The sequence below is a fragment of the Urtica dioica genome, chromosome 5 (assembly GCF_054948205.1).
Source record: "Urtica dioica subsp. dioica isolate 48M chromosome 5, U.dioica_male_clone48M_v1_H2, whole genome shotgun sequence".
NCBI classification, from domain to species: Eukaryota; Viridiplantae; Streptophyta; class Magnoliopsida; order Rosales; family Urticaceae; genus Urtica; species Urtica dioica.
This window is the reverse complement of record NC_142760.1, coordinates 1,905,921-2,046,981: the sequence shown is the minus strand read 5'-3', so window position 1 is coordinate 2,046,981 and position 141,061 is coordinate 1,905,921. Positions and strand designations below refer to the sequence as shown.

Genomic DNA, 141,061 nt, shown 5'->3' with positions numbered 1-141,061 from the left:
TTGCTACAAGCAAACATTTTACATACCGATCTCTGGAAGCGAATATGAGCGTACGAATCTCAACCACGAAGATGAACCAGAACCCCGTTTGGATGGACTGTTTCACCTCCAGACCAATTTTAATTTATAAACTTCGGAGCTGGTCTCTAGCTAAAAAAAAAAGCTCCAAACGAGCTTCAATGGCGAATCCCCTTTGCCAATATCTATATATATATATATATATATATATATATATATATATATATATATATATATATATATCCAACATTGGTTTCAACATTGGTTCGACAGATCTCCTCCTGGAATTGGCACCGTACCTCGGGAGCGGAGAACTCGACGGCGACGATCCACATCGCAATGACGCTGCACGCCACGTACATCCGCAGATCCGTCGTCGACGTGCTCTCGGTCCTTCATGAGATCCTCTTCTGTCCGGCGTAGCGTCCTTCCCCGCCTCCGTCCACCGCGTCATCTACACCAGCGTCATGGTCTGGCGACGTGGATGCCGTTGAGCACCGCTGGAACCAGCACGGCCTCGGCAAATTTAGACGGTGCGGTCGATTTCTTATTCGCACTTGCTTTCCCTATCGACTTCGACCGAGAAGATGCCACAAACCTTCGCGCCGGTGACGACTTCCCGGGAGATTTACCTTTTGCCATTACTGGTTTTTGAGTTCTAGGGTTTTACTGTTAAGACTCGATGCAATTTTGGGATTTTTACATTTGACTGTTTTTTTTTTCTTTTTTTTTTTAATTTACTTACTGTTTTTTTTTCTTTATTTAATTTACTTTTATACCTCAACTTATTTAATTTAAATTAATTAAACAAACAATAAATTACACTCCCTCATCCGACTACCAAAATAACGATTTTACCCTTATTTACCAGAACACGTGCGTAACACGTGCGTTCCATGTGATTATTTAACTGTCGATTGTGCCACTTTTTTGACGGAAGGACCCAACTGCTACTTTTTTATATAGCAGGGGGTTAACAAATAGTTTTAAAAAGATAGGGGGCATTTTGCAGTGAGGCCATAAATCAGGGGGCGAATATACAATTTATTCAAAACAATTTGATGGAGTCAATACAGGGAAAAGTGTGAAGTTGTGTGAGAAAAGTCCTCCCGTAGTAAAAGATGAGATAAGAGAATGTCTTCGCTCCATATTCGAGATGAAGAAGGTCGAAAAAGTATCTGACCACGTCTTCGGTTATGCATACGTAAACGTTCCATTACCATCTTTGTATGCTTATCTAGATATGGAGAGGTTACTCTCAATCAAACTAATGAGCAGCGTCATCGATCAAACTAATATGAATCATTAAATGAAAACCCTTCGCACACCAATAGTTCAACTGTTTCTTTTTTCTTACATGTTTCAGTGACGAAGGAGTGATTCCACACACTCAAAGGGCTAAGATCCACATAAGTCCATTAAACTTGTCCAAAAATGAGCGATACTTTTTTGGCGCTAGAAGGATGGAACTTCCGACTCGGAGCGATCAAGTATATTCACAATTCTCCCTTGATGCGATGCCCACAAGTCAGATTCTTATCGCGTCCAAAGAAGGCGCAAACCATCGGACGGGGAGAACCGAATATATATTGTAGTTGATTGCGCAAAGAAATCAAGACTTAGCTCCTCAAGGGAGTGCAAGCCGGGACCCCGAGCAGGACCCACCGCACGTCTGCATAGCCAAATCTAGGTGACTATCAGTCGGATGACACTCCCCCCTCGTAAGTTGAGAGAAAAGCAAGGCCCTCAAAAAATTATCATCCAATTAGTAGATGTGTATTATGGTCCATAAGTGGGACTTCGAGGACGTCCGTTCCTACTCCCGCATGGACGCCTGGGATCGCATAGGACCTCGGCTGCAACGCTGAATGTTAGGAATGTTGCCCACATAAACATATTATAAACATATTATAGTAATTATATTTAAGGGTATTATTATAGTTATCCAATTATAAATATAAAATTAAATATAAATACATATATAATCAATGATATAAAAGATTAGTTCTAAACATTTATAAGCAACAACTTTCTACTTATCCATTGTCTTTTCTGTACATCTGAGGTGAGAAATATAAATATTAGGTGGAGCGATTAAACTGATCAGTGGTTACTTTTCTCCCTCTATAATTAGATGCGATGAAAAGATAACAAAAAATCAATCCAATCCACTAGCTTGCTTGTATGATTGCTTCTATGTAAGATTCTTTTCTTATATGTTTTATGAATGCCATATTTCATATGCTTAAAAAATGTTTCATAGACTTTTATTGTCTATAAGATTTCTCATTTAGTTGTTTAATATATTATGCAATATTTTTTCCTTGCAATTTTTCAACCGCATGACGATATTTCATGAAAAATGCTATTTTTATCCGCAAGTTATTTTCTTTTATCCATAAATTTTTCATGTGATTTTCCATTAGTACGTAGATTTGTTCATAAATGAGCCCTCAATATGGAATGGAACACAGCATTAAAACCTTGATTAAAACAGTTCAAAACAAATGATATTGTAACCAAGTTTAGTGGGAAAAAAGTCATAGTACACTGATAACTAAAAGGTGCGTTTAAAAAAAATAAAAAACTGGATAACTCTAACTGTGGAAAAGTGAAGATGATCCTCGTTCCTATTTCTTCATCCTAGTTTCAAGTTTCAACATATTTTGGTTGTTAAGAAGTAAGATAATTAGTTTTATTTTGTATCCTGGTGTACGAGGGGCTCAATTTTTTTTTAATTTTAAATTTACAATGGATCCTGATCAAAGCGTTCATTATACATAAAAATCAACATACGTACGTGGAACTTCCACAGTATAAATAAATCATAAACTATTGATTTTGCAATCTTAAACGGATATGTATCTTAAAAAAATGAATAAATATGGATTGATTGACAAGGAAAGTAGCTAATTAATTCAGAGTACACTCACACGCAAGTGAAAGAAATCTCCACAATAAATGATATATAGGTCGGGCTCATATTTAATTTTTGTACCACACCCTATCGCATTTATATCTCTTGAAGAATTTTCAATTTCAAAAATAATCTTACCAACTACCCAGAGAAGTATAGGGCACTTACTTGGCAATTTATTGACCATTAACTCATGAAATAATTGTAAATGTCACAAATGACTCGTCTGCTAAACAAAAGTAATTTATCATGGCCGAGAGAAACGAGAACAGAACGAGTATGGACTGAGATAATTTTCCATTTATCATATATGATATCAAATTGCACTTGTTTATATTACTTACATGAGATATATGACATAATAAATGTAACACTTTCGTAGTAATAAATACATATGAACTAAGGAATACTAAATATAATGCTGATTCCAAATTAGAGACTAGGTAGTTTCAACGTAGTGAGTTGAGCTATATATGAGCTCGGAGCTACTCTAAGTGTAAACCGTGAGTTCCGAGCTGAGCTGAGATGAGATCAATTTTAGCCATGATAGTACGAGTTCGAACTGAATTTTTACATTCCCCTGAAACTTGATGGTATATGTTTAGAAAATCAAATTTTTAAAATAGTTTGTATAAGCTCGTTCGTTGATGAGGATGTCAGACACCTGTTGAGTTGGAATATATTTCATGGAGATTATTTTTTACTGAATCTTCTCGCGGATGAAGTAGCGTTTGATCTCAATGTGTTTAGTTTAATCATGTAGGACATGATTCTCGGCTATACTTAAAGACCCTTGACTGTCACACAAGATCTTGATAAGACTATTGAGCTCGATATTAATATCATCCAGTAATATTTTTAGCCACAAGCCTTCACACATTTTGTTGGTAAGAGATCATAGCTCGTCTTCTCGGCTGCTTCGAGCTACCACGGTTTGCTTTCATACTTTGCCGGGTTACTAAGTTTCGCTAGACATATGAGCACATGTCCGAGGTAGATCATCGATCATGTACACATCCAACCTGGTCTACAGCTGTGAACACTTCCACATTGTCGGTTGTGTAGCTTCTTGATTATTATTTTCAGGTAATTTAGTTGTTCTTGATTAAACAAGTGTACCTCAACTTAAATAAAAAAATAAAAAACAATAAAGTTGGACTACCATTGTGGCATATCTTCACAAAAAATGAGATGTCTAATTTAATGGAAAACCAAGGAGAAATATTAATTCTCCTTTCATGTGCAAAGTTCTCTTACGATGTGCCGATGATGATGATGATGATTATTATTATTATTATTATTATTATTATTATTATTATTATTATTATTATTATTATTATCGTCTTAGGATTTTTGCGTTTCGTGTATTGAAACATCCCTTATTTGGGAGGTGAGATTTATCACTAATACAACTCTTATTTTGTTTAACTGCTAAAATATGTGGTTTTATCTTAGTTTTAATTAGTTGAATAGCCATGAAATATTATTAACCGCAAGCCTTTTACACATATAATCTTATTTTGTTTATTTTCTGAAAAAAGGAAAGATAGATAATTAAAATCCCGCAATTCCGGTAACTACTTCCCTAATTCACAGAAATCAATTAATTCTCATTTAAAAAAAATTGTTACTCTTCAATAGAAAGGAAAGAAAAAAAAAACTTCGAAACCATAGAAACCCATCAAATTATTAACATTAATAAACAAAAATTCACTGGGATAAACTATACAAGATTTAAAAGTAAAAAACCATAGAAACCCATCACCTATTAACATTAATTAACGAATATGTATGCACGGTTCTGCAGAAAATAAAAACTTGAATACCATAGAAACCCAGCAACACCATTAATGTTAATTGACGGAAATTTAATGTGATGAACTATACAAGATTTAAAAGTAAAAAAAAAAAACCTGGAAAATTAAAGAAATCCATCCATATTAAACGCAGGCAGCGATAGTTTTGATGAATAAGAAGAAAGACCCAAAAGATTTTAGTTGGCTAAAATAAAATAAAATACAGCTAAAAATATAAATATTAAATAAAATCGTAAAAACACCATTTAGGGGCCCAAAATGGTGGATATAGCTAAAATCATTGGAGGTGTTTGATAAGAGAATCTCATACCCCGGGGACGGATCCATGAATGTAAGGGGGCCATATATTTTTTTTTTAAATGGGCAAAAAATATAAAAAAAAGTCTGAGTTTAAAACTGCATTGTACTTCTATTGATTTATGATATTGAATTGCTATCCACCATCAGATATATCGCACTACAATTTAAATGTTCTCTTCTGTACATGCTTTGATTAACAGATTCACCAAGTTCATATTTAGTAAGTTTTACATGAGTGGCAGCGGGAGTGCGTTTGTGAGAAGATTTTTCGAGACCAAAATTCTTCACAATGTTCTTAGCATACTTCTTTTGTGATATAAAAATTCCATCATCCATCTGTTCGATCTGAAAATCCAGAAAGAAGTTGAGCTCACCAACCATGCTCATTTCGAACTCATATTGCATTTGTCGCACAAAAAGGTCCACGATCTTGGCAGACATCCCTCCAAAAACAATGTCATCGACATAAATATGTGCAATCATGAGATTTCATTCTTCCTTATTTATGAATAGGGTCTTGTCGACTCCTCCACGAACATACCCATTATGCATAAGAAACTGAGTACCAAGCACGAGGTGCCTGTTTAAGACCATAGAGAGCCTTTCTTAGCTTGTACACATGCTGAGGAGAGCTAGGATCAACAAAGACTTTTGGTTGTGCAACATACACCTCTTCATTCAAGTACCCATTGAGAAATGCACTTTTGACACCCATCTGGAAGAGTTTGAAGTGTAGATGGTAAGAGATGCCGAGTAACAATCTGATTGCTTCAAGCCGAGCCACCGGAGCAAAGGTTTCATCAAAGTAAACTCGTTCCACCTTTGTGTAACCATGCGCCATAAGTCTAGCTTTGTTCCGAGTTATATTACCATGCTCATCAGATTTATTTTTGAAAATCCATTTAGTTCCAATAACATTTACATCTTATTCCCACACTTCATTTCTCTCAAATTGAACAAGCTCTTCTTGCATAGCACTGATCCAGTATTCATCATCAATAGCCTCAGTAACATTCTTAGGTTCGATTTTAGAGACAAAGCAGACATTACCAACCATTTCTCTGTAGTTGACAGGATTCTTTGGCCGAGTACGAACCCCGTCTTCAACATCACCAATGACCTCTTCAACATGATGATTTTTTTGAATTCTCCTAGAGGGAGCACGTCTTTGAGACAAGACTTCAGTTTCCTTGTCAAAGAAAGACTTTTCAGACGGGGAATCATCTTCTGATACAATGTCTTCTGTTTTATCAACAACATTTGTCATGACATCTATTCTGCTAGGTGTAGTATCATCCTCATCATCAACACTCACATAAACATCAGTGGAATCATTAACAACAACATTTATGGATTCTATCATGGATTTTGTCCGCTTTTTAAAGACACGATAAGCACGACTTCTAGAATAACCAAGAAAGATACCTTTGTCACTCTTTGGATTAAACTTCCTATGAGGATCTCAATCAGCCAAAATATAGCACACAGAACCAAAGACATGAAAGTACTTGACATTTGGCTTTCTCCCCCTCCAAATCTCATAAAGATTTACAGTAGTGCCCGGTCGAATGGTAACTCGATTATGAATATGGCAAGCAGTGTTAAGTGCTTCAGCCCAAAAGTGTAGTGAAATACCTTTGGCAAGCATCATTACCCTTGCCATTTCTTGAAGGGTACAATTCTTTCTATCCACAGTCCCATTCTGCTGAGAAGTAATAGCAGCAAAAAATTCATGAGAGATACCCTCTGCACTGCAAAAGTTAGCGAAACTAGAGTTTTCAAACTCCCTCCCATGATCACTTCTGATTCTGACCACTTTACCAATGCTTTCACCTTTCTCTCTTTGCACTTGATTGCATAAGGCTTTAAAAACAGCAAAAGTGTTAGATTTTTCGCGAATGAAATCAACCCAAGTATACCTTAAGAAGACGTCAACACAGACAAACACATATCTCTTTCCACCAAGGCTTTCAATCTGCATATGACCCATCAAGTCCATACGAGGGTGGTAAGATGTTGCACCATCGTGTGAGACTTCTTGACCTGTTTCCTATTTGACAATCACCACATATTTTTCCTTCAACAATTTTAATCTCAAGAAGATCGACAATAGCCTTTTCAGATACGATCTTGTTCATGCTTATGAGATTTAGATGGCCAACCTTTTGATGCCATAATTTGACTTCATCAACTTGTGAGATGAGACAAGTTTTGACAAGCGAGCCTTTTCTTGGAGACTACATGTATCAATTGTCTTGAGATCTGAGTCCATTCATAAGCTCAACCTGTTTCTTGTTAAGCACAATACACTCATCCCGAGTAAAGTTAACAGAAAGATTCAGATCACAAAGTTGACTAATACTTAAGAGATTTGCAGTAAGACCTTCAACCAACAAAACTTCTGTTAAGCAAGATAATCCAGGGTAGTTAAGTTGACCTTTACCAATTATCTTGGCCTTGACCCCATCACCAAAAGTGACATGACAATTTGTGTAAGACTTTATGTTGGATAAAAAGCTCTTAACTCCCCTCATGTGTCGAGAGCACTCAATATCAAAATACCAATCATCTCCAGTAGAGGCACGGAGAGATGTGTAAGCAATGTTGACCCGGTGAGAGGTCTTTACTCTCTAAACCTATTGTGGTTGAGGTTTATGTTGAAACTGTCTTTGGGAGGATTGATGTTGATGAAGATTCCTCCCATAAATACGATAGCAAAAAGGACGGATATGACCACGACGTTCGCAATAGTGACAGAACCAACGAGGTCCGTTGACAAGAGACCTCGTTGATCTATTATGCTGCTCCTGAAATTGATTTTGACGGTTGTCAGAGACAGATGTATGAGTCATGATGTGAGACATCTGGGGAGCTTTCTTTTGAGGAATGAAAGTAGTCTGGGAGGTTGATCCACCATGTGTATATCCAAGGCCCTTCATATTCTTGGCGGGTTTGCCAGCAGTGAGAATTTTGTCCAGGCTGTCAGTGCTTGAGTTCAACATTCTAACAGATTTGGTCATCTATTCAAGCTCACCATTTAGCCGGCTCACTTCACGCTTTAGCTAAACAATGGTCTTGAAGAGCCTAGTTTTATCCTCAGTGAGAGTAAGAATTAGATCATTTTGCTTATCCAGTCCCTGAGATTCTTCAACCCACTTAGTATGCAACACACTATAAGCATCATTAAGAGTATCGTCTGAAAGTTCATCCTCATCAAGAATGACAGTATTAATCATAGAAGTGTTGGTGGATCGAGCTCGCATCGGACACGAACGATCGCTCCGATGCGACTCGTTTGAGATGATTCCACCATATAACAATATTAATGCGGAAAAATAATTAATTACGCTGATCATAAGCTAATTAAATTATGGTTATAATTAACAAGATCTAGTTATGTTTAATTAATTTAATTCACGAGAGCATATCTATCAAGCAACCGATTATAAGAGTAAAACGAATACTTACATTGATTTTCGGTTCACGAACTGAAAGCTTTCACAATCCGTCTTCGTCTTGAACGTACAAGCTTTCACACGATCAAATAAGGAATTCCTCCTTCAAGGACTCGATGTGATGACACCTTAGTCTTCCGAAACGTAATCTCCGAGACGAATAAGAAAGATGAGTGGGCACAATCTTTATCTCACTAGATCACGAAACTAGGTGTTTCGAGATCTCTCTCTTATTTTACTAAGAATGGAAACGAATTTCCGAGGGGAGGGAGAGGCTGAAAATTTCGCACACCTAAGAGGGAGAGCCACAAAATTTTCCACAAATTAATTGCCACTTTTTGCATTCTCATGAACTCCTATTTATAGTAGTAAAAAGGAGATATTCATGGAATCTTCCAGAATATTTTATTTCCTTTTATTGTGTTCACACTAGTGGATTAAATCTGGGCCATTGGATCTTAACAAGTGAATCCTACTTTTTCTCTCATTCATCAGATCAATATCTATGGGATATTATTCTTTTATTTAAATAGAGAATAATTTATTTAGTGAGATAATAAAGGAGAATATATTATTCTCCTAAATACTTTCCTTTAAATAAGGAGAAAATATAGGACAATATCTTATATTTTTCTCTCTCCTTTATTTAAACAACTAAAGAGAAAATATTGGTAAATACCAATATTGAAATTCCGAACTTGATGGCACACGGCCAAGGAGATTTGCGCAAACCCTAGTGCCAAATAACCAAATTCGAATTTTCCATGTGTGCAAGACTCAATTGCTTAAAACCCAATTAATCATTTATTTACTTGGTCCAACAATAAACAAATAATTAATAATTGTTTATTTACTTGATCAAACAATAAATAAACAATTCTACTATAAATATTTATTTAATTATGCGAATACCCGTTTTCCAGAATTAATGCTGTCAATCACAATTACAGCAAGTGAGATTAATAATGATAAACATTATTATACGAAAGTTCTTATTCGCCGTTATCAGAGCCGAATCGGGGACTATGGACCTAGTAATAGAAGCTTAACGAATCCGATGAAAAAGACGAAATAGTCATTTCTCTTTTGTCCATCGATTCGTCTAATCTTGGTCAAATACTCCACCTTGTAAGCCAAGACTGAACTCTCCTTTATACTAGAATTATATTTACTCATCGTGACGAGTGTCCATTGATATAGTCAGTTCGTGATCAAGATCCTCCAGGTTCAACCCGTGTCGAGAGAAGTCAATTTATCCGTTATACTTCTCTTTATACATATCAGCCCTAAGCATTGTTGCTTCCCCAGCGAAAGATTCTTTCGAACGTTACTTACTTCGAAAGTGCTAGCAATCTATCGGTTCTGGAATCAACCCTTAGGTGAGTGAACATTAACCTTCTTTCAGGAAGGCTGGATTCCGTATCTGTAAATCACTTCCCACTCGAATCATGCTCTGAGAAAACTCCCAAGACATAGGCTGTGATTAACATGAATAGCCTTTTAGCGAATGAGTCAAAGAGCTCAGTAACATAACCCAGTGTCCATGATCACTTCAAGATTTAGATCAAGTCTCACTGTGACCATCATAGTGACCTCGGTTAGTGTGTCGTAACGGTCCTTAAACGACACATCTACACCAAGACTTGTCCAGGTCGTACACTTACCACAAGTGTAGAATGCTCCCACATAGTGATCAGCCTTCACCCATGTGTTCCACATATATGACTTTAGATATAGTTTTCCAGGCGTATATCAGTCATCGACCATGTTTTAGCACACCGCCCGAACTCAGGTGCCCAGCACGTGACTCAGTTAGATACGGAGGCTATGGAAGATAATTGTTATTGATTCTAATTGTTTAGAACTCAACCCACTAATCATATAAAGCTAATAAAGTAATCTTATTATCGAATTAGTAATCATTTATTCATTATCTTCAAGTGGGCAATATTCCCAACAATCTCCCACTTTGACCAGAGAAGATAAGTTTCCTTCAGCCAATTTAATTCTTTGCCATCATTATAGACGGTTTAGACTTTGACGTAGGATTGTGATTCCCATTATATGGATTCCCACTTTATCTATACTCTATCATTTATGTCGATCTGACATATGTCCCATTTTCATATTATTCTAGTTCATGCATTTTTGCAAGTGATCTTTGACTTACCATTTTAAGGTCAAGTCAAATTGTTCATTGTAAATAAATTTACTTTATAACAAATTAACACTTCGCATACCTTTAGATTATACACCAGACTTTATATCTAAAGATAACAAGTCTCCCTATCAAGGTGTACATCCCTTTGGTGCCAAAACAGGTTGCACCATTGCATGGTTTGATCTCATCACCACTTACTATAGTGTGATTTATTGAACGTGTTTAAATAAGAACTTTATTGACCTATTTCCATTACTTGGTTATTTATAGTTCATCCTTGTTTGTCGTGTTCATATTCAATATATACACAGGACTTTAAGGATCTACTATATTTAAATAACTAAGTATCTCACTATTTCCAGAAATTACAGTGTTTACAACACATGTAGTTATTCTCGGAAATACGACATTGTCTAAGGTCTAATTATTAGTCCTTTTAAAGACAATGTCGATAGCCTCAACCTTGAGCTCATACCTTATATCTATAATTATGTTTTAGACATAATGGAACGAGCATGCCGTTTCTAAATTTAATTTTAGAAACAGTCAGCTCAGTCAATTTACTTGTGTCATAATGAGGTCTAGAACTATAATAGTAATGACTTTATTCATGACACTTATTTAGGAGCTATACTTATCGATCATTCTCAAAATATCGATTATAACAAACATCCATGTACAATCATGACTAGTTTGTTAAGTACTTAGGATCTACCTTTCATATTTCAAAAGGTTTAGTAGTATAACTACTTCGATCCATGTCTTTATGTTATTGGAACTTCATCCTCAAAGGACAGTTCATCTTCAATTTTGAAGATCCCTAATGAAGTGGTTCGTGGTATCAGAAAGAAGAGTATCATTGATGATAATGTCTCTCCTTAAGGGCTCAATCCCTTACCTTATAGCTTATAAAGCTTAAACCATTTCATTAATCCTTTTATAGATCTCTCTATTCCTTTAAGCTAATAGCTTAACAGGTAGATCTATTAAATATGGGCTAATAACTTTCAGACAAGTTAGTATGATCGAGAGTGATATCTCAAGATCATGTCTTTCCATTACGGAAAGTTTATTGTTGATGAGAGTGACAAGGATCCATTCTAGGATGCTCCCACTAGGTTATTGATTTTAACGACAAGATAATTCAAAATTATCCTTCCTTTCAATTCATTAATTTATGTGGCAAGGTAATCATTGATTACTCTTCCACTTTAATTATTGAATAATAGCATATACATTCCGGTTAAGGATGCCATCTTCAATGATGGGTTTAATCCTATGAAGGATGTTGCTATTTATTGAACAACAAGTGGCTAGATTTCATTAAAGAAAGCTCCCACTCTTTTATTACACAATAGTGACTAGAATCCAATTAAGGATGCTCCCACTCAATAATATTGGTTATTTAGTGGCTAGGTTCCATTTATGGATGCTCCCACTAAGTCAATGAATAAGAGTAGCTAGGTTCCAACTAAGGATGCTACTACTCGATTATTGAATTTTAGAGTGGCTAGGTTCCAATTAAGGATGCTCTCACTGAATCAATAAATCTAGAGTGACTAGGTTCCATTCAAGGATGCTCCCACTCAATCAATACGGATATTAGTGACTAGGTTCCAATTAAGGAAGCTCCCACTAATTTAATTCATCATCAACACTAACTCTTAGTTGTGTATCCTTTATTACTTATTATTCGCACTAGTCATGTCGAATAATGGTAATAATTATTTAGACGCTTTCAAAGCTCTAAATAGTTCTTAAACAATAAAACATATTCAACATAAGAATTTAATGAAGCAATAAAAGCTAATTAAATTCTAACAGAGATAATAACTTAGAAAAAATTTATATTTATTTATTGTGCTTCTATATAGCATATGAACGGAAAAACGTGACCTTCATATTCTATATCTTTTTCATAAGGACATAAGCATTCATGCATATTCAAATATCATAAAAGCAATCAAGGCATTCAATAGAAGGAAATATTTAAAGACACAACCATGTGTTCATAAATAATGTAATAAAACATAAAGAAAGAAAGATTCATCCTTTCTGGAATAACCAAAAAGGCTACAATCCAGAAAACCTCGGATTATTAAATGACACATCCCATGTTAAAAAATAAATCCAAAAATGAAAGTAATAAAACTAGCGGGAAATTAGATCTTCAAACGGAGCATGAGCTTCTCTACAATTCGGGCTTGAATCCGACATTGTTTAGCAAGCTCGTCTACACACGTGTGCTCCATCAGATCTGCTCTGCAACAAGAAAATAAGTATGCTCATGAATAATTATCCTCAAAAAATTTTTAGGATATCTTTAATCATGAATTTTAAGGTACAATACCAGCATTCTTCTTATTTTTCTCAAGCTCAGCCAAGTACAAAGGACAATGCCTCTTCCAATGGCCTTCAGTGTTGCAGTGGTTGCATTTACCAATGCTTTCTCGCTTATTTTCTTTTCCTTTTCCACTTCTCTTGAAGTTCTTCCTTTCCTTCTTAGCGGGACCTTTCCCCTTTGAAGTATTCGGACGTGCCTTAGATGACTCAGCACCAGAAGTCAACATCTTCTTGGTTTTAGGCGAAGAACTCTTGTCAGCATAGAGAGCTGATCCTTTGTTCTTCCCATGTCGAGTGATAGACTTGAAAGTCTGTAGTTCATTCAACAGCTGAGACAGTCCATACGTCAACTTGTTCATGATGTAGTTGGACGTAAACTGTATGAAGTCACTCGAAAGGGAATTCAGGATTATTCCCACCTGAGTAACCTCATCCATATGTGCCCCATGGAATTCAGCTTCGGTGAAGTAGTTAGTCATCTTCATGACATGATCCCTCACCGGAGTTCCCGCAGTCATCCTAGTGCTAGTGCACTTACGGGTGAGCTCAATGCGGGCTTGCTCGCTTTGCATCCCAAACATTTGTTGCAACGAGTCAAGGATCTCCACAGCGGTCTCCTTCCCTTCCATCTTAGTTCGCAAAGCATCAGATATGCTTGCGAGCATGTAGGCCACCGCCTTGTTATTGGCAGTAGTCCACTTGTCATAGTCCTCCCTCAAGTTCTTGGAGGCACCATGAGCAGGAAGATGAGGTCTGTCTTCAGTGAGGATAAAGCGAATGCTTTCACTCACAAGCACAATGTTGAGATTCGACTTCCACTTAGGTAAGTTATCTCCAGTCAAGACGTCTTTCGACAACAGGGCCATAATAGGGTTCGACATGATTACTAAAAACATAAAAGTACATTTATTAACAATATGAAAAGAAACAACTATCAATATAATTTAGGAAATAAAAACTATAATGCATACATGCACGGGATAAAATACTAATCAAAAGAACCCAGTTTTTATATTCCAAGGTAATTCGACTAATAGCCACAGTCCGTTTCACTCTGGTGACGTAACAGAGTGCACCTAGTGAAAATGAGAACCATCTCAGATTAGTGAGCAATCATAGTACATGCACCTTCATAACTATGCTCACTAACTACCAATTTTATAGGAATCTTTGACCACATGAGCAACCACCGGTTGGTTCATGCATGAGTCAACCCAACATTTCAGTGAAAGAAATCTAGCTCATACGCACTAGCGTAACTAGTACACGCAGAGATCAACCCTCCCACCTATCGTCAGAGACACAACCTTGGTATTGGAATAAAAAAAGCCCTTCCGAATGGAACTGACCACCATGTTTAGAAAACCGCCGGTCACGAGGGGATCTTTCATCCTCACGGTGTTGTGTCAATGTTGGAGACCTACGACTCAATATACTTTCAGCATTTTAATTTTCCTAGCATTAACTTTAATCTAGGTGATCCACTCGAGTTAACTAAGTCATATTAAAAACTCGAGTGTTTCTAAGCTACCCTTAAAAACAGATGTTTCGATATAGCTTAGTGATTAGGAATTCGTGACATCTAGTCTTGATTATCCTAAAAGTATTCCATCACGGAAAAGCTCCCAGTAGAGAAGGTGAGACACTAGGTCTTCTTAAGTACCTCTCAGCTTAGCCTCTTATCGGCTTGGTGACAAAGCTCTCCGATCCGTTCAACTCATTCATTAATTAACTATCCTAATCCAATTAGACAATTTTAATGAATGAAAGCCCATGACAACCATTAACATACGATACATGATCTAAGTTATAGCATACAAGCATGGCATAGTAATTAAATAAACAAGCAAGAGCATGCAAGAATGGTTTGATTCGGATTGATCGTTTCCTATTTGATTCTATAAAGTAAATCAAGATGAGCCCAATCATATTGGCTCATGGATTCAATTGGGTCCATTCTTATGTCCCTTAGAAAAATAAATCAATATCAAATTATTTAATTTTTCTAATTTTTTTTTTATCGAAAAAATTAATTAAGTAAGGGCCCATTCCAATGTACCATTTAAAATAAATCGATATCATAATAATTTATTTTGTAATGTTTTAAATAAAAATCATTAGGGCTTAGCCCATACAATTAATTAAATAAAACATTTAAAAACTTAATTTTTTTTCGGTAAATTTTTTTTTAATGAGTGGGCCCGTGGGCCCACTAGGGTTTCCGGGATGAGGCCCGGACGAATCCTCTAATCTTGACCTAGGTCAAGATTAGACTTGAGGCTGCACCGGACCGCCGCCGCCACGAGGGCGCGGCCTGGCACAAAAAAAAGGACGACCGAAACTTGTCACAAAATTTTGTGACAAGTTTTTTTGTGGCGTAGTCGTGGATGCTTTCTTCGTCCGTCATGCTTCTTCGTTGTGTGTCCGTCTCTCACCGATCGTCGTGATCAAGAACGTCGCACCATCGGATTACAACAATAATAATAATAATTACATAAAACCTATACCCTTTGAATTTCGGGTTTACAAAAAATCTAGAAAAGCGAGAATCAAATATTCTACGATCAAACCACGAATCACAATCCACATATCATATATTGAATTGCATGAAATTCACATCCACATATAATTTCATTCAAACCATATTTAAATTAATTACAAGAACGAATCGATTAATTAATCATAACATCTAGCTCTGATACCACTTGTTGGGGAATCAAATGGGTATCAGACACGAACAATCGCTCTGATACCACTTGTCGGTGGATCGAGCTCGCATCGGACACGAACGATCGCTCCGATGCGACTCGTTTGAGATGATTCCACCATATAACCATATTAATGCGGAAAAATAATTAATTACGCTGATCATAAGCTAATTAAATTATGGTTATAATTAACAAGATCTAGTTATGTTTAATTAATTTAATTCACGAGAGCATATCTATCAAGCAACCGATTATAAGAGTAAAACGAATACTTACATTGATTTTCGGTTCACGAACTGAAAGCTTTCACAATCCGTCTTCGTCTTGAACGTACAAGCTTTCACACGATCAAATAAGGAATTCCTCCTTCAAGGACTCGATGTGATGACACCTTAGTCTTCCGAACGTAATCTCCGAGACGAATAAGAAAGATGAGTGGGCACAATCTTTATCTCACTAGATCACGAAACTAGGTGTTTCGAGATCTCTCTCTTATTTTACTAAGAATGGAAACGAATTTCCGAGGGGAGGGAGAGGCTGAAAATTTCGCACACCTAAGAGGGAGAGCCACAAAATTTTCCACAAATTAATTGCCACTTTTTGCATTCTCATGAACCCCTATTTATAGTAGTAAAAAGGAGATATTCATGGAATCTTCCAGAATATTTTATTTCCTTTTATTGTGTTCACACTAGTGGATTAAATCTGGGCCATTGGATCTTAACAAGTGAATCCTACTTTTTCTCTCATTCATCAGATCAATATCTATGGGATATTATTCTTTTATTTAAATAGAGAATAATTTATTTAGTGAGATAATAAAGGAGAATATATTATTCTCCTAAATACTTTCCTTTAAATAAGGAGAAAATATAGGACAATATCTTATATTTTTCTCTCTCCTTTATTTAAACAACTAAAGAGAAAATATTGGTAAATACCAATATTGAAATTTCGAACTTGATGGCACGCGGCCAAGGAGATTTGCGCAAACCCTAGTGCCAATTAACCAAATTCGAATTTTCCATGTGTGCAAGGCCCAATTGCTTAAAACCCAATTAATCATTTATTTACTTGGTCCAACAATAAACAAATAATTAATAATTGTTTATTTACTTGATGAAACAATAAATAAACAATTCTACCATAAATATTTATTTAATTATGCGAATACCCGTTTTCCAGAATTAATGCTGTCAATCACAATTACAGCAAGTGAGATTAATAATGATAAACATTATTATACGAAAGTTCTTATTCGCCGTTATCAGAGCCGAATCGGGGACTATGGACCTAGTAATAGAAGCTTAACAAATCCGATGAAAAAGATGAAACAGTCCTTTCTCTTTTGTCCATCGATTCGTCTAATCTTGGTCAAATACTCCACCTTGTAAGCCAAGACTGAACTCTCCTTTATACTAGAATTATATTTACTCATCGTGACGAGTGTCCATTGATATAGTCAGTTCGTGATCAAGATCCTCCAGGTTCAACCCGTGTCAAGAGAAGTCAATTTATCCGTTATACTTCTCTTGATACATATCAGCCCTAAGCATTGTTGCTTCCCCAGCGAAAGATTCTTTCGAACGTTACTTACTTCGAAAGTGCTAGCAATCTATCGGTTCTGGAATCAACCCTTAGGTGAGTGAACATTAACCTTCTTTCAGGAAGGCTGGATTCCGTATCTGTAAATCACTTCCCACTCGAATCATGCTCTGAGAAAACTCCCAAGACATAAGCTGTGATTAGCATGAATAGCCTTTTAGCGAATGAGTCAAAGAGCTCAGTAACATAACCCAGTGTCCATGATCACTTCAAGATTTAGATCAAGTCTCACTGTGACCATCATAGTGACTTCGGTTAGTGTGTCGTAACGCTCCTTAAACGACACATCTACACCAAGACCTGTCCAGGTCGTACACTTACCACAAGTGTAGAATGCTCCCACATAGTGATCAGCCTTCACCCATGTGTTCCACATATATGACTTTAGATATAGTTTTCCAGGCGTATATCAGTCATCGACCATGTTTTAGCACACCGCCCGAACTCAGGTGCCCAGCACGTGACTCAGTTAGATACGGAGGCTATGGAAGATAGTTGTTATTGATTCTAATTGTTTAGAACTCAATCCACTAATCATATAATGCTAATAAAGTAATCTTATTATCGAATTTAGTAATCATTTATTCATTATCTTCAAGTGGGCAATATTCCCAACAAGAAGAACCAGCTACATCAGTATGAACATCAAGAATAGGATTAGAAATAGAGACAGTAAAAGTAACAAAATTGCTTATTTGATCCGAGTCACTCTCATCGATTTCATCATCGGAAAGAGTGACATTGTATCCTCTCATTTGTTTCTTCAAGAAATTTGGACATTTTTTCTGCATATGCCCATAGCCTTCACATTCGTGACACTGCATACTTTTACCTCTTCCAGTATTATTGTAAGTTCTGTCTCCGCCTTTGTCATTTTTATGAAGATTTCCGCTCTTCTGAAACTTCTGTTGGAAGTTGTCCTTGACATCTTTTGAGACATTCTTCCTGGTCATCAGGTTGAACCTTTTCATAGCCCTATTGTAATTTTTGGCAAGCATATATCAATAGTGTCTTCAACCTCATCATCTAAGTCATACCTGCTCTTTCTGATCGGAGACAGAGCTTTTGAGAGCCATTCCTTTATTCTTCTTCTCAATCTTCGGAAGAGATAGCTCGGATGTCATTAGAGATCCCATGAGCTCATCAAACTTCAAAGTCTTCAAATCATGAACTTCTTCAATGGCCGTAATCTTCATCTAGAATCTAGAACTTAGAGCCCTTAGAGTCTTTCTGATAAAAAGATTCATTAGCCAAGTCACGAATACGCACGTTGAACTCAGCTATAGACTCCTATTCAAACATGGTAAGAGCTTCAAAGTTGGTAGTGATACATTGAAGCTTTTGCTCGCACACCTTGGTAGTCCCTTCATAAGCAATAGTAAGAATCTCCCATGCTTCTTTTGTACTCGTACATGTATTTATGAGCCTGAAAACATTCTTGTCAACACCATTAAAAATAGCATTAAGAGCACGAGAGTTACCCAAGGCAGCTTCATCCTCTGCAGGATCCCAATCCTTCTCAGGTTTAAAGCTGGTTTCAATACCTTTATCATCTCCAGTGACAGGTGCAGACTACCTATGAATAACAGCCTTCTATGTCTTGCTGTCAATGGACTTCATGAAGGCACCCATGCGAGCCTTTCAATAGCCATAGTTCGTTCCATCAAGAACAGAGGGACGATTAACAGATCCTCCTTCCCTGGAACTATCCATTATAAATAGAATAGATTTGTTTAGTGGGTGAGGCAAGATTTCGCACACAATGTAGAGTCAATGTGTCCGACAACTTGCTCTAATATATATAATGGATAATATAATAAACAATGCGTAAAGAAAAAAAAGACACACAATATAGTTACCCCGTTCGGTGCAAAGTCACCTACATCTGGGGCTCTTAGGCAGTGAAAAGGATTTCACTATCAAGAAGTCAATATTACAAAAAAATGAATTATATAAACAACACCAAAATCAATGCCCTAGAACTATTACTACAAGTGATTACCAAAACATGGACTCCCCCTGAATCTGAGACCCCTCTCAATTACACTCTTCAAGCACGCTCTGATATCACCACACGTGAAGACTTCAATCACACAATCACAAAACCCAATCGCATAAACACTCAGTCTTCTGGAATAGTGTTTGTAGAATTACACCGCTCTTATTGACAGGTTGAATTTTTCTTTTAGCAACTAGTAATTAATTACATACTTTTGTAATGTTTTGCTATTTTACCAATTTTATTTAAATCTTATATTATGCAAACTTATTAGGTTTTATCGATCGGCTATTCCCCTAACTAGAATACCTTTATTTTATTGTTGAATTTTGATATCTATTAGTTTTTAGTATGTATATATATACTGTATACAAATATATAAATTAAATAAATAAAAAATGTATCAATCATGTGGTAATATATTATTTACACATTGTCAACAAAAATACAAAAAAAAAAAAAAAAATTGATATTTATCAACGTCTACAAAAACTGTAAACGCTAATCAATACGTTTCCTGCATATTTTCACAGCCCAGGTAATTCCCTAATTGCATTACTCACAATGAGACAATTATAGGATAGTTGAACACCATATATTTAATCACAACCACAAGCATGAAAATATGTGTATTTCCCATGTGCAGAATACAATTAATCTGCGTATTATTAAGTTACTTACGTAATTGTCCTATTTATGTGGTATATATATAATAAAAGTCACATGCACAAATTGATCTCAAATTGAGATCAGAATGAAGTTTTGTCGCTGTGCTAGTGAGTGTAGAAACCCAAATAATAAAGCTGAAGCAATAATGTCGACCAAGGTACGTACGCGTATCTATCATTGGTCCTACGTTATAAAAACGTGAACATATATGTTTTGTTTGTCTTAGATAACAAATTTATTGGGTGGTCCGATCTATTATTACCAGACTAGTTGTTTATTGATGAAAATATAACTGTTAAATTATATACAAAGCACCATTATGGATGTATAAGAACTTTATAAGCTTTTGTAATTGGTCATATATATCTCAGTTAAGTGACTGACTGATCTTTGTTGCTCTAGTTACGAATTATATGACAAGAACATAGAGGGTTTTTTTTTTTTTTTTTTTTTTTTTTTTTTTTTGCGTAACTCTGGATAATTAAATTTAAGTTTACTTACCTGCGGTGTCTGACAGCTATAAATAAGAACACGTAATTTTCTGGATATATATGATATGGGCGTTTTATACTCATTAATAATCTATATTCGAATCCGAATTAATCATGTGTATTCGGATCTGAATTATTGCAAAATCTCGGCTATTTTTAATGGTTTTGTGTGTTTATAGTGATTCCCAAGTTCAAAAGACTATATGGGTGTTACAGTCATTGTTGAGTAATTTCCTGACACAACGAGGCATCGGGGAGTCGAAACGAGTCAAGACGGAGGCTTTGACGCGAAAGTTGGCTAATTGTAGTGAAGAATTGACGGCTCCAGAAATTATTATGTATGATGAACCTGATTTGAGGAATTTTCCAATGAATTTTGAAATCAATGTTAATAATGTATTTAGACGCAAAGTTGTTCTTCAAACGGCTATTGGAATGACCGATGTTCGCAATATAATTTTGAATTCAAGGTGTTTAGATCAAGTAAAACTCGTTATTGCATTGGTTGTTCGAATGTTCAGTGTTCTTGAAAGATGAATGCGTCGGTTTGCAAGAACTCTGGATTGTAGGTTATAAGGTCATATGTTAAAGAACATGCGTGCTATGGACGGTCAATTGTACACAAGAATAAACATGCTTCGTCTGTTCTTATTAGCAAATGGGTCAAAGATGATTTTAGGGGTCCATTGGCAAATCAAATTACCCCATCCGGTGTTGTTGAAATAATGAGGTTAAGATATAATGTGGAGGTTACATATTATAGAGCATGGAAGGGACATAAAGAGTCTTTGAGGGATCTTCGCGGTGATTTTGAAGAGTCAAACAATCATTTACCACTTGTTGGAGAAATGATCAGAGAGAAAATCCCAGGTATCTATTTTTTTAGCTCTTGTTAATTAATTTGTCTGGTTATTTACGTTGGTTCATAAATTGTAAATGTGTTACTAATTTACAGTACATTAACCATGATACATTAACAATTGCACATTTGTGATGTCTTATTCACTGTTATAAATGCTTATTTTCTAAAATGCTTCAAATTGATATTTCAGGTTCATATACGGTGACTGAGACTGAAACCGATGGTACTTTTAAGTCTTTTTTCCTTGCATTTGGTGCTTCGGTTCATGGGTTTCAATATTGTCGTCCTGTAATATCGGTGGATGGCACTTTTTTGAAAGGAAAATCTCATGGTACCTTACTATTGGCTACGGCTCAAGATGGTGACAATCATTTATTTCCGTTAGCTTTTAGTATTGTGGATTCTGAAAATGAAAAATCTTGGTCTTGGTTTTTGAATCATATTAGAGTTGTGTATGGTGTTAGAAAAGAGATGGTGTTTGTTTCGGATAGGCACAAGTCAATTAAGAAGGCGGTTAACACGGTGTTTGCGGAAGCCAATTTTGCTATATGCATGCAACATCTTTGGGGTAATGTGAAGGCAAATTTTGGTAAAACCTATATCCAGCCTCTTTTTTTTATAGATGTGCTAAAGCTTATTCTGTAAGAGAGTTTGAATATTGGCTCAATATACTCTCTAACAACAAAATAAAAAAAAATATCTTCTCAAAGCTAATCTAGAGTTGTGGGCTCGGAGTAAATTCCCTGGAAAGAGGTTTAATGTTATGACCACAAACATTTCTGAGTGTTTGAATGTTGTTTTAAGAGAAGCCAGAGGTTGGCCGGTTGAATGTCTTGTCTTGAGTTATAGAAGTTTAATTCAGAATTGGATTAACAAGAAGAGTGAGTTAATTCCAAAGATGTAATCAGGTCTGACTGGAACTAGTTTTAAGATGCTTTATGAATCGCAGAAAGCTGCAAGATCTATGAATGTAAGTTTAGTCACATTTCTGTGTTCTGTTAATTACAGGTTTATTAACAACCAATTTACATAACATGTTTCAGGTTAACGCCATTAATGACAATGAGTTTGAAGTTGTTGATGGTGCTATTCATCGTGTTGTTGATGTTTATCTGAGGACATGCACATGTTGTTATTGACAACTTGAAGATTTTCCAAGTTCTCATGCGTGTGCGGCTTTATATCGTAAAAATTTACGCCCCATTGATTTCGTCCCATGTTATTATACCCAAGAATATTTTTCAGCCACGTATGAGAAATATGTCTTCCCAATATCTCATGAAAGTGACTGGAAGCTTCCTGTTGATGCTCCAGTTATTAAGCCTCCTATTCAAAAACGTCAAGCCAGGCGACCGAAAGAGAAGAGGTATCGATCGAAGCATGAAAGACTTCACCCGTATAATCATCGTTGTGGCAAATGTGGTCAGATTGGTCATACCAAAAGGGATTGCCAAATTTGGCTAATTTAGTTGTTTTTTTGGATTATATTCCTATGTGAATGTTGTGCAAGTTTCAATACTTGGCTAGATATTATGTTTTTTAATGGATGATTTTAACATAAAATATTCAATTCAGTTATTGTTTTTGCTGTTCAATTTTAAACTTTGTTACTTAAAAATCAATTTACTGTTTTATTCAGATCTTGAGTACATGTTAATTGTCAAAAGATTATTTCCTTCTGATGTAAATTGCTTATCAATTAACGTATTGGCTTTGTAAATTGATAATCAAATTAATTAGTATATATAACAATTAACATGAGCACCAATATTATATCCTTCTGATGTAAATTGCTTATTAGTTAATGTATAGGCTTTGTAAATTGATTAAAAAATTAATTAGTAGATGTAAAAATTAACATGAGCATCAACAATTTACAGAGTCAATTTCCAATTTCCACACAGCATTTAACCTTAACATTTTTCTTAAGAGCTACTGTAATGAAGTGATCATATGGTAACTTGGCATTAACAATAAACAGAAATGCTAGTCATTAACCACTAGAAGAATTGGCGCGCTAGCTCCAACTTGCCTCCTACGGTGTGTGTCTTAGTCAGCAACACTCTAGTAATGAGTGGAACTCGGTGGGTGTCTTAGTTAACAACCTGCCTCCTACGGTGGTGTTGACTAAGGTCTTCGTGGATGTGAAGAGTCCGTAGTAGAAGTTCTGGAGTTTGACCGGTAGAGTGATCCCATGGTGTGTGGACTTCCTCAATATCTCTTTGAATCGTGCCCAAGCCTCGTGTAATGACTCTCCATCCCATTGCCCGACACTGTGGATCTCGTTTCAGAGACGGATTATCTTATTGAAGGGGAAGAACATTACGGGGAACGCATTGCAGAGATCGTCCCATGAAGTGATGGAGTCAGCGGGTAGCGACTTCAGCCAAATTTTCGCTCAGTCGCGAAGGGCAAACGGGAACAGTCGAAGACGAATGGGATCTGTCGCGATGTTGTGGATTAGAAATGTTGCGCACAACTCGTTGAAGTTGGCGAAGTACTCATCCGGGTCTTCGTTTGGGGCTCCAGAGAATGGTTTAGAACGTTTCGCACAACTCGTTAAAGGACTATGACTTCACAAGTCTATTCGATGGTTTAAATTCACATAAATAACACACGTTTCATAACACTTATACTGTGCTAGTCATGTTCACGATCATGATATCACTAAATCTCTCTCGGGCATCTAGCTTCGATGCCGGAATTTTATCTCTCGATCTCAATTCTTAAAAACAAGGGAAACATTAAACACAAAAATGCATAAATAGTGATTTTAGGTTGCAATATTTCAAAAATAGCATCTATATTAAAATCTTTCAACAATAACAATTTTCAAGTGATAGTTTCTAAATTTATAAATGAAATTTAAACAGTTTTAAGAGTTCAAAATAGAAAAGAATTTAGAAAAAGACTTAAATTTGGAAAAATCACTTTTTACAACTTAAAAAAAAGCTATTTTCACGAAATAGTAAAGAAATTAGAAAAACAGTCATCGATGATGGTGTGACGGTTTATGAAGCGGTTTTTCTACGAAATCTCGCTCTCTCCCAAGCTTTTTTCAAACCAAACAAAAAATTTAAACTAAAAAAGACAAAAGATGTGTTTTGTGAGACTCTAATTCGTTTACATAAGTTTTTAATTGATTTTCGAAGTAATATGCACCCAGTTAAGACGATTTTGGATTTGGCCATCATTTGGTAACCTCCACATTAAATCTTGACCTCATTATTTCAGCAACACCGGATGGGGTAATTTGATTTGCCAATGGACCCCTAAAATCATCTTTGACACATTTGCTAATAAGAACAGACGAAGCATGTTTATTCTTGTGTACAATTGACCGTCCATAGCACGTATGTTCTTTAACATATGACCTTATAAACCACAATCCAGAGTTCTTGCAAACCGACGCATTCATCTTCCAAGAACACTGAACATTCGAACAACCAATGCAATAACGAGTTTTACTTGATCTAAACACCTTGAATTCAAAATTATTGCGAACAACGGTCATTCCAATAGCCGTTTGAAGAACATCTTTGCGTCTAAATACACTATTAACATTGATTTCAAAATTCATTGGAAAATTCCTCAAATCAGGTTCATCATACATAATAATTTCTGGAGCCGTCAATTCTTCACTACAATTAGCCAACAATTCTGTCTTTGATTGATGGCATTGTTGCTCAAATAATTTAACTGAAAATAAGAAATATATGATCAGCATAAAAAGGATTGTTAGAGCGACAAAAAAGAGAGAGCTTCATTGTAACAAAAATTACCAGACCGCATGAGCGAAAATGAAGAACATTCCTCCATGCTGTATCGTCAAGCTATGAAAATAAAGAAAAACTGGACGTTCAATAGCCAGTTTTTAAAACATCATTGTATAGTAAATTTTAAAATGAAATAGGCGGCCAAATGAAAGCTATATTATCGTTATTATGAATCAGAATAAAGTCTATAAATGCTTAATATATTGAGATAGTGTGTATATAATATTTTGCCACAAATATAGAAACTGATTTTCTAAAAGCAACCGCTAAATCTTTCAAGAACACACGTCCAATCTTTCAGGAGAATACAATAACTACTTTCCAAATCAGTTTAATCCAAAATTAAAAAAAAAAACAGCGTATCTTGCAGCACGCGGATGTGTCTACGCGGCGGAGGGAAAGTCCGCACCACTCTAATAATACAATTTTACTAGGGTATGGAACTGGAACTTTCACGCGGTGCGATCCCTTTCTGCACGGTACGGTGCACGTTGGGACTGTGCGGACCACATAAAGTCCTCTGTAGTCGACCGAAAATACTCCACGGTCACGAAAAATTAGAGGTGCGCGACGCGGAGGACTTTAACTCAGTTTTTTCGTGTCAAAGCCTCCATCTTGACTCGTTTCGACTCCCCGATGCCTCGTTTTGTCAGGAAATTACTCGACAATGACTGTAACACCCATATAGTCTTTTGAACTTGGGAATCACTATAAACACACAAAACCATTAAAAATTGCCGAGATTTTGCAATAATTCAGATCCGAATATACATGATTAATTTGGATTCGAATATAGATGATTAATGAGTATAAAACGCCCATATCATATATATTCAGAAATTTACGTGTTCTTATTTATGGCTGTCAGACACCGCATGTAAGTAAACTTAAATTTAATTATCCAGAGTTAAGCAAAAAAAAAAAAAAAAAAAAAAAAAACCCTCTATGTTCTTGTCATATAATTCGTAACTAGAGCAACAAAGATCAGTCAGTCACTTAACTGAGATATATATGACCAATTACAAAAGCTTATAAAGTTCTTATACATCCATAATGGTGCTTTACCATTTGTATATAATTTAACAGCTATATTTTCATCAATAAACTAGTCTGGTAATAATAGATTGGACCGCCCAATAAATTTGTTATCTAAGACAAACAATACATATATATGTTCACGTTTTTAACGTAGGACCAATGATAGATACGCGTACGTACCTTGGTCGACATTATTGCTTCAGCTTTATTATTTGGGTTTCTACACTCACTAGCACAGCGACAAAACTTCATTTTGTTTGTGACTTTTATTATATACCACATAAAAAGGACAATTAGGTAAGTAACTTAATAATACGCAGATTAATTGTATTCTGCACATGGGAAATACACATATTTTCATGCTTGTGGTTGTGATTAAATATATCGTGTTCAACTATCCTATAATTGTCTCATTGTGAGTAATGCAATTAGGGAATTACCTGGGCTGTGAAAATATGCAGGAAACGTATTGATTAGCGTTTACAGTTTTTGTAGACGTTGATAAATATCAATTTTTTTTTTTTTTTTGTATTTTTGTTGACAATGTGTAAATAATATATTACCACATGATTGATACATTTTTTATTTATTTAATTTATATATTTGTATACAGTATATATATACATACTAAAAACTAATAGATATCAAAATTCAACAATAAAATAAAGGTATTCTAGTTAGGGGAATAGCCGATCGATAAAACCTAATAAGTTTGCATAATATAAGATTTAAATAAAATTGGTAAAATAGCAAAACATTACAAAAGTATGTAATTAATTACTAGTTGCTAAAAGAAAAATTCAACCTGTCAATAAATTTATATTTAAAGCTAGATACCGTGTATACATTGTAAAGCAAAAGTTAAGATACTGCAAATTTATAGATATAATCTCAAATTTTGAGGATTTTGCTAAAACACTATAAACTTAGCTTTTTTATTTTATTTTATAATAATAATAATAATAAAAAATTAAAAAATAAAATAAAAATATTATTTTGTTTAAAATGATTATTTTGTATAATTTTCACACACACACACACACACATATATATATATATGTATGTATGTATGTATATTGTTCAATTATTATCATTTTATTATATCTTTGTAATATTCTATCGACCAGTTAGAAGAGCTAATAATATAATCCAGTTTTTTATTTTATGAAATTTGTAGTAAATTATATCGTCAGTTTGAGTCCATGGTAACCAGAGATTTGATCAAATGCCCTATTCAAAGGGGCTTAGGTGGTGGAAGGAATTGGACTTTGCAACCAAGCTACCATTTGCAAGAGATAGAGTTATTGAGTGCTATTTTTGGTTTTTGGGAGTGTATTTTGAGCCTCAATATGGCTTTGCAAGAATAACAGGGACCAAAGTAATTGCCATGACTTCAGTCATTGATGACATCTATATTAATTTGCTCTGAAATTAATATAACTATATTGCTAAATTATTATTAATGAGTTGATGCTTTATTTCCAGTTGGTCACTTTTATTTTTCATAAATAATTTATGTCTGTCCGCATTGAAAAATGTGTTTTTCAACATTTCAATTTTTTTTAAATAACCAATTTTAATGATGTCGGAAATATATAAATAAAAAATCGTAGTTTGATTCTATCCTTTATTCCCGCAATTGATATTAACCAGTATATACATTTATAAATTATTATTTACAAATATTAGCCAATATTAACATTTGTATTTTGAGGCTTGAAGATTTGAATGTTTTTTTTTAGTTGATTTGATTGTTTTCTTGTAGGAGTAATTTTTCTCGATTACAAGAAATTTTGAACTTTTAGAAGTAAAATAGACGGTTTATTGTAGTTACTTTTTGTTTTTCTTTTTAAATTTTAATGGATAGTTTATAAAGGTAATTTTAACAAATTTATCCTGTTTATTTTAACTAATAGTGATTTTCTACAATGTACTAAAAATTAACTGCTTTGCAAAACTCAAGTATTAATTTGGCCAACTAATTCTAGTAAGCCAGTTATAAATTATAATTCACAAGCGGGTATAATAAGGCTTTGGCTGAGTTTGATTATATATTGTCTGTCGCAAATAAGTTGTAGGGTACTTTTGGGACATACTTTTCAAAAAAATTCATATTGTAGTTGACTAGAATTCAGTGAATAATATTGACTTACTGCTAAATAGATTATTAGTCTTTTAACATATATAATATAACATGATTTATGAAATTTCACTTTAAAAGAATACTCGGGTATACTAGATTTATGTATTAAACGGATCTTAACAATCATTTGCTCCTTCCTGTTAGAAAACTTCATTAGAGTTTACTGTTATACATGTCCCACTAGATGTCTTTATTATTTAAATCTACACATTATTGGGTTAATTTGCACTTGGGTATTTAAATTTTATCAAGTGTGACATACTAGCTTCCAATTTAAGATGAAATAGTACTTCGTCACGTGACAAAATCAGAAGTGTGGCACTGAATTATTATTATTATTCTTCTTCTTCTTCTTCTTCTTCTTCTTCTTCTTCTTCTTCTTATTCTTATTATTATTATTATTATTATTATTATTATTATTCTTCTTCTTCTTCTTCTTCTTCTTCTTCTTCTTCTTCTTCTTCTTCTTCTTCTTATTATTATTATTATTATTATTATTATTATTATTATTATTATTATTATTATTATTCTTTTTTTTGTTGGAAAAGCTGAAAGTATATATAATTCTGTGATGATTTTGCACTACATAAACTATAATTAATTTACCATAAAGATAAGTTCAATCTACAAAAATCCATTTATATTTCAGGAGCAACATGTTACATTTGGTAAACGTAAGCATTGGCGTTAGCTTAAAAATATAAATTATTTCAAATTCAAAGTATTGCTACAAAATTATTAAATAATTTAACTTTTCAAATAATCCCAGTACTCCGCTATTAAAAAGTAAACATAAAGACAATGGAAAAGTTCTTACGGTATATCTTTTCTCGCATTACTTTCACGTGTTGCACTACGTACCCAGCACTTATTTATGTCTATAACTTATTATTTTTCTCGGATATATTTGTGTATAAATATCTCCCCTAAGACGTTTCATCTTTAAAATCAGACAGAACCAAAGAAAAAGAGAAATTCTCTGAAGCAAAACACCTCTCTTCTTATTTATTTTCTTTAGAGCTCAGTGAAAATGTCTGGACAAGTCCTTGCTAGTTCATCTAAGCCAGCTATTAGTGTCACCACCACAGTCAATGATGTTACTCGCCGTACAGCCAATTTCCATCCAAGCATTTGGGGTGACCGTTTTATCTCAATGGTAAAGATACAGAATCATTATTAATATTACTAATAATAGCAATAGTATCTATATTATTTGTCAACGTACGTCCTACTGTCTAATTTTGTTATTATATATTCCTGTTATTTTTCTTACGCCAATTGATGATACATATATACTTTGTGTTTTAGTGAAATGTCGAGTTTAACCTTTGGTTTTCAAAAATGTCGAGATCATACCCTCTGTTTAGCTAAAATGACGAAATTATACCCTGAAATAGACACAGTGCCACAAATCTTCTTGTTATTGACTTTTCATTGACGTTGACTATAATATTTATATGTAAACACCAATTATATTTATTCATTCATGTCATATATGTAATTTATTTAAATACTAAAAAAATAAACAACAGTATTAATCGTGAAGAACGCAAAAAGAGGCAAAATGGTAAAAATCGACAGTTGATAGTCATCAAAATTACTTATTCGAACAGAGAACCCATGATTCAGTTGCAATTCGAACACAGAATGAAGTCATCTCTTGGGAGATATGAATTTTATTATTTAATTTCAATTTAAGGCTATTTTTATTTCAAAATTGGAAATTTGAAAGTTAGGATATTGTTTTGGATTTGATTATGTTTTTTTTATATAAGAGTTAATATAAATGAAAGAGAGATTTGTGACACTATTATCCATTTCAGTGTATAATTTCATCATTTTAGTTAAACAGAAGGTATGATCTCGACATTTTTTAAAACCAAAGATTAAAGTCGACATTTCACTAAAACACATGGTATAAATTTGTTATTTTTATTTGCACTAATTAATGAAGGGGTTGAAATTTTTTTATTATTTATTTTTGGACAAGGTAATTTGGGTTTATTATATAATGGTTTTTTACAGGATAATTTCAGGGATAGCACGACGGACGACGAAAGCATAGAGACGTTGAAGGAGGATGTGAAGAGCATGATTTTACGTCCTCTTGAAAAGACTTCGGAGAAATTGGATTTGATTGACACAATTCAGCGCTTGGGCTTATCTTACCATTTCAAGGATGAAATAGAAATGGTTTTACAGCAGATATACAAGAACTCAGCCATCGATTACAAAGACAACTCAAATGATGATCTTCACAATGTCGCTCTACAATTTCGATTGCTGAGACAATGCGGTTATAATGTTTCATGCGGTACGTATTATTATGTGTCAAATTTTCATCATGAGCAAAATGTGAAAGTTTATAGGGTTAGTGTAGAACCTATGGTTAATTTATTCATTGGCCTTATTATAGGAGTTTAATTGCATGTGTGTAGAATTGTTAAACAAGTTTAAGAACAGTGACGGGAGCTTTAAGGAGTCGGTCGCGAGTGATGTCAGAGGAATGCTAAGCCTCTACGAAGCTTCATTTTTATGTCTTCCCGGAGAGGAGATACTTGAGGAAGCTCTTGTATTTACTCATTCTCACCTTGAGTCCATGGTGACCGTAAATCCGATCAAATGCCCTATTCTTTTGGAGAAAGTAAGTCATGCCTTGAAACAACCTATCCGCAAGGGCTTGGAGAGGGTGGAGGCAAGATATTTCATTTCCGTTTACGAACAAGACCCTTCGCATAATCGCGTCCTTTTAAATTTTGCCAAGTTGGATTTCAATATCTTGCAAAAAGTGCATCAAAAGGAACTAAGTCATATTGCAAGGTTTGTAATCAAACTTTGTATTAATTATGTCTTACAATTGTATGCATGAACTAATTTCTTGATGCGGTTTTTATTATATTTTTGTATTGAATTAGGTGGTGGAAGGAATTGGACTTTGCAACCAAGCTACCATTTGCAAGAGATAGAGTTATTGAGTGCTATTTTTGGTTTTTGGGAGTGTATTTTGAGCCTCAATATGGCTTTGCAAGAATAACAGGGACCAAAGTAATTGCCATGACTTCGGTCATTGATGACATCTATGATGTTTATGGAACATTTGAAGAACTAGAGCTCTTTACTCAAGCAGCTGAAAGGTTTGAGTTTGGTTGATTATTATGAAACTATTTATTAGAGCCTCAAATTGATTGTATATGATATATGTTTGTGTCGGATTAAAAGTTAGGTTAATTTATTAATTTCTAAATTTCTATCAATTTACAGGTGGGATATAAGTGCGATGGACGAATTACCCGAATACATGAAATTTTGCTACAAAGCATTGCTTGATGTTTACAGCGAAGCAGAAAAAAGTTTAGCCATGGAAGATGGAAAATTGTATCCCTTAGATTATGCTAAAGAAGCGGTATATAAGAACAAAATATTCAGAATCCTTAAAATACTAAAAATTTAAAAGCCAAGAAGGAAATTAACATTATGGTAAACCTTGATTCTCAGATGAAGAGACAAATTAGAGCGTACTACGAAGAAGCCAAATGGTTCCACACTAAACACGTTCCAGATATGGAAGAGTATATGAGAGTTGCGCTTGTTACAACGGGCTATTCGATGCTTGCAACGACATCTTTCGTCGGAATGGGCGAGATTGTGACGAGAGAGTCTTTTGAGTGGTTGCTTAGTAACCCTAAGATTGTGACATCTTCGGAAGTCATTTGCAGGCTCATGGACGACATTGTCTCACACGAGGTACACATAAATAGTTTAGTATATAGTTACTTACGGTTTTACTTTAATACACTTGCTTTAATTTATTTTTATCTTATTATTTACATATACTTGTCCTTTTAGCTTTTTTATTATTCTACTATGAAAGTTTTAAAAATATATATTTTAATTTTAAACAATATTGTGTACGATATATAGCACGGTCCCAGAGATTTTCATGACACAATACTGACCACTACTAATTTCAAATTTCAATTTAAGAGAAAGGAGTTAAAAAAAAAAAAAGATTTTTTAAAACGGATATTTTAGAATTGGTACTCTAGAAGTGACTAATAAAAACATATGTATCAAAAAAAAAAAAAAAAAAAAAAAAAACAAACATGATGTGTACGATGTATAACGGGACCCGCAAATTTCCATAACATGACATATATAGATCCACCAGTTTCCAATTTAGATTCCTTGGAAATTTTTATGTGAAATTTTTTTTTACACATATGCTCCTTGAAATTTAGGGATTGTGTGTGTGTGTGTGTTTTTTTTTTTCTTTTCTATTTTAACTAGTACTAGTTGAATCTTAATAATTTAGAACTCGTGGCCTAACATCAGTTACTATTTTTCACTTGCAGTTTGAGCAAAAAAGAGGACATGTTGCATCCGCAATCGAGTGTTACGTGAAACAACACGGAGCGACGAAAGCAGAAGCGGTGCAAAATTTTCGTGGAAAAGTTAGTAATGCATGGAAAGACATAAACAAAGAACTTCTCTACAACTACAATAACGTTCCAATGCCTCTCTTAACGAGGATTCTAAATCTGTCTCGCGTCATGGATGTTGTTTACAAGCACGAAGATGGTTACACGCATTCTCATATTATTCTCAAGGATGTCATCACTTCTATTCTCATTGATCCCATCTCCGTTTAAACTATGAATTATGGTATATTGTAGTGTACCTTCAACTTTAGTTTCGGAGGATAATTAAGAGGTTGCGTGGAAATTTTCTCCTATTAACTATATGAATTTATGGAGATTGTAATGTACATACAAATAATAAGAATTTTCTGTTATGATCATTGAAATAATTTTGTATGCATATATGCATGCGTCACACAGCAATAATTCTAGCTCGTTGATGTGGAGGATTGTTTATTTATTGAAAAGTGAGGTATTTGTAAACCAGATATTAGTTATAAATTAATTAAAGATATTGGAAGTAATATAGCAGAAAAATTAACTTAAGACAGTAAGATATATGAACAGATAAATTTTGTCTTATATCATAAAATGAATTACGTCGATCCAAAAAAATAGTAGATATTTATGATGTAATTCATGATGTTTTTTTTCTTTTCTTATAATTTAATATTATATCTATTCTGTTAAATTAATAATACACGTGCATGTTAATAGATGGTGGTAAACTATCAAGTTAAATAACAAATTGAACACTAAATATTTTATACAAGATAAATAAAGTAAGAAATTAACAAGAAGAAAAACATTGAAGGACATTGAAAATTGGTATTTAATCTACCAAGTATACGCGTTCCATAAGTACCATAGTCACTTGACATCTAAATGCAAACAGCTAAGGAGACAAACCGAAGATCTCATCCAAACAAGGAAACTAAAAGAGTTTGTACTCGAGATGATCGTCAACTCCAACACCCCCATAGGCCAATAGGCCACAGCGGTTCGCCAAAAAAACAACGGCTGTCAGGCATCCCTCAATATCATCACCTAGACATCTAAAGGGTTTTATTTTATTTTCTCTCTTTCAATAAATTCATGCCTCAGGACTAGACAGTTGTGATCCCGCATGGAAATTAGGTGAAATTTGTACGGATTAATAAATATCAAATTCCATGGTTTTATAGATAAAGGTAGACACGATCCCGCGCGTTAGCTTGTACGCCTAGCACTATTCTATCCCGCGATGGCGCTTCTTGTCCCGAACGACTAAGCGATTGCGCTTCTCGGCCCAAGTGCCTAAGCGATCCCGCGTGTTAGCATGTACACCCCGCGCTACTCTATCCCGCGATGACGCTTCTTGTCCCGAACGACTAAGCGATTGCGCTTCTCGGCCCAAGTGCCTAAGCGATCCCGCGTGTTAGCTTGTACACCCCACGCTACTCTATCCCAGCGATGACGCTTCTTGTCCCAGACGACTAAGCGATCCTGCGCGTTAGCTTGTACGCCCCGTGCTACTCTATCCGGCAATGACGTTTCTTGTCCCGAACAACTAAGCGATTGCGCTTCTTGGCTCGAGTGCCTAGCGATCCTGTGTGTTAGCTTGTATGCCCCACGCTACTTTATCCCGCGATGATGCTTCTTATCCCGAACGACAAAGCGATTGCGCTTCTTGGTCCGAGTGCCTAAGTGACCCCGCGCGTTAGCTTGAACGACATGCGCTACTTTATCGCACAATCACGCTTCTTGTCCCAAACGACTAAGCGATTGCGCTTCTTGGCCCGAGTGCTTAAGCGATCTCTTGCGTTAGCTTGTACGCCCCATGCTATTCTATCATGCGATGACGCTTCTTGTCACAAACGATTAAGCAATTGCGCTTCTTGGCGCAAGGGCCTAAGCAATCCCGCGTGTTAGCTTGTATGCCGCGTGCTACTCTAGCCTGTGATGACGCTTCTTGTCCTAAGCGACTGCGCTTCTTAGCCTGAATGCCTAAGCAATCTCGTGCATTAGCTTGTACGTTTTGCGCTACTCTAACCAAAGACGGTCCAAGTGGCTTAACAAAGAATGTGGCTCCCGATGAGCCCAAGACCCTATTTCAATATGGGTTACCACCAGCTGACGCTACACAATCGGCTATTGTTCTCCCGGCTCTTGCGGGTAATCAGAATTGCGAAATCAAAATCGGCACAATCCACATGGTCCAAGGGAATCAATTCTTAGGATCACTCGCCGAAGACCTGCAAGATCATCTGACAAACTTCGTCGAGATTTCAAACACGTTCAAGCTCCATAACGTGACCGACGAAGCCCATTTGCCTCCGCCTTTTCTCATTCTCTCTATGGGACCGAGCCAAGACGTAGCTTAACTCACTCCCTCCGGGCTCGATTACCTCATGGGCAGACTTGCGCATCAAGTTCATCTCAAAATTCATCTCATTTGAGAAGATGCACAAGTATTTATGGTGGGCGCAATAGGCGTTCGGGTCTTTGACCCAGGTGTTCGATCTGACAGGGGGTCCTCCTTCGGTTTTCCCGTCGGAGATGTTGAAGGCGAAACCGGTCTGATTTCTTCTTCCTCTGAAGGGTTGTTGTCATCCCTGGCTCGCAAGCCTGTTCGCTCCTGAGTTTCCAATCTGTTCGATTGGCCTTAGATGGGATGAGTTTTTATTAACATGGTAATAAAATGGTATAAAAGAAAATAACAACAAACATAAAACGAAACGAGTAAATAAACGAAACTAGCAAGACAATATAACTAGTCACAAAATTACTCGAAATTTTCTCAAACTTAAAAACACGTTTTTCATTATAAAAAATTAAAAACTTTTAGAACTGAATCTAATATGTTTTAATAACATCCCAAAGTCATAAAAATCAACATGATTTTTAATTAAAAAAAAATCTAAGAAAACAATTTTAACTTGTCACAAAATTAGTAACCTTTCGAAAACGATTTTCAAGCTCATAGTTTTAATTACATGTACATGCATATCTTTGACCATAGCTCTGATACCATTTGTTGGAATTGATCTAGGGTTAAGAAAAGATTTAACGCTTCGAGTAAGCGGCGGAATTTAAAATTTTTCTTTAAAACAAGTAAAACGATTTTACTAACCTAGACAAGGAGCAAATACATTTAAATTAAATCTATTAAAGAGCATTATTTGTTTACTAACCTTTGTGAAGTTTGAACATTGAGAAGCCTTAGGAAGGTTGAAACATTCATCTCCCCACGCAGCTCGTCTCTCTTCTTTCTACGGGAACTCGAGCAACCATGAAAGTTTCTATCACAAGAATCACTCGAGAAAGAAAGGAATTAGTGTGTGGGCACTTTTAAACACGACGACTCAAGAACAAGTCTAAGAGTCGAAGAGCTAAAACACTCTCTCTCTCTCTCTCTCTAGAAGGTACGAATGGCTCTTCCTCAGCTCATTCCATCGCCACCGTCTCCTTCACTTAATCCCAAACCCTCATTAAACCCTAGTTTCCCAATCCGGCCCCACCGCCACCATTGTCGTCGCGTCAGGACAGGAACTTTGCGGTGTTCGGCGTCGTCGTCGTTCTCGGAGCGGAACTTCGCCGGAGGAAACTCGCCGAAGTCGAGCGACCTCGTGGAGCTCCCTCTGTTCCCGCTCCCGCTGGTTCTCTTCCCCGGCGCAATCCTCCCACTCCAGATCTTCGAGTTCCGATACCGGATCATGATGCACACGCTCCTCCAGACCGACCTCCGATTCGGCGTCATTTTCTCCGACGCCGCTTCCGGCACGGCCTCCGTGGGAATATATCTATACTAGATTTAAAAGAGTAATAAAAAAAAATCACCAACTAGACAAAAGAAGAATGTTACCTACATATATATAGCAAGTGTATAGAAAATGGCACACGATCTCTTTACATAGATTTCATAGAAAAAGAGAGATTTATGACCGATTTTCCTTAAATAAAGGAAACACAAATCCAACTTCTAATCTTCAAACACCATCTCCCGAATTTCTAACCCTAAATCTTCAAAAAAAGAAAAAAAAAACTGAGTAAAAAAAAAATTATAACCCTAAATCTTGGCGAACGCCAGGCGACTAGCATTTAGGAAGCGGAGGGAAAAAGATCTTGATGATTGGGACTTTTCTTAAATCCAAATTATTTGTAAGTCTAGGATTGTCGTAAAGATTTTTTTAAATAAAAATAGGGATTTTGAAAATAATTGTTAGTAATTGTTAATGTTTTTTTAGCGTTCGTTCATATTTGTTAGTGTTGTTTTCGTTCGTGTTCTATGGGGAATTTGTTTTGTTAGTTTGTGTATATTTTGTTAATTTGTGTGTATATTGTCAATTCACTGAATTAAAAACTTGTTATTATATTTGTTCTTGGGTTATACTTGTAAGTTTTTGCGTATCCCGTTAACTTCTGTATATGTTGTTGATTCCGTTCTTGGGTTTTTGGCTCAATGTTTTTCATTGGTGTATGTTACTGTCTTAATATTTCGAAAATAATTCCATTAGTTATTGAGTTAAAACTTGTTAATGTACGTATATTTTGTTAATGCACCGAGATTGTATGATTTATGTAAATGTACATTTAATTTTGTTAAACGAAAAAACTGAAACAAGATTAAACAAATCTGTTGCTATATATTAGGTAAGCTTTAATTTAAGAAATCAAACCATAGTTGACTTCCTTATTACAGAATTCTCTTTATTTAAAAAAAAAAAAAAAAAAAAAAGGGTTAAAAACTTAAAATGAGAATAAAAAATTCAGGTTAAATGCCGCATCATCAAATCTGGCCATTTAGCAAAACACTTTGGAATGTTGCCCATTACGCAATCTCAATGTTTGACGTGGGCTAGATCGAGTAATTTTTCTTATTTTTCTTTCTTCCTCTTTCTTTGGTAATTTGATTCTGAGCTGTGAATTATGAATCATAAACATGTAAACTATGTTTTGGTTGAGTGAAAACAAATAGAAAAGAATTCGGAATATAGCCAACTTCCATGGGATTAGGCGCAGGACAATAAATGGTGGTGCAGTGAATACCGTAGATTTGAGTAGAGCAATGGTGAGAATTCCGGAATTATTATTGCTGATCAAAATAGAAGATGAGAAAATTATACGAATAGCTTATTTGAAGATAATTATTCGTAACAAACTCTGTATTTTCAAACATTTAATAAATAATTTCCCCCTAATTTCTATTTATTTATTTTCTGACAATTTTATCCTCGTTGTTCTTCTAACAGAGTAAGCAGTTCAAAAAATAAGTAAAATAAAATTGTCAACAAAATTATCTAAAATAATAATTATATATCGAATACAAAAATGAGATATTTGAATAAATAATTTTGAAAAAAGGATAATTTCCAAACTATGTGTCCTTAAAAAGTTACTTATTTGTGGTACATAACCTAATGGTAATTCCACACAATCTCCTGTGTGGAGGTCGTGGGTTCAATCCCCAACTTCAAAAAAAAAAATGTTACTTATTTAAGTTAGACAAATATGTACCAAAGTTTCGTAGCGATATATTTCACAAACAAGTTCAATATTAAAATATCAATTGATTCAAATATTTTTTATGTACCAAAATGCTATATAAAAAACATGAAACTATTTTCCTTGGAGTAGTAAACACATGAAATTAAAACATTGCTAAATTTGTTTTTAAGTTACCGAACATGCTCAAAGCCTCAAACGTACTTTAAATTGAAATTAGTACATAATAACCTAGTTTAATCAGGACCAGGCTTCGTTTAATACAAACATATAATTTCACCAAACGGAAAGAGATCACAAAACGAGCCATTCAAAACAGAAAACTCAGAAGCACGATCGAATTAGAGAGAAACATCACAATTAATAAATTACGTGGACTGAGGAGCTCGGACGATGGAGACTCGGAACGAGATCTCGGTCTTGTTCAAGAGTTCGAGAATCACAGCGTCGCGTAGTTTCAATTTGTTGCACTCGGAGAACACTCTCCAGCCACTACGGATCTCGGCCATTGATCGCATCGTTTTCTTCGAAAACCTCGATACGAGACGGGCATGCCAAATTTCATCGCTGTTTGTGACCCGCAGAATCACGTCCCCGCTTCGACTCTCAATGTGATCCTCAACGAAATTGCCCGGCACCGACTGAGAGAGAGAGAGAGAGAGTAAAATAGTAGCAATAATCGAAACATAACAGAAAATTGAATCGACTTACTAATGTTTTTGAGATATATCCTAATAATAATAAAAGCCTTACAATGCAACAGCGATGGCAGATATATGATGGCTGAATAACTTGCTTGAAGAAAGGGATATCAGATTCAAAACGAGCTCTTTCAAGAAGCTGAGCTCTCTCAGCCAAGCTCAATAATCTTTTCCCAAAATTATCGATAGCAGGCCTAAAATAGTTCTTAGCACCTTTACAAACAAATATGAAAAAAAATATAAACAAAATTTAAGTAATGACGAGAGAAAAACGGGAAAGGATTTTTCTGGTGCTCACTTGAAGGTTCGGTCGATTTTTCGATCCCAGCCAAGGATTTATTCTGTTTCTGAGCTTTTGATCCGCTGCTCGTTCCTTCCTTTATGTTTGATGAGTTCTTTTCATTTTTTACGTTCTTTTCGTTGCGGAAAATTACGACGTCGAAGGAAATGTTTTTGGATTGAAGCAGAACAAACACGCACACATCGTCTATTTTCAATCCAACCTCTCTCGCGAATTCTTTCCAGCCGCAAAAAAATCTGGCGATCAAATTATTGTTGTTGAGCTTAATGCAATTGTACTTGACTGGCCAAATCATGCTCTTATTGCGAAGTTTTAGGGTTCCCTCTGCGAATTCACACATCAGATGTTTTCTTGCGAACCAAGGTTTGATATTCTGACCCAAAAAAAAAAAAAAAAGCACATCTGTCACATATTATATAATTATAGAATAGGAATCCTGGCAATATTAGAATATGTTGACATAAATGTTTTTTTTTTACGTATTATTTTTCAAGTGTACCAAGAAGCTGCTACGGAGATAGTAAGGATACACAACAGCACTGAAAAATGGGCGATCAGAAGTGAAGGCTCTAGATTTCTCAATAGCCGTCATTTGTTCGTTTTTGTTGTCGATTTCTTTATCTTTCGGTTATTGGTTTTAGATTTCCCTGCACACACAATGATGTTGACAGAAACACAATCAAGTTATGATCAAATCGTAAATCAGTGCATAAGAAAGAATGAAAAAGTTATATACTAGCAGCTTTTTCGTGCCTTTCGTCTTAAGAGCGGCTTGTTCATGACTTGTTCTGGCTCTCTTTTGCAGACGAGCATTCAATGGTGAAGTTTTTCTCTTACGAGTATCGGATGTTTTATCTTCTGCTTTGTTGTTGTCACGAAAAACTACGACTTTGAAAGAGACCTTTTTTGTCCGAAGCAGAACAAATTTGCAAACATCGTGTATTTTCAACTGATTTTCTCTTGCGAATTCTTTCCAACCAGAGTGGAGCTTTGCATTTGAATTCCCATAAAATGAATACTTCATTGGCCAAAACGTCCTCTCATTAGGAAGTTTTAGGATTGCCTCTCCAAATCCTAGTTTAAGATGTTTTCTTGCGAAGGAAGTATCAAAACGCTGAAAAGTCACTAGTTTATTTGTATGAGACTGTATTGCAAAATAATCGAATTTTTATAGTTATTGCACAATTAACAAAATTCAACAAATTTTTTGGCTATAAAATTTTCCCAATAATTGATTATTTTCTTATAAAGAACGAATAAATGTCGGCATAATTTTTTCTTTTTTAATAAACGAAGCGTACCAAACAGTGACCATGAACATAGCTGGGTCGCATAAAGGCGATGAAAGAAGGGCCATTAGAAATGAAGGCTCTAGCTCTCTCAATAGCAGAGATTTTTCTCCGTCGAGTGATTTCTGATTTCCCTGCAAAAAAGAAAATTACCATTCAAAGTTGATGATCAAAGCCGAAATAAAAAAGAAAAAAAAAATGTATAAAAACTTAAAATTGCAACACTTTTTCATCCATGCCTTTGGTCCGAATTTCTTTATCGCTTCGAGGATCGTCTCTATGGCTCGTTCTCGCTCTCTTTCGGGGATGAGAACACGGGGCTAATGAAGTTTCCGAGTCATCGAAGATCTCGGCTGGCTCGTCTTTGACGGAATTTATCTGCTCATCATGTCTATGATCGGAGTAAATGAGCGGCGGGTAATCGATCTCCGTGTTAGAGGCGTTGAAAATGACGACACGGAATCGAGAATTCCCTTTGTATCGAAAAGCCAACATGTAATCTTCGAGAATCGAATAATGGTCCGCAAATCGGGACCAACCATTCTTGAGCCAAACATTTCCTTGATGATAACACAATTTCATTTCCCATTTGGTGCCACACCTACGTCAATAAGAGATGTCTGTTACTCAGTTCTTCAGTTAACTCACACATCTATGGCAGAAGATCGATCTCTACGAACATCACCAGTAGACCTGCACTGAGGACGCAAAGCTCTACAGCAGGATCGTGGAGACCAAACGTGTATTCAAGCTGTTATCCAGACTCAACAAAGACCTTGACGAGGTTAGAGGGCACATTCTCAATAAGAAACCACTACCATATCTCCGGGAAGCCTTCTCTGCTGTCAGACACGAAGAAAGCATAAGGAAAATCATGCTTGGATAAAGTCAACCCAATGCAAGCTCAATTCCGAGCTCAGACTCGTCTGCTCTCACCATATGTGAAAAAAGCCTAGCAGTTCATGTTTCCGCGAACAACAAACCCTATAAAGCTAGGCCCTTCTGCGATCATTGCAGACAACATGGTCGTATTCTAGAATCGTGCTAGAAGCTCAATGGCAGACTACTAAATCCGAAGTCAACTCGAGACACCAAAGATCGAACCTCGAACGGAAATTTGGTGTCTATCCCTTCCTCTACATCGAATTCCACCTCAGGTTCCTCATCATTCAACAGCGACCAGCTCGCTATCCTCCAAAGACTCATCCAACAAGCTCAGCTCGGAGGAGAAAGCATTAGTGTTGGCCCTTTAGGTAACTCTACTCGAGCTCTTCATGTAAGCTTGGAAAATCTGTCAGCCTGGATTGTCAACTCAGGGGCCTCAAACCATATGACTGGTAACCGAAATCTATTCACCAAATACTGTATATGTGATAGAAACATATCGGTCATCATTGCCAACGGATCCAAAACCAAAGTTGTTTGTATCGAAACTGTGGTCATATGAGAGTGCTTGAAACTGGAGTCAGTGTTTTTTGTTCCTCAATTAAAATGCAATCTTTTATCTGTGCACAAGATCAACAAGGATTCTCGGTGTCGAACTATTTTTTATCAATGTTCATGTGTGTTTCAGGAACATGATTCGAGGAGACAGATTGGTAATGTCGAACTCAGTATCGAACTCTACATCCTCAAACCATCTCATATCACCCATCTATGTCAAATGGCCCAATCCCCACCATTACACAAAGAAATCATGCTTAACCATCTTAGATTAAGAAATCCGAGTTTCATGTATCTCAAAAGAATGTTTCTTCTCTATTTCTCAATAAAAATGTAAATTCTATTCAATGTGATATGTGTGAGTTTGCCAAACATACTCGTAGCTTGTATTATCTCAATCCATACAAACCATCTCGCTCATTTGCTACCATACACAGTGATATTTGGGGCCCTTCTAAAGTTTCAAATATTACTGGAGCCCGGTGGTTTGTACTTTTTGTTGACGACCATACGAGACTAAGTTGGTATAATGATGAACCACAAGTCAGAAATAGTCGAACTCTTCAAATCCTTTCACAAAATGATCCAAACTTAGTTCGATACTCCCATTTAGATCGTCCATACTGATAATGCTCGAGATTATTTCAATTCGGAGCTCGGTTCTTTCTTCAAAACCCAAGGCATAATCCATTCCAGCTCGTGTGTTCATACCCTCAACGAAATGGAGTAGCTGAACATAAAAATCGACATCTCCTCGAGGTCGCGCGAGCTATCATGTTCTCATCAAATGTGTCATCACACTTTTGGGGAGAAGCAGTCTTCACGACTACCTACCTCATAAATCGAATGCCGTCTTGTGTCCTTAACTACAGAATTCCAGCTCGCGTCCTCCTTGAAACATTTCCCCAAACACGACTCATATCCACTCTCCCACCTAAAGTATTTGGTTGTTCCGTGTTTACCCACACATACACTCAAGGGAAACTCGAGCCCAAATCAACGAAGTGTGTCTTCCTCGCCTACTTAGAAGGGCTACAAATGTTATGAACCCACTTCCAAAAAATTCGTAGTATCTATGGACGTTACTTTTCAAGAACTGAGTCCATACTTCATCAATTCTGCTCGTCAGGGGGAGAACAGCGGCAATGACTCCCCAAATTGGCTCATCATCAATCCAGACATCAGTTTAGCTCCGAATCATTTACCGCCTAGCCTGACGAACTCACCTCAAAGTCTTCCGAACATTCCAAATAATCCCATCCCCAATTCGCTAAATCCCAAACTCACATAATCCAGTTCAAAAGTTCCTTGCGACCTAAACCTTACCCAGAGTCCGGCACAAGTTCATACCCATGATGTCTCTCCAATCATGAACACGGAAATCAATGAACAAGGTAACATCTCATCACCGGACTTATCTATCACCTTGAGAAAACCTGCTCGTTCATGTGGTCCATACATGATGGAAGATTATGTGTACTACGAAAATCTCTCAGCGAGCTATCAAGCCAATGTGACAAAATTGGATCAGAAAAAAGGTGCCTCAATCAATCGAAGAAGCCCTCTAGATACTAGCTTGGCGAGATGCTAGTCATGCAGAAATCTAAGCCCTCGAGCAGAATGACACGTGGAAAATCACCGAGCTGCCACCTAACAAATGAACTATCGGATGCAGATGGTTATTCCCCATCAAACACAACTCAGATGGCTCCGTGGAGAGATTCAAAGCTCGTCTCGTTGCTAAGGGGTACACTCAGGCATATGACATTGATTATCAAGAAACCTTCGCACCGGTCGCTAAGTTCAACACCATCAGAATTCTTCTCTCTAGCAGCCAACTTAGATTGACCATTTATCCAACTCGATGTGAAGAATGCCTTCCTGAATGACAAACTGGAAGAAGAAGTCTACATGCAAATCTCACCAGGCTTTGAAAACTGTCAAGATACCGACAAAGTCTGCAAACTCAAAAAGTCCCTATACAGACTCAAGCAGTCTCCTCAAGCCTGGTTCGGAAAGTTCACTCATGTGCTCAAATAGTGCGACTACTCACAAAGCCAAGCAGATCCTACACTCTTCTCACATATCTCAACTTTAGGCAAGCGCACCATCCTCACTGTGTGTGTGTGGACGACGTAGTTATTACCAGAGATGATCGTGAAGAAATCAAAGAGATTGAAGTAGACTTTGTCATCCGAATTCGAAGTCAAGGACCTTGGAAGCTTGCGATACTTCTTGAACAGGTCTCTCCTTCAAGAAAAGAAGCAGTCAAGGTATCAAAGTTTTCACTTATGCAGATTGGGCAGGGTATGTCCAAATCGAAAATCGACACCAGGCATGTGCATCTATGTATGGGAGAATCTCGTCATGTGGCGTGTAGCAAGAAACAATCAGTAGTCTTGTGAAGTAGTGCTGAAGCCGAACCCAGATCATTAGCAAATGGAGTGTGTGAAGACATATGGTCTTGAAGACCTCAAGATGAATTTCGAAGGACATATCAAGCTTCTATGCGATAATCAAGCCGCCCTCAGCATTGCTAAAAATCAAGTTCATCACGACAGAACCAGGCATATCGAGATTGACCGCCACTTCATCAGTGAGAAGATAGAGTCGAATATCATTGAAATAGAGTACATTCCAACGCGACATCAAGTCGCAGACATCCTCACCAAACCTCTTCATAGATTAGTTTTTCCAAGCTGTGTAGCAAGGAGTGCCGGCCCAATGATTGTCAATGCCTTAAGTGAAACATTAAAATGAAGCCTTACAAAAATAAATAAATATAAAATTCAAAAGTAATAGTATCAATTTTTTAACAACAACTTTTAATATTATCTTCTTAAATTAAAAGGAAAAAAAAAAAAGAGAAAATGTCTATTAAGATCTTTGTGAGCACGCGTCTTCAACTTGTTCATTTTTCGATCCAAATACCTAACAAATAGATAAACATACAAAGAAAAGATTTAGCAAATAAACATTTATAAAAATTGAACTTTTCTAACCTTTTGTGATGCAAACATATTAATTAGATCTTTGAATTCAAGCTCGGATAACATATTTTTTTCAATTGACAATATAGCTAACCCGTTCAAGCGTTCTTGCAACATAGTTGATCTCAAATAAGATTTTATTAATTTCAACTTTGAAAAACCTCTTCCGGCGGAAGCCACGGTTACATGAATAGTTAATAATATCCTATAAGCAATGCATGCATTTGGAAAACATTCCACATTTTTAATATAATCAAGTGTTTCAATTGGACTACTATTTTCCCTCACCAAAATTTCTCTTATCACTTTTAATTAACAAAACAAATCTAACCCATCAATGTCAGAAACTCCATTACATTTTAATACATCTTCAAGATTCAATGAATTTTTTTTCAAAGTACATTCATCCAATGATTTTAGCTTTTTGAAATTGAAAAGAAATCCAAAAATATTTGCATATGTTTCAAATTGCTCAAATCTATTTGTAAATGAAGATATAACTTGATCGACGATGAAGAGAAAATATTCAATTCGAATTGACTCTTCGGGAGTTAGTTTTTCACCACAATCAACACTTTTTCCAAATTGTTTTTTCCTATGATTCATACGTTTTTCTCGAAATTTGGGTTCGATTTCCATCTCATTTGCAATCTCTTTTACCGAAATAATGGCATTTGTAAACCCATTTTCTCTATAATTTTGAAAATATGTGATAAGACCTCTCAATTGATCTATAACAATCTCAATATGCATATTCTCACTTTGTAAGCTTTTACTTGCAACATTGATAGCAAACAATATATCATACCAAATAGTCATGCTTAGCAAAAATTTAAAATTTTCTAATTCATACTCCGCAAGACATTTGGCTTCACTCTTTATGTTAGGATCGTCACAAGTTTTTCCTAACTCAAGCAATGCATCTCTAGGAGCTTGGTATCTAATTTCCTTAAAACTATCAATACGAATTTTTCAACGAGTTTGCGACAATGATTTAACGGCCAAATCGGATATGTTATCTTTTAACACTTTTCAGCACTTGGTAGAAGAAGAAAACAATGAATATATGCGTTGAAGAACCCCAAAAAATGAAATAGCCCTAACACAAGAGTTTGCAACATCGGAAAGTACTAAATTAAGACTATGACAACCACAAAGTGTATAAAATGCTCTAGGATTTATATCTAATAATATTTTTTGAATACCGTGATGTTTTCCTTTCATATTAGATCCGTTATCATAACCTTGTCTTCTTATATCTTGTATGTCAAATCCTAGATTTTCAATTTCTTTTACAAGTGTACCAAAAAGACCTTCAACGGAAGTATCATCAACTTGTAAAAATCCCAAAAAATATTCCTCTATGGCTATTGGATTTTTTTTTTCATACATACGCACCTTAAAACGATAGACATTTGTTCTATGTGATCTGAATCCGGAGTACAATCAAGTATGACCGAGAAATATTTTGCGTCTTTTATAGTTTTCAAAATTTGGCTTTTAACTTCAAGTAGCCAACATTTGTATAAGCTCATTTTGAATCATATGTCCTAAATAATGATTATGAATATCACCACTTTGAATACGTCGAACATGTTCTTGCATTATAGGATCAAATTCCGCTATCATTTCAACAAGACTCAGAAAGTTCCCATTATTTTTCTATGTTCTAAATCACACAACAAGTAAAAAAAAAAAAAAACAACTATGCAAATGCACTAAACTAAATCATCAACACTTAAAATAATCAGGTTAGAGAGATAAAATCTTTGTTTGAAGTCAATGGATGATTGTTTTTCTCTTTTTTGCTTTTCCCGTCTTGGATTCAATGTACTTGTTGTCTCTAAACTTCTCCAATGATCACTAATTTTGAGATAAAAAAAATTTGGTGATTATGAAAATAAAATATAAATAAATAAAACTCTATGAATCAAAATTTACCTTAAATTTTAAGTCTTTAATGAAGCTCATGTGAATGAGAAGGTGTTAGCAAGAAAATAAAAAAAAATAACAAACTTTGTCTGTGCGTGCGTAACAGCAAAAGAAGAGGAAAAGGCTCCAAGTACACAACTTTGGTTTGTTTCAGCAAGAAAAAAAAAATAAAAAAAAAATAAAAAAAAGAAGAAGCTAACTTTGTCTGTGCATATGTAACGGCAAAAGAAGAGGAAAAGGCTTCAAGTACACAACTTTGGTTTGTTTCAGCGTTTAAGATATTTAATTGACTTTTATTTCATTATTTTAAAAGGTCAATTTTGTGTGTTTGTTGAATATTCAACCATGTGGGCTTTATCAGATAAAAATTATGCTTATTAAATACAAAATTTGTAGGCCTTATTTTTTCTTAATTTTTTTGGGCCTTAAGCTTATGCTTAATTGGCTTATCACATAGGCCGGCCCTAGTAGCAAGTTTGATCTTCTCAACATCTACCATCAAGCTTGAATGGGAGTGTTGAAAACACAAACTCTTGAAAGTTGCACTATCTCATTGGAAGTCGTACTATCTCTTGGAAGTTGCACGATCTCATTGGATGTTGTATTTTCTCTTTCTCATGTTTGTATATTTCTTATATTGTCTTTATTCTTCCAATGCACAAATGTAATTATTTATTCTTTTTTTCTTTGTATAAATAGGAGGTTCTCCTCTCATAAAATATACAACAATTAGAAAATATTTATTCATTTTTTCCTCTCTAATTAATTTCTACACTTCTATGAGATGATTAAAAGCCTACGGCATTGAGATTTCTTAGAGCAAAATAAAAAATATATAAATTTGATGAGATCAGTGTAAGTATAAGAAAACCTGTGCGAGCTCTGTGTGTGATGATCATTGCATGCAACGAAGTTTCTCCTCTCAAGACAACAAAACTGTTTGCTTTTCTTTTTTCTGCATGCGAGAAACTACTTGTTTTCTTCAACTATATATAATTGTCAGATAGAATTATAAATTTAATTAGGATATTAATATGACTGTTTCTAAATGATGAAATAAAAGGTGACGGAAATAAAATCAGTGGTGACTATTGTTTCTAAATTTCATGTCTACGCATTTATTTTATTAGTTTTGTTTATTATTTATTTAATTAATAATATTACCATTCGTCTTATTTTTCCTGCCAATCAGTTCCATTATAGTTAACAATTTTGATGTATCATTTTCACTTTCTGCTTACTTTTTTCACACATTAAAAACAATCATTATAATTTTATCTGATTTATTCAGAAACTTATTCAATTTTTTACAGTTTAGTTTAGTTGTGTTTATTATATTTTCTTTTTTAAGGAAAGAATAAAATAAATTGAAGGGGTGTACTTGTAACAATTAAAAAGAAAAGGTATCTATTTTTAAGAATGAAATATGGACATATTTGCTATGACATAGAAAATGAAAGCGTCAGTACAGAAAAAAAAAAAACAAAAAAAAAATGATTTACATATCAAATCCAGTCGTATCTTCGTGATTTTTGAAACTAAAAAGAAATAATTTAGTTCAGTTCACGCGTCAGAGAAGTAATTAAAGTAACCCGAATTGGTTGAACAACTTCTTGCAGCTTTGACTTGAACAACTGTTACAATTTGTTTTGTCAAACTTTTCCGTGCCACATAGGACTGAACATAAAATATCAAATACATTGTGTTTTTTTTTTTCTTTTTCTTTTTTTTTCTTTTTTCTTAATAAAATAAGTTGAAGGGTTGCACTTGTAACAATTAAAAAAACAAGGGTATCTATTTTTAAGATTGAACAAGTAGAAAAAGGAAAGCTGATCGAAAAACATAGAAAAGGAACTTGTCACTCAAAAAAAAAAAAAAAAAAAAAAAACAAACAAACAAATAAATAAATAAATAAGCGTCACTGTGTGATGAGTGATTACGAAGGACACTCATCCCTGAAAACGCTTGTAAATCCCTCTGCTGCTTCGCCGCCCACACAGGAGAAATTACAAATCGAGTTTGAGGTAAGGATGAGAAATGAAAGCCCTAATCTTTTCGAATTCACCCAATCCAACTCTGAATATGTATATTATTGTAATGTAGCTGAGCAGATTTTTCAAGGTTTGGAAAATTATGGTAAGAGCATCGGCAAATTTCATGGAATTGGCGACCGACGAAGTATTGACGGAGATTCTGATCCGATTGCCTGACGCGCGATCCGTAATTCGGAGCAGCCTGGTTTGCAAGCGCTGGCATTCTCTGCTTCTTCTCAAAGGCAGCGATGACTATTTCAAGAACAGCTTCGTTGAATTCCACCGAAACACTCCCAAACACTCCGAGCTTCTCTTCAACGTCTCCCAGACTAAGGGAGAAGATTTCCACCGGATTCTGCTGAGTCTGCCGTCGGAATCGGAGTCGGAGGCTGTGCCGTGCGACATCAGCTTTGTCCCGCCGATGAACGATGATCGCTTTTTCTTGCTGGCCACTTCCGGCGATTTGGCGCTCTTGTCTCGCGGAAGAGACAAACTGTTTGTCTGCAATCTGCTCACCAAGCAATGCCTTGGCCTCCCCAAAATACCTGAAGAGAATTTCCGTGTCTGGAAATTTCCAAGTTCTTGTGGACTCGCCATAGCATTCAATCAGCCAAGTTACAAGATCGTGATAGTAAACTTGGCTTACTTCGATTGGGACCAATTCTGCTTCTGCACACTTATTTTCCATCCCGAGACGGGCGAGTGGGAAACAAAAAGATTTGTTCTTCCCTCTGAAATCGAACCACCGATTTACTGTCTATCGTCCCATCTCCAGGTTGTGGTCGTCGGAGGGGTTTTGTATTGGTTGGCCGGCGTCGAGAAGGTTCACGGCCTCGCGTCGCTAGACCCGTTTGGCGTTGGCGAGGTACATTTTATTCCTCTCCCCGAACGCCTTAGGGACATCAAAGTCGGCCTGTGCGCCTTCAAAGACAAGTTCCGTCTCGGAGCCGTCTTTGGACGCCTCAGGATGTCCGTGATGTATTCCGACGATGACTCTCGTCGCCGGTTTGAGTTGTCGATTTGGGAGCTGAGCAGCGATGAAAGCTCGTGGGCGTTGGTGCACGAGGCCGCTCTCGAGAACGATTCGACGGAGAGCTTGTTCTTCGTTCTCGCCTTCCATCCGAGCGACAAGAACGTGATCTTCCTAGTGCGCGGCGAAGAAGTCTTTCGCTACGATATCGTCAGAGACGAGTACGAGAGAGTGTCGAAGTTTCCGGGTCCAAATAGCTGCGAATTCAACGTCGAAAACGTGGCAAAGTATTTAAATGTCTTTACTGTTGTGTACCCAACTTGGCCTACACCTCTGAATTCTCTGCTTCGAACTTGTTGAGATGAGATAACATCCCGACATTTCTTCGTTACCAATCATGTTAAGTGTCTCATGGTTTGGAGTTTTTTTTGGGATAAAAATCCCAAAAAAAATATTCCTCTATGGCTATTGGATTTTTTTTTCATACATACGCACCTTAAAACGATTTGTTCTATGTGATTTGAATCCGGAGTACAATCAAGTATGATCGAGAAATATTTTGCGTCTTTTATAGTTTTCAAAATTTGGCTTTTAACTTCAAGTGCTAACATTTGTATAAGCTCATTTTGAATCCTATGTCCTAAATAATGATTATGAATATCACCACTTTGAATATGTCGAACATGTTCTTGCATTATAGGATCAAATTCCGCTATCATTTCAACATGACTCAGAAAGTTCCCATTATTTTTCTATGCTCTAAATCACACAAGTAACAAAAAAAAAAAAAAACAACAACAACTACGCAAATGCACTAAACTAAATCATCAACACTTGAAATAATCAGGTTAGAGAGATCAAACATTTGCTTGAAGTCAATGGATGATTGTTTTTCTCTGTTTTGATTTTATCATCTTGGATTCAATGTACTTGTTGTCTCTAAACTTCTCCAATGATCACTAATTTTGAGATAAAAAAAATTTGGTGATTATGAAAATAAAATATAAATAAATAAAATTCTATGAAACAAAATTTACCTTAAATTTTAAGTCTTTGATGAAGCTCATGTGAATGAGAAGGAGTCAGCAAGAAAAAAAAAACTAACTAACTTTGTCTATGCGTGTGTAACGGCAAAAGAAGAAGAAAATATTCCAAGTACACAACTTTGGTTTGTTTCAGCAAGAAGAAAAAAAAAAAAAAAAAAAAAAAAAAAAAAAAAAAAAAAAAAAAGAAGAAGAAGAAGAAGCGAACTTTGTCTGTGCGTGTGTAACGGCAAAAGAATAGGAAAAAGCTCCAAGTATACAACTTTGGTTTGTTTCAGCGTTTAAGATATTTAATTGGCTTTTATTTCATTATTTTAAAATGTCAATTTTGTGTGTTTGTTGAATATTCAACCATGTGAGTTTTATCAGATAAAAATTATGCTTATTAAATACAAAATTTGTAAGCCTTATTTTTTCTTAATTTTTTTGGGCCTTAAGCCTATGCTTAATTGGCTTATCACATAGGCCGGCCCTAGTAGCAAGTTTGATCTTCTCAACATCTACCATCAAGCTTGAATGGGAGTGTTGAAAACACAAACTCTTGAAAGTTGCACTATCTCATTGGAAGTTGTACTATCTCTTGGAAGTTGCACGATCTCATTGGATGTTGTATTTTCTCTTTCTCATGTTTGTATATTTCTTATATTGTCTTTATTCTTCCAATGCACAAATGTAATTATTTATTCTTTTCCTCCTTGTATAAATAAGGGTTCTCCTCTCATAAAATAAAATATACAAGTAAAAAATATTTCTCCATTTTTTTTCTCTAAATTTCTACACTTCTATGAGATGATTAAAAGCCTACGGCATTGAGATTTCTTAGAGCAAAATAAAAAATATATAAATATGATAAGATCAGTGTGAGCATAAGAAAACCTGTGCGAGCTCTGTGTTGATGATTCTCCTCTCAAGACTACAAAACTGTTTGCTTTTCTTTTTTTCTGCATGCGAGAAACTACTTGTTTTCTTCGACTATATATAATTGTCAGATAAGAATTATAAATTTAATTATTATGACTGTTTCTAAATGATGAAATAAAAGGTGACGGAAATAAAGTCAGTGGTGACTATTGTTTCTAAATTTCATGTCTACGTATATATTTATTAGTTTTGTTTATTATTTATTTAATTAATAATATTACCATTCGTCTTATTTTTCCTGCCAATTTTAACTTATTCAATGTTTTACAGTTTAGTTTAGTCCTGTTTTTTATATATATATTTTTTTAAAATAAATCTCATTTTTACCCCTGAACTCGTACATTCGTTACATTTCGCCCCCTAAACTCGAAAATGTTGCAAAACTCAACTTAGAACTCAAACACGTGTTACAAGACCCACTTCCGTCAGTATTTGGACGTTAAGTTTCACATTTTGATGACGTGGCAAGATTTTAAAGGGTATAAGAGTATTTTCTATTATTCTAAATACTTTAAATATTTAGATATTGTTATCAGATAAATTGTTATTAAATAATTAAATATTTATATTATTCTCTCTCTCTCTCTCTCTCTCTCTCTCTTTCCTTTCTTCTTCATTTCTTCTCTGCAGAAACTTGTGCGCATCCTCTTGCCGCCCCAGCCGGAACTGCTCCGAGAACACTCTCAGGCAGCTCTGAAGCTTCACCGGCGCGTCCAGAGTCAGATCGGCGCTCAGAGACTTGGATATTCTCTTCTCGTGCTTTCGCTCCGCCTCCGACGAGTCGTCTAAGACGTCGATCGAGCCGGTCAAGCCGCCGCAATTCTGGTCGTTGAGCCAAAGCTTGCTCAGAGAACTGAGGCTTCTGAAGCTCTCGGGGACTTCGCCGGAAAATCCATTGCCGGAGAGAGTCGAGACTTACAGAGACGACATGTTCCCCAAGAAGGCAGGCAAAGGGCCGACCAGATTGCTGTTTTCGCAAGTGAGATTCACGAGCTGAACTGAATTCGCCAATGCGATCGGGAAATTCCACCCGGAGCTCGCGTTGAAGCCATTGTTGTCGAGTGCCAGAACCTCGAGACCATCGAATCCGTCAAAGAAGTCGCCGGGAATGGAGTCGAATTCGTTGAAATCGAGGTACAACCAGCGGAGATTCGAGAGGCCTTTGAAGCTCGGAAGAGCTCTGGAGAATCCGTTCCTCTGAAACCCTAGATTATCGAGCATCGAGAGCTTGTTGAAGCTCTGCGGAAGCGGTCCCTTGAGACCTAAGTTTTGGACCTGATCTGCGAGACTCTCTCGCCACGGCAGAACACGTGGTTCCACTTCGCCGGACCGCACGGGTCTTCGTCGCCAGATGGCCATTTCAGGAGCTCCGGGTTCTCTAAGCCTCGCTCGAGCTCTCTGAGGACCGCCACGTCGCCCGGGTCCGTGACGGAGGAGACCGGTCGGAGACGGAGGAGAGCGAGAGTGAGGGAGAAAATGACGGCCAGAGCGAGCTTGTGTCGGTCTTCCATGGCGGAGATCTGGGATGAATGTTCTCACATGGTCGGTGAATGAAGGTTTCTTTTGTGTGTGTGTTGTGAAGTGTGGAAAAGCTATCAAAATCTCTAGGGACAATTATGGCCTGCGATTTTGTTTTCTGTTATCAATGCTTCGGTGGGAGGGTTGGTTCAGGAGAAAAGAAAAAGAAGAAGAAATTGAGGGGGCGGCCTCGGAGAATGAGAAAGAGAAGAAGAATAGAAAGAAGAGTGTTTTTTTTAATTTATTATTATAAAAATAATAAAACGAGGGTATATTGATAATTGCACATATTTTAAATCTCACGTGACAAAAAATGTGACATTTAACGTTCAAAATTAGACAGAAGTGGCAACGTGTAATAACGCCATTAGTAAGAGATTTTCAATGCAATATTCTCGAGTAGATGGGGCGAAATGTAACCGAGGTACGAGTCCAGGGGTAAAAATCCAAGGGGTAAAAATGGGATTTATTCTTTTTTGTAAGGAAAGAATAAAATAAGTTGAAGGGGTGTACTTGTGACAATTAAAAAAAGAAAAGGCATCTATTTTTAAGAATGAACAAATATGCACATATTTGCTACGACATAGAAAAGGAAAGCGTCAGTACATGAAAAAAAAAAAAAAAAAAAAAAAAAAAACCCACCGTCTGCTGCTTCGTCCTAATCTCTGAGGAACAGAAATTACAAATCCAGTTTGAGGTAAGAGGAACAGAATATAAGTAACAAAGCCCTAATCTTTTCGATTTCACTCAATCCAACTCTAAATATGTATATTATTGTAATGTAGCTGAGCAGATTTTTTAAGGTTTGGAAAATTATGGTAAGAGCATCGGCAAATTTCATGGAAGTGACGAGCGACGAAGTATTGACGGAGATTCTGATCCGACTGCCTGACGCCCGATCCGTGATTCGGAGCAGCGTGGTTTGCAAGCGCTGGCATTCTCTGCTTCTTCTCAAAGGCAACGACGACTATTTCAAGAACAGCTTCGTTGAATTCCACCGAAACACTCCCAAACATTCCGAGCTTCTCTTCAACGTCTCCCAGACTGAGGATGGGACTTTCCATCGGATTCCACTGACTCTGCCGTCGGAATCGGAGTCGGAGGCTGTTCCGTGCGATCTCAGCTCTGTCCCGCCGATGAACGATGATCCCGCGATCTTGCTGGCCACTTCCGGCGACTTGGCGCTCTTGTCTCGCGGAATAGACAAACTGTTTGTCTGCAATCTGCTCACCAAGCAATGCCTTGCCCTCCCCAAAAAACATAATGGGACTGTCCGTTTCTGGTGGACTCGGGGTTTTTGTGGACACGCCATAGCATTCAATCAGCCAAGTTACAAGGTCGTGATAGTAACCTTGGCTTACTTCTATGAGGGCCAATACTCCTTCTGCACACTTATTTTCCATCCCGAGACGAGCGAGTGGAAAATAAAAAGATTTGCTCTTCCCTTTGAGAACCCGCCAATGAATACTTTTCTATTGTCTCGTCTCCAGATTGTCGTGGTCGGAGGGGTTTTGTATTGGTTGGCCGGCGTCGAGAAGGTTCACGGCCTCGCATCGCTAGACCCGTTTGGCGTTGGTGAGGGACGTATTATTCCTCTCCCCGAACGCCTCAGGGACATCCGCGTTCGCATGTGCGGCTTCAAAGACAAGTTCCGTCTCGGAGCCGTCTTTGGGCGCCTCAGGATGTCTGTGATGTATTCCGACGATGACTCTCGTCGCCGGTTTGAGTTGTCGATTTGGGAGCTGAGCAGCGATGAAAGCTCGTGGGCGTTGGTGCACAAGGCTGCTCTCGAGAACGATTCGACGGAGAGCTTGTTCTTCGTTCTCGCCTTCCATCCGGGCGACGAGAACGTGATCTTCCTAGTGCGCGGCAAAGAAGTGTTTCGCTACGATATCGTCAGAGACGAGTTCGAGAGAGTGTCGAAGTTTCCGGCTCCGAATGGCTGCGAATTCAACGTCGAAAACGTGTCAAAGTATTTGAATGCCTTAACTGTTGTGCACCCAACTTGGCCAACACCTCCGACTTCTGTGCTTCAAAAATCCTGACGTATCCTCATCACCAATCGTGTTAAGTGTCTTTTTTTCAAGAACAAGTCAAAAGCTATGATGATGGTCTTAGTGTTCCCATGGTTAGGAGTTGGTATTTTGAGTATTTCAAATGGGGGCAAGTGAAGCCTGAAAATTCCGACTTATGTAAGATGTCTTAATCTCTCACTCAGTGTTGGCATAGCTCTTTACGAGGCTTGTAGGAAAACTATATTATCAGCATTTTAAAATCCCTGCATAAACTAGTAGTAGTCACAGCAAGAACGACCATTAAGCGCTCCGGGCACCGAAGCTCAGATCACATTTCCAGCGAGAAAATGTCTCGGCCAGCGACTCAGCACCAACGGATATTTTCTCGGCTGACATTGCAGCATAAGCTAGTTCTTTTTAGTACTTTGTGTTGATGTCCCGCGAGAAAGTAGGAACATCTCTGGCGACGGTGATACTGCCACTGTGTTGTCCATCAGAAATGTTAGGCTATGTTTGTAACTCGAATTTTGCTATTGGAATATGAAAATTTGTAGCGTAATGTCAGCTAAAACCTAAAATTATATATTGAAGCCTAGATAAAGAGAGTGAGAAACAAAACATGCTTGCAAGTATGATTTAATTTTTCATTTTTTTATACATTTTATCTCGAATTTTGTTTTACTAATTTTTTTTTTGTCAATTTTAATAAAAGTCGAATTTGAGGGTCTTTGCTACAGAAAAACAAGTTTAGAAAACTAAATAAATGTTAATATTTTTTTTTCTTTTAAAATTCAAATGTAGTTGATTTTTTTCTATTAACATCGATTGTTATAAATTTCATTAATTGGGCTTAATAAGCCATTAAATATCAAGATTAGACCCTAATGTTAAAAAATATTTAAATATGGATTTTTGGACACATTTTGGACCAAAATACCCCTGATTCAAAAATCCCATATATTTTCTCTCATTTTCATCACAATTCTTTTCATTTTCGAATTGGTTGCGCTAGGATTAGAATTTTCGGTGTTAAAATTATTTTCATTTTCGAATTGGTTGCGCTAGGATTAGAATTTCATTAATCGAGCTCGACCACCGAAAATTCTAATCCTAGCGCAACCAATTCGAAAATGAAAAAAAATTGTGATGAAAATGATTTGAAAATGAGAGAAAAATATGGGTTTTTTGAATCAGGGGTATTTTGGTCCAAAATGTGACCAAAAGTCCATATTTAGATATTTTTTAACATTAGGGTCTAATCTTGATATTTAATGGCTTATTAAGCCCAATTAATGAAATTTCTCTATTAGAATTAGGTATTAACGAGTGTTAAAATAGTTGTATTGATATATTCGCGTTGCAATCAAATTTATAAAAATAAAGATCTTGATTACGAAATTAAGCATTTTTTTTTTTGGATTTTGTGAGGAGAGAGAATATATTTATTATTATATAAAAATTGTGATTATAAACTGATAAGTGCATAATTCTTGTTATTTTGTGATCATTTTTCACCACGTTATTCATCGTAATCACTTAAAATCACGTTTTCAATTGAACATCTTATGATTTGAGTGTTTACATGTGTTTAGGTGAATCCGGGGGAGTTCGGAGCTAAAATGTCAATTTTTGGAGGCAAACGGATCAGCGCATTGAAGAGGAGCAAAGCAGTAGCTGTACCGCGGTACAGCAGTCTAGTACCTAGGTACAGGAGTAAGAATCAGTGGCAGTACCGCGGTACAGCATACGGGTACCGTAGTACAATTCCGTTAAAAGCCCAATACGACTCAAGTAAAGCCCATTCGGAGTCCAATTAAAAAGGGATTTCGGGATTTTGACCTAGGAGGGGGAGACTACGATTTTCAGAGCAAAAGAAGAGCCGCAAAGACTACGAAGAGAGAAGAGGACTTTCGGCGACAACTGGAGTACGAACGGTTTTCCCGTGGAGACCGTCCCGACTCCAAAACTCGTTCTATCTTCTTTCTTTTTTCTATTGCTTGTATTGTTTTTTATTTAATTATGTCTAGTTAGGTTTTGAACGGTTAAGGGGAATTTCAATCCCAAAACATGAATTGAAGATCTTGGTGTAGACTTTGCTTTTTTACTTCTAGTGTTGAAGTTGTTATTTATTTTCCAATTGTTCAGTGTTCATGAATTGTTGTGTTTCTGTTTGGATTGATCATCTAGATAGGAATATAATTATTCATAGCCATACTCGCAATTTTAATCCGTAATTGTTAGAATTGCTAGTAATTAGTGGTGCGACTACGGGTACAGGTTTCGCAAGGATCTTGTGCACATAGTGAAAAGAGTAACCGGAATTAATTGAATCACGCGTGTTGAATTTATATTGTTCTGTTCGTCTCGCTTTCTGAATTCATTGTTGTTGTTAGATTAAATCTAGGCGCGTGTTCATTAGGTTGTTTAACAATTAGTGCTCTTTATCGGCGCAACGTCATGATAAGCTAATATCAAAGGATTGCGGAGATTATTGACCGCGTGTGTCGATTTTCTGTGGACGTTGATTTCATACGAGTTGTGCGAGTATTATCGAACCAAGATTGAATAGGATTGTTGCGGGAGCGAATGAAACCTTAACCGTGTCTTTTTGCCATTTGGTTTTCTTTGCTAAATTTATAATTTCCAAAAAAAAAACCCCCGATTCTTTGTACGTATTACAATTATTTTTCCTGAAATTAGTTAGTCATTTAATTAATCTAGGTCCTTGTAGGTTCGACCCTTATCTGCTGCTATACTTGGTATTCAATTAAGGAATTTATTTTTGATCGCGGAACGACACGCATCGTTAACTTCTATACAAGTTAAGAATTGGACTTGTATCTATTCGAACCATGGGCATCGTAGTCGGGTGGGGCCGGAATTTCGAATTCCGAAAAAAGACCCACCGAAACTTTTGTTCCGGAAGGGATTGAAACTTGTTTTGGTCGGGTATTATAAAATGACCGAAAGTGATAGTACAATCTGAATGAAAGATTTCCTAGCAGTGTACCAAACAAATTCGTATTTTATTTTACTTTTTATATAAATTTTAGACTGTTAAATTTGTATACAACAATTCAATTTTTTGCGGATCTCCACGGCGTTATTTTTTATGTTGTATAGTGTTGGTCTTATTGGTCGGAAAGTTCTATTATGGCCAGGGTCAAAAGTGGCTGATCGGAAGGGCAGTTAGGCCGAAACGCCCAAATTCATGTGTGTTTATATTTCTTGTGGTTATTTGTAGTATTTAAAATAAGGGTAATTTAGCAAAATAGCCAACTTAAACGTTGGGAATTATTAAATAACCAAGGTTTGGTAAATATTAAGTAAATAACTAATTTTATATATTTACAAACGTAAATATTAAGTAAATAACTACTGCCATATAAAGCCACGTCATCATTTATGGTTATTTACTTAATATTTACCAAACATTGGCTATTTAGCAATATCACACGTTTAAATTGGCTATTTTTCTAATTTTTTGTTAAAATAATAAATAAAAGCTAATGGTAATAGTGTAATACAACTATGAGACCATGTCCGATTAAACTTTTAGATTACTAAGCAACAAAGATATTATACGCTTACTTAGGGGAAAAAAAAGAATGAGATGGGCGGGTCCGGGCGAGTGTGAAACGAATGATGAGTCCCTGATGGGCTAGGGATAGGGTTAGGAATATGGTTAGGGTTTGTCATCGTTCTCGTCAGAGGAGTGGGAGGGGAGGAAGGGTTGTATTAAGCATGTGAGATAGATGAAACAACGTAATTTGGAGAAAAGTGCATTTTTGGGAACTATGGATAAATGTTGGCTATTTCTCTAAATAAGTTGATAGTTTGACTACTATTTTAATCTCCCCCTAAAGAAAAGAATTAAATTATAGCTTACTATGTATTTATAGAAGGAAGGTTGCATAACGACTTTGAAGAACAGTCTTTCGGAGTTGGAACGAACTCGCTCGAGAATCTGATCCTTTTCAGTTTTAGTTAAGGTTGCATTCGTTGTGCTCACACTGGATTTAGAACTGCTTCTCGAACTTTTTCCTCTTCGAATAGCTTGAGAAAAAATATGCCAAACATATTAAGAAAATGAAAGCAATGAAAAGAGAAAGAAAGAAAAAGAGGGACACAATAAGCATTATGAGAGGAGAATTATATTTGCTAGTTTTCCAAATAGAAAATGAAGAGTCATGAAAAACTAATGAAAAAAATACTGATATTGATGTCCTAATTTTGCTGATATATCGACTACCAACGGGAAGCCTGAATGATTTCAATAGCAGTACCGATTTACCAACCCAAAGTTACCGATTTCAAGGTCGTGATAGTAACCTTGGCTTACTTCGATTGGGGCAACTACTCCTTCTGCACACTTATTTTCCATCCTGAGATGGGCGAATGGAAAATAAAAAAGTTTTGATTTTCCCTTTGGGCACCTACCACTGATTTAATCGTCTATCCTCTCGTCCAGGTTGTCTTGATCGAAGGGGTTTTGTATTGGTTGGTCGGCTTCAAGAAGGTTTACGGCCTCGCGTCGCTAGACCTGTTTGGCGTTGGTGAGGGACGTTTTGTTCCTCTCCCCGAACGCCTCAGGGACATCAACGTCGGTCTGTGCGGCTTCAAAGACTAGTTCCATCTCAGAGCTGTCTGTGGTCGCCTCAGGATGTTCGTGATGATGATCGTGAACTCCGACGATGAGTGTAACCAGTTTGAGTTGTGTATTTTGGAGCTCAACAGTCTCGTGGGTGTTGGTGCACGAGGTTATTTTCAAGAGTATTATGACTTGGAGCTTGTTCTTCATTCTCGCCATCCATCCGACCGACAAGAACGTAATCTTCCTAGTACGGGGCAAAGAAGTCTTTCGCTACAATATCGTCAATGACGAGTACGAGAGAACTTCCAAGTTTCCGGCTCCAAATGGCTGCGAATTCAACGTTGAAAACGTGGAAAAGTATTTAAATGTCTCAACTTTTGTGTACCCAACTTGACCTACACCTCCGAATTCTCTGCTTCAAGCTTGTTGAGATGAGATAACATCCTAACCTTTCTTCGTTACCAATCATTTTAATGTTAAGTGTCTCTTTTGCAGAACAAGTCAAGAGTTGTGATGGCCTTAGAGTTCTCATAATTTGGAGTCGGTATTTTGAGTATTTCAATGGACAAGTGAAGCTTGTAAGCTTATACACCATAAAAAAATATGAAGAAAATAAAGCAATAAATCTCTCTCTCTCTCTCTCTCTCTCTCTCTCTCTCTCTCTCTCTCTCTCTCTCTCTCTCTCTCTCTCTCTCTCTCTCTCTCTCCATCCGACCGACGGGAATGAGCAGTGGCGGACCCACGTTGAAGGCCCAAGAGGCCTGCCCCCCCCCCACCAAAAAAAAAATTTCAAGCTTAAATTTTTTTTTTTTTTTTTCCGGCCAAAATTCAGTTTTGGCCCCCCCCCCGCCTTCCGAGTCTGGATCCGCCACTGGGAATGAGATCTTCCTAGTGCGCAAAAGAGAAGTCTATCGCTATAATATTGCCAAAGTTGAGTACATTGAAAACGTGGCAAAGTATATGAATGCGTTAACTGTTTTTATTTATTAATTTATTTAATATATATTAAATTATTAAATACTGATTTGTTATAGTGAAACGTCCAAATGTCTTGTAACCAATGTGAACATTTGTAACAATATTTTTAACACAGTTTGATGATTTAGATGTGCCTTAAAAAAGGCCATCCTGGTGCAACGGTTTTGGGTCCAAAATCCTTTTGACGTTGAGCCTATAAAAGTTGTAGATTTTTTCCATTCAAAAGATAAAAAGACAAGAGCTTGGCCGAGAGCTTAAGCCAAAAGATTAAGAGAAATTGCCCCATTCACCACTAATTTCATAACATTTTCTCACTTTCTACCAAAACACTAATTTTTCCCAAAATGCCACCATCTATGTCAACAATGTTGACATCTATTTTTGTCAACAATGTTGACATCTCGGTAGCATTTTGGGATAAATTAGTGTTTTTGTGGAAAATTGGAAAATGTTATGAAATTGATGACAAATTGGGCAATTTCTCAAAGATTAACACACAAATAGAAAAGGAAAGCATCGAAAAACATAGAAAAGGAGCTCGTCACTCAAAAAAAACTAAAAAATATAAATACATAAGCGTCACTGTAAATCACGAAGGACACCCATCCCTGAAGACGCTTGTAAATCACTCTGCTGCTTCGCCGCCCACACAACTCCGCTTTGCCCAAATCCAGTTTGAGGTAAGAGGATAAGGATGAGAAATGAAAGCCCTAATCTTTTCGAATTCACCCAATCCAACTCTAAATATGTATATTATTATAATGTAGCTGAGCATATATTTTAGGTTTGGAAGATTATGGTAAGAGCATCGGCAAATTTCATGGATTTGGAGACCCACGAAGTATTGACAGAGATTCTGCTCCGATTGCCTGACGCCCGATCCGTGATTCACGCACGCACGCACGCACGCGTGACGCGTGCACGCACGCACGAAGACAGACGCACGCACGCACGCACGAAGACAGACGCACGCACGCACGCACGCACAAACAAACAAACAAACAAACAAACAAACAAAAACAAAAAAATTAATTTTCCACTATGAAAAACAAAACAAAAATAAGAAGATAGTATTTTTCAAGTTTTGGATGAAAATAACGTACACTACCTATACTAAGTTTGTAAATAAAATATTGACAGATAAGAAATATGTAAAGAGTGACATGGTGAGAAAGGTTACACCTCAAATTAAATCTTAACTTCAAAATCATTTTTTTTCCTTGTCGATTATATGTTCACTTCGAATTAGATGTTATGTTGGATATATATATATATATATATATATATCATAAAGCGTAAAATCTATCCTCGGAGTTGCACCACAAATCAAAAAAATTGAGCAAGAAAATAAGATGAAGCCAATCAATTCATATTCGAAGCACGTCCAATTTATAAAATTGAGCGCGCATATATATACTAGAGAATTTAACACGTGCTTTCCACGTGTATTAAAGCTCAGAAATTGTCAAAACCGTATCAAATAGAGTTATATTAAAAGACAATATATTATGATATATTTGTATGAATATTCTGCATGAATTTTTTTCATATATAATTTTGTATTTTATTTCTTTCTATTCAAGCAATCGCCTTCTCGTACGACAATCGGCTAGTTCACCATAAGTCATAATATATAATCACGATTTTGCTTGTGAATTATTTTCAATGGGCTAATAAATTTTTCTTCAATAGAATTATTGTTAAAATAATCGGGTAGTAATTTGTCAATTATCATACCGTTAATAATACTAATGTGTTTTTTTTTTTTTTTAAAGAGAAGAAAGAACTCGTTAAAAATCCTTCTTACCAAATCATGTTGTTTTGTGGAGTAATCCAAGGGCCATAAAAATAACCCCCACGTACTAGTCAATAATTATCAGAATAATAAATAAAAATAAGTCAACCTCCATCTACTATTAAAATAAAAATAAATAGCAAAATAAGAATAATAATAATAATAATATTAAACTTTCACGACGAATTTTATGGTACCGCGAAGACCCTTTGACCGATGCAAGAATGGCAATGGTTTAATACGATGTCGTTTAACCGAAGATCAACGGCTTTTTGCGTCCGAAGAAACTCGGAGAGCTCAGAGAAGCTAGTCCATGAATTCGACCCAAAAATCGCCATCGAAGAAGCTCTGACTCCTCCATCGTCGCCATTTTCTCGCAGGAAGATTAGTAAAAAGAAATTCCCGAAAAGAACTTGATGTTCAACATTACTATGATCAGGCACTTGTGGGGGTCCAAAATTAATTTTCTAAAAATAAAAATAACAAAACCATTTAAGTTGGGCTTAGGGTCGACCAAAGCCCAACAACAGACCCAGTCCGGCCCTCAGGTACATGTCTGGATCCAGCTCGACTCATGAAGCTCGGCCCAGGCCCAGTAAAGAGCCTGGTTCGCCACAGGAAGAGTCGCCCGCGTTGACTCAGCCCGAAGAAGCGGTCTCGATCAGTTAGAAGACCTCGCCGCGAAGACCGGATCTTGGATAGCTTCGACTAGCGATGCGACGAAGCCGAACTGACGAACACGTGTCCGCTTCCACAGGCCAACCTCGATTATAAATAGAAGCGGATATGAAAAATTTCACACACACAAGATATACCTTACTTTCGATCTCTCATTTTCTTTATTACTTCGAGTTCGGCCTTATTAAGCTCGGCATTTTGTCATCTTCTAGTCTGTAATTTATTCAATTATTAATAAAAGCTTCGAGCATTTATATATTTCGGCCTTTTTGTTTTGAATTTCCTTTGCTTCCTATACGACGTCTTCTGAAACCCATATTTATACTAAATCAAATATATAAACTATATTATAATTTGAGATTGTTGAAATCGACATCAACAAAGTTTAGAAACAAATGCTCAAGAATTGAAATAATCAGTGTTTAAGGGAATGAAATTATAAATTAAATTACTTGCGAATAATATTTTTTTTAAATTGCATTTATATTAAAAAAAAACTCTGAAAAAAAGCCTACCATAGGAGTTGATGTGAAATGAAAATATAATCTGATCCGAATTCATTATACCCAAAAAAATTTCTAGGATGTGATGATCAAAAAACACTTTTTTTTCCCCATATATATGGCTTTATATTTACCTATGTTCGTCTTAATCCTCAAAAATTACAAAATTCTGCTTCATGGTCATGCGTCGATCTAAAATAAATAAAAAAAATAATTTAAATGACCAGTCCAATAAGAGACTACTTGTTATAATCGGAATATTTATAACACCGAATAAGCCAAAAAAAGTACCGACCAAAGGCATCTGAAAATATAACAGAGAAACTAAAAGAAGCATAAGTTAAGTTTCAATGGTGATTAAGTCTAATAAAAGCTCTTGGCACAATTATAGACGTCAAGATAACGCTTACTTGGCCACGTAAGCCCAAAAGAAATTGCAAAATAACAGAAGGGAAGTTATTTTGCGCAATTACACAATAACTGACATAGAACGTGAGTCTGATCAACCTACCTTCAGATGGAAGATATAAAAAGAGGAGAAGAGGACGAAGTACAGACACTGCATTTTTTTAAACAAACTCTGAACCTTTTTTTAGAACTTCTTGTATTAGGATTCGTCTGGTATAAGAAGACCAAAAAACATGCAAGAGATAGGTATGAAAAGGAAAGGCACAGTGAAAACACTGGCAGTTTCGATTTACCAATTCGGCACTTCGAAGATAGGTTCCAACCATCTGACGAAGACCCACAGCCAAAAAATGCCAGATCGAAAAACACTCGGACGTCACGATTAGGATCGAACACTGAGGAATCAAAGAATACCGACCAGACCAATTTCCAAAGGCTTGAACGTCGAATAGAGGAAGTTGCGTTAGGACGGAATTTAAGGGTGAATATTTTGCTTCCTCATTTACCTCAAAGGTGTTAGAACATCTCCCACATCATGGCTTTAAAATACCGAGCATCTCGCCTTATGATGGCAGATCCGATCCAGGAGAAAATCCCCAATTCAAAACGATGAAATTCGAACCAACACGAAATTCAGTAGAAATATTCATTAATCAACAATGCAACAATAATCAAGCGATTTTTAATCCTAATCGAACTTGAATTCGAACATTCAAAAATAAAAATCTAAAAAAAAAATCCCAAATTGTTTCCTCTAAGTTTCACGGAAGAAAACTAAGGGAATTTTTACCTTAGTTGAGATAAATTCCGACGAGAATTCCGACGAAGCCTCGCTATGCCTGAAGCAACTTCCAATCCCTCTTTCTTCTTCGAAACTTGCCACGACAAACACTCCGGCGACGGCGCTGGATTGGAGAACGCTTGGCTGACGAGTCTCAGTCCCTATTCGTCCTCGATTTAGACAAATATACCCTCAAGAAACACAAAAAAAAAAAAAAAAAAAAAAAAACTCGGTCTGAGAAGGTATTAGTTTTCAGCCAATGAGGAGGTCTTTCTCTTGAAACTCGGCAGTTGATTGGCAGCTTTATGAGGCCGTGAATGAGATCAAGTCGCAGAAAAACAACAGCTCTAGTGACATCAGTTTCTAAATCCTTCTTACCGTTTCGGCCAAGCAAAGATCGCCAGAGGGTTTTCCCTTTTGAGATTTGAGGTGTTTTTTTTTTAAATTCTTTACTTGGTGTTTGTCTTTTGAATTCTTTATCTCCCTTTTCTCATTCTATGTCTACCGCGTCGTGTTGGCGACTTGGTCGTAAATATCAAAAATAGTCTTACAACGCTAAAAGTATTGACGGGTAAAATTTTAAATTAATGGCACATATATCGTAAACACTAAAAACTTGTAATATTTAATTTTATACATGATATATAAACCGTGAGAACGGACGAGACGAGTTCCGACGACGATCTCATATTGATCAGTTATTATAATCTTCTCAATGGGGAAAAAAAACGCTACAAAATTTGGCTAAAATTGAAAGAAGGGAAAATAACACATTTATACCCTGTGTTTTAGTGAAATGTCGAGTTTAACCCTCGGTTTTCAAAAATGTCGAGTTCATACCCTCTGTTTTACTAAAATGACGAAATTATACCATCTGTTTAACTAAAATGACAAAATTATAACCTGAAATACACAACAGTGTCACGAATATTCTTTTTATTGACTTTTCATTGACGTTGACTATAATATTTATATATAAACACTAATTATCTTTATTCATTCGCGTCATATATGTAATTTATTTAAAAACTAAAAAATAAACAACAATCTCTTAATCGTAAAGAACACAGAAAGAGGCAAATGGGTAAACATCGATAGTTGATAGTCATCAAAATCGCATATTCGAACAGAGAATCCAGGATTTAGAGTTACAATTCAAACACGGAATGAAGTCATTTCTTAAGAGGTATGAGTTTTATTATTTAATTTCAATTTAAGGCTATTTTTATTTCAAAATTGAGAATTTGGAAGTTAGAGTACTGATTTAGATTTGATTTGATTTTTCTTATATAAGAGTTAATATCAATGAAAGGGAGATTTATGACGCTGTTATTCATTTCATGGTATAATTTCGTCATTTTAGTTAAACAGAGGGTATGAACTCGACATTTTTGAAAACCGAGGGTTAAACTCGACATTTCACTAAAACACAGGGTATAAATGTGTTATTTTCCCTTGAAAGAATCTGAAAAATGGGGACGATTTCAAATCAATACCAACAAAAACCCTAAAAATAAAAAATGGGACCTTCCATAGTCCATGATTATAAAGGAATGGATGATTCCACTCATCAGTTATAGGTGATTATAATTAAGTTCTTTTTGGAAATGAAATGACGTACAATTCCTTCCTTTTCATTATAACATGTTAATTTTATTATTTTCCGCTTCTAAATATAACAAAGAACGCTAAAAAAAATATTGAGTAGAAATCCCCAATTCAAAACGATGAAATTCGAACCAACGCGAAATTCAGTAGAAATATTCATTAATCAACACTGCAACAATAATCAAGCAATTTTTAATCCTAATCGAACTTGAATTCGAACATTCAAAAACAAAAATCTAAAAAAAATCCCAAATTGTTTCCTCTGAGTTTCACAGAAGAAACTAAGGGAATTTTTACCTTAGTTGAGACAAATTCCGACGGAGCCTCTCTAAGCCTGAAGCAACCTCCAATCCCTCTTTCTTCTTCGAAACTCGCCACGACAAACACTCCGGCGACGGCGCTGGATTGGAGAACGCTTGGCTGACGAGTCTCAGTCTCTCTAGATCGAGTCTCAGTCCCTATCTGTCCTTAATTTAGACAAAAATACCCTCAAGAAACACATAAAAAAACTAGGTCTGAGAAGGTATTTGTAAAGGATAACTTTTGAATCTCGCTGGTTGTAAATTCACGTTTAATAATGAGCTTCCGTGTATTAGAAGTAAGTCTTGAATGAATTATGGACGTATAAGTTTATCGAGTTAATTTAAATTATTTAAAGGTAATGAAAAATCTCGGAATAAATAAAGGATCTATCGAGTTCGTCTCGAATAATAAATTATTTTTCGATGAAATATTCCGGAATTTAATTTAAAAAAATAAATTCTCTAGGACGAGAATTATTTCCGAGAAACCTTAAATACATTTAAATTAATCGAGAATGAATGAAAAAATTATCGGCTTAATTATTTGATTAAAAATCCGATCGGACACGGATTAAATTAAATAATTATGTCATGACGGGTATGATTGTAATAAAATTCAGGACCCATTTATAAGAATTTTTGAAGTGAGGGTCGGTTTGAAGTGAGCTCTCTTCCCGGCCGGCCACCCAAAATCATCACCTCACCATCGTCGTCTTCTCTTGCGCGCGGCCATCAGCACAGCCGAGACCGAGCGCCATCGCGCGCGACCGCCGAGCACGCCGCCCGCGAAGAGACGCCGGAGAACGAGTAGGAGAGCGTTGGAGAGTTCAAACCCAACCAAAACAAGGTGAAACTCTTTCACCCAGAATCAAATTCAAGGAAATTAGGGTTTCATGAAACTGATTTGGGGCTTTTTAAGTTTTGAGCGTGGGTGATCCTCTGTGATGTGATTTGTGCTTGAATTGTTGTTGATTGCTTAGGAGCGGTTTTGATTTTGGACTGAGTTCTTGTTTTGGTTGTGGTTTGGACGAATTTTGGGTGATGAATTAGTGTTTGGCCGTGTGTATTGAAGATGGAAAATTGTAATTTCTGCTGTTAGTCTCGTTCAGTGGATTGTGGTTTTAGGCATGAACTTTTGTATTGATTGAGGCTATGATGAGTTTTGGGTTTTCGGTGAGTTGGTTTGGAAATGGTGGCCGTGTATTACTTGGCCGTGAGTTGGTTTGATTGGGTGTTTTTAGCCGAGAGTTTTTCTTGGTGTTGGATAGGATATGTAAGCTGATTATGTGAAACTTGGATGTTGAAATTGTTTGGTTTGGAATTGGATTTTGGCCGTGTGTGTTGTGTGGCCGTGTAGCTTGAACTAGTGATCGTTATTGGTTTTAAACGAGTATGAACGTAATTTGATTCTGAGCCTCGGGAATTCTTTTGTGATTTTGCTGAGTATTTGCTTGTTTTGGGTTCATTGGTTGATTGAGATTGATGAGGTGTGATATGAGATTTGATTATTCCGTTTCCGGGTTCGATTTTGAAGTTGTGATTTGGATTTGGAATTAATTTGAAAATGGATTTGAGTGGGTGATTTGTTTAATTGGTTGATTTGAGAATTTCAATTTGAAATTAGTGAAATGTGATTGAGATGTGATATGTGGGCTCGGTTTTGGTTGGTTGATTTGAGGATTTGGATTTGATGACAAGTTTATGTGATTTATTGATAAGTTCAAGAATTTTATTAACAAGTTATGCTATTTGTTGATAAGTTTAAGGATTTCATGACATGTTCGGAAATTTTGTGACAAGTTGAGAATTGTGTTAGTGGTTCGATTTCGGATTCTAAGTTTTGAGTCGGGAGTTGAATTTTGTGAATTGACTCGATATTCGTTTTCTGAATCTCACAGCTTAGTTACAGATCAAGTCAAAACGAGCGATAGTCGGCGGAAACCGAGCGTGTCAAAGAGAGAGAGAGCGAGCGAGCGAGCGTGAGGCACACAACGCCGGGGAAACGAAATCAGCGGTTAGAGCTCGCGATCGAGGTAAGCTCAAGTTATTTCTTCAAATCAGTTGAGCTGATTTTTTTGTTTGGGGGGTTTTGAGATATAGGGTTTCTGGTTTGGGGTTTTGAGCTGATTGTTTTTGTTTCGACCTTGAGATCGGCGTTGGAGTATCGGAAGAGGACATGGGTTGTCTTGGATATGTTTGCCAATGTATGAATCGGCGGTCAGAGCTCGCGATCTGAGGTAAGCTCAAGTTATTTTGAGCTGATTTTTTTGTTTGGGCGTTTTGAGATCTAAGGTTTCTGGTTCGGGGTTTTGAGGTGATTATTTTTGTTTCGACCTTGAGATCGGCGTCGGAGTATCGGAAGAGGACATAGGTTGTCTTGGATATGTTTGCCGATGTATGAATTTTTTTATTATTATTTTGTTTTCCCTGTAAATCTCAGATCTTTGTCATTTCACTCAACGCCTGATCTTTGCCGATGTAGAAATCGTTTTTGAAATTTTTGCTACAACCTGTTTCACCAAACACTGAAAATTGGTTTAGTTTTTTTGTAAAAACAAAAACAGCCAAACACACCCAATGTATCGACTAACAACCAACGTGATATTATAGTGCTTATATTTTACTGGTCTTTCTGTTAACACAGGAAAATGAATTCTTCCTATGTAAAAATTAAATTTGATGGGGCATCTCAGCAATTATATTAGTTTTTAAACCAAAATAAAATTGGTATTTACAATCCTTAAAGTCCAAGTATAATATATTTACAATCCTTAATTAGATACAGAATTAAAATTCTTTGTAAGGGAGTATGAATTAGTCATTTACCGTGTCTCTAGTTCTCTCTCAAACTGTCCCTTTGAAGTCTTATCCTACTGAGCCGACATTTGGATTCTCATCTTGAATCGCTAAATTTAAGGATACTTTCTATTTTACCCTTTATTTGTTTTTTGGTTAAATTTGGAAGCGATGAATTCGGGAGACACGAACAAGGTATGGGAAATGAAAGCCCTAAAAAAACCAGGGCAAGAAGAAGCCATGAAAATGCTCGAGAGAATCGCTAAGCAAGTTCAACCCATTATGCGTAAGCACAATTGGCGCGTTAAGCTCTTATCCGAGTTCTGGTATTGTTTCCAATCAAGCTTTATACATATCTATATATATATATATATATATATATATATATATATATATATATATATAGATATAGATATATATATATATATAGATATATATATATATATATATAATGTTTGCTAATGTTTGCTTTGAAATAATAGGAAACGATGTGTGGGTTTTGCTAATTAGAGATTCAAGTAATGATTTAATGCTTTATGATACTTTCATTTTAGAGATCAAGTTTTTGATTTATTTTTTTCCTTGCCATTTTTTTGAAAAAAATTTGATTTGACAGCCCGAAAAATCCGTCTCTTTTGGGAGTGAATGTGTGTAAAGGAATTCAAGTGAAGCTGAGGCTTCGGAGAGCGAATAGAGATTGGGATTTCATTCCTTATGAGCAAGTTCTCGATACGATGCTTCACGAGCTTTGCCACAACGCTCACGGCCCTCATAACGCCACATTCTATAAGCTTTGGGATGAACTTAGAAAGGTCCGTTATTCATTTATTTATTTAATTTTATCGCGACCATTTTTCGCTTGCAATGCTGTTACATGGCATAGTATTTGTTTTCTGTCCTAAAAGTCTAAATGGCTCATCTAATGCATTGATGATTGTTGTACCTTTTTTTTCACTTAAAATGTTGCCATGTCTTTGGTTGTGTTTAATCTGTATTGTCTTTAGAAGATGTGGGATGAGCATATGATACACCCTAGCAAACAAGGTATTTGCTAGAATATCTGTGATTCTTAGTGCTTGCTAAACACTTAATTAGATACAGAATTAAAATGCTTTGTAAGGGAATATGAATTAGTCATTTACCATGTCCCTAGTTCTCTCTCAAACTGTCCCTTTGAAGTCTTATCCTACCGAGCCGACATTTGGATTCTCGTCTTGGATCGCTAAATTTTTTTAATTAGAAAGTATGGTAGCGCCTATAAATAAGGCTGGTTAAGATGGACATGACATAAAAACAAGAATCTGAATAGTCTTTAGTCTTTCATAAGGAATAGTTTTCCAATTTAGAGAGCACGGATCTCTCGAATTCCTTTCATTCATATTCCCATCAATACAATCAGATATTTCGGGGCGTATCAATATATAAATCTTACGCAGGAGTGTGAAGAACTAATGTCTAAGGGAATCTCGGGCGCCGGGGAAGGGTTTGACCTTCCGGGGAAGAGACTCGGCGGATTCTCGCGGAAACCTCCTTTGCCTTGTCTCCGCGCCGCCGCTCTCTCGGCCGCCGAGAAGCGGGCCCGCCTTCCTTCGGGGCCCAACCGCTTAGGTGGCGACAAGTCCATCATGTCTGCTCTCAGCCCAATACAAGCCGCCGCGATGGCCGCCGAGAGAAGGCTTCAGGACGAGATCTGGTGCGGCTCCGAGGCCGCCGGAGAAGGTACCTCCGATTCAGGTCCCGCGGAGGCGCCGAATCGGAAGAGAAGCCGCGGATCTGACGGCGGCGAGTATCGCCCGGGAGGATCGAAGGAGTTCGTGGATTTTACATCTGACAATTCGCCGCCCGTTGACCCGTCTCGTTGTGGTGATTCGGACGCGTGGGAGTGTGGAGCGTGCACTTTGTTGAATCAGGTGCGATTTTTAATTCGAATTCTTTCTTCGTAAAGTTGGCAAAATCTTAGGTATTTTGGGGATTATTATAGTTAGTTGATAGTTAGGGGTTGAATTTTGAATAGTTGGAACTTGTAAGTTATATTAATCTATACAAATGGGTCAGATTATGGTCCGAGAAGAAAGTTATGTTGGAATTGTAAATAGATAAAATGAAGGAATTCTTGTATGAGGGAGAGAGAGACTTTTAAGAACTTAACTTTACTCTAACCCGAAAAGGAATTTTTTCCTCTCCAAACAATTCTAATAGAATCAGCCTGTTTTTTTCTTCTTACAACCTTAAAACATTCTATGTACAAGTACAGCTCCTTATTTAGTTCTTATAAATCCTAACACAGACCTCTCTGAATGGGAAGTCTATTGCTGTGTATAAAACAAAATTGTATCGAGGTTTAAAAACATATTACTATACTAAGTTAGGTGTGTTTATCGATTTTGTTCGTTTTCTTTGGATATATTTTGGGTTTTGCAGCCATTGGCTCTGATATGCGAGGTTTGTTCTACGCAAAAGCCGAAAGATTCGAATACGAAATACAAACTCTGGTCCTGTAAATTCTGTACGCTCGAGAATTGTGTAAAGTTGGATAAATGCTGTGCGTGTGGTCAATGGAGATATTCGTACGGAGCGCCGATCGGGACCCATGCACCGAATCCCGGCACTTGACATAACCGTATATAATCGGTAGTAATTTTTTGGCTCGAAAATGTATATGTTAATTGACTCATTGTCAAAATACTAGAAGGCAGAAAAAAAAAAAAAAAAAAAAAAAAAAGAAGCTCATTTTGTCTCCAGATTCTGGCGATTGAGAGCATCATAATCATTGGGAGTAAAATTTAAAAAAAGTATTTTCTTCATCTCTATTTGTAGTTCTACTTCTATCTATAAATTTGATACCTTGGTTTTTGAAACTTCTTGATGCAAGTTTTATATTATTATTTTCTTTCATGTTTTGTAGGCTTAAACTGACTTGCATAACAAATTAGTGGAATCATCCATTCCTTTATAATCATGGACTATGGTAGGTCCCATTTTTTATTTCTAGGGCTTCTGTTGGTATTGATTTAAAATCGTCCCAATTTTTCAGATTCTTTCAATTTTAGCCAAATTTTATAGCGCTTTTTTTCCCCATCGAGAAGATTATAATAACCGATCAATCTGAGATCGTCGTCGGAACTCGTCTAGTGCGTTCTCACAGTTTATATATCATGTATACAATTAAATATTACAAGTTTTTAGTATTTACGATATATGTGACATTAATTTAAAATTTACTCGCCAATACTTTTTAGTGTTGTGAGACTATTTTTAATATTTACGACCAAGTCGCCAATACGACGAGTCATATTTCAATCGGTAGACATAGAATGGGAAAAGGGAGAAAGAATTCAAAAGACAAACACCAAGTAAATAATTTAAAAAACAAAATTCACATCAAATCTCAAAAGGGAAAACCCTCTGGCGATCTTTGCTTGGCCAAAACGGTAAGAAGGGTTTCGAAACTACGACGTCACTAGAGCCGTTGTTTTTTTGCGACTTGATCTCATTCACGGCCTCATAAAGCTACCAATCAACGGCCTGGCTGGCTTTACAGGGGGCAAGGTCGCAAGTCATGTGTCAAGCTTTTTTAATTACACTTTCTGGACCCGCTAAGAAGGGGTATCGAAAGTTAAGGCCAAACTCAATCGGATCATGGAAGTAGATGTGTGAAATCTTTATGGATCAATTCGTCGTATCTTGGGCAGGAAGAACACCTAAAGAACGATTATTTGCTATTCTACAACGATCAGATGAATCTTTAAAAGATTGCATCAATTGTTATTCAGAAAATGCGATCTTGGTGGACGACCTTAATGAAGATTTCAAGTTATCCAGCATTACATCAGGGTTGCGTACTGATTCAGGGTTCTGGTGGTCTTTGCAAAAAACAGGTCCAAGAGATTACAACGAATTTCTCCTTAAGGCTCAAAAATATATTAATGCCGAAGAAGCCAAGTTTGCAGCAGAGTCATTTGGGAAATCAAAAGGGTCCATAGGTAATGAACACAAAAGTGATCATTCCGGACGAGATATTCGGAAAAGGCATGATTGGCACATCGATTCGAAATGCAAGGACGGTGGCAGACATTTGAAGAAAATCGAAATCAAGTTTCGAGCAAGCCTTTCGCAAGTCAGTATGGTAGTTATCAACCCCTTACTATGGGGATTGATCAGGTCTACGCATTGACCGAACACCAAGAAGAATTCTCAAAACCTGCAAGAATAAAGAAATACATTGCGAAAAGAGATCGCACTATGTATTGCGTTTCTCATCGGGATATCGGTCACAGCACTTCCGAGTGCTTCAGTTTGGAAGATTGCAAAAATATCGAAGACAAGATCCTGGGCAAAGCGACGAAAAATACGATAAGCAGTACAACGAGATTGCCAAAATAGCAGGTGGACAACACATAGCCGGCACATCTCGTAGGGCACAAAAAACTACATCAGAGAAGCAGATGCACATTCCTCCTGGGTAATGTTCACATCAAATGTCAGACCGGGCAAATTACGTAAAATTGAAAAATAAGAAATTAAGTTTTATGAAGAAGATGGGAAATGGGTACAGTTCCCGCACAATGATCCGATTGTAGTCAAAGCCACGATCGGAAATCACGTGGTTGGCAAAATACTCATAGATAATGGTAGCTCGGTCGACATTTTATATGGAGAAACCTTCGAAAAAATGGGTTTAAAAACCAGTCTACTCACTCCTTCTCCAACACAACTTTACAGTTTCACAGGAGATGTTGTCATGCCAAACGGTGTAATTTCTCTTCCACTTACTATTGGAGAGAATGCCAATACATCAACAGTCAACACTAGTTGGGTTGTGGTGCCTGGTTCATCGGCTTTTAATGCAGTAATCGAAAGGCTAACCTTGCAAGAGCTTGGTGCCATAACAATCGTAAAATTCTTAACCTGTAAATTCCCTATGAAGCATGGCATGGAGTGGCAAGAGGAGATCAAAAAGTCGCGAGAAGTTGCTATTCTGACTATTTAAAAAATAGTCAGGATAAATGTGAACATCCGGTTATGATGACTCAAACTAATCAAATTGACTTGGATCCGCGTTTACCGAATAAGAATTATGTCGGTCTCGGAGACGACGTGGAGTTGATCGTTCCAAATATTGCACAACCAGAGAAAAGTTTACAAGTTGGCAAATTCCTAGATAAAAGTATTAAAACTGAACTAATCTCTCTTTTAGCAAAAAATTTAGATGTATTTGCTTGGAAAAAGTCGGACATGGTAGGGATAGATCCCAGTCACACTTGTCAACTTGTCATAGACTAAATATTGATCCAAAAGCAAGACCAATTAGGCAAAAAAAAGAAGGCCGATGAATGCTGATAGATACACGGCATTAAAAGAGAAGTTGATAAACTTATTTCAAATAGGTCGATTAGAGAAACAAAATACGATAGTTGGCTTTCCAATCCCGTTTTAGTTTAAAAAAACCAAACGGGAAATGGAGAAAATGTGTGGATTTCACCGATTTAAATAAGGCATGTCCGAAGATTCGTTCCCTATGCCAAGAATAGACCAATTAGTCGACACTACGATGGGTCATGAACTTTTAAGCTTCATGGACGTTTATTCGGGATATAACCAAATATCCATGTATGGTACAGATGAAGACCACACAACATTATTTGACCGATCGGGGGCTATATTGCTATACCGTAATGTCATTCGGTCTAAAAAATGCATGAGCTACTTATCAAAGACTAGTTAACTTAATGTTTGCCGACCAATTGGGAAAAACAATGGAGGCATATATAGATGATTTACTAGTCAAAAGTAAAAAGGCATCGAATCATATTATGAATTTAAAATAAACATTCGACATTCTAAGAAGTTTTCGTATGAAACTTAATCCATTAAAATGCACTTTCGGTGTTTCTGCAGGAAAATTCCTTGGATATATAGTCAATGAAAGAGCCATTGAAGCCAATCCAGCAAAAATCCGAGCTCCTATCGAAGTAGTGTTTTATGACAGCTTGTGAAGGGTCTCGACCCAAATATTTCCTCCACAATATTATCACACAAATTATGATCCTATGTACATTTGGATTTAACTGTGTCGGAGCTAAATTGGAACCCCACAAAACTTTTTCTATGAAAGGGTGAAGAGGAAGATCGAATATTACCCTCAAAATAGACGGATTAAAAGCTACGAGTCTTTTAGGAGGGAAATGGTGAAACTCGTTTTCCTGAGGGACTATTAATTCTATTCTTGGATCAATTGATACTTTCTTTTTTAAACTGGTCAGATATTTTTTTGAAGCAACCGAAGAAAGCGATTTGGACGAAAAGTCCGAAGGTTTCCTTTCTAAGACTCCCTCGGCATAGGACTCAGAAGTCTATTCGTCCATTTTGTCATTTTCAAAGAAAGGAATACTTTGGGGCTCGGTAAGAATGGGAGGGCTTCGATCTACTTTGTCTACTGAAGAATCCGAAAAATCCGAAGAACTAGAGTTCAGACTAGAATCCCCACTAGAAATTTGAATCTTTTCCCGAATATTAGATGAAACAACTTCCCCTCGGCTTAATTCATTAATGTCCAAAGCCGCAGAACCCAAAAAAGAATCGGGATCAGATGACATGGTCTGTCCCACAGGATTCGAGAAGAGGAATTAATCTCTAATTTTCATAACATTCGGAACTTTCCCTAAGATGATCAATATTTTAAGTTGACGATTGCTACGCATATGAGTAGAAGTTACTAACCGAGTAATGAAGAGCCGAATGAAAATCAACTGGATGAAAATGTCGAACGCTCCCAAGACAAAGAAGGCCGACTACTCCCGAGAATGAAAATGACGAAAGCTCTCAAATATCGTTTTAAGAAATTATGGAAAGTAAACGAAAACAAATTTGAGCTACCTATATATATAAATTCATAAGTGAATTCGAATCGACAAAGAATTTGGAATCGACAAAGAATTCGAATCGACGCAAATGGAAGCGTCTCAAAGAAGTCTCGGAAATCAACGGTGTGAATTATCTAAGATTCAATGAATTAATTGATCTAACAGTCAGTTTTAAATTGACGATTCACCAAGGATAAATTTTCGAAAAGGCGTCATAAAAGCGCCAAAAAAATGAAAGTTTATTTAAATTCAAAATTTCAAAATATTAACAGGATTCGCATTCGCTCCAAAATCGTTAACTACCAATATATAAAGTTTCTCTGCCATTCAAGGAATGCTAAGAAGCTGGAGGGCAGTGTTATAATTGGAATATTTATAACACCGAATAGGCCAAATAACGTACCGACCAAAGGCATCAGAAAATATAACAGAGAAACTAAAAGAAGCATAAGTTATGCTTCAATGTCGATTAAGTCTAATAAAAGCTCTCGGCACAATTATAGACGTCAAGATAACGCTTACTTGACCACGTAAGCAAAAAAGAAACCGCAAAATAACTGAAGGGAAGTTATTTTGCGTGGTTACACAATAACTGACATAGAACGTGTGTCTGATCAACCTACCTTCATATGGAAGATATAAAAGGGGGAGAAGAGGACGAAGTACGGACACTGCATTTTTTTTACACAAACTCTGAACCTTTTTTTTAGAACTTCTTGTATTAAGATTCGTCTGGTATAATAAAAGTCCGGTCTTTGTATTCAATTTGTTATAGGTTATACAATCGTCAAGACAATTGTTGTATCTATTTTTAGACATCAACACTATTGATGGGACTTTGCTTCATCCGCAAGAAAGAAAACATGTGATGCAATAGTCTACTGATGCAGAGGTCAACCTGATAGCTTAACAAAAACCCAAATTTTTTATTTTTGCCAAAAATAAAAAATAAATAAACGGACGTATGTTTACAATTTTGTGTATCACTTTGTGTTGTAGGAGATTAGGAAGTGTGGATTTGCCCTTTTCATGTAATCAAGAAATAATAATATCGATAACAAGACACGGAAGATGACAAAGATCTTTATCGCTGAATATCGCGAGATTCAATCTTTTTTTTGTCTTTCAGGGATGGAAGTATGGATTGAACGGGCCGCTTCTCAAAGCTACAAGAACGACAGGAATTCAGAACTTTTCGATGTAAATGTAAGCTTGGTTCCGAATTCTAATAATAATAGTACTTATACTAATAATGATAAATTATTGCTATTATTTTTTATTTTTTTTGGTCTGGACATGTAAGAATGGAATTCGGGCTGGTGCGGATTCAAGTGGCTTTATGGGGTCCGTTTGTCCTCCTGAAAGTGGATTCCGGCATCGATGATATAGCTCGGTAGTTCTTCTGAGATTTCTGCGCGGTAGCATCGTCAACTCATCTCTAAGTATTGGAATTACTGTCATACGACAAGTCGTTTCTTATTTCCCTTTTATTAGTGTTGTCGCTTTACTTTTATCTTTGTTTTTATCTTTCTTTTGTAATTGTGTACGTGTCTTTTGCTTATTGGTCGCTGAGTTAATTTTGGTTGTTATCACTATTTGATTTCGCTTATATACGAGTCAAATCAGTAAACAGAAAATAATGAATAAGAATTATTCTTTTTCAGCCCTTTCTCGTCTTCTCTTTCTCTCAATTCCCAAAACCCAGTTTCGCCATTATCGTTCTTCGTAGCTCGGATTTAATATGGTGTCAGAGCACTACGCCCTTCGTTTTCGATCCTAGCTACGCATCTCTCTCCATTCTCGGTCGCACGCTTCACTGAAGATTATCTCCAATGGATCCTAAGATTGAAGCAACACCGACTGGAGATTTCTCCAATAAGGCGATTTCTCAGCGATCGATCGAAGATGATCTTCTCGATCCTTATTACCTTCATCACTTCGACACTACTAGTTCGATCCTCGTCTCACAAGTTCTCACTGGAGATAACTACATCTCCTGAAGTAGATCCATGAAGATAGCGCTGGATGTGAAGAATAAGCTCGGATTCATTGACGGAACGCTTTCAAGACCTCCGCCAGAGGAAGTGAAGCCTCACCGCCAATGGAATCGCAATAACAAGATCGTGCTTTCTTGGATCCTTAATTGCGTATCAAAAGAGATCTCATCGAGCTTGATGTTCACAGAAACCGCCATGGAAGTCTGGAAAGATCTTGAAGAGAGGTTTTCGCTGAGCAACGCTCCAAGAATCTTTGAATTACGCCGAGAATTTGCGCATTGCATTCAAGATCACAAATCTGTTGGCCTCTACTACACCAAGCTCAAGGCAATTTGGGAAGAGTTGAGCAATTTCAGACCATGCTGTAAATGTGAATGCAAATGCGGTGGAGCTAAAGATCTGGCAGCCTTCTTTCACTCAGAATATGTGATGCAGTTTCTGATGGGACTTAATGAGAGCTTCGCACAAGCTAGAGGCCAAGTGCTCCTCATGGATCCAATTCCTCCAATCAACAGGGTCTTTGCACTGATCACTCAAGAAGAAAAGCAGAAATCTGTTCAGAGTGACATGCTTGGGAATATGGATCAATCTAGCACCATGGATTTAAGCGTTGTTCAAGATCAGAAGAAGACCAACAACAGGAAGGAAAGGCCTACATGCACTCACTGCAAGATGGTTGGTCACACAGCAGACAAATGCTACAAGTTGCACGATTATCCACCAGGTTATAAGCCGAAGGTTAGAGGACAAGCAAATGCAGCTGAAGGAGGGATTCAGGAGACTGGCAACAAGACTAAGGCACTGAATGCCATTGAAAATTTCACGACTGATCAATGCCATCAGCTCATCAGTCTTCTGTCAAATCGAATCACCACCACAGCAACTCCTCAGACCAGAACTGGTGAAGTCAACATGACATCCAATACCACAGGTTCCTTATGTTATAATTGTTCTGATATTTTGTCAAACAAATATAATAAAATGTGGATTCTTGATACTGGTGCAACTAAGCACATATGTTCTGATCATTCCTTATTTTTGAGTCTTAAGCCTTTACAGAATTCAAAAGTTACCTTGCCAGATCACACATCTATCCCAGTGCATTTTTTTGGTGACATTAGAGTCAACGACCATCTTATTCTGAGAGATGTTCTTCTTGTTCCTAGCTTCAAGTTTAATCTCATTTCTATTAGTGCCTTAACACGCAAGACAAATTTGGTTATCTCTTTCACTGATCATGGTTTCACCATACAGGATACACTTCACAGGAAGATGATTGGCAGGGGTGAAAACCAACAAGACCTCTATGTCCTCACTGATCAAGATGAATCTATTGCGCACATCAACAAAGTGGCTGATCATGTGTGGCATAGACGTCTAGGTCACCCTTCTCATAAGTGTCTTGATGTTTTGAAATCTGACCTTGGTTTTACTGTTAGTAGTAGAGATATTCCTTGTTATGTTTGTCCTCAAGCCAAGCAAAAAAGGCTTCCTTTCTTTTCTCAAAATAAACATTGTGACACAGCTTTTGATCTGATACACTGTGATATATGGGGACCTTATTCTGTGAATTCTAGAACAGGTCATCGATTCTTTTTAACTCTTGTTGATGATTGTACAAGGTTCTGGTGGATTTACCTAATGAGAAGCAAAGCAGATGTTCATCATATTTTGCCTCGTTTTTGTGCCTTAATTCACAATCTTTTCTCTGCTAAGATTAAACATTTCAGGTCAGATAATGCCAAGGAGTTAGTCTTTGCAGATTACTTTTCTAAGCATGGTATTTTTCACCAATTCTCATGTGTTGAAGCACCACATCAGAACTCGGTGGTAGAGAGAAAGCACCAACATATCCTTAATGTTTCTCGTGCATTATTTTTTCAATCTCAACTGCCTATTATCTACTGGTCAGATTGTGTTCTTACTTCTGTTTATCTGATAAACAGAACTCCTACACCTGTTCTTAATAACAAGACTCCTTTTGAGCTGTTATATAAGAAAAAGGTTGATTATGAGACCATGAGAGTTTTTGGTTGTTTAGCCTTTGCATCGACCTTGAAAAACCATAGGACTAAGTTTGCACCTAGAGCTAAGGAATGTGTTTTCCTAGGCTATCCTCCTGATTATAAAGGATATAGACTGCTTGATGTCAAGACCAGAGATGTTTTTGTTTCCAGGGATGTTGTCTTCCATGAAAACGTTTTTCCTTTTCATAGAATCTCTGACAACTTAAATCATATAAACCATTTTCCTGGTCTTGTTTTGCCTACAAGTACAGCTCTTGAAATTTTCCCTTCAGATGATACTCATGAGGTTGATCATGAGATAGTTGTTCCAGATCATAGAGACAACAACAACAGTCATGAAGTCAATCATGAGATCGATGATATCCCTAATGCCTATGATGATGATGATGTTATTGGAGAACAACACAATGGAAGGGATGATAGCTTGACAAGGATACAATCAGACCAAGCACAGTCTGAATTAGAGAATCAACATATTCAACATGAGTCTGCTATGAGGCCACAAAGAGTTAAAACAACCCCCAGTTACCTAAAAGACTATCATTGTGGGCTAATAGTGAACCAACCAGGTTGTTTCCCTACAACTAAGCATCATTTGTCTCAGGTTCTCAAATATGACCAGATGTCTCCTTCATACTTGGCTTTTTGCTTGTCAATTTCAGATCAACCAGAGCCAAAATACTATCATCCAGCAGCTCCTCATGAGCATTGGAGAGCAGCTATGGATGAAGAATTGCAAGCAATGAAGGAGAACAAGACATGGAGCATAGTGCAGCTGCCAACTGATAAGAAACCAATTGGATGTCGTTGGGTTTATACCAACAAATTCAACTCTGATGGATCTCTTGCAAGGCACAAGGCAAGATTGGTGGCCAAGGGATACAACCAGAAGGAAGGAGTGGACTTCATCAACACCTTCTCACCAGTGGCTAAACTGGTCACAGTGAAGCTGTTGATAGCCTTGGCAGCATCTCAGAAATGGCATCTTACACAATTGGATATCAATAATGCATTTCTCAATGGAGATTTGCATGAAGAAGTCTATATGGAGCTACCTTTAGGATATCATCCTCAGGGGGAGTTTGGTGAAGATCTCACAGGGAAAAGGCTGGTGTGCAAACTACATAAGTCAATCTATGGGTTGAAGCAAGCCTCAAGGCAGTGGAACTTGAAGTTTACAGAGTCAATTGTCTCAGCTGGATTCACACAGTCAAAGTCAGACTACTCTTTATTCACAAAGGGAGTTGGACAAACCTTCGTTGCCTTACTACTATACGTGGATGACATAATCCTAGCAGGCCCTAATATGGAGGCTATAGAAGAAGTTAAAGAGTATCTTGCAGCTACTTTCAAGCTGAAGGATTTGGGACAACTCAGATTTTTTCTGGGATTGGAGATTGCTAGAGCTTCAACAGGAATAGTGTTGAATCAAAGACAGTATGCTCTTCATTTATTGGAGGATTATGGTTTCCTGGAGTCAAAGCCTGTCCACACTCCAATGGTTCCTAAACAAGTGTTGACCTCAAATAGTGGAGTTGTTCTGGCTGATACAAAACACTACAGGAGTCTGGTGGGAAGGCTTTTGTATTTGACCATTACAAGACCTGATATCTCCTTTGCAGTACATGTCCTGAGTCAATTTCTCCATTCTCCCACTGATGTCCATCTCAAGGCTGCTCATCACTTGCTCAGATATATTAAGTCAAGTCCTGGCCTTGGATTATTCTTTCCTGAGAGTTCATCTACACAGATTAGAGGATTTGTACATGCAGATTGGGGAAATTCTGAAGATACAAGACGGTCTGTTACTGGTTTTTGTATGTTCATTGGAGATTCTCTAATCTCTTGGAAGTCAAAGAAACAGTCGACCATGTCAAGGTCCTCAGCGGAAGCAGAGTACAGGGCAATGGGATCAGCGGCTAGTGAAATCATTTGGCTGCATCAGTTGTTGAAAGATTTCAAGGTTGTTCATTCATCAACTTCAGTTTTATACTGTGATAACCAAGCAGCAATTCATATTGCTTCTAATCCCTCTTTCCATGAACGGACAAAACATTTGGAGATTGATTTGCATTTTGTTCGAGATCACGTTAATAAAGGGACGTTCAAGCTTTTGCCTGTCAGAACACAACATCAGCTAGCAGATGTGTTCACTAAGCCACTTCCAACCCCGGCGTTGAGGAGTATTTTATCCAAGCTCGGATTGCAGAACTTGTTCGCTTGGGGGGGGGGGGGGGGGGGTATTGGAATTACTGTCATACGACAAGTCGTTTCTTATTTCCCTTTTATTAGTGTTGTCGCTTTACTTTTATCTTTCTTTTGTAATTGTGTACGTGTCTTTTGCTTATTGGTCGCTGAGTTAGTTTTGGTTGTTATCACTGTTTGATTTCGCTTATATACGAGTCAAATCAGTAAACAGAAAATAATGAATAAGAATTATTCTTTTCAGTCCTTTCTCGTCTTCTCTTTCTCTCAATTCCCAAAACCCAGTTTCGCCATTATCGTTCTTCGTAGCTCGGATTTAATACTAAGCTATGTTTTACGGCGTGAAAACATAATCGAGTGCAATTGGAAGGTATGGTAATTCCAAGGCATTTTTTTTTTTTTTACATTACAACATGTTTCTATAAATCCAAATATAGTTTTCTTCAAAACTTAGCCAATCAATTATTCTTTACTTGCTAGTCAAGAAATAAATTTAGTGTGGTTTCAAACAAAATTAAATAAAATTCAGCCACATATGACAAGTTGAGATGTTTAATTTTTTTTTTTTTTTTTTTCACGTATTCTGTGACAATTACTTAGATGGAGGATATCATGTTCCTTGTGTCTCCACTCTTATTCTACCACGATATGACTAAAATTGTGCGAACGAATTTTGTATCTATATTGATTCAACCTTGCTTGTCTGAAATAATGGCTGCCCTGTATTTTTTGTCCTTAAATCTTTTCAGCCGATTGATGTTTGTTTGTGTTATGGCACATACATTTGAAAAAGTTAGCATCCATAGATGTGAAGGAGGTTCGGCCAAAGGAAATACTGGTTATGACCGGCTTGGGTCCACGGCTCTGTAAGCTTTTGTTTATCCTAATTTCATGATTAATAGGTAACACAGATGATAAAATCTCATTAATAACAATTATTTTTCTCAGTTTGCTAAAATGTAACAGAACTCAGTGGTCTCTTCTGTAGGTATGGTCTATGGTTGGATACCAATCTAGTGCTCCCATTAGGACCGAAAAAAATGTCCGGTCGTGTTTGACTATTTTCTCGAAACTTCTCTCAAAGGTAATCGTTTCTTCTTTCTTTTTAAAGTCTTTTTTTAATACAAGAAACTTCTAGCCATTGAAATTTAGTGTCTATTTTAGGACGACTATTAAAAAATCCGGTGTTCTGCACTTTTTTAGGGTTAAATTGAGGGTTCATGCCTGTGTGTGAGTGTTTTCGCTTTATAATTGTTTCAAGGAAGACCATGATTTTTTTTTTGGATCAAAGTTGTTTCCTCGAGGAAAACAAAGTTTGGATTTGGGCTTTGAAGAAGAGGAATTGTGTTTAGAGAGAATCTATTACCTACCATGAAAGTATGGTTCGTGTATATGAAAAGTGAAGGTTAAAAAAAGGTTCAAGAGTCGTATTCATACACAAATGTCTCCACTATTCACTACTGAATCCATGGAAGAGAGTTCTCTAGAAGAAGCCGAATCAAATGCCAAAGAGCTCGATTCGTTTAAAAGACAATCAAGAGAGTTCGACGGTATTCGTTTAACATAAATCCCACTCCTCTTTTTTTATCAAAACAAATTTACAGCTAAGATAAAAACATTTCAAAGTCATAGAAAGCCCGAAAATCTCAACACTGCACAAGTAAAATCAGCCGAGGAATAGTTGACTGACCTACTTAAAAAAAGATCAAAAGCTTTGTTAGAAACGGGTATATATATGAAAAACGCAACGCAGATTTACACACCATTACATGTATATGTGTATATATATCCACCATCGTGTGATTGACAACTCCATAAAAGCCTGACAGAAACAACTGCACAAAACTCTACTAGAATCCAATTTAACTACTGCCTAATCTGCAACAGAAAAAAAAAAAAAAAAAAAAAAAAAAAAAAAAAAAAAAAAAAAAAAAAAAAAAAACATTATTAGAAACGTGAAGTTATCATTAAATATATATATATATATATATATATATATATATATATATTAGAAGAAGAAAAAAAAACACTTACTCCGCGAAGAGCCTGAGCCTCTTCGTCGTTGAAATCGCCTTGTGAAAAACTTGCTGATCGGCGTTTCCGGGACCGGAATGAACTTACCGACGACGGCAAGAGGCCAACTGAAATATTCTCGAGAAATATGTATTAAGACCAAGACCTTGTACATTTTTTTCTTGAATAAGAAGCCAGAATAAAAAAATATATATTCTCGGGATGTAGTTACAAACCTGATGAATCCAATCGCCGCAGATATCACCCACAGTTTCCAGTTCAGCCTCACAGTCGTGGTAAACTTTCCAAGGAACTCGATGATGACGATCTGCAGTTTAAAGTGGGCAAAAAGATGAGCAGAAAAACAATCGAGGTAAATACATGAAATAGATATATGTATAATTTATTGGTTCTCACTTGTAGCACTAGAGTGATTGCAATAATTCCCATAAAAAGGTAGTTCTTCGTTATTCCCGCAAATATATTGAACTCGTCCGGCTTCCTAGCATTGAACTCGTTGAATATCTGCCCCAAAGATAAAAGAAACGGTTGGATCAGCCTCAAAAAAGAAATTGAAGCACAATTCAAATACGACATTTTTGTAGCTAACTAGGCTTGCGGGTTAAAACACCCACTTCTCATTTCTCTGCTAAATAACAGCCTTATTTTTTAATTGAGCAGCATGAACATAGTATCTCATATTTTTATTTTTTTATTAAATAATACCCTCACTTCCATAATATTAAGGTATAAATTGCAGAAATTTTTATACATGCACAATTAAAAAGTGAGGGTATTATATTTGTACCCAAAAAAAAAAAAAAAAAAGATTATTTTGCAGGAATATGAAAAGTGAGGGTTTATTTTTGTTCAGAAGATGAGGTGTTAGAAGAGCCGATTATTGACATTGACGAGTCGAGATAGTGAATTTTGAGGTGAAAGACTTACTTGACAAAGGACAAAGGCGTTGAATATCAGAGTATTCTTCTCTATGATATTGTGGGTTTTATCACCTTTCAACTTCAGTATGCTAATCCCACCGAAATTGAGGATAAGCAAGACGATGATTTGATATGCAGCCTGTAAATGAAATATCCACGGTTATTTCAGCGTGAAAGAACCACCAAAACATATCTCACTGTCCACGACCTGAATTTTCTTCTTAATAAACAGTGATAAGCAAGCCAATTATAATGTGTACCTGGATCAGCAAGTTTCTCCACATGATATTTGTGATAAGAGGCTCTCTGGAAAATTCAGATCACACAATAATTATATTTCAGATGGACTAAAAGGAAATCACATTTTGGGTTTCTCAACATATTATGTAAACTAGCCATAGTAGTCTCATCCTTCTTCAGGGGAAACAAGGCATCAAAATCTCGGACTAGACTAGATGACACAAACCCATAACGTTTCCACTGATCTATATGCATCTTATTATCACAATCGATTGAGAAACTTACTTCCGGCCAACTGGGGGTCTGTGCATAAGATGGTCTGTCGGAGGCTCGGTAGCCAATGCTAGTGCACCAAGAGTGTCCATGATGAGATTAACCCAAAGAAGCTGTGCAAAACAAGATGTGACTTATGTATATATAGCAATTATTATAACTGAAAACGCACAACAAAATTCAACTTTGAATCAGAACCGAACATACAAACCTGCACTGCGTTGAGAGGAACGTCACCAGAGGAAATCGCAGCCACAACGTTTATGACAAGCGCGGCAACGTTAACTGTGAGCTGGAATTGGATGAACTTCTGGATATTTGCATACACGGATCGACCCCATCTCACAACCTAACATCCAAAGGAAACTTCAGCTTTTCAACAAATCAAAAGCATAAACAATCACACTGATATTTTTGGATAAAAAACTTCTGAACGTGTAATGCCCGAACGCATCCACATTTGCAGGATTCGGGAAATACAAAACAAGAATGTTTTTTCAGTGATCCCCGAGATGCCAACAAAATATAATTTTTACACCGTGCATTTTCTAACTCATCGGGATCAGTGTGTTATAGCTTAAAATAGCTTCAAAAATGGAAATGATCCCTGTACATCACTTGTCCTAAAGAAAGTGCCAAAGAAAATAAGAAAACGGAAGCACACTGGCATAAAAATGGATCTTACCTTCACGACTGAAGAAAAATTGTCATCCAAAATAATGATATCAGAGCTTTCTTTGGCAACTTCAGTTCCTTGGATCCCCATTGCAAGACCGATATCAGCCTGCGCTCCAAGGCAAAAATTATTGGTATCAAATTGTATAACTAAGAAAATACAAACAGAAATACAGAGAGAGAGAGAGGCTCTGAGTAAAGATGTAGTCTTTTTGTACCTCATGCAGAGCCGGAGCATCGTTTGTCCCATCTCCGGTGACAGCAACAACACGTCCTCTTCTCCTCAGTGCTTGCACGAGGAGAAGCTTGTCATTCGGGGAAGAACGTCCCATTACCTAAACATTGGACGAGAGTGAGCTCTTCAATATTCAGTCACGAGTAAAGTTGTGCAAAAATGTTACACCAGCAATAATTCGCGGGGAGTTGCAGACGGAAATAGTTGAACGATACCGTAATCTTTTCAGCTATGACTTCTCTTTCTTTTTCTGAATACACACGGAATGCTTTTCCTTCAATGATATTTGGCTCTGTGGCATCTTCATCTGAACCAAGGATGCCACACTCCAGCGCAATTGCTTTAGCTGTTTGAAGATTATCACCAGTAACCATGCGTACCTACATCTCAGAAAATTATTTTTCAAATCTCGTGAACATGCAGACAATTTGAAACAGCATTCAAAGACGCTCATTACTTGCATAGCACCTTTCTACTATCAATATAAAAGATTGTTTTGGCAAGGATCATCAACCAACCCATTTTTCAACCTATTGAGAAAAACATTCATTACTACTTATCAAGGTAAATTTGTCATCGTCCCATGGAAAAGTACCAAAACAGAGAACTAAGAAACTGACTCTATGCTCGCAAGTAGAAAACAAACTTCATAAAAATAAATAATAAATGTGTGTCGAACTAAAGAAGCTCAATATTTCACTACTAAGTACTGATCTTTATAGAGTTCCCATCTAAGATAAAAATATCATAATATAAAAAAGAAAAGAGAAGGTAACGCCTTCAAACAACTTGTAAGTACTTGTGCAAATAAACTGTAAATGACAAGTACCTTCACACCGGCGATTTTGCACAACTCAACTGCATCTCTTACACCCGGCCTACAAGGATCCTGCAATACAATATCCGCATGAGCTAACAAAATAAAAAAAGAAAAAGAAAAGTGTGAAACAAGAAAAGATAGGAAGACGAGAAACTGCAGCATAACTGAATTAAAAAACTTTTGATCAACAAAAATTAACCTCAAAGACTCAAAACTGTAACTTCTGTGATGGAATCATAACGATAAGAATTATATTGACCAAAAGAGTATTTTAATAGTGCAGAGATTTAATGTTACAAGAAAAAAAAAAACAAAACAAAACAAAACAACGGGGAGCTACTCGCACAAAACGCGAGCCCAGTCCCTAAACAAATCCAACAGAGCACAAAACTATTGCAAGTAAATAAAACGACGACAAGTAGACATATATATTGAATAGAGGTTATAAATACCTTAATACCAACAATAGCAAGCAAAACAAGATTGTCCTCGGGTAATGCCCATTTAGATAATTCTTCTTCACCAGCTGGAACACTTGCAAGGTCCTGCGTTACATATGCAATAGCAACACAACGCAATGTACGCTCAGCCATATCTCCAATAGCCTGCTTGAAATATGTAACCTGTCCAGAATATAAATCAAAAGTAACTTGAGTCACTTATGTAGATGTATATATTACTTGCCTGAGTGAGAATCAACATGTCAAAAGCGTAGAAGACTATAATAGAAGCAGCAAATTAGTAAAATGAATTCAAACTATATAAACGAAGCAGTTTAAATTATCAAAAGAGTAGAAGGAACCTTAACTGAATAACCATAATCCCCCAAAAAATCAACCAATTAAAATGCCAACATATTCTCGTACCTTATCATCATCCATCGGAACCACTTCACCTTTAACATCAAGGTACTTTGTGCATGATGCCAGCACTAGTTCAGCAGCTCCTTTCCAGTGGACGTGAACTTGAGAGTCGGGCTGAAAATTGAGCAACATATATAAAACTATTAATAGTGAAAAGAGTTTGACCACACAGTCACATTGAAAGCGAGATTCACAAGGAAAAAACCTCCAGTTTGAAGTACAAGTTCTTAGCCCAAACAATATGCATACATTTGTACATATAGATGTGTGTATACACACACACACATATATATATATACATAAAATTGAAAATAGATTTTGTTAATATATAAATACTCAAAAAGAGGATGAGAAATCTGACAAACACAGCCATGTCTTAATATAAACAGACAAATTATTCCTTCAAACACTTTCCTGTTGCACTATTAGTGTTTTAGAGATAAAAATCGATGTTCCCAGTAAAATACAATTCGAATTTGAATAAACTGCAGGGAATCCAAAATCTGATGTATCAACTGTCAAGCCTACTTACAACAAAAAAACCAAAAAAAAAACCCAACCAAGATTACCGTATTATAATTATTTGAACAAAGTGATAAAAATGCCACCAGAATAACTGTCATTTCTTAAGGTTCAGATTTTGGATTGGGGAGATGCCATATTATTTTTCTTTTAATTAATGATGTTTTACCATATTCTACAGAGAAGACAAATGTGGGCTACTCTAGAACAAACTAGTCTAAATCCTACTTAATAACATGATTAATGTGAGAACAATTCAATAAAATAAGCTTGATTGCCAAGTCTCACCAGTTTAACTCCAACACCGCCGCGTTTTTTCTCAGAATTGAATGGAAATACATGCAGAATTGACGATTCTGATCTGGCCTTTTCAAAATTCATTCCAAGCTGCAAACATAGTTGTGAATGTCAATTTAAGCGGAGAGACAAGCCAGTAGTATACAGGATTTCTTTTTTTTTCGAGAAGAAACAATTATTTTTTATTGATCGATCCAAAAAATCCAAAGTTGTGAGACGGGTAAATCTGAGTATACAGAAATAAGATTTTTTTTTTTTTTTTTTTGAAACAATAACTCTGATATTTTTATAAAGGCGAGAGCAAAAAAACAAAATAGGCAAAAAGCCAGAGATACAAAAACAGGCGAAAGCCAGAGATACAAATATAGGTGAAAGCCACATGTACAGGAAATATGAGACAATTCCTTAAATACCAAAATAAGATTTAGATATTGAACCTGAATTGCCCAGGAAAGAATGGCTTTTTCCGTTGGTGATCCAGAAACCTCGACTTCACCCCCACCCTAGAAATCCAGTCCACACTTTGTATTGGAATGCGCATCTGAGATTATGATCTATTAAAAACAACAGAAGCGTTTGAATACCTCAGGCACGTAAACACCTCCAGTTGTGTTCTGGGAAATTCCCTCAATTAGTAAAGCACAATGCATTGGAGACAACTGTGACTTGCTATCGGGAGAATCCATTTTTTTCCCACCAGCATAGACCTCAACAACAGCCATCTGCAGCAGAGAGTATGTTGTGTCAGTAATTATGGCCTGCCCATATTTATAAACTATGGACCACAAACTTCCATTAACGAGGAAAAAGCATTCACTCATAATTTTGACTTCAGGTTCAGAAAGGTAGGAATCAACTACTGTAGTTATACCCAACACCCAATGCCTTGAAAAAAAATTAACTAATCATTTGATAGAAAACCCATAAATATAAACCATGGACCACTCTTCCATAAATTGGAAAAAGCATTCACTCAATAATGCCTGGAAAATCTCAACTTCCATCTATTGACATTCTTATGTTATGGTTGGTCAATTTTCCAGCACTCGTGACGTAAAACCATTGGAGAGAACATAGAGAGCAATGAACTATAAGAGAAACAAAAAGCCACATCAAACATACCTGGTTTAGAGTTAGTGTTCCAGTCTTGTCACTGCAAATGGTCTCTGCAGATCCCATTGTCTCACAAGCAGAAAGCCTTCGAACCTGCAGTTTACACTCGTCATGACACAAGAAGATGTACAAAAGCCCAGAAAAGGCAAGTACAGTAATAGATTAATATAACGAAGATAAGTATCCGTAAAGCTCACCAGAGCCTTATCTGCCATCATTTTTCGCATTGAGTACGCAAGGCTGAAGAAAGAAAAATTGTATACAATAAATAACTATCATAAATGAACCACAGTCCTATATCGTTTAGGATTAATGTCAACAGATCTATTTAAAACGTATACGTCCCGAAAACAATCGCCTCTGATTTTACAGAGATGGTGTGCAAAGGAGACAAATACTTACGTTAAGGTAACTGCTAAAGGAAGCCCTTCAGGCACAGCAACTACAACAATGGTAACCTGCAATTTTCTAATGTAAGTAAAAGTAGAAAATACATACAACTGATACACTTATGCATACTTATTCGATACATGCTTGAGAAATGTATACATACAGCGACAGTGACAATCTTGATGGCTCCATCCAAGGCCTTATTAAATTTAGTCTTCCCTGCTGTGAACTGGCGAGTACCATCTGGATTTTTTGTATGCCCAGTAAAGAATCTGAAGTAAATCAAATTATGTGTGAGATGTCAATTTATTGTATTTTATATTCCAAGAGGAAAAGGAGAGAGGATGACAGCAAAGCTTTACCTAACCAGAAGGATTAGCAATACAGCAGAAGCTACAGTAAGGCCAACAATTCCGATAAAAGTAGCGACCCCATTTAAGCGTACCTATTTTAATTCATCAACTGGGTAAATACTAAATATTTTAGGTCAAGAGAAAATAAATTGCAGAGGGAAGAAAAACCAACCTGCAAAGGTGTTTCTTCCCCAGTGTCTTCCGAAATACTTGCCATCAGCAATCCCCATTCAGTATTAATTCCGACACTTGTTACCTGAGAAACAGATATACACAAAACAAAAACAAAAAAAAATAACATAAATAAATAATTAGTGAAAACCTATGGTAAGCAAAAGTCCATGGATTCCATGTAACTACGTAATATACTTAAAAAAAAGTTTAAAGCAACATTACTGAACGGGAAATATACAAAATGTTACAAATACAAAAGTGGTATCCACCATGAACCAACATGACAACGATCTGTGTATAGCTTTTTTTTTTTTTTAAATAAAAATAAAAAGACTACCCTTCTTGGTGTTGAGGCTTTCTCTGTGTATAGTAAAATAAAATACTGCAACCTACTAAATAAAAATGCCGTGCATGTGTAAGACGCGGAGACTGCAGTATAAACTACTAAGTCCACGAAAAAACGTAAATAAAAAGACTGAGGGCTTACCAGCATGGTACCACTACCATCGGCTACTTTACACCCAGACATTAGAAATGGTTCCTTGGAGTCCTTGCGAACCTACAGATGAAAATATTTCAACTTCAAATTTAAAACAGAAAATAATATGGATAAAACAGTTCAGAACTTTAGACAACAAAGAAAGTAGAGAGGCTCACAATTTTGCTCTCCCCTGTCATGCTAGACTCGTCTATCGCAAGTGAGTGACCAGTGATTAGAATACCATCAGCAGGAACCTGGCACATTTATATTTTTAAAGGCGAGAATTTAGTCATGTGACATTTTTTTTATGCAACATGAAAAAATTTAGATCGGTCGAGTGTGGTCTACATACCTGGTTACCGATGTTAAGGGGTAAAACATCGCCAACAACAAGATCGTATATTGAGACTTCAATTCTTCTTCCTCCTCTAATAACCTGCAGGCATTAACACAAGTTCAGAAAGCCAACGGAAGAAAGAAAACAAAGCATTACTAATTGATACCGAAAGGACAGACCGTCAGATGTATGTTCCTCTTCTCATCATTCAGATTTTGGAACTGAAGAGATTGTCTGTAGTCACTCACAGCTGCAAAATAATTTATTTTAGCATATACACGGTCAATATTCTGTTTCTTTTTTTAAGAGTTCAATTCATCATCAAATTTATGCAAAGAGAGAATGTTGTATATAGCTTGAAAAAGGAAACATGAAGAGATGTTTCTTTTCTGAAATTCGGAATTTAAGACAAGCTGCTTTAAAATTACAAATTGATATAGGTGGCATATTCATTATATTTTTATTTTTCACTCAACTGTTCTACAAAGTCAATAGCAATATTTTGTTCACTAGGGGAGTTCCAGTTTTTGCCGAGTAGATGTTACAGTTTAAATAATTGAATATATGAGTGCAACCATAAGTTTGTTTTCTTAATATATATATATATATATATATATATATATATATATATATATATATATATATTAATGATGTTAAAGGCTTAATTATTAAGCAAATCGAAATGAAATAAAATAAAACACCATTTATTACCTGTAACTACAATAACAAGAAGAACTGCAAAGGCAATGCTTCCACCATCATACCAGCCTTCTTTAATACCCTGAAAAAAGAGAGAGAGAGAGAGAGAGAGAGAGAGAGAGAGAGAGAGAGTTAAACAAGAGGAGACAAAATCTAGTGCTTTTAATGTGGTTGGGTGCAAGGGAGAACAAGAACACCAATGTGGTCATTTGTTTTGGCTCTTGTATATATTTACGAAATTTCTCTTTCCTGATATTATTAAAAAGTGGTCTACTCCTTTATTTATAAGAATGCCTCATCTTCTTTGTAGTTTTTTTTTACAAATAAAATAATAACATTGAAAAGATGAGTGTATCAAGCACACTCGAATACACATGAGTACACATCCAGAGAACAGCCTCTATTGTTGGAAAGACCCAGCCATTTGATTCCCAATCGAAGTTTCATTTTTGGACACAAAAGTGTAGAAGAAAACTTCCTTTCGGCAACGTTCTTCAGTTAATTGAGTATTTGCGTCTTGCAGAGGTCCATGTTAAGATCAACTTAAATATTGCGTTCAAACTCAATTTTGAAGAGTAATTGCCTCTTGGAATCGTGTTTCTAAACAGAGAAGCTTATTTATCCTTGTTTACTTTTTAAGCGGCTTTCCCGTTTTTAATAAAACTTCTTGGTGTTTCATTTACAAAAAAAAAAAAAAAAAAAAAAAAAAAAAAAAAAAAAAAAAAAAATTCCTTATCTACTTCATGTAGTATTGAACACTGCATACATCCTTTTTTTTGGTAAGTTAGTCCTGTCGCATAAATACATTTCACATTTATGAACTCAAAAACAATTACGATTCAGTAAAATGCTTACCTCAGTCTTTATACCCAGAGCGAGAGAAGCCACTGCAGCTACCATCAGTATGATCAAAGTAAGATCTTGCCATGCTTCCCAGAGAAACATCTATGAGAGGTGGAGATTTAGTAATTCCAATTTATTTTTATTTAAATAATAACTGAATTTCTTTCATTTTCAAAATTACCCAAAAGCTCCTTCCTTTCTTCTTTGGATATGTATTTGATCCAAAAGCGTTTTTCCTCTTCACCAGCTCTTCCTCATCCCCATTGATTCCCTTGTCTATATTTGTTTTTAGTAGATCTGCGATCCCGTTAACCTGAATTTTAACCATTACGGAATCAAACATAGTGGTCGTAAAAAAGTAACCAAAAGTAAAAGAACAAAAAATTTCTAAATGCACTTGCCCCTCCATATTCTTGCAGCATAGGAAGGTTGTGGTCCCTTGTCATGGCAGCAATCTGCTCTTGTCCGATCGCAAATTCACCATTCGTCACTGGAGTTGGTGCTGTATCACCTGAGAGTAGAAAAAACGATCGCAACATACAAATTGTGAGATCACTTGTAGACTCTGTCAAGGACGAAGAGAAATTGAAACCAAACTTGTCGTCTAAATAACGAGAACAAGAGTGAGAGATTTTAACTAATTCATTCCCACATCAGCCATTTAAATTTCTCCAAATAATTTCAGAGCCACATTACATTAACAGAACACAGACGACGTACGATTCTGCGTGAATATCAGTCTAGGGAGAATATAACAAGGTTTCTATGTACTGCCAAAAAATAGCATCTTAAGTGAGACCATGCCCAATCCATAGAGTAAATCACAATGAGGATTCATATAGAGATAAACTAAAAATAACTGGAGTAATTTTTTTTTTTATGTATAAATTGAATAAATTCACGGGAACAGTGTTAGAGAAAGGAAGCCAAGTACCATTAACTTGTTCTGCAGCGGCTTTGAACAAGTACGCAGCCTAATAAAATGCACAGAAATGCACAATATTAGCAGATATAAAAAAAAAATTAAATCAAAAGAAAAGAAAAAAAAATCAAGAAGCACTTTCTTAGAATAAAAATCAAGAACTATTGTTTTAGAATCGTTACTCTTATAGCTTGCGCATGAGCTCTGATCTTCCTCAACATTTGCAACTTTTCTTCCTCCTTTTTCAAGTCCAGAGTGTACCGGAATCGCCGGGAAGCATTCAGCACAAGAGCCGCTTGCTACAAAACAAAATGAAATCTATTTCAGCCCATAAATGCATACAAAGGAAAGAAAATGCATGGAAATGAAAATGAAAACTAAAAGGTAACAATCATATCCAAATCCGTATATAACTCTATATCCCTATTTGAACCACGAATGAGCAACAGAAACTGAATAAAATTACGAATTCCAATAAGAATTGACATAAGTACGGCAATGAGGCAAAAATACACAATCACACAACAGAAACCATACCCGCCATCGCCGGAGCCGATGAATTGAGGCGTGTTTAGTCCGTGCGATGTCGAAGGGGCCGGAATGTTCCTCGTCGTCGTCGAGGTCGCCGGAGCGGTTGGCCTCAAGGTCGGACTGTCGCCGGTACGGCGAGCCTTTGTTGCTGTTGTTCGACATCGAATCAACGAAGAACACTGTCGCAGGAGAGATGGCACCGTTAAAGTTCCTAATAAGAACACAGAATCATCCAATTCATTCGCTCACAAGAAACACTCAAAAACACTGCGATTTCAGTTCCTAATTTTCTTTTTTAACGAGAATTCTTCAAAGCTACCGAATACTTGATTTCACTCGCTCACAAACTCTCGAATACTACGATTTCAGTTCCTAATTTCTTTTTTTCAACACAAACTTCGTCGAGCATTCTCAAAGCTGCTATATCATCGATTTCATTCACTCGCAAACTCTCAAACACTACGATTTCAGTTCCTAATTTCGTTTTCAAGTCGAACTTCGTCGAAAATTCTCAGAATCTGAAAAATGAAAACCTGTAGGGTTACTAAAATAATGATTTCAGTAGTATGAAAAGAAGAAAATAAAAACAATTATTTAAAACCCTACAATTACAGAGTGCTTTATATTCCTTTTTATTATTTAAAATAATGGTATTTTATACTTACCTAAGGATTTTTACACGAAGAACCGACTCGGAGGTTTTGATACTTCAGAGAGTTCTTTCAGACCCCACAGCCGTAAAAATCCCTATTCGCTTTACTGTTTCAGGATTGAATAAAAGATAGTTTAGATTATTTATATGGGCGATTAGACCATTAGCTAATACAACGATCCACATTTTTTTTAAATAGTTTAAATTTCATTTTATTAATAAAATAATTCGTCAAATCAAAATTAATTAAATTAATTGTTTAATAAATTTAATTATTAGAATAATTTAATGTGGACCATTATTTTAATAAAATAATCCTTAAGCTAGATTTTTAAAAAGAGATAAAAGATTAATAGTTGCGAGTTGCAATAAATATTTATTATTTATGTTTATTTAAAACACTTTTTACTATTTTATTTTAATTTTTTTTGGGCAAAAAGGCTCCACACGAGAATAAAGGCTTATATTACAAAAATTTATTACTTCTTAAAAAATACGAAAATTATATTATAAATACTATCACAATAATAATAAAAAAATAGTTGGGAATAATCAGGTAGCAATTTGCATTTTAAGAATCTTTTGACTATTTTTTCTAAAGGTAAAGTTGAATGGTAAAAATGATATATTCAGCTTGAAGCTAAGAATATATGGAAATATTGTTTTTTTATCATTCAACAAGACTTTTACCAAATTAGTACCTAATAATCTTCAGATATTATAATAAAGTTTGGGCCGGATCTTAAAAGCTAATTATAGATTCTTAAGACCTAAGATATGTAGGTTTTGGTTTTTTTTTTTTCTAATAATGAATATCAAATGGTCTCTTTAATAACTCTACAAACAAATGTCGGGAAACCATAATATCTCCTTTTTTTTTTCTTTTTCTTCGCATTCTATTAGAAAATGGGTAATAATAATATCTTTTTATATTCATGAAATAAGTCGTAGTGATGAAGAAATTAAAAACTAATCTCATTGTTAAAGAAAAACTAAAGTTAGTTTCTACAATAATGTTGAAGGGGAATATAGATTTAGAAAATCTAATTTTTAATATTTCATTATCTTTCCTATCTTATGTTTAATTCTTCGTTCTATTTTTGTTCCGTTTTTCTACTAATATATGAAACAATTATTTGTGTACAGTTGTCTGCATTACATATTCACATGCACGAACGTGTGATATTTTCTAAAACAAGAAAGTGGTTATTAATACTTTCTTTAGTTTTTGCGTGAACATCTTGGACTGGGACTACTCTATATAAAAATATTAAATAAATAAAACTATTGACATTTAAGTTTTAACCAAAGGAAAGTGATTCCATATCATTTTTTTATCATATAGTTTATTTCTTTAGTAGTATACTGTATACATCCCGTGTATGACAAAAATAACATTTTTTTTAGATAATCTAAGTATAATACTCACCCTTCTACTTCCTTTTAAAATAAAATTTTTATTTATATTTCATAATTATTTTAATCAATGTACATTCTTTCTCCAAAAAAGCTCAAGTTTTTTAAGGTTAAAAAAATATTTATATCAATGATCTGGAGTTTGACAAAATTAAGAAATCGAATTCGAAGGGACATAATAAAGAAAAATTGTTGTACCAATTCACCTTTAGTAGGAAGGAACTAGGAACAACCACTAAAAATAATAATTCTTTTGTTGGACTGGGACCTAAAAGAATTATTGATCATCACGTAATGAATAATGATAACATGGCATACCCTAAAATAACAAACATTTAAAAAATAAAAAAATAGTTTATTAATATAAATAAATAAAAGTAGTAAATTTTTGCGCTGGCATTAATACTATAAATACGTGAATGGCTCTAGGGTAGCGTGGCAACTGGATACGAATTAAAGTATATACGCGTGACACGTACTAAAAGTGAATAAAAGACAAAAAGAAAAAGCATTATTATAAAATTTGATTACTGTACATATTATGATATTAGTACAAATAATAGAGTTCGAAAGTAGCGACTTTGCCTGGTAATCTCACTGGATAAACTTAGACAGATAGGCTTAGACATTGGTAATAATATGTTTATTATTGTTTTTTGGCAATGATATGCAATCTATTAGTTAGTAATTGGCCGTCAAAATCCAAATAGTTCGGTTTATCAACCCAAGACCTTTCATATCGGTTTGGGTTTGATGATGGATCGAAATCAAGATATTGGTATTGGACTTGTCAATCGATTCATAACTTTCCAAACAGAGCCCATCTCAACCAAACCAATCTTATAAGCTTTAATCATTTAATTTTTTTTAATATTGAAACATACTATCTAAATTTTAGAAATTTTTAATTTATTAGGTTATTCTAAATATTACGTTTTGGATATAGTCAACGTTTGAAAATTTATTAATAAATAGTCAAAAAGATAAGATGACACTGAATAAGTCATTTGATTTTTCTATTTTGTTATTCGTTTAAAGCATCATTTTTTTATGCTACAGTTCATCACTCTTTCTCTCTCTCTCACACAGTTTTTTTTCTCATCAAAACTTCAAAAATCCATATTTTCCTCATATGAACTCGAAATTGAGTGATTCCAATTCATAGGATTCGTGGTGAGGAAAGCTTCAAAAATAGATCCATTGTTTGGATGAAAGGTTATGTCTACTACTGTAGAATTCTGCCAGAGTCCACCATTGATATATTTTTCGTTCACCGGCGATAGGTGATTTTTTATCCGCATTTCAAGATCAATGCATAATAAAATTTCAAGGTCATCATTACCGTCGTCCTTTCTTCTCGGTGATACTCCAAACTTTTTTTTTATGAAAAACTAGAAATTTATGTAATTTTTTTATGAAAAGAACTGGATATTTCCAGAAATGTTTTGAAAATAAATTGAAATTTAATGAAGATTGATCTGGTTTTTTGGTTTACAGAGAAAGCTAAGAAACGAATTTTGTGAAAATTTTATTTTTAATTAAAAAGCAGGTTAAATTTTTCTAGAAATTCGGAGTCCACAACAATTATCATTAATTTTCGAATTTTTTAAATTATTTACATTTTTTTTGTTAATTATAGCATGTTTAATATGAGGATGTTTAAGTCAAATATAATTTCATTGACTATATATTCCTAAACATTTGTAAACGTTGACTACATTTAAATTTTATAATAATGCGATCAGGATATTCGACGACTCATTTGGAATATAGATGTTTAGGATCGTTGATTTCATAGATGTTCTTCTATTGTTCTTATATTATCTGTTTGTCTGGGTTAGTCATTCAATCCTTCTTAGTTTCTGTTTGTCTAGTGTAGGTGTTTAGGTTCTTTGGTTTCATAAAACTTCATTATTATTTGTTTGTTAATTCCAAATTTTTTCCAGTTATTCATCATCGGATTTGAATCATGGAATCGTTCGCCAAATCGGAGACAAGTATTTTGCTTTTTTGAATGGTAAATAATATTTACTATCGAATGGCCGGATTGTAAATATTATTTACCATTAAAGTTTCAGAGTTTCAGTTATGGTGTTTTATGGGTTAATCGAATTGGAAACAATATTTACTATATTTTATAGTTAATCTAACAGAGAATTGATCGGAGATGTGGGCTAGGGTTTCGATTATGATGTTCTATAGGTTAATCGAATTGAAAATAATATTTACATACCATTTTTTCCAAGTCTGAGAATGGAGATGTCTTCGTCGGCTTTGGAAGTGGTGAAATCAGAAAATTGGTGGTGGAAAAGGAGGTCGGAGGCAATAACGGAGGATTGAAGGATTCGAAATCGACGGAGATTTCGGAGGCAATATCGTAGGATTGAAATATTCGGAGTCGGAGGCGAAAATTTTAGTGTATATTTGATGATGGGTAAGATATGAATATAATATTGTTTGGTAGTGGATTGAGTTAGTTACCTAATTTAAGTGATAGTTGAGCTATAATTTTAAAAAAGATAGCTAATTTGGGCTAGATACCTAGCCGGCCAATCAAATAATCATATATGTATGTTTATATGATTTTATGAAGGGTATAAAGCTATGTCATGTGAAAATAATCTGAATAAAGCATCTGACATCAATTGGATTATTTTTCAATTAGGTTCGATTCCTATTTTAAATTAGATTCGTTTGAATTTTAAAAATAACAAATAAATTGCATATGCTTAACTTAATATTATATTTAAAAAAAACGACCGAATCCAATCTGGTCACTCCCTCGGACAAAATCAGAATACAATACCAAAAATGAATTTTTTTTGTTTATTACAACTTTCCAAAACCTATCACCCAAGTATATTTTACAAACAATTTTATCAGAAAAGCATATTCAGGGTATTGATGTCCGCTAAACTGTCACTGTATAACGCGTTTGTTGGTTTGTTTGATGTACCTTAACACCACTTGTAAAGTCAAGCAATGTAATAGCCAATGAATTTACTTGTATAAAGAATCTTTTATTTACTATATAAGAGTTAATAGTCTTGTAATTTCCATAGTCATGCAAAGATATTTTTCTCTGTCGACAGAACTATATCTATACGAAGATATTCATTCCCCCATATATAGTTAATAATCTTGTATCTTTGCTTAAGATATTTTTCTCATTCTATAGTTCGATATCTATAGGTGGATATTTATTCCACCATATTATATCGATAGCACTTTGAGTTGGTGGGGTTATGAGGGTTATCAATCGCACTCTCTGAAGATATTTAAATATTATATCTTTAAATATATTTCCTTTTGTGGTAAGGTAGGGTATGGGTAGGTTTAATTGAATTGTTAGAGAAGCCTCCACTCTCTAAGTAGTAGTTAGTTTTCATAAAAAAAAAAAAAAAAATCTAAGTAGTAGTTAGTTACTTAACCTAACTATAGTTAATATTCTGTTAGCTTGAGTTAGTTGTATTGGCGATGGTATATAATCCAAGACTTTTCTCGTTATTGCTTAATGAAGAAATCGTTTCTTAATTCTTCATTCTCTCAAACTCTCAGCTACTCTAATAGTTCTTTCATTAATTTGATTGGGTATCAAATTTTTTGCCTTTTGTAGGGAAAAAAAAAAAAAAAACCTTAATATGATGATACGGAATGTCACTTGAGAATATTTGGCCATATTTTGGAGCATAATATGATGAGTCGCTTTTTAAAATAAATTATGATGCTGTATTTTGAACACAAGGTTTTACAACCTAAAATGAAAATTTGAACAAATTTACGAGAGAAGAAAAAATCTTATGGTGTTTAAAAATTATATTTTTTTAAAGGTAAAGACAAATAAGAAAATTAGAAGAGGGGACACCTACCTAAGATGTGCAAATTTACTTGTACTCTAACTTTAGAACCAGCAGAAAAAAAAAATATAATAATTTAAGTATAAATTTTATTCAAATTTTGGTTCCTCGAATTTTCACAAGTCTATACAGTACAAAGAAAATATTAGAGATTTTCATTTCTCTCCGTCTATTATCCCGACTTAGTAGCATACCCTTCAGAAAAAGGATCATATGTGCCAATAAGACCTAGCCTATCGATTAGTTCTTATTTGAAAAAAAAAAAAAAAAAGATCAAATCATGAGCAAGCACAACTTTTTTTTTTTTTCTAAATGTGATTAATCACACACAATTTATTCATTTATTTTTTAAATCACTTAATGATACGCAATTTTAAATGTTTCATTCTTATTTTTTAGTTTTACATCATTCTTATTCTTTAGTACTACATAATCAGTTATATGTCGCATATATCATAGGAATACTACAAGTTAAAGATCATTTGCATATAATAAGCACTTTTTAAAATAAATAAATAAACACAACAATAATTTATAGAAGTAAAGTTCAGCCTGAAAATGAAATTGCAACTAAGTAGGTATAATGCTTTTTATGTTCTTATATTAGACGCAAGTGCATGTTCCTATAGAATCAAAGATTTATATGCTCACTTGGGGTTTTCTTGTAGCAATGGAAAAGGATTTTCAATTAGATACGGTGTGTTTTCGGTATATATTTATATATTCGACGAGCATAGTAGATTAGATATTTTACTATGTATATACACAGAATTTATATCTTTGTCAGATTCGTTTGACACTAGCACTTACAAGATGTCGATCGATATATTTCAAAAAGTCTATGTTGCAATCTTCTTTGATTATTAGCTTCCCCATAATATATTTATAAGTTTTTCGACATTTCAAACATTGATCATGACATGTCAAAAATTCTTGTCAAATATTATTTTTCCTTGAAAAAAAAAATGGTATCCGGCGTATAATTTATTTTTCAAAACTAGATACGTCATTTTCCCAGAAAATACTCAATTATTTCCATAAATTCTGGTTATTCAAAATATGTGGTTTGAATCTTGTAGTAATAGTCAAAAGGACAACGGTTGAGTGTAAACGAAGTTAGAATATCGAAAGCGCACAGTTGAAACACTTTTTGCTTCTTTTTTTTTTTTTGTCATAAAGTAAATAGTTATATTTACTCACATTGTTAAATAGTTAACATTTTATAAATGTTAATCACTTTTATATATTTACAAACGTAAATTTTAAGCAAATAATTACTTCTATTTATTAAGTCGGATCATTTTTATGACTATTTACCTAAAATTTACGAAACATTAGTTATATAACAATTTAAATATTTTAGTTGACTATTTTTGTTTTTTTGTTTTTTTTTGCTAAAATAAAGAGGAAGACAAAAAATCAATGAACGATCGAGAAAAAAAACACGTCATCATTGTCGGTAAACTATAATAATATTTTGAAATGATCAGTCGGTAAGAATTTGTGGAACAAAAAAAAAAACAACTTTTTGTACTGTTCTAAAGATTGATTTAACTTTTTATTGCCGACTTCACCAAAAAAAAGAAAAAGAATAGAACATACTATACTTTACTAGATGAACATGAATGAAATTAATTAATAATGGTCTAACATATGTAATGATATATATAATGCGTGGTGAGAACGAACCATAGAATTTATCAATCATTCAAAAGAGTATAAAGAACCTACAAGAAAATATAGTATAATAATTATATGTATTTACAGAGACGTACATACCTGTGAGATTATCTTCGGCAGAATTCAGAAGCGAAAGAAAAATATCTTAGTTGTCTTGATATAGCGAACACATATCTGCATGATTGCCAATAAATCCTTAATACATAATTCATTTCTAATAAGCTGTTTTTTGTTCTTCTTAATAGAGAGAAAAACCCTATGCTGTACAGCTAAAGAGACCACCCTTACAATTCAAATTTGAAGAATGGACTGTAGAAGAAGTACCTTTTTAACCTCTAGAATATTTTTTGTAGTGATGATATAGAATAGTATATATGAAGAAGAAAGAAGATGGCGATGATTATGATTATGATGATATACCAAACTTGTTTAAAGGGGAAATCATATAATATATATATATATATGAGTATATATGTGTCTCAAGTAGATTAGCTAACCTGTTGACTAACGTTAGGACGTGTGTTTTGTGACATATATACTTTACCGAGCTGTATATATTTCATTAGCTCTGCTCTCTATGTATATTATAGTGGTTTTGTTTTCCAGATATTATATTCTTACATTACCTTTTTTCTATTTTTGTTTTAATAAATATCACCACTTCTTTTTAAGAGAAAATATCAACAGTATCTCACGTATTTAATCGAAATGCACGATTTATATTTTCAGTTTCTAGAAATATCAGAAATATTCTTTCAGTTTAATATAATTGACAAATATCTTCCTTACAAATATGTTATATTACAAATATCACCATTTTCGTTTATTTTTCAATAAAAAAAAATTTTGAACTCCCCAAAATACCCTTAATGATTTTTTTTTTTCTATTCTATATACAAAAAAATTAAATTAAAAAATTTCTTTATAGATTTTTTTTTATAAAGAAAGATTTTGATTTTTTCTAATAAAATAGGAAATAAATATTTATTCTCTTAAGAGTATTTTGGGGAGTTTAAATTATTTTTTTGTACAAAATAAACGAAAAGGGTGATATTTGTAATATAATACTTTTTTTTACAGGGGAGGTATATGTCATTTATATTAAACTGAAGGGATATATCTGATATTTCTAGAAATCAAATGGATAAATCTCGCATTTCGATTAAACACGAGAGATACTCTTGATATTTTCCCTCTTTTTAATTACATATTATATTATATATAGAGTAAAAAAAAAACTAGACTCATTTTACTGTTCAATAAACAGTAATCAACTAAATTACAATATTGTCTTTTGAAATTTTCAGAATTACATTTTTGTCATTGGATCTTAAAATCCTTTAAAATATTAATAATTAAAAAAATACCACTCAAGTAACAGATAAGAAAAAGAAAAATTCCATATAAATTTAGATACATGACTCTCGGGCTGCCTCACTGCTTAAAAAAAACAAAAAATTAGGTAACTACCTAACCAAAACGTTTGAGATTGCTATATAGCTAACGTTTCGTAAATCTTAAGTAAATAACCACAAACATAACGTGACATTCTTGGTTTATCATTTCATTGAAATAAAATAGCGATGCATTTATATCATTTATGCTTGTAAATATATAGACGTGGCTATTTATCTAAGATTTATGAAACGTTGACTATTTAGCAATGTGAAACTGTAAATATGACTATATACCTAATGGAAAAAAAATGAAGTTGGATCCCTAAACTCATATAATTGTTCATAGTACAATGATTTTTTTGTAGATAGAAAGAAAAAAAATATCTCAAAAAAACTTTAAATTTATTTTTATCACTTAGATATTTTTTAACATAACTCTAAATATTTTTTTCCTCCCAAATTAAAATATATTAATTTTTCCGCTATAAATCAATATACGTTTATATCACTATCTCTATGAACTCTCTTTAATTCTTAAAAGGGAAAATAACACATTTATACCATGTGTTTTAGTGAAATGTCGAGTTTAACCCTCGGTTTTTAAAAATGTCGAGTTCATACCCTCTGTTTAACTAAAATGACGAAATTATACCATTTGTTTAACTAAAATGACGAAATTATACCCTGAAATAGACAACAGTGTCACGAATATTCTTTTTTATTGACTTTTCATTAAAGATGGAAATTCGGTTAAATAGATATTTCTTATTTATTTTTTAACTGAATTTAATCGAGTAAAATTAATTGAACAATTAATTTTAACCGAATTTTCGGTTAAAATTAACCGTTCGGTTAATTTTAATCGAGTAATTATCAATTAATTGAGGTTAACCGAGATTAAGACAACTATTGTATCAAAAAGTCTTCAGCTATGCAATGCACACGTTGTACAGACATGCATTGGTAATTGAATCATTTGAATGTACACGGTTATTTCGGTTAATTGGAGTTAATTGGGTTGATTTTTTTTCGGTTAAAAGTTAACCGATTACAACTGACTTCGGTTAACAATTATTTGAAGTTAACCGAATGTGCAGTTTTACTTTTCATTGACGTTGACTATAATATTTATACATAAACACCAATTATCTTTATTCATTCGAGCAATATATGTAATTTATTTAAAAACTAAAAAATAAACAACAATCTCTTAATCGTGAAGAACACAGAAAGAAGCAAAGGGGTAAACATCGATAGTTGATAGTCATCAAAATCGCAAATTCGAACAGAGAATCCAGGATTTAGAGTTACAATTCGAACACAGAATGAAGTCATTTCTTAGGAAGTATGAGTTTTATTATTTAATTTCAATTTAATGCTATTTTTATTTCAAAATTGAGAATTTGGAAGTTAAGGTACTGATTTAGATTTGATTTGGTTTTTCTTATATAATAGTTAATATCAATGAAATGGAGATGTGTGACGTTGTTATTCATTTTAGGGTATAATTTCATCATTTTAGTTAAACAGGGGGTATAATTTCGTTATTTTAGTTAAACAGAGGGTATGAACTCGACATTTTTAAAAACCGAGAGTTAAACTCGACATTTTTAAAAACCGAGAGTTAAACTCGACATTTCACTAAAACACATGGTATAAATGTGTTATTTTCCCTTCTTAAAAAGCTTTTACTGGTGCAAGCAAGGCATATCTTTAAATACTGTACGTAGTTAAGGACAAAGTATATTGTTGGGAAATGCGATACCCAACGAATGATTTGGCCTTTTATGAACTTTCCAGGTGATTTCTCGATCTTTCCATCGAATTAAAAATAATATGTTTTCTTTTTCTTTTTTTTTTTCTTTTTTCTGGTGAATTCGAAATTTTCATCCCCCAAACATATACAGCAGTGAACGGAAAAGTAAATTTAAAAAAAAAAAAAAAAAAAAGCATACGTGTCAGGCAATTTTGGTCAACATATTATGACTTTTTTTTTTTTTTGTTGTTGCTCTAACTAATGATATTTTGCATGCACGGACTAATATAAAGCACAACGGTAATATTTCAAAGTTATACTGAAATAAATATGTATATTCCCATTCATAGATCCCACAGCCTGCTCCGAGGGTTATAGTCCCCTTTTCAACTTTTTTTTTTTCATTTTTTTTTTACCTATTTTTCGTATATTTTTACATTTTTTTCCCTAAAAATTTAAAAAAATTACAAGATTAAGAAAATTAATAAAAGAATCTAATAAACGACAAGTTATTAGAGGTACAACAATTTTGAGGATATATATGTAATTAATATATATATATATATACATATATTTTTATGTCTGATCTTTAAAATTTTATGCCCCCTCTCAACTTATTTATTTTTTTCCTAATCCACCATTTTATTATTTCTTCCCTTTGGTTTCACTCAATTTATATATATACTATATAGTAAATTTATATGCTTGCTTATTGCTTCCAACATTACGTACTCTAAAAGGTTTACAATTTCTTAAACTTTCTACACCATTCAGATCAGACACACATAAGCGATCTCAACTAATTAAACTTATTTATAATATATATACATAATATTTAGTAATTATTTAGTTGCGCGATTGATGTTGTTTTTAAAATTTAATCCAACTTGAGTGTGTAGTAGAAAATTGTGTCATGATCGGTGGATAGACTTTAGCCACGTTACGAAGGCTAAAAGAAATTATAGGCGTGTACTGTTACATTTCATTATTACACACAATATATATATATATATATATATATATATATATATATATATATTATAGAATTTTGTAACTAACTAGGCCACCTTAAACTCAAATTTCGAGATTTAACCCATGTCTCATGAATTTTAGAAAAATAGTCAATTATATTATGTGACACTAGAAGTAATGGGTTAAAATTCAATATTTGTCCTTAAATAAGTATAACGTTTTTTTTTCTAGATTTATCATTTTTTCTCTCTTGTTTTTTAATTCGTCACTTTCTCTCTCTTACTTTTTTTCAAACATTTTTTTTGCATAAAAATTCATATTTATCTCATACGAACTCGAAATTGAGTGATTCCAAATCCTACAAGATTCGTGGCGCCGAGATCTTCAAAAATAAACCAATTATGCTTGATGAAAAATCATGTTTAATGCATCATGTTTACGTTTCCATTTATTTTCAGATGAGTTCAAAAAAATTTAAGTTATTTCCATGTCTAAGGCAGTAACGTGATTTTTCTACATCTATAGCATTAAACATGATTTTTCATCAAACACAATGGATCTATTTTTGAAGATCTCAGCGTTACGAATCCGTAGGATTTGAAATCACTCAATTTTGAGTTCATGAGATAGATATGGTTTTTTGAAGTTTTTATGAGGAAAAAAAAATGTAGGAAAAAAATAGGAGAGATAAATTGACGAATTTGTTAATAAATAAGAGCAAATCTGAATTTTTTTTGCTTATCAGTTCATTTGGCTATATTCCTAAAGTTTGACAAACATGAGCTAAAACAAAAAAATAGGTTTGCTTTTGGCATATTTCTAGAATGCCTTATAATATATATATATATATATATATATATATATATATATATATATATATATATATAAATGATGAAAGAATTTGTAAGATATCGATTTTTATAGTTGTGTATGATAAATAAAAAAAAGTCGAGAAAATGGTTTTGAAAATACTTAAGCATTGAAATTGAATTTTGAGCTTATGAACGACAAGAGTAACATCAAAGGATTTTATCGAAAGGACGAGAAATCGAGAACGGAAATTAAAGATATTAAGGTCGATGAAGTCTTAGAATATTTTCATGAATTTGTGAAGGATCGCGAAGGTGAAAATAAATTCTAACAACCTTAATTTTTATGTGGAAGAAATTTGAAATAAAATTATTTAATGAATTTTCTTGTCACATTTTTCATCTCCCGAGAAAGAAATAGAATGAAAAGGATCCATTTGCATCAGCTTCAGAAAATAAATAATGGTTTGGGGAGTAAATTATGAGTAAAAAATAAAGAGAGATTTAGTGAGAAAATAAATATGGGTTTATTTGTAATTTTCGAGACTACATTCAACCTTATCATTTGAAACAACCGAAGAGAGTAATTGATAAGAACGAACAATTTGACAGAAACGCAGAAGAAACAAGCAGAGGAAGGGACGAAAAGAAAAGCAGAGACGCTGAGAGAGAGAAAGGGCAAGTAATTGGAGAGAGAAAAGCGGAGTTTGGCTGAAGCAATAAACGAAGAAAAAAAAAGGAAACGAGCAAGGAATCGACAACAAACTCTATCGTGGTCGCGGGTTCAACACGAGGAAGAGCTACTGTTGGTGATTATGCACCTAAATGAATACGTGGAAATAATTTATTACAGTACTTAGCTAATTAATTAAGGTTATTTAAAACAATATCTAGTTTTGTTTAATTAATTTAACCATGAGAGCAATATGTCAAACAACAAATTTAAATAGACGAGTTATAGAAAACTTACGAGTTTCTCCTTAAGCTTTCTGAATTGGGATCTCCTCGAGCTCCTCGTCTTCTTCTCGTCTCGTCTCAGCCTCCTAGCAGCCTCCTAGCGTCATCGTCTATCATAAGGGGACCAATAGCGAGTGGCAAATCCTAATTCTATACCCGGAGTAGTAGCCCACTCAAGGCGTAACCTTTGATGTAACGAGCCGACCGAATGCTCATTCATCTCGAAGAAAAATCTTCTCCGACCCCAGTGAGTGTCTTTCTCAGGTAACCCTTCTAAAACACATCGACCCATAGCATTAGCAAGATAAAATGCAACCGGGGTAAGTTTGGAGTTACGTTTAATATGACCCAAACGAACCAGGTCGGCCACCGTGAGCTCGACCTCGTTCTCCTTGGCTAAGGTAATCAACCCAGAGATTTTCCTAAGGAAATTGGGGCACATTTGGGGAATGGATATTTTTAGGGCTTCTAGGTATTCTAAAAGCAAAGGGTCCACAGGAAACCTAAGCCCACAATCCCTGAAAAATATTTCATACACGCAACAATAGCCTGCAGAAGTGTCTGAGGCTGTAAGTTCAGGGCTAGGAAGAGCTAAGGCCACGTTATGAGGGATATCGTACTCGTCGAAAAATCTGACGAGTTCATCCTCAGAAACCGTGGTAGGGCCTCTGAGGTCCTTTGAAATTTCATCGAGTTTCTCTGGAGTGCTTTGGATAGACATCTAAGAAATGGGTCTAAGAAAATTTTTGAGTAACCCGGTCGAAAGTCGAGGTAAATTGATAAGGTGAACGCCTAGAGAGATAAGCTCTGACGGAAATAAGAAAAAATAGAGAGAGAGAGAGAGATGAAACGAAAGATACCTGATTTTGAAGTTTCGAGGGATTAAAAACGAATGAATTGATTGGAATACGAGAAGCCCTATTTATTAATAATAATGGAGTGTCAATTTCGTTTCAAATTCCACTCAAGTAGGAATCTTAACTGACTCGGCCTGGAAAAGTGAAAGTCAGTTTGACTAAGTGGGCCCGTGGGCCCACTAGGGTTTCCGCGCTGGGGCTTGGAAAAATCCACTTCACTTGCCTTAGGGCAAGGAATTCGTGTGGCAGCACCGGACCGCCGTCCCCACGAGGGTGCGGCCCGGCACGAGAACATGGCAACAGCGGTGCGTCCATCTGAGGGCAAGGGACGGTCAATAATGACCGCCTCTTGAGTGTAGCCGTGGAGGCTCTCTTCACTTCATTATTGTCCTTCGTTGTGTGTCTGTCTCTCGCCGATCATCGTGATCAAGAACGTCGCGCTCGTCGGATTACAACAATAATAATATAAATCACATAAAACCTATACCCTTTGAATTTCGGGTTTGACATAAAATCTAGAAAAGCAAGAATCAAATATTCTACGATCACAATTCACATAACCACGAATCACAATTCACATAATCATATATTGAATTGCATGAAACTCATATCCATATATAATTTCATTCAAACCATATTTATTTTAATTACGAGAACGAATCGATTAATTAAACGAAACATCTAGCTCCGATGCCACTTGTTGGTGATTACGCACTCAAATAACCATGCGGAAATAATTAATTATGATACTTAGCTAATTAATTAAAGTTATTTAAAACAAGATCTAGTTTTGTTTAATTAATTTAACCATGCGAGCATATATGTCAAACAACCAATTTAAATAGACGAGTTATAGAAAACTTACGGGTTTCTCCTTAAGCTTTCTGAATCGAGATCTCCTCGAGCTCCTCGTCTTCTCCTCGTCTCATCTCAGCCTCCTAGCGTCGTCTTCTACGATCAGACTTCCAGGATAGCTCTGAAACTCTCGGGATCTCCTTCTTTACGCCTCGATGACATCTTAGTCTTACGAAACGTAATCTACAGACAAAAAAGAATAAGGTGTGGGCCATACTCTGAATCTCACTACGACTTTGATTTATAATTTCATATCATACCGTGTTTAGGGGAATGAAATCACGGAATTCTGAGGGAGAGTGAGAGAGAGAGCACACGGCCAACATAGATAGTTGGTCGAATTTTAGTTATTAGCTTGTGTCATTTTGCTTTCTCTTAGACCCGTATTTATAGTGGTAGAAATGAGAAAATCAAGGGATCTCCTAGATATATTTTATTCTCATTTATTCTTTCATATTTTGTAGTTAAACATGAACCATTGGATCATGACTACAAATCCTACTTTCTCCTAGATATATGTTTTATTTTATAAGAATAATGAGGACAATATATTATTTTCTTATTTAATGGAGAGAATATCTCTACCATTATTCTTCTCATAGATATTAGGAAACTAATTATGAGAGAGAATAAATGACAATATCTTATTTCCTTATTTAATTGTGAGATAATATCTCTACCATTATTATTCTCTCTGTTATTTAAGTAGTTACTTGATTTTTTTTCACAAATCTAGCAACTAATTAAAGAGAGAATATTGAGTATTTTCTACCCAAAGTAGGTGCCCATGTTGACTGGTACTGGGCCAAGGAATTTCGAATTTTACAATGTCTATAAGGCCCAACTTAAAATTCAATTAATTATTTACTTAATCCAACAATAAATAATTGGTTTCACAATAAATATATAATTCGGAAAATAGACAAATTTCTGAATGAATGCTGCTAAACAATTTACAGTTGTAAGATTGTAATAATGATATTCATTATTACCAGAGAGTTCTTATTCGTTTTTATCGAAGCCGAATCAGGGACTATGGACCTAGTAACAGAAGCTTAACAAATCCGATGAAAAAGACGAAATAGTCATTTATCTTTTTCCATCGATTCATTTAATCTTGGTCAAATACTCCACTATGTAAGCCAAGACTGAACCCTCATTTATACTAGAATTATATTTACTCATTGTGACGAGTGTCCACTGATCTAGTCAATTCGTGATCAAGATCCTCTAGGTTCAACCCGTATCGAGAAAAGTCAATTATTCCGTTATACCTTTCTTGATACATATATTGTTAGGAATTCTTGCCCACGAGAAGATACTTATGTAAATTCTCGTTGAAATTATTAATAAAATAAAGTTTGACATTTATTATCTATTTGAATTGAAAGCGTTATTTCTTATTTAATGAGATTTATTAAACATTCATTATTCCATAGCTCCGTATCTAACTGAGTCACGTGCTGGGCACCTGAGTTCGGGCGGTGTGCTAAAACATGGTCGATGACTGATATACGCCTGGAAAACTATATCTAAAGTCATATATGTGGAACACATAGGTGAAGGCTGATCATTATGTGGGAGCATTCTACACTTGTGGTAAGTGTACGACCTGGACAGGTCTTGGTGTAGATGTGTCGTTTAAGGACCGTTACGACACACTAACCGAGACCACTATGATGGTCACAGTGAGACTTGATCTAAATCCTGAAGTGATCATGGACACTGGGTTATGTTACTGAGCTCTTTGACTCATTCGCTAAAAGGCTATTCATGCTAATCACAGCTTATGTCTTGGGAGTTTTCTCAGAGCATAATTCGAGTGGGAAATGATTTACAGATACGGAATCCAGCCTTCCTGAAAGAAGGTTAATGTTCTCTCACCTAAGGGTTGATTCCAGAACCGATAGATTGCGCGCACTTTCGAAGTAAGTAATGTTCGAAAGAATCTTTCGCTGGGGAAGCAACAATGCTTAGGGCTGATATGTATCAAGAGAAGTATAACGGAAAAATTGACTTCTCTTGACACGATTTGAACCTGGAGGATCTTGATCACGAACTGACTATATCAGTGGACACTCGTCACGATGAGTAAATATAATTCTAGTATAAAGGAGAGTTCAGTCTTGGCTTACAAGGTGGAGTATTTGACCAAGATCGATGGACAAAAGAGAAAGGACTATTTCGTCTTTTTCATCGTATTTGTTAAGCTCCTATTACTAGGTCCATAGTCCCCGATTCGGCTCTGATAAAGGCGGATAAGAACTTTCGTATAATAATGTTTATCATTATTAATCTCACTTGCTGTAATTGTGATTGACAGCATTAATTCTGGAAAACGGGTATTCGCAGAATTAAATAAATATTTATGGTAGAATTGTTTATTTATTGTTTGATCAAGTAAATAAACAATTATTAATTATTTGTTTATTGTTGGACCAAGTAAATAAATAATTAATTGGGTTTTAAGCAATTGGGCCTTGCACAAAATATGAAAAATCGAATTGGGAATTTCGGCATAAGGACTTGCGCAAATCCCCTTGGCCGTGTGCCTCCAAAACCGATTTTTTCAATATTGGTATTTACCAATATTTTCTCTTTAGTTGTTTAAATAAAGGAGAGAGAAAAATATAAGATATTGTCTTATATTTTCTCCTTATTTAAAGGAAAGTATTTAGGAGAATATTTAGGAGAATAATATATTCTCCTTTATTATCTCACTAAATAAATTATTCTCTATTTAAATAAAAGAATAATATCCCATAGATATTGATCTGATGGATGAGAGAAAAAGTAGGATTCACTAGATGAGATCCAATGGCCTAGATTTAATCCACTAGTGTGAACACAATAAAAGGAAATAAAATATTCTGGAAGATTCCATGAATATCTCCTTTTTACTACTATAAATAGGGGGTCATGAGAAAACAAAAATAAGCAATTATTTGAAGCAATTTTGAGTGAAAATTGTGTGCAACCTAGCCTCCTTGGCCGTGCACTTCTACTTCTCATCCCCTCGGAAATTCGTTTCCATTCTTAGTAAAATAAGAGCGAGATCTCGAAATACCTAGTTTCGTGATCTAGTGAGATAAAGACTGTGCCCACTCATCTTTCTTATTTGTCTCGGAGATTACGTTTCGGAAGACTAAGGTGTCATCACATCGAGTCCTTGAAGAAGGAGTTCTTTGTTGGATCGTGTGGAAGCTTGTACGTTCAAGACGAAGACGGATTGTGAAAGCTTTCAGTTCGTGAACCGAAAATCAATGTAAGTACTCGTTTAGTCTTGTTTCGGTTGCTTGACTTATATGCTCTCTCATAATAGTAATTAACGTAAATCTAGATCTTGTCATATAATCATTGAATTAATTAGCTCATGATTAGCGTAATTAATTACTTTTCCGCATTTATATGGTTATATGGGGGAATCATCCCCGACATATATACCCTAAGCACTATTGCTTCCTCAACGAAAGATTCTTCCGAACGTTACTTACTTCAAAAGTGCTAGCAATCTATCGGTTCTGGAATCAACCCTTAGGTGAGTGCACATTAAACTTCCTTCAGGAAGGCTGGATTCCATATTTGTCAACCATTTTCTTATCAGATCATATTCCAAATTCCCAAGACACAAGTTTAATAAGCTTCTCAGTAGCCTTTAACGGAATGAGTCAAAGAACCCATCGATATGAGCTAGAAGTCCATGGTCACTTCAGGATTTAGATCAAGTCTCACTGTGACCATCATAACCAACCCCGACTAGTGCGTCGCAACGATACTTAAACGACACATCTACAACCAAAGTCTGTCCGGATCATACACTTAATAAAATTGCAGAATGCTCCCACAAAGTGATCATCCTTCACTCGCGTTCCACATATATGACTTTAGATACAGCTTTCTGGGTGTGTATCAGTCATCGACCATGTTTTAGCTCACCACCCGAACTCAGGTGCCCAACACGTGATTCAATTTAGTACGGAGGCTACGAAAGATAGCTGTTATTGATTCTGATTTCAGAATTCAACCCACCAATCATATGATGCTAACAAAATAAACTATTTATCTAGTTCAGTAATCATTCACGTTCATTTATCTTCAAGTGGGCAATATTCCTAAAAAAGACTTGGTCGGAGTCAGAGCAAGAATCTTCGATTTTGTATCCGGTCACAAGGTACGGGATTCGTTGATTACTCCATCCTTGCACAAAATCAGAGAAAAATGGGATTTTAGGGCTTTTGATTTTGAAACTCGAATTGGGGCTTTTGGATTCTGGAATCCTAGGTTTTTATTTGGGTTTTGTGGTTCTTTTCCATGGGGTTTTTGACCAGGAATCAGCGACGAGGGAAGGAATTGAGCCTTGTAGGAGAGCAACGAGTTCGTCTTCACAACAAGGTAACAAGATTTTAGAATCTCTTATGTTTAGTCTGAGAGTTTGATGTACACAGTCTGCCATAAAATTTTATTTTCCAAGTTGTTATTTTTCCTAGAAAATAGACTTCCCAAGCTTTCTAGGAAGTCTAAGACCATGAAAATTCGTTGAGTATTGAATTAGTTATGATTTTTCGAAACCGGTGTTTCAAAGCTGTAAAAAGTGAAATTTCCAGAACTGTAACAGTGAATTACGGGCTGTTTTTGGGATAACTATTCTGGTCATATATATGCTTGTAATATCTTGTTAGAAAGCTACAGAAACCTACTTTCCTAAGAAATTGGAATGGATTGATTTGGAGTTTTCTAGCTCGAGGTATGATGTGTTTTACGGCAGTGGTATGAGCTGGTGTTTTGTTGCTTAACTCTGAAAATCTTGTCTTCGAATTGTGTTCGTTCCGAAATGAGTTTTGGTAGTATCTTCAAGTGTTGTGCCTTAGTTTGAATAAGCGATGTTAGGGCTCGGTTGAGAGCTTCACTAGTGTGATAGTCTACGAGTTGTAAATACTCGTCGTTAACAAATGTAATTCGAATTATTCAGGAACTCATTAGGTAAGAGTCTTTCGCGGGAAGGTTTTAGTTGGAGTTGGAGTTCCATTTTCTATTCTCGATCAAGGTAAGTAGAAATATTTCAACTGTATTACATAAACCGTGTATTGTGTGTTTTCTTATTTACGTGCCTTCATTTATGTTAAACATTATGTGTTTTATTGCATTCGCATACATGTGCATCTCATTTAAAAATGAGAAAAGAGTTTTCACGAGATACGAGGTTTTTCAAAATGGTTACGGTTGTAGGTTTTTATAAATGGCAGCTAGTTCCCAGTACGGGGAATTAGTTTAGCTGGTTACCAGTAGGATAATCAGTCTGTTTGACTCTCAGTACGGGGAGTCAAACACTTGCTATGGAGGGTCTGGTTTTCGGCTAGTTCCCAGTACGGGGAGCTGGTCCGGTTAGTACTAGTACGGGTAGCCAGTCCGTCTTATTCTCAGTATGGGGAGTCAGATTGAAGAAGTCAGTTGGTTACCAATACGGGTGGCCAACCCATTTAACTCTCAGTACGGGGAGTTAGATGTTACGACTTGGGGATTGACCCCTCGGACAAATTAGCTAGGTTGAGGCTTACAGTTGTACCACACACACGAATAAGAGTTTCCAAAAAAGAGCGAAATGAGAAGTTGATCGAAAGGGTTTTACGAAGATCACTACATGTGCATTGTTTCTGCTTACTGGGCGTTCGACTCACTCGTTTTTGTGATACAAGTGATGAGAGCATGTAGACAGTGGGTTGGTTGGCGAGCGACTCCATGCGAACAGGGACTTGGTATATGGGCTTTTTGACCTGATGAGCCTCATAATACGTAAATGTTTGAATCTTGTGTGCTTTTATGTTTAGTTGAAAAGTTATTTTGTTTGACATGAACATAGATGTAAGGTAGATGTACTTTAAACTATAAACTGATGTTTTGTGTGTAGATACGAGAAATTGTCATAACGTCGAGTCATTTATCGTTTTGGTTTTGTAAAAAAAAAAAACCCACAAGTTTTGCTTATTTAATAAACGACTTGTCGGGGTGTGACATAATTATTATTCATCTAGAATCAATTTACTATTTACCTTAAAGTAAAGTTACAAATTTGTCATTTATATGTCAAAACATTAACATTAATGCTATCATTAAAATTAACCTTACACAATAGTAAATTTAAAATTGCTGCCATAAAAAGTATACTATACTCTCCTTGATGTCTCTAGAATAATCTTATACTCTTGATGTCTCTAAAATAATCTTATGAGATATGATATTTAGCAAAATAGCCAAATCAAACCTTTAACATTGCTAAATAGCCAATGTTTTGTAAATACTAAGTAAATAGCCAGATATCATTTAAGACACATCTGCATTTACTAAAAAGCCCAGGCTTTCTCGCCCATAAGCACACGGTTGACTAAAAAAAAAAATTTAAAAGAGGTAACGTGTAAACGAGAATCGAGGAATAATAACTGCAATTAATTACCGATTATCTCTCCACCAATATTCAATTTGCCATTAAGAAAAAATCTATCTCAAAAATATTTTCAAAACATCTCCTCTCTCCGACGAACATGAACTCCATTGACGACAACCGACGAACTGGAACGATTTTTCAGACCACCTTCTCTCTCCGGCTCTAACAGGTATGCATGTGTGATTTTTTGGCAATTGGAACTCTTATTTACTAATATTCAACCTCGATTTACATATTAAACTATGAACAAATTGTTCTTTTTTGGAATCGATTATGAAAATATACGGTATTGAACATTCATCTCCCTATGTATTATGAGTCCGTGCATTATTGGTCTATAATCCTAACATTTACACATAACCCTATTCATGACAACGAAATTTGGGGGACCCGACTATTGTGATTTAAAAACATAATGCATGTTCTTCAGTGATTACAATGTTTATTGTAAATCCTTTTGAATGTTTAAATGTTGTTGGAACGGGTTTGATGTATAAATCTTGATGTGTTATATCTATATCTTGATGCGCAGTAAAATGAAATCATGTATCAGTGTGTTAGTTTTCTCGATATACCATTGTGAATGCGTTTAGAAAATTGGGTGTTTGGATGTTAGAAGAAAAAATTGGAGTCGACATATTTAGCAGTAAATCTGAGTAAATATTGGATAGTCTAAGTTATTTGGACCAAATATCTATTTACACATATTTACTGCCGAGTTTGGATGTTAGAAGAAAATAATAGTAGTCGACATATTTTGCAGTAAATCTGAGTAAATATTGGATTGTCTAAGTTTTTGGATCAACTATTTATTTACACATATTTACTGCTGAGTTTGGATGTTAGAAGAAAATAATAGTAGTCGACATATTTTGCAGTAAATCTGAGTAAATATCACATAGTCTAAGTTTTTTTTTTACTTTTTCTTTATTTACACATATTTACATCTCAAGAAGAACGACGAACCAGTTGCAGTGAAGCTTGCCATCAATGAGAGACCAAAACGCGTTATAAAGAAACCAGCAATGCTACATTCACCATATGTCATGAAGAAGAAAGTAACAAAGCAGGTTGATGAGAATCCAAGCAGCCAGCCTAGTTTCTCACTCAACATCGACGATGTCTAAACCGTTTATCTTGCTTTTTAATTCACCATCAGGATTTCAAAATTTATTCTATTACTTAATGATGTGTATTTTGAGATTTATGTTTGCTAACTCTTTTGGTACTTTGGATTTTTCGTTAATCCAAAGAAACATATATACGAGTAAACTTTGTCATTACTAAGACCTATATATTTTGATGTTATTGGTTAAACTGAAACATGACTTATGTAAATCTGGATAAATAACCTATCGACGCAAATGTAAATGAACACTCAACCAACATTATTTACATTAGTTTACTGATCCCTACAGAAATCAAGAATGCAATATAAATCTGGACGAAAAATATAAGAAATAATATATAAAAAGAAACAAAAAAATTACAACTGCCACGTTCATTTAGTTCCTAAAATAAAGGGATCATTAATAGACTAAATCATGTTCACACTTATATCAGGAAATACAATTCCAAAAATTCCGGGAATAAATTTCATCCGAAAATTCAAATTAGTAATTCAAAATTCAAACGCTCATGGGCAATTTTCGGAAATAAAAAAACCTATTATTGGGCCACGTCATCGGAATGGCTATTTACTTAGTATTTACAAAACCTTGGCTATTTAACAATTTTAAAGGTTTGAGTTGGATGCATATGGATTTCTCAGTCTATATAGTCATTAATCAAGTAACTACTTCTAAATTAATCGGTGTGATGTTTGTCATTTTTTTTTTTCGAAGACAGCTTCGCTGCAGTGGGGATTGAACTCACGACCTCCACACACAGGAGGTGGTGTGGAATAAACACTAGGCTATCCTAGGTAGCACGATGTTGTTTGTCATATTACTTACCACCAAAGATTATTTGTTCCAATAATCACCATCTCACCACAAAGAGAGTGTCTCTGCTATCCTTTCATGAAGCAGAATCATGAAACCGTACTCGCCATCGCCGGAGCCGATGAATGGAGGCATGTCTAGTCCGTGCGATGTCGAAGGGGCCGGAATATTCCTCGCCGTCGTCGAGGTCGCCGGAGCGGCCGGCCTCGAGGTCGGACTGTCGCCGGTACGGCGAGCCATTGTTGCTGTTGTTCGACATCGAATCAACGAAGAACACTGTCGCAGGAGAGATGGCACCGTTAAAGTTCCTAATAAGAACACAGAATCATCCAATTCATTCGCTCACAATAAACACTCAAAACACTGCGATTTCAGTTCCTAATTTCGTTTTTCAAGTCGAACTTCGTCGAGAATTCTCAGAATCTGAAAAATGAAAACCTACGAACTTCACACACTAAGTAATCGTCAGGGTTACTAAAATAATGATTTCAGTAATATGAGAAGAAGAAGAAAAAAAAACAATGATCTAAAACCCTACATTTACAGAGTGCTTTATTTTCCTTTTTATTATTTAAAATAATAGTATTTAAGACTTACCTAAGGATTTTTACAGGAAGAACCGACTCGGAGGCTTTGATACTTCAGAGAGTTGACTTCTTTCAGACCCCACAGCCATAAAAGTCGCTCTTCGCTTTTTGCTTCCTAGCAATTAAAACAAGGGAAAATATCAAAACTATCACTCGTGTTTAATCGAAATGCGAGATTTATCCCCTCTATTTCTAGAAATATCAGATATATCCCTTTAGTTTAATATAAATGATATATACCTCCCCTAAAAAAATGTTATATTACAAATATTACCTTTTTCGTTTATTTTTTACAAAAAAAAAAAATTGAACTCCCCAAAATACCCTTAATAGAATAAATATTTATTTACTATTTTATTAAAAAAAATCAAAATATCTCTTTATAAAAAAAATACTTAACTTTTTATAAAGAAATTTTTTAATTTAAACTTTTTTTTATATAGAATAGAAAATAAAAAATTATTTCATTAAGGGTATTTTGGGGAGTTCAAATTATTTTTTTGTAAAAAATAAACGAAAAGGGTGGTATTTGTAATATAACATTTTTTTAGGGGATGTATATGTCATTTATATTAAACTGAAGGGATATGTCTGATATTTCTAGAAATAGAGGGGATAAATCTCGCATTTCGATTAAACACGAGGGATACTGTTGATATTTTCCCTTAAAACAAAAACTAAATAAAAGATAGTTTAGATCAAGGAAAAAAATTGCCGTTTTCGTTGCCGTTTCGAACCTCTTGATTTATGGAAAATCGTCATGTCGATGGAAAATCGAACGAAAAAATTGTGGAAAAGAGCAAGTGAAATGCCGTTTTCGATAGAAAACCGACGTGCCGACGGAAAACCAAACGGAAATAATGTGGCGAAACAAACACACACACACACACATATATATATATATATATATATTTGTAAATATAGTCCAAATTTAGAACACTTCAAATCATACATATCTAATATAAATGTTCCATACTGAATGACATACTATTAAATTGTTCATGAAATAAATATGTTTTACAAACATATAGTTACAATAGAAAATTATGTATCAATAAAATCCCGATGGACGTCCCGGTTGGATAAAACTCGGTTGATTTTCTCGAAGCTCGCAATATTGAGACCAATAGAATCATAAGCTTGGTGATTATGTAATATGAGTTCTACTTTATGTTAGAGGTAGATTTGCCTGTTTAATTGAAGTTGTTATGTTAAGAACATTATACATTTTTATATATAATAATGTCATACATAAGCTATAATTATTCCAATTATGGTGTCTTAATTTAGTTTTATACTTCAAAACAAAAATAGTTTCATATTTGCAATTTTATTTGCTCTCGCAATGTTCAAGATTTGTGAAATATAGTTTCATAGTAAGTCTACAGAAAATGTACATATGAATATTCTAAAAAAAAAACTATCGATTGCATATGTCCTTAAATCTAGATGAGGATTTAGAAATAAAAATCAAAAGTTGTAAAAATGTATTTAAATTATCAGAATTTATTTCAAGTTGAAATGGATAAATATCTATAAAAAAATTCAAAGAGACATAAAAAAAAAGTACCCCCTCACGTCATCATCTCTCCTCTCATTTCGAGAGTGGAGTTTATTTATTTATTTATTATTATTATTATTATTATTATTATTATTAATTTTTTTTACCTTTGCTCAATACGCCAAGTACAACAATTGCTTCAGATGACATTATGACATATTCCATTAAACAATTTAATATTATTTTTCCTTGGGACTCACTTTTTATTCCCCTCTCTTTCTTCCCCTAATCTCATACGGTTCCCTCTCTCTCTCTCTCCTATTATCTTCTTCAAGTTCAAAGGAAAAAAAAATACAGTCCGGTGAGTATTTACTTAAGATTTACGTTTGTAATCGATAACAACCGAATCTACATATTCCGTAACGACAATCGACGAAAAATGTGTTGTTTCGACGAAAATCGACGACATCAAACGACAATACGAAAAATACAGATGTCGTCGGCCGCTAAGCCACCGACAACGACTTCGCCGGCGATTTTCGTCGATTTTCTCCAGCATTTGAAACCATGGTTTAGATTATTTAGAGGGACAATTAAGCTATTAGTCAGTACTTCAACAGTCCATTTTTTTTAATTATTTAAGTTTGATTTTATTAAAATAACAGTCCATCAAACTGAAGTACATAAAATTAATTATTCGTATAGCTAATTTAATTATCTTCGATCTCGTGGAATATCTTCTTAATAAAATAAAATTTGGACTAAATTTTTAAGAAATTTGTAACTTATTAAGTAATTCCAAACATCACGTTTGTGATATAGCTAACGTTTGAAAACTTATTAAAAAAAATAGTCAAACAGATGAGGTGACACTTGAATAAGCCATTTAAATTTTCATTTTGTCCTTCCGGCTTTTTTTTTCCTACACTGATTCGTCACTCTTTGTCTCTCATACAGTTTTTCTTTTTATCAAAACTTCAAAAATCTGTATATTCCTCATATGAACTCGAAATTGAGTGATTCTAAATCCTACGGATTCGTGCGATGAGAGCTTCAAAAATAGACCCATTGGTTGGATGAAAATCATGTCTACTACTGTAGAATTCCGTCGGAATTTACTAATTGGTACATTAATTGTCGAAATTTTAAATTATTTACATTTTTTTTGGTTAATTATAACATGTTTAATATAAGAATATTAAAGTCAAATAAAATTGTCATTGGCTATTTTGCTAAACGTTTTCAAACGTTGGCTACATTCTAATTTTATAGTTTAGTTTTGGTTACAAATCTACAACACCCAATTTTTAAAAAGACGTAAAAGATTAACTAGTTTCAAATTGCAACAAATATTTGTTATTTATATTTATTTAAAACACTTTTAACTGTTTAATTTTAATTTTCTTGGGCAAAAGAGCTCCACACGAGAAAAAAGCTAAGATTACAAAAATTTATTACATCTTAAAAAAAATACGAAAATTAGATTATAAATACAATTACAAAGTGTATTTGATATATGAGTATTTAATATATATCAAATAATCATATATGTTTATATGATTTTATGTAGGGTATAAATTTATGTGTCACGTAAAAATAAACTGAATAAAGCATCTGAAATCAATTCGATTATTTTCAATAAGGTTTGATTTCTCTTTTAAATTAGATTCGTATGAATTTTAAATAACAAATAAATTGTAGGGCGCTGTAGCGAAATAGCCAAAATGAAACTATAAAATATGTTTTTAAGCCTATGTTTCACAATTTTTAGGGAAATATGCAACAGACTTATGTGACAATAATTAAAGTCTGATTTACCCTTATTTATTAACAAATTCGTCACTTTCTCTCTCCTATTTTTTTCATACATTTTTTTTTACATAAAAACTTCAAAAAACCATATCTATCTCATATGAACTCGAAATTGAGTTATTCCAAATTCTACGGGTTTGTGACGTCGAGATCTTCAAAAATAGATCCATTGTGTTTGATGAAAAATCATGTTTAATACCATAGATGTAGAAAAATTATGTTAGTACCTTAAATATGGAAATAACTGGAAATTTTTGAAATTATCAAAAAAATAAATGGAAACGTAACTATGATGCATTAAACATAATTTTTCATCAAACACAATGAGTCTATTTTTGAAGATCTCGACGCCACGAATTTGTAGGATATGAAATCACTCAATTTCGAGTTCGTATGAAAAAGATACGAATTTTTGAAGTTTTGATGCAAAAAAAATTATTTGAAAAAAAATAGGAGAGAGAAAGTGACGAATTTGTTAATAAATAGGGGAAATCAGACCTTAATTATTGCCACATAAGCCATTTGGCTATATCCCTAAAAATTGTCAAACATAGGCTAGATCCAAAATCACATGTTTAAAGTGGCATTGTTACTTACAAATCTCTAAATTGTATATGTTTAACTTAATATTATATTAAAAAAAAACGACCAAATACAATCTGATCACTCCCTCGGACAAATCAGAATACAATACCAAAAATGATTTTATTTTTGAGATTTGTAACTAATTAGGCCATTTTAAACATGTGATTTTGGATCTAGCCCATGTTTGACAATTTTTAGGGATATAGCCAAATGGCTTATGTGACAATAATTAAGGTCTAATTTGCCCTTATTTATTAATAAATTCGTCACTTTCTCTCTCATATTTTTTTTCAAATAATTTTTTTTGCATCAAAACTTCAAAAATTCGCATCTTTCTCATACGAACTCGAAATTGAGTGATTTTAAATCCTACAAATTCGTGGCGTCGAGATCTTCAAAAATAGACCCAATGTGTTTGATGAAAAATTATGTTTAATACATCATATTTACATTTCCATTTTTTTTTATAATTTCAAAAAATTTCCGTTATTTTCATATTTAAGGTAGATTCTTCTACATCTATGGTATTAAACATTATTTTTCATCAAACACAATAGATCTATTTTTGAAGATCTCGACGTCACGAATCCGTAGGATTTGGAATCACTCAATTTCGAGTTCATATGAGATAGATATGAGTTTTTGAAGTTTTTATGTAAAAAAAGTGTAGAAAAAATAGGAGAGAGAAAATGACGAATTCATTAATAAATAAGAGTAAATAAGACCTTAATTATTACCACGTAATCATGTTGGCTATTTCCCTAAAAATTGTGAAACATAGGCTAAAAACAAATTTTATAGTTTCATTTTGGCTATTTCGCTACAATGCCCTTTATTTTTTTATTTTTTTTATTACAACTTTCCAAAACCTATCACCCAAGTACAATTTTGTCAGAAAAGCATATTCGGTGCATTGATGTACGCTAAACTGTCACTATATAACGCGTTTGTTGGTTTGGTTTGGTGTATATTTAACACCACTTGTAAAGTCAAGCAATGTAATAGCCAACGAATTTACTTGTATAAAGACTCTTTTATTTACTATATAAGAGTTGATAGTCTTGTAATTTCCATAGTCATGCAAAGATATTTTTCTCTATCGACAGTTCTATAAAAGATATTTATTCCCCCTATATATAGTTAATAATCTTGTATCTTTGCTTAAGTCATGCCAAGATATTTTTCTCAGTCTATATAGTTCGATATCTATACGAAGATATTTATTCCACCATATTATATCGATAGCACTTTGAGTTGGTGGGTTATGAGGGTTATCGGTAGCACTCTCTGAAGATATTTAAATATTATATCTTTAAATATTTTTCCTTTTGTGGTAAGGAAAAATATTCTGTTAGCTTGAGTTTGTTGTATTGGCGATAGTATATAAGCCAAGACTTTTCTGGTTATTGCTTAATGAGAATTCGTTTCTTAATTCTCAAGAGTTCTAAGAGTTCTTTCATTAATTTGATTGGGTATTTGGGTATCAAATTTTTTGCCTTTTGTGTGAAAAAAAACCTTAATATGATGATATGGAATGTCACTTGAGAATATTTGACCATATTTTGGAGTATAATATGAGTCGCTTTTTAAAATAAATTATGATGCTGTATTTTGAACCCAAGGTTTTACGACCTAAAATGAAAATTTGAACAAATTACGAGAGAAAAAAAATCCTATGGTGTTTAAAAATTATATTTTTTTTAAAGGGAAAGATAAATAAGAAAATAACAAGAGGGGACACCTACCTAAGATGTGCAAATTTACTTGTACTCTCACTTTACAACCAGCAGGAAAAAAATAATAATAATAAAATTTAAGTATAAATTTTATTAAAATTTTGTTTCCTCGAATTTTCATGTGTTTATACAGTACAAAGATATTAGAGATTTTCATTTTTCTCCGTCAAATTTCCCGAGTTAGTAACATACCCTTCAGAAAAAAGGATCATATGTACCAATAAGACCCAACCTATCGAGTAGTTATTATTATTATTATTTTTTTTTAAGGAGAGTATTATTTGAATATAAAGAAGGGGGGAAAAAAAAAAACAGATAAAATCATGAACAAGCACGACTTTTTTTTTTCTTTCTAAATGTGAAGAATCGCACGCAATTTCTTCATTTATTTTTTAAATCACTTAATCATACACAATTTTAAATGTTTAATTCTTATTTTTTTTAGTTTTACATCATTCTTATTATTTAGTAATACATAATCAGTTATATGTACCATATATCATAGGAATACTACAACTCAAAGTGAAAAAGATCATTTGCATATAATAAGCACTTTTTTTTTATATATCAAAATAAAAATAAATAAAAAATACAACAATAATTTATAAAAGTAAAGTTCAGCCTGAAAATGAAATTGCAAGTAAGTAGATATAATGCATGTTCCTATAGAATCATAAATTTATTTGCTCACTTGGGGTTTTCTTGTAGCAGCGGAAAAGGATTTTCAATTAGATACGGTGTGTTTTCGGTATATATTTATATATTCGACGAGCATATTAGATTAGATATTTTACTATATATGTACACAGAATTTATCTTTTTGTCAGATTCGTTTGACACTAGCACTTACAAGATGTCGATGATATATTTTAAAAAAGTCTATATTACAATCTACTTTGATTATTGGTTTACCCATAATATATTTTTGAGTTTTTCGACATTTCAAACACATTGATCCATGATATGTAAAAAATTCTTGTCAAATATTATTTTTCCTTGAAAAAAAATGGTATCCACGCGTATAGTTTATTTTTCAAAACTAGGCACGTCATTTTCCCAGAAGAAACTCAATTATATCCATAAATTCTGGTTACTCAAAATATGTGGTTTGAATTTTGGAGTAATAGTAAAAAAAGACAACGGTTGAGTGTAAACGAAGTTAGAATATCGAAAGCGCGCAGTTGAAACTCTTTGCTCTTTACGCGTAAATTGCTGCATGATATTTCGTAAATTTTAATTAATTAGTTATTTTTATATGTTTACAGAAGTAAATTTGAGGTATAATCACTTTTATTTATTAGGTCACATAATCTTTATAGCTATTTATCTAAAATTTACGGATCGTTAATTATATAGTAATTTTAAACGTTTTAGTTGACTATTTTTGTTTTTTGTTTTTTTTGCTAAAATAAAGAAGAAGAAAAAAAAAACCAATGAACGATCCAGAAAAAAAACACTGTCATCGTTGTCGGTAAGCTATAATAATATTTTGAAATTATCAGTCGGTAAGAATTTGTGAAAAAAGAAAAAAAACTTTTTGAACGTTTTTTAAAGATTGAATTAACTTTTATTGCCGACTTTACAAAAAAAAAAGGAAAAAAAAAGAACAGCACATACGTATACTTTACTAGATGAACGTGAATGAAATTACTTAATAATGGTCTTAACATATGTAATGATATAATGCGTGGTGAGAACGACGAACCATAGAATTTATCAATCATTCAATAGAGTATAAAGAACCTTCAATAAAATATAGCATAATAATTATATGTATCTACGGAGACGTACATACCTGTGAGATTATCTTCAGCAGAATTCAGAAGCGAAAGAAAAATATCTTAGTTGTCTTGATATAGCGAACACATATTTGCATGATTGCCGATAAAGCCTTTATACACAATTCATTTCTTATAAGCTGTTTTTTTTCTTCTTAATAGAGAGAAAAACCCTATGCTGTACAGCTAAAGAGACCACCCTTAGAATTCAAATTTGAAGAATGGACTATAGAAGAAGTACCTTTTATATAAATACCTCTAGAACATTTTTTGTAGTGATGATAATAGTATATAGGAAGAAGAAAAAAGAAGATGGCGAATTGGCGATGATTATAATTATGATACACCAAACTTATTTAAAGGGAATATATATAATATATATATATATATATATATATATATATATATATATATATATATATATGAGTGTATATGTGTCTCAACTCTCAAGTAGATTAGCTGATCTGTTGACTAACGTTAGGACGTGTGTTTTGTGACAGACATACTTCAACTAGCTGTATATATTTCATTAACTCTCCTTTCTATGCAGTGACGGAGCCAGAAAAGCCCATCAGGGGGCTAATTTGAAAAAAAAAATTCAAGGGGGCCTTGATTGTAAAAAATTTATAAAAATTGGGCCAAAAGTATAAATTTTCAAGGGAAAAAAATGGGCAAAAAGTGCAAATTTTTTTTTTGAGGGGGGGATTAAGCCCCTGCTGGGTCTATACTGGCTCCGTCACTGTTTCTATGTATTATAAATAGGATATAATTGTTTTGTTTTCAAGATAATATATACTTATATCACGTCTTTTTTCTATTTTTTTTTATTAAAAAAATGTACAAAATAGTAATTTGAACTTATTGATTAGCAAAATAGCCAAGGTTTCAACTTTTCAGCAAAGTAGTCAAATTTACGTTTTCAAAAAAAATTTGACAACCAAAATTAAATTTTTTGATAATTATTATAAACAATTTATCACTTTAAAAAAAAAATTAATCTTAGGTTCAAAATTTATTTTGAAACCAACTTACTGCATATTTTTAGTTATTTCACTAAATTAAGACAAATCTTGACTATTTTGCAAATTCATAACTTTAAATTGACTATTTAGCTACATCATTTTTTTTTTTAATAAATATCGCCTCTTTTTTTAATTACAAATAAAAGATTTAATCGCTCTTTAATTATTAAAAAACTTTTACTGGTGCAAACAAGGCATGTCTCTTTAAATACTGTACGTAATCAAAGTATAGTATTAGGGAATGCGATACACAACGAATTTGGATTTGGCCTTTTATGAACTTTCCAGGTAATTTCTCGCTCTTTCCATCGAATTAAAATTTAAAAATATGTTTTTTTTTTCTTTGGTGGATTCGAAATTTTCATCCCCCGGATATATATAGCAGCGAACTGAAAAGTAAAAAAAAAAATCATACGTGTCAGGCTATTTTGGTCAACAATAGCAGCGAACTGAAAAGTAAAAAAAAAAATCATACGTGTCAGGCTATTTTGGTCAACAATGACTTTTTTGGTTTTCATTTTTATTTTTTGTGCTCTAATTAATGAACTTTTGCATGCACGGAAAACTTTTCTTAATGTACTCCTTGTTGGACTAATATAAAACACAACGGTGGTAATATTTCAAAGTTGTACTTTTTTTATTAAAAAAAAAAAAACCTGGATGTCCAGGAAATAGATTAAAGCATATCAACCAAACAAAGTTCAACAGCTTTTTAGGGAATAGCCTCCACCCAGACCGCACGATCAGGAAATAATAAAGCTTTTTTTCGCCAAAATGTGGGCAATAGAATTACAAGCTCTAAGTAAATGACAGAATTCAACAAAAAGAAAGTCATGAGCAAGATTCGTCGCCTCTCGAACCAGCAAACCTTCCTCTTTCGCCCAAAGACGTTGCTCTGTACTGATGTGGCGTATTCAGATTGGACACGGATCCTCGGACAGCCCAGCTGCTTAGACACGCGAAGCCCTTCGGTCACAGCAAACAGTTCTGCAATCTTCGAGCTTTCGCAGCAGCCCCAAATGGCATGAAAGACGCTCTCTTTCCCCGCCTTGCACCGAGAGCACCAAGTGTCCACGCTCATACCACGATTCGCCAAGTGGGCAGCCAATTTTTCCCCACCCTCCACAGGAACACTCGCATTTTGGGAGGAATTTTGAGTTTCCACATCCCTTCCCACCATTTTTCCGTCAAACTGGGATCCGACGAACAAAATCTCCCCGTGGCTTCATGAGCCACTCGGTAAACACTCTTCACGGAATACTCGCCGTCTTTAGAGAAGTGCCAACATCGCTCATCGAGGACGGGGGATGCCACACACGGGATTTTCAGCACCTCCTCGAGATCCTCATCCCTCAAGGACTTTCGAAGAAGCGGGACGTTCCACATTCCCCCCGGTAATTTCAAATCTGCCGCCGTCGTTCCGCGCGGAGAGACGGGTCCCGAACCGAGAACCCCGTTGATCTCGGGATTCAACGTCCCGACCTAGCGTCCACCGAATCGCCGATTCCGATTCTCCATCTCGAGCCTTTGAGAATAAGAGCACGCCCCCACATAAGGCCTCTCCAAGTACTAGAGGCGTAGTTCATGTTATTCGTCGAGAGAATGTCCGAGTTGGAAAAATAGCTCGCTTTGAGGACCCGCGCCGCCAAAGAGGAAGGAAATCTCAAAACTCGTCACACTCCCTTAGCCAAAAGAGCTTGGTTAAAGCTCCCAAGATTGCGGAAACCTAGACCTCCCTCTTCTTTACAGGGGCAAAGTTTGTCCCAACTCCCCCAATGATTCTTTTTCTTATCTTTGGTGTTACCCAACCAAAAATTGGCCGCCATTTGGTGGAGGTCCTTGATGAGTTTCTCGGGGAGGATGAAACAATTCATGACATAGCTAGGAATAGCTTAGAGAACTGCTTTGATGATCACATCCTAACCGGGATAAGAGAAAAAGGACCCCTTCCATCCATGAACCTTATTCCAAACTCGTTCCCGAATGTAGTTGAACACATCCGCCTTGCTCCACTCCATGATCATAGGGAGCCCCAAATATCTCGTGGCCTTCCGTGGTCTTGACTCCTAGGAACCTAGCAAGAGCAACTCCCACCTCCGTTTTGACTTTCTTGCCAAAACATATCTCGGATTTGTCATAGTTGATGACTTGACCAGAAGCCCGAGCATAGACCTCCAAGCACTTTTGAACCTCCACCCCTTCGTTTTTCTCTGCCGTGAAGAAAATGAAGCTATCATCGGCGAAGAAAAGGTGGGTGACCACCACCATAGACATGCCAAAATTCAGCCCCGAAATCAGTCCCTCATCCTCCGCTCGCCTAAATAATGCCGATAGACCTTCGGAGCAAAAGAGAAAAAGGAAAAGGGAACCCACAGCCCGCTCCAAGGTATTATATGTTAGATCCGAATATCACGGGTGAAAATCATCACCTAATTCCATGACCGAATCATGTTGAATAATTAAGAAAACCTAAATCAATAGCGGAAGTGTACCTGATGAATCCATGACGGTTGGTCTTCCAGATCAACACGTATTTCTTTGAGAGTCCCTTCAGTTCTCTCTGGCTCACTCTGACGACGGGATATCAGGAATGACAAGAATGTTACGTGTGACCTGGGGACCAGCCGTATTTATAGAGAAACCCTAGATTACCCTAGTGGGCTTCCTATTTCAACCCATCACTGAAATAGAAGCCCATAATGACTCTATACATTAAAGGCCCACAACCTGTTAGATACATTATTAAAGCCCAATAACCGTACACCAAATTAATTCACTTTCAACGGGCCATCTTTATTGACAGTTCACAACACATAATTATTTAACATATAAGCCCAACGTTGGATTAAGGATCCAACATATTGGATTAAAGATCCAACAATCTCCCACTTGGGCTATATGTTTAACCTTATAATTATGTATCGCAAAAAATAACCGAAAGAGCTCAACTTTACTGTCATTACCAAAATGTATCTCATAACCAATCCGGTCCATCAACCATATCAACATAGGATCAAAGCGGCATTCACTACATCTATCGTAGTTATACCCATCAATGGTCACGTATATCGATACAACTGAACGACATGGATCATGAAGTGGATGTGTAGTATGGAAATTTCATGTTATGTGACCTCAACATGTCTATTTCCATTTGGTCCTCCTTAAACCTTAGTGAGATCAAACCATATACTAGAAAAACAGAGTCTAAATAAACAAAAAACTTAATTTCTGCAGAAAACCTCAATAATCATAAATAAAACCAAACATGTCTATAACATAAAAGCACTAAAAATAGCAAAACAACAAACTCCCACTAGAACTGAATATCCTGAGCTGAAATAACACCCATATGAGCAGTGTGCTCGTGAAACACTTTGGGTGGTAGTCCCTTAGTAAGCGGATCCGCAATCATGGAGTTTGTTCCGATGTGCTCGATAGACAACTGTCTACTCTGAATTCTTTCTTTCACAACCAGAAACTTGATGTCGATGTGTTTCGACTTCGTGGAGCTCCTGTTGTTGTTGGAGTACAGTACAGCGGATTTGTTGTCACAATATAACTTGAGTGGTCTATCAACACCATCTACTATGCGCAACACAGTGACAAAATTCCGCAACCATATCCCCTGATTGGACGCCTCATAACAAGCTACAAATTCCGCTGCCATAGTGGAAGATGTTGGAATCGATCTAGGGTTTAAGAAAAAGTTTAACGCTTCGTTAAGCGGCGGAATTTTAAAAATTTTCTTTTGAAGTAAAACTAGTTTTTACTAACCTAGACAAGAGCATGTACATGTAAATAAAAACCAATATGAGCTATTAAAGTTACTAACCTTTCTTGAAGCTTGAACCTTGTAGAAGCTTTTGGAAAGTTGCAACGCTCGTCTCCCCTCGCAGCACGTCTCTCTTTCTTTCCTCGGCACCTCGAGCAACCACGAAAGTTTCTATCACTAAATCACTCGAAAAGAAGGAATCAGTGAGTGGGCACTTTTAAACACTACGACTTGAGAACGAGTCTCGAAGTCGCAGAGCTAAACACTAGGTCGAGTGAGGACCTAGGTGCCAAGACAAGAAATAATCGAAAATAAACTAGAGAGAGAGAGAGGATTTTCGGCCAAGTTCTAGAGAGAGAGTCTCTCAAATCTCTTAAACTTGGATGAATGAAAATGAGAAGAATGAGGCTCCTATTTATAGGAGAGGTCTCACCTTCAATAAGGTAGTTTCCTCTTCTATAAAATGAGCCAAATTCCTCTTTCTTTTCCTTGAGAAGCTCGGCCAAAATAGACTTCATTAAGTCTTGGAATAGTTTCCTATTTTGTTCCATGCCTTGCCTTGTCTCTCTCTTGGCCGAATTCCATATAGCATCCTCATGCAAATTTGTTTCCTCTTTTTCTTTTGGCAAGTATCTTGATACATTTATGCACAAAATAATCTCTCTATCTTGGGTATTATGGGCGCCCAACATGTTCTAGAAAAAGGCTTCTAGAATTTTCTTCACTTGTTCATGACAACATAAGAAAAGACCCATTTAGAATTTTCAAATAAAATTCTCATGAAATGAAATTAATTCACAAGGCCCAATGATCAAGTCATGGCCGAGTGAAACATGTCATAAAATGACCTTGTCAAAAATTTATTGACATTCATTTCATCCTTTGTCTCAAAAGACAAAAATACCCTTTTGACTATTTTCGTTCTTGTTTTGGCTTAGCTTCCAGTTTAACTATTCCTATCGATGTGATTCGTGACAGTGACCTCATGGACCCAAATGAACAAAGCTTTAGCTAAACACTTGGACTCAAAAGTTCACAAACCTTTTCCAAGTTTAGCTTAATGCCAACTGACTCCACTAAAGAGCTGACACTGAAAATCTCTCGGTTCAAATGAATTTATTTTCTACTCAAGAATTCGACCTAATTATGATGAGCGGATCCACTGAATATTATCTATGTTTACCCTTCATGAATGTCATCAGCTAGTCGGGATTTACTAAATTACCATTTTACCCTTCTAGCTGTTATTTCCTCAACTCCTTTGTCGCTTGTGAATAAGTTAGAAACAATGTATTGACGAGGAGCTAACAAGTCACATTGTTTCATCCAAAAGAGTCAGGACTCAATTTGGACACTGGCCAGTTCATTTATTCACACTCCAAGGAACAAAGCATAAGGTGACATACATTGCATTTCAGCAATCTTGTACATGAATTCCATATCTATGAGAACTTCACAAAGTTACTCATGACAGACTCACAACTTAGTACTTCACCAATAGGCCTTGTTCGGAATCACATAGTGAGTCCGAACTTTGACTTTCTCAAATGAGAATACTAAGGTGTGAAATGGCATGTCTCATTTCAGGATTAAGGTAAGCATGATGCAATTCATACATAGTGACTTCGAGACATAAGAGGTTAAATGGTTTGTTCTTATATTGTCTCTAGAAGTGCACTGGTCAATTCAGTATCTTCGAAAGATACCTAGAAGAACTATAGAGTCCCAAACTCTCAATGCCTCATAACCAGACATCATAGATTCTTCTAACAATCATACTAAGGTCAATAGTCCTTTGACCCTAAGATTGCGAATATATCGTTTTAAGCAAACTACGAAGAGTTTGTTCATGCAAATCTACATTTGTCTTTTCGTAAGTTGTTAAGTTTATTTATGGACTAAAAGACTATGGTTTTTTCATAAAGCTTCAGACAAGGAAGATTGAATGAACGTTTCAACTTTATTAATGAATGAATAGGCAATTACAAGCAAGAGTCTTCATGAGACTTTATTACATCAAATGTTCAAAATAAAGACTACAACTCTTCTTGTGGGCACCATTGACAACAAACTCCCACTTGACTCAAAGAAGGTGTGTGTAGTCCTTCATGCCTAATCCCTCACGATGTTGGTCGAAGACCTTGTTCGCTAGGGCCTTGGTGAATGGATCTGCGAGGTTGTCCACCATTGAGATCTTCTTCACTTCCACGTCTCCGCGCTGCACGATCTCTCGAATCAAATGGTATTTCCTCTCAATATGCTTAGAGCGCTTATGGCTTCTAGGTTCCTTTGAGTTAGCGACAGCCCCACTATTATCACAATAAAGGGTCATGGGCTCGTCGACGTTTGGAACAATTTCCAAATACTTAAGGAACTTTCTAAGCCATACAGCCTCTTTGGATGCTTCACAAGCAGCCACATATTCTGCTTGCATTGTGGAGTCAGCAATGCAAGATTGCTTAATACTTCTCCACACAACAGCTCCACCATTAAGGATGAACACAGATCCCGAAGTGGATTTCCTGGAATCCTTATCCGCTTGAAAATCGGAGTCGGTATATCCCGTCATAGTCAGGTCAGTACCTGAGTATGTAAGCATCAAGTTCCTAGTTCTTCGAAGATACTTAAGAACATGCTTAACAGCAATCCAGTGCTCGGGTCCAGGGGTGGATTGGAAACGGCTAACTACGCCAACGGCGAAACAGATGTCAGGTCTAGTGCAAAGCATAGCATACATAAGGCTTCCTACGGCAGAGGCGTAAGGAATTTTCCTCATGTCTTCAATCTCTTGTGCAGTCTTGGGAGACTGGTCCTTAGAGAGTGAAACTCCATGCCTAAAGGGTGTTTGACCCCTCTTGCAGTCTTGCATCGAGAAGCGATCCATCACCTTATCAATATAAGATGCTTGAGAGAGCGACAGGGTCCGGTTTTTCCTATCTCGAAAGATTTGGATCCCCAGAATGTACGCGGCTTCTCCTAGATCCTTCATATCGAATTGCTTTGCTAGCCAGACCTTAACCTCAGATAACTTACCCACGTCATTACTAATGAGTAGTATATCATCGACATATAGTACCAGAAACACAACTTTGCCTTCGTGTATTAACTTGTAAACACAAGGCTCATCTATTGACTGTTCAAAGCCGAAGCTCTTTACAGTTTCATCGAATCTAATATTCCATGACCTAGATGCTTGCTTTAGTCCATAAATGGATTTAAGCAACTCACAAACCTTGGTCTCTTGACCTTTATCCACGAAACCGTCTGGTTGAGCCATGTAAATGCGCTCGTCAAGATTGCCATTCAGAAAGGCTGTCTTGACATCCATTTGCCAGATCTCATAGTCGAGAGCTGCAGCTATGGATAGGAGTATGCGGATGGATTTAAGCATCGCGATTGGCGAGAAGGTTTCTTCATAGTCAATCCCTTCTTGTTGGGTATAACCCTTTGCCACAAGTCGTGCTTTGAACGTCTCGACGTTCCCATCAGTACCCCTTTTCATCTTGTATATCCACTTACACCCTACGGGTTTAATCCCTTCAGGAAGGTCTACAAGTTTCCAGACTTTGTTGACATACATTGAGTGCATTTCAACTTTCATGGCGTCAAGCCAAAGGTTTGATTCAGAACAAGCCATCGCTTGGCTATAGGAAACAGGGTCATCCATGTCGGAGACGGCTACAAGAGAGTCTCCATAAGACATGTACCTGTCAGGCTTTTGAGTAGCCCTCCCACTACGTCTAAGTACTACTTGACGAGATTCTGATGAGTTAGGTTGTGTTTCAGTTGGGGTAAGAACAGTTCTTACAGATGAGGTAGAAGCTTCATCACCCAACTTTTCTTCAAGCACAATTTTGCTTCTAGGTTTCGCATTCTTCATAAAGTCCTCCTCAAGGAAACGAGCATTCGTGCTAACGAAAGTCTTATCGTCCTCGGGACTATAGAAAGTAAAACCTTTGGTTTCCTTCGGATATCCTACAAACAGGCACAATTCTGACCTACTAGCCAACTTGCTAGTCTTTTGCCTCAGCACGTGTGCAGGGCAACCCCAAATTCGGATGCGGCCAAGATTCACTTTACGGCCAGTCCATCGTTCATAAGGAGTACCAGGAACCGTTTTGGACGGAACTTGGTTCAGAATATAGGCGGCTGTTTCAAGGGCATATCCCCAAAAGGAAAGCGGGAGTGATGAGTAACTCATCATTGATCTAACCATCTCCATAAGAGTTCGGTTTCTTCTCTCTGACACTCCGTTTTGTTGAGGTGTGCCAGGTGCGGTAAGCTGAGAAGCGATACCTTCTTCTTTAAGAAAGTCATCGAACTCTCCAGACATATACTCACAACCTCGATCAGATCGAAGGGTTTTGATCACTTTGCCAGTTTGCTTTTCCACTAAAGCCCTAAAGACCTTAAATACGTTAAAGGTCTCGGATTTGTGTTTTAGCAAATAGACAAACCCATATCTTGAGTAATCATCAGTGAAGGTAACGAAGTATTCGTATCCTCCACGTGCCTGTTGGTTGAGCGGACCACATACATCAGAATGTATTAGTTCCAGAAACTTTGTGGCTCTTCGACCCTTATCGGAGAAAGGTCGCTTAGTCATTTTTCCTTCTATACAGGATTCACAAGTAGGTAGTGAACCTATTGCAGAGGCTTGGAGTGGACCATCTCTCACAAGTCTCTTAATCCTATCTAGACTGATATGACCAAGTCTTAAGTGCCAGAGGTATGTTGATTTTGTTAGATCGGAAGATTCAGAAAGTTTGATCCTCTTTGGCTCCCTAATCAGATCGTTATCTATTTCGGTGTCTAAAAGAGAAGGTTGAGTGGGATAGATGTAAAAAAGACCATTCTTCATACATGCAGCAGTGACAAAAGAATTAGAAAAAGAAATACGAATTCCATTCTTTATAAACTTTAAACAATAATCTTGCTCAAGAAGACGAGCAACGGATATTAAGTTCTTCCCAAAGGTAGGAACAAAATAAACATTATTCAAGTTTAAAGTGCGGTCTTCAAAAGACAGCGTCACGGATCCCACAACCTTTGCAGACACCAGGCTCCCATCACCCCATTTAAAACAGAACTCGCCTTCCTCTAAGCTTTTGGTTTTCTTGAAACCATTCAAGGAACAACAAATATGGTTAGTAGCAGCGGAGTCAAGAATCCACATTGATACATTATCAGCTACTAAGCATGCTTCGGTAACTAGTACAATACTATGTTCCTTTGCTTTGAGATAGGCAGGACAGTTCTTTTTATCGGCTTTGTGAGGTCTCTTCTTAGTTCCAGAGGCGGAGGCTTTTTGCTCAGTAGCATGTACCTCTCCTTGATTCCTCTTTCTCTTAGTGAGACCTACAGCAGTGTGAAGTTCCTCCATAAGCTTGGTAACAGTGTACTCTAGCTTGTTAATGGAGTAGTTCATCTTGGAGGTATCTAGAGATGCGGGGAGAGTTTCTAAGATCACATCTATGACATTCTTCCCATCAGTCTCAGATCCTAGGATTTCCATTTTATTCAGAAAACTAATGATCAGTATCATAAAGTCTCTAACAGGAGTCCTAGCCTTCATATGACAGTTCATAAACTGTCGGACTGCTTGTTGCCTTGTTTGACGCCTTTGCCCTCCAACAATCTCAAGGAGATTGTAGAGCATATCGGCGGCAGTCTCGATGTCACGATGTTGCTTTTCCAGCATATTGTTCATAGATGCTAAGATATAGCACCTCACAATCTCATCGGATCGAAGCCAGGCCGCTAAGGCGTCATTGTCCCCTTGAGTTGAATCGTCATTCGTCAGAGGAGGACACGGGGTGGTGAGTACCCATTTGTGCTTGTTAACGGTAGGTATTATGTCGAGGTTACGTTTCGAATCTATGTAGTTTTCGTTTTCGAGTTTGATCGAGGAAAGAAAGATTGAGAGATGGTTGAGAGACATATTGCCTATATAAGTTGAAACAAGTTTATGATTAGTCTTTGGTTTAGGATTTAAGTTTCATTAAGACTTTTGTAAAATCCAAAGGTGTTATAAACCAAACGATAATTTACTCCCTCAAGAGAAGGCCGCAAAAAATCTCCATTTATAAGTAAATGACACATCATTAATGCTAAGCCAAGATGTCAATACATCTATTTTGACTAGCCACCTTTTAAATTGGTTTGATCACTCACATCCTTTCGCAGAGCCTCAAGGGAGGATACTAGGGATTGAGCCTAAGTGTGCAACCAACCACTTAGTCCAAAAGATCAGCTTTGAAAAAAAATCCCCCAAGGGGAGGCCTTGCCATCATTGCATCACTCTCGGACGTAGCTCATTGAGCAATGATCGAAGCAATAACGCCTTGGAGTACTCACATTTAAGTGAGGGTCGCAAGAGCGGCTCTTAGTCCCACGTTATTGCATCTTTCACTAGTGTTGGGGATCGCGGGTTACAAACAACGAATATAACCCTCCCACTTAGTTTTTGGAGTTGGTTCATCGACTCTTATAAGTTCGGAAACAAATTTCCTAGTTAGAGAGCGACAGAGCGGACAACTAGAAGAGAATCCTAGATCGACATGTTCAGAGCAGTATTAGTGCATAAAGGCACAAGGTACATACTCGATCTTTTCCTATTTTCTATTTCGGGAAAGTGCGTGAGGGAAGTGTGAACTTCAACTAACTCGAACACTTGAAAGTTTGAGATTACACATCCTTTTATTTTTCGGCTTGTCTACAAGGAGACCTCCCACTCAAATTTTCAAGAGCATATAGATTTTGAACATATGTGATATAGATATAGTTTTGAAAACATTTTGAAAACTTATTTGATTTGGATGACAAAATATTTTCAAGTTTGAAAGTGAAAACGGTTTTTTCAAAATTCAAACTAGTTTTGTAAAAATTCAATTTCAATTAATCTTTCAAAAATCAAAACTTTTAATCTTTACACATCATGTTTATAATCATATGAAAAACATTTTTGCTCGAGAAAATTTTCTCATTAGAGTTCTATAACTCATGGTAGTGGGGTTTGAAAATCCGGATTTCTAAAAAAACTGGAGTTTCAGACAGCCGCGCACCTCGGAGTAAAATCGCCATATCTGGCGGCTCCGATGTCCTTTTGAGCCGAAACCGGTGGCATTGGACAGAGGACAGACAGAGATTTAATTTGATTCAAGAATCATTAAATTTCGATTTCTGAGCAGAGAGTTATGCCACTTTTAATGCGGGTTTACTCCAGCTCGAAGAAAAAGAAATAAATTAAAGCTTGGTCCTACTTAGGTGCGAAAAAGAATCAAGTGTAACGGAACGTTTTAAGATGTTGTTTAAAGCTTTTATTTGTGTTTTATTAGCAAGGTAATAACAAGGCATAAAAGAAATAACAACAAGCATAAAACGATTCAAGTAAAAATAAGAAACTAGCAAGATAACAAAACTAGTCACAAAATTTTACTCGAAAATTCTCAAACCTTTAAAACACGTTTTTCAATATAAAAAATTAAAAACTTTTAGAACTGATTCTAATGTGTTTTAACATCATCCCAAACTCATAGAAAATCAACATGGTTTTTAATTTAAAGGCATGAGCAATAAATTAAAAAAAAATCTAAGATTACAATTCTAACTTGTCACAAAATTAGTAAACTTTCGAAAACGATTTTCAAGCTCATAATTTAAAAACATGCACATGCATTCCTTTGACCATAGCTCTGATACCATTTGTTGGAATCGATCTAGGGTTTAAGAAAAAGTTTAACGCTTCGTTAAGCGGCGGAATTTTAAAAATTTTCTTTTGAAGTAAAACTAGTTTTTACTAACCTAGACAAGAGCATGTACATGTAAATAAAAACCAATATGAGCTATTAAAGTTACTAACCTTTCTTGAAGCTTGAACCTTGTAGAAGCTTTTGGAAAGTTGCAACGCTCGTCTCCCCTCGCAGCACGTCTCTCTTTCTTTCCTCGGCACCTCGAGCAACCACGAAAGTTTCTATCACTAAATCACTCGAAAAGAAGGAATCAGTGAGTGGGCACTTTTAAACACTACGACTTGAGAACGAGTCTCGAAGTCGCAGAGCTAAACACTAGGTCGAGTGAGGACCTAGGTGCCAAGACAAGAAATAATCGAAAATAAACTAGAGAGAGAGAGAGGATTTTCGGCCAAGTTCTAGAGAGAGAGTCTCTCAAATCTCTTAAACTTGGATGAATGAAAATGAGAAGAATGAGGCTCCTATTTATAGGAGAGGTCTCACCTTCAATAAGGTAGTTTCCTCTTCTATAAAATGAGCCAAATTCCTCTTTCTTTTCCTTGAGAAGCTCGGCCAAAATAGACTTCATTAAGTCTTGGAATAGTTTCCTATTTTGTTCCATGCCTTGCCTTGTCTCTCTCTTGGCCGAATTCCATATAGCATCCTCATGCAAATTTGTTTCCTCTTTTTCTTTTGGCAAGTATCTTGATACATTTATGCACAAAATAATCTCTCTATCTTGGGTATTATGGGCGCCCAACATGTTCTAGAAAAAGGCTTCTAGAATTTTCTTCACTTGTTCATGACAACATAAGAAAAGACCCATTTAGAATTTTCAAATAAAATTCTCATGAAATGAAATTAATTCACAAGGCCCAATGATCAAGTCATGGCCGAGTGAAACATGTCATAAAATGACCTTGTCAAAAATTTATTGACATTCATTTCATCCTTTGTCTCAAAAGACAAAAATACCCTTTTGACTATTTTCGTTCTTGTTTTGGCTTAGCTTCCAGTTTAACTATTCCTATCGATGTGATTCGTGACAGTGACCTCATGGACCCAAATGAACAAAGCTTTAGCTAAACACTTGGACTCAAAAGTTCACAAACCTTTTCCAAGTTAGCTTAATGCCAACTGACTCCACTAAAGAGCTGACACTGAAAATCTCTCGGTTCAAATGAATTTATTTTCTACTCAAGAATTCGACCTAATTATGATGAGCGGATCCACTGAATATTATCTATGTTTACCCTTCATGAATGTCATCAGCTAGTCGGGATTTACTAAATTACCATTTTACCCTTCTAGCTGTTATTTCCTCAACT

General features: G+C 35.3%; 8 protein-coding genes across 11 annotated transcripts; 5 read left to right on the top strand and 3 right to left on the bottom strand.

Moving 5' to 3' along the window:
- Window positions 1-29,252: 29,252 nt before the first annotated feature.
- Window positions 29,253-33,100, top strand: LOC149394782 ((-)-germacrene D synthase-like). The gene is made up of 7 exons (XM_089613967.1): window positions 29,253-29,458; window positions 30,328-30,616; window positions 30,741-31,122; window positions 31,218-31,436; window positions 31,564-31,705; window positions 31,798-32,046; window positions 32,655-33,100. Exons 1-7 carry the CDS (start codon window positions 29,333-29,335, stop codon window positions 32,949-32,951), a joined length of 1,704 nt encoding a protein of 567 aa, XP_089470093.1. The 5' UTR covers window positions 29,253-29,332; the 3' UTR covers window positions 32,952-33,100.
- Window positions 33,101-36,130: 3,030 nt separating this feature from the next.
- On the top strand, window positions 36,131-36,511 carry LOC149394781 (uncharacterized). Its single transcript, XM_089615339.1, has one exon. The coding sequence runs from the start codon at window positions 36,131-36,133 to the stop codon at window positions 36,509-36,511; it is 381 nt and encodes a 126-aa protein (XP_089471465.1).
- Window positions 36,512-38,572: 2,061 nt separating this feature from the next.
- Window positions 38,573-39,834, bottom strand: LOC149394780 (uncharacterized). The gene is made up of 4 exons (XM_089615337.1): window positions 39,706-39,834; window positions 39,204-39,579; window positions 38,958-39,118; window positions 38,573-38,845 (listed from the first exon to the last, which is right to left on the bottom strand). The coding sequence occupies exons 1-4, from the start codon at window positions 39,796-39,798 to the stop codon at window positions 38,573-38,575; spliced, it is 903 nt and encodes a 300-aa protein (XP_089471463.1). The 5' UTR covers window positions 39,799-39,834.
- An 8,910-nt stretch (window positions 39,835-48,744) lies between these two features.
- Window positions 48,745-50,254, top strand: LOC149394779 (putative F-box/kelch-repeat protein At1g15680). Its single transcript, XM_089615530.1, has 2 exons — window positions 48,745-48,884; window positions 48,964-50,254. The coding sequence occupies exons 1-2, from the start codon at window positions 48,789-48,791 to the stop codon at window positions 50,221-50,223; spliced, it is 1,356 nt and encodes a 451-aa protein (XP_089471656.1). The 5' UTR covers window positions 48,745-48,788; the 3' UTR covers window positions 50,224-50,254.
- Window positions 50,255-53,901: 3,647 nt separating this feature from the next.
- LOC149394778 (uncharacterized) lies at window positions 53,902-57,280 on the top strand. Of its 3 annotated transcripts, none has more exons than XR_016296933.1 (3): window positions 53,902-54,042; window positions 54,131-55,537; window positions 56,953-57,280. XR_016296933.1 is itself a non-coding variant. In XM_089614031.1 (3 exons), the coding sequence occupies exons 2-3, from the start codon at window positions 54,161-54,163 to the stop codon at window positions 55,388-55,390; spliced, it is 1,077 nt and encodes a 358-aa protein (XP_089470157.1). In that variant the 5' UTR covers window positions 53,902-54,042; window positions 54,131-54,160; the 3' UTR covers window positions 55,391-55,962. The 3 variants fall into 3 exon arrangements, 2 of the variants coding, with proteins under 2 accessions (XP_089470157.1, XP_089470155.1); XM_089614031.1 differs by lacking the exon at window positions 56,953-57,280 and having other exon boundaries at window positions 54,131-54,682; window positions 54,836-55,962; XM_089614029.1 differs by lacking the exon at window positions 56,953-57,280 and having other exon boundaries at window positions 54,131-55,962.
- Window positions 57,281-67,638: 10,358 nt separating this feature from the next.
- Window positions 67,639-73,102, top strand: LOC149394777 (DNA-dependent metalloprotease WSS1-like). Of its 2 annotated transcripts, XM_089615941.1 has the most exons (7): window positions 67,639-67,854; window positions 68,906-69,040; window positions 69,157-69,244; window positions 69,973-70,129; window positions 70,420-70,615; window positions 71,240-71,713; window positions 72,225-73,098. In XM_089615941.1, the coding sequence occupies exons 4-7, from the start codon at window positions 69,975-69,977 to the stop codon at window positions 72,414-72,416; spliced, it is 1,017 nt and encodes a 338-aa protein (XP_089472067.1). In that variant the 5' UTR covers window positions 67,639-67,854; window positions 68,906-69,040; window positions 69,157-69,244; window positions 69,973-69,974; the 3' UTR covers window positions 72,417-73,098. The 2 variants fall into 2 exon arrangements, with proteins under 2 accessions (XP_089472067.1, XP_089472068.1); XM_089615942.1 differs by lacking the exon at window positions 69,973-70,129 and having other exon boundaries at window positions 72,225-73,102.
- Window positions 73,103-84,383: 11,281 nt separating this feature from the next.
- LOC149394776 (calcium-transporting ATPase 10, plasma membrane-type-like) lies at window positions 84,384-96,192 on the bottom strand. The gene is made up of 34 exons (XM_089614865.1): window positions 95,624-96,192; window positions 95,269-95,385; window positions 95,099-95,138; window positions 94,566-94,675; window positions 94,346-94,477; window positions 94,177-94,266; window positions 93,334-93,403; window positions 92,802-92,872; window positions 92,638-92,721; window positions 92,462-92,539; window positions 92,292-92,363; window positions 91,803-91,886; window positions 91,640-91,722; window positions 91,441-91,549; window positions 91,290-91,345; window positions 91,085-91,127; window positions 90,897-90,980; window positions 90,359-90,496; window positions 90,212-90,277; window positions 89,766-89,864; window positions 88,959-89,069; window positions 88,545-88,715; window positions 88,102-88,161; window positions 87,488-87,652; window positions 87,256-87,372; window positions 87,048-87,146; window positions 86,574-86,711; window positions 86,375-86,475; window positions 86,110-86,155; window positions 85,857-85,988; window positions 85,326-85,433; window positions 85,145-85,236; window positions 84,930-85,036; window positions 84,384-84,773 (listed from the first exon to the last, which is right to left on the bottom strand). The coding sequence occupies exons 1-34, from the start codon at window positions 95,777-95,779 to the stop codon at window positions 84,769-84,771; spliced, it is 3,234 nt and encodes a 1,077-aa protein (XP_089470991.1). The 5' UTR covers window positions 95,780-96,192; the 3' UTR covers window positions 84,384-84,768.
- A 33,113-nt stretch (window positions 96,193-129,305) lies between these two features.
- LOC149394775 (uncharacterized) lies at window positions 129,306-130,733 on the bottom strand. The gene is made up of 3 exons (XM_089615333.1): window positions 130,721-130,733; window positions 130,224-130,564; window positions 129,306-129,710 (listed from the first exon to the last, which is right to left on the bottom strand). Exons 1-3 carry the CDS (start codon window positions 130,731-130,733, stop codon window positions 129,306-129,308), a joined length of 759 nt encoding a protein of 252 aa, XP_089471459.1.
- Between the last annotated feature and the right edge of the window lie 10,328 nt (window positions 130,734-141,061).

Excerpts from the sequence above, each read along its gene's own strand:
- LOC149394782 (XM_089613967.1), top strand. The coding sequence starts at position 29,333 with ATGTCTGGACAAGTCCTTGCTAGTTCATCTAAGCCAGCTATTAGTGTC. Across the intron at positions 31,123-31,217 it reads GAACTAAGTCATATTGCAAG|GTGGTGGAAGGAATTGGACT; the intron begins GTTTGTAATCAA and ends GTATTGAATTAG. Across the intron at positions 32,047-32,654 it reads ACGACATTGTCTCACACGAG|TTTGAGCAAAAAAGAGGACA; the intron begins GTACACATAAAT and ends TTTCACTTGCAG.
- LOC149394781 (XM_089615339.1), top strand. The coding sequence starts at position 36,131 with ATGGCTCTTCCTCAGCTCATTCCATCGCCACCGTCTCCTTCACTTAAT.
- LOC149394780 (XM_089615337.1), bottom strand. The coding sequence starts at position 39,798 with ATGACGGCTATTGAGAAATCTAGAGCCTTCACTTCTGATCGCCCATTT. Across the intron at positions 39,119-39,203 it reads AAAATCGACCGAACCTTCAA|GTGCTAAGAACTATTTTAGG; the intron begins GTGAGCACCAGA and ends TTGTTTGTAAAG. Across the intron at positions 38,846-38,957 it reads TCTGCCATCGCTGTTGCATT|TCGGTGCCGGGCAATTTCGT; the intron begins GTAAGGCTTTTA and ends TCTCTCTCTCAG.
- LOC149394779 (XM_089615530.1), top strand. The coding sequence starts at position 48,789 with ATGAGTGATTACGAAGGACACTCATCCCTGAAAACGCTTGTAAATCCC. Across the intron at positions 48,885-48,963 it reads AATTACAAATCGAGTTTGAG|CTGAGCAGATTTTTCAAGGT; the intron begins GTAAGGATGAGA and ends ATTGTAATGTAG.
- LOC149394778 (XM_089614029.1), top strand. The coding sequence starts at position 54,161 with ATGGTAAGAGCATCGGCAAATTTCATGGAAGTGACGAGCGACGAAGTA.
- LOC149394777 (XM_089615941.1), top strand. The coding sequence starts at position 69,975 with ATGAATTCGGGAGACACGAACAAGGTATGGGAAATGAAAGCCCTAAAA. Across the intron at positions 70,130-70,419 it reads AAGCTCTTATCCGAGTTCTG|CCCGAAAAATCCGTCTCTTT; the intron begins GTATTGTTTCCA and ends TTGATTTGACAG. Across the intron at positions 70,616-71,239 it reads TTTGGGATGAACTTAGAAAG|GAGTGTGAAGAACTAATGTC; the intron begins GTCCGTTATTCA and ends AATCTTACGCAG.
- LOC149394776 (XM_089614865.1), bottom strand. The coding sequence starts at position 95,779 with ATGTCGAACAACAGCAACAAAGGCTCGCCGTACCGGCGACAGTCCGAC. Across the intron at positions 92,722-92,801 it reads AGAGGAACATACATCTGACG|GTTATTAGAGGAGGAAGAAG; the intron begins GTCTGTCCTTTC and ends TAATGCCTGCAG. Across the intron at positions 87,147-87,255 it reads ATGCTCCGGCTCTGCATGAG|GCTGATATCGGTCTTGCAAT; the intron begins GTACAAAAAGAC and ends CTTGGAGCGCAG.
- LOC149394775 (XM_089615333.1), bottom strand. Across the intron at positions 129,711-130,223 it reads GAGTGGAGCAAGGCGGATGT|GTCGGGACGTTGAATCCCGA; the intron begins GTTCAACTACAT and ends GGTGGACGCTAG.